Source organism: Solanum dulcamara, chromosome 5, assembly GCF_947179165.1.
Source record: "Solanum dulcamara chromosome 5, daSolDulc1.2, whole genome shotgun sequence".
Classification (NCBI taxonomy): domain Eukaryota; kingdom Viridiplantae; phylum Streptophyta; class Magnoliopsida; order Solanales; family Solanaceae; genus Solanum; species Solanum dulcamara.
The window spans coordinates 69,349,817-69,471,712 of record NC_077241.1 but is presented as its reverse complement, the minus strand read 5'-3'; the positions used below and the strand labels follow the sequence as shown (position 1 = coordinate 69,471,712).

Here is a 121,896-nt window from a genome sequence, read left to right as displayed (position 1 = left end):
ATTTTATGAAGGAGGTTCAAAAAAAATTAAACACGCTAATCAGAAAAAAAATATATACTTATTCGGATTCGAACCCGCGAGCTGAGACAATCTAAGGCAAAATATTGAACCCCATTTGCCACTGAGCTAGTCCTTTAGCTTATGCTCAGAGGGTTCAATGTTAAATATATACACATAAATTAAAAAAATTATCTTATATATACAGTGTAATTTTTTAACGAAGGGGGTTCGGATGAACCCCCTGAACTTGCCTTGGGTCCGCCCCTGTTTGGGACTACTCGGGTACCCTCAAAAACTCTACTTTTAATCAAGACATGAAAATACATCATTTTTCAACTCAAAATAATGCATAGTAAAAATAATATAGATACTCAAGTAGGGTTCATATGGATGTAAGCATGAACAACAAATTCAAGACTTCGAATTATGGGAATAGTCACAATTTTAATAAATATACTTAGAACTCAACGAAAGAAATCGTAACTAATTCAAAAACTCAATACAATATGATTAAAACTCAAGCTTGAACTCATATTGATAAAATTGAGATGTAGGGCGTTAGGACGAACTCAGTCCAACACTGTGATTAGCCTTACATACGTGAAAGAATTAAATTCTTGAAGAAGACACTTGAACCGTAGTTTTTCTCCTCTTGAATCCTAGCTCTAGGTCTTAAAAGTGATTATGAAGGAAAAAAGGGTCGTAGAGTACTGATAATGGACTTAACTTAGTCCAAAGGATCAAGGTTTTAATTGAAAATGATGGGAAAAGATGGAAACACCCCCCATTGAAAGATGACAGAGCCATCTACGGGTGCCATCTACGGACCGTAGGACTTTCTACGGGCCGTAGGAACCTCCTATAAAACTCATTGATGAAATCTCACATATCTGGACTGAAGAACCCTAACTTGAATTTTTTAATTGGAGACTTGAAACTTAGAACCCAATCCTTGCTTGAGAGGAAGCTTGGTTTGGGTGGGTTATGAGTGAATGAGAGTTTTGGGTCATTAATAATTAGTTTATCCCACTTAAAATAGTCCAAAACGACATAGTATAAAATTTGGAAGAGTGGAAAAAAATTTGAAAAGCCCCTAATTAAAATCTGTCGGAGATCATCTATGGATGACTTATACAGATCATAGAACACTATACAGGTCATACAAGCATCCGTAGAAGATTAAGGAAAGCTGGGCTCTGAAGGATCATTCTACGAACCTTTTTACAGTTTGTAAAACTGTTCGTAGAAAACAGAGTTGTCCTAAGTTCTAAGGTCTTGATCTACGGATAGATCTACGGCTCGTGAAAGCTTCCACAGTCCATAGAAGAGTCTGTGAATCCTTTATGCACTTTCCAAATCTTAAATTCTGATCTACGGATTTCATCATGGGCTGTGGTTCCTTTTACAGTCCGTAAAAAAGTTTGTTAAATCAGATATCTTGCAAAACTTCAATTCTTTCTAAGCTTTCTAAGATCTGGTCTGCTTAGGAACTTTTGGGATGTTACACTTTTCAAGATTAATTTATATGTTTTTTAGTTTCTCACCTAATGTTAGACAAAAGGTGATTTGGGGTTCTTGTATATTTGAATTCGAATTGAAAAGTTCGATATTGGAGGTAAATATACTTTCTAATAAATACGATTTTATATCTAGAGTAACTCAAACTTAAGAGAATACTTACCACTCCACTATAATTATTATTGATAAAATTGATTTATGTGTTAGTGAAGTGTATGTAAAAGATTATAAATTACAGTATTATTTATTTGTCTTCACAAGTTATTTATTTCATGACGTTTAATAAGTTCTCACCCAATTTTTCGAACAAAGTAGCTAGGTACCTAAAGCCTCAAAACATAACAAAAAAGAATTGTAAATTAAGCAAACAAAATATTGAATTGTCTATCTAGAAATTAAAGTTCATTGCCCAAACAGTCAAGTCAACTATTGAAAAGTGGAAACTCCACATCCTCCTTTTTTGTAATGAAAAAATCACTTTCATATATTTCACTTATAATCACCTAGCCAGATTTGTTAAGTTTGACTAACAAATAACGTACTCCCTTTGTCACACTTTATGTAATGCCTTTTTCTTTTTAGTCTATATAAAAAAATGTCACCTGCATGCCTTTTTCTTTTTAGTTAAAAGTATGTCATCTGATTATAATTAAAATTTTTGAAATTTTCATTTTATCATTAATAAAATAATTTTCAATTACACAAATATTTAAAAATTATTTTAGATTATAAATTTTAATATTTATTTTTTACATGACAAGTTAAAAGATGCCACATAAAATGGAAGGAGGAAGTAACATTTTATATTAGTCCACAGTGGACAAAACAAAAATAAAACCCCACCTAGCTACCCGATGGAAATTTAAAATAGCCCTAACAACCCCGGTTTTTTATAAAAAGGAAAAATAGCAATTTTGATTCCTGAAATAGTGTTATTCCAATCTTGATCTTTATGATATTCAACTAAACACATTTAACTTTTAGTTAGTATATAATCTATATGCATATATTTGATCCTTAAAAATGACAAAAATTGAGTGCCTAACAAATTATCATAAAATCGAAAAGGAAAAATTATGCGGATAAGCAAATATATACTAGTTAATTAACTAATATAGCTATAGTTTGAATTAATTATGGCTAACAGTAAACATCTAGCTGTAATTACAGTTTGAGTTTTATATAATACGTGCGATTATACAGTTGAGTTTTGTATAATTCGCTCAATTTATATCAACTTTGTGCGCGAATCAAATTGTATAGCGAAATATACAAACACTACAAATTATATAGCGAATTATACAAACGTTGTGCATGAATTGTATAGTAAAATTTACAAACGTTATACAAAAAATGTGAATTGTATAACGAATTATACAAACGTAGACAAATATTGCGCGAAAATACAAACGTTGCTATAACTATAACTACGAATTGTAATTAGTAAACTATAGCTATGAAACATAATTAAAATATTTTTGAATAGCTATATGCGAAAATTCTCAAACCAAAAATAGCCAAAAAGAAGAATTATTGGAAATGAAACGAAAGATATTCTTCGTTTGGTTTTTGTCCAACAATACCCTTTGAACTATTAAAAATAGGACAAAAATGCCCTCAATGTTAGCACACTGATCCAGTCATCCCCTTTGAAAATTTAATTACTATTATTATTGAGATGGACTCCACCTTGACAAAGTTTACCCCCATTTATTCAGTTTTATGGGCAAAAACTACACATTTAAGTTAATTAAAGATTAAACGTGCATAATTGTACAACACAGGGGGGCAAAATCGTAATAACATAATAACTCAGTGACCATCACTAGTAGAGGCAATCCTTGAAGTAGTTAAAACTTAGCCAAGCAACTTTATACTGCATAATTAGACAGACAGGGCATGACAGGCAAACAAAGCCAAGAAGTGATACAAAAAAAATAATACTATATATGTAAGCAAAATCATGGCACTTCCATGACTTCTTCTTGGGGTTCTACGTGATCTTCCAACTCGCCTTCTTCAAATATGAATTCAACGCGATCTTCCAACTCGACTTCATCAAATATGAATTCAACATCTGCTCTGTCGAATTCTTTCATCTCATCGATCATTTGTTTACCTGAACGAAAAAGATAACGCGTAAAATTCCAAATGGAGATCTCCTCAAGTACAGGTGCAGATGCCAATATAAACTTCATAAATTCCATTTCCATCTCGAGACCAGTAAACATGTTCACATGAACTCTTTGAAGCTTCACAGCACCGTCTGAGGATGATTGAGCTCGTAGCAATTGTACAGCAGGTTCAACAATATTCCCCACGGGGTACTAAAGAATATTTGAGGAACAGTTAATTAGGAGTTCAGATGAATAAGAAACCATATTTAATTGCCTTAATGAAAAAAACAAGAGAGTGCTTACAAATTCAATTGTAAGATCTTGTAATTTAGGACAACTTGTAATCAAGTAAACTGCACTTGAAATCACCTCGACGTTTATTAAAGACATGGACGAAAGATTGAGAGATTTGATATTGTTCAAAGCAGTTGGGGGACTCCCTGGTACACCTCCCTTGATCAAGTACTAGAAAGATTTGATATTGTTCAAAGCAGTTGGGGGACTCCCTGGTACACCTCCCTTGATCAAGTACTAGAAGCAAGTCAAAAATTACTTTAAGATACCAATCAGATTCATCAGTTGGTTATGATATGTAACAACTTTATATAATATGTATTATCACAAATGTATATTACCTCTAATGTTGCACCGCATATCTCCAGTTCCAGCAGTGAAGGCATGTAATGGAAGAACTTCGTAAGATTAGGAAAAACAGGAGATGTATCAGGCAAAATTCGTCGTCCAAGGATACCCACAATAACTTTTTCAAGCATAGGAGCGTTTTTGAAGGAAATGGATTTTGTTTTTCCATTAAACTCAAAGAATTTGAGATTAGCGGCATCAATTTCAAGGGTGTCAAAGTTTGTGCAGCAACACAACCTCAATCATTCAAGCAACGGGCTTTTAGAGATGAGATTTGTAAATATTGATGGAACAAAAGTGACGCGCAGAAGATCGAGATTAATAAGGTTCTCAAACCCTTTGAAACCGAGCGGAGGGTGGAACAAGCAATGTTGGAGTTCCAAATACCTTAGTTGCTGGAATGTGAAAAGGTGATGACGTAAATGATATTCGTTTTTTAAGCTTACATGAAGGGTGAATTCCTGGACATTTTTCTTCGACAAAAAGTGCATCCAATGATCAATATCAGGACAACTCGTAAAACTACTACCTTGGAGTCTAAACTTCAGTATTGGTCCTTTATGGACTAATAGGACTTGGTAAATAATTATCTTGGCTTCTTCATCTTGTATGAAAGACTTGAAAAACTCATCATTAAAATCAAGTTCTTGACGTGTTACCCATCTGTACCTCCAGTGTTTTGACAAGATACTGGTCTTCACTGCATCTTTCCAAGGCAAGCACCCTAGAATTACATTTAGAACATTACAAGGCAAATTGCTAATTGTATCTACATCAGATGTCCAAGCATTCCTCATGGCCTAATAAAACAAGTTCGCCAGCAACTCTGAAAATTAAAAAAAGGGATAAAAGCAATATCCAAATACATTTCAGCAATGTATTGTAAATAACTAGTGTTCAACGTATGCAACTGCATAAAATTTTATCATTTACCAATATATCATAGAGAGAAAATAACGCTACATGATTGAGCACGGGAAAAAACATAGATTTCAAGACAATTGTAGTGAAGGAATGATTTTCATCAAGGGATTCAAAAAAATATTCTCTTTGTTTGCAGGGGATTCAACAAAGTGGGTTGAAAATTACGATATCTAAGGTTTAAATTTCAGCACAAGATGATTTGAACAACTTATGTTACTGGTGAATTAGTCGAGGTTGCCCGTTAAACTTGATTATCCATAAAAGAAACAAAACCTAACTTGATGGGTTCATGATAATTCAACAAACAAGTACAATTTGAGAGCAAGTAATCAAAGATTATACAAGACGTTTAACTGTACTCAGAGTCTGAGAGAGATCGAAAGCCGGAGGCAGTAAGATGTGTAGCCGTTTTTTTTTTAATGTTTATCCGGAGTGCAGGGACAAATAGGTTCAAATTTATTTGTATTTTCTTACTTCGAAAATAAAAGGAAGATACTACAAATATTTATTCAAGAGAGACGAACTTACCCTGATATAAATAAGAGAAAGCGATAAATTAGAAGACAATTATAACACCTCAGGTATTTACGGAGGTTTATTATCTCGTTTAAAAAGTTTATGAATCCAAATTTAAGAATTTTGTTATAGCATCATATGAGATTTTGATAACATCGTAATATAAATTTATTGTCTTTTTAAGATATCTAAAATATTTATGGGAAAAAAATTCTTTAGTATAATATATTTGTATATGTATTTATTTTTATAAGAGTTTTATCAGATATTAATACTTTAACTGAGATAAAAAGTCTAATTATGTTGAAATAATTATTATTATGTGAGATAGATTTTATTCAAAATAAATTTTATTAATTATAATATATACAAAAATTTATATATATTTTACCACGAGTGCATAATAAAAATTAAAATTGTGTGGGCCCACCACTTCTACGTGGAAATGGTGGATAGCAAAGTGACTTAATTTTGCCACTTATCATTTTAATACGTTGCCAGTTGCCCCAATTAGATTATGATAAATGCAGCAATTTATTTATTTTGGGATATAAGTGTCAAAAATATAGTTGAACTATTATTTTACTTTTAAAAATTTTATACCTAAATTATCATACATTAGTTAAGAAACACACATTTATATTTTATTATACTTTATCATGATGTGTGTACTATAATCTCTTTTTCATTTTAAAAAAATTATCACATCACACTCCACATAGATAAAATATTCTACATTAATAAAAATTAAATAAATTATTAATATTAGTTAAAGTTAAATATTAAAGTATTACTATCCAAAAAACAATTGTAAAATAAAATATAAAATATTTTTCTTGCCCACTCTACCACTTCCTCTCACGTACCCCCAAATTTTTAGTTTATTTTTTAATTTTCTTTATAAAAATTCTTAATTTATCTCCCCCTCCCCCCACCCCCTTCCATTATATAATAAATTAGATATTAATTATTTTAATTTTTTAAAAAAATTAATTCTGTCCCACCCACCTAATCCTTTACTTTTAATTTGTTTTCTAGTTTTGTTTTGTATATACTTGCCGCAACACTTTTTTTAAAATAAAATTTTTATTTTTTGTTATATTCGGCATGGAAGTAGAAAAAAATATTTTCTTAAAAATATACGTAAATATCTAACACAAAACGAGAAAAATGTAAAAATAAATTAGGAGCGGAGATAGAGGTGGCAATGGAGCAGTGCCAGGCAGGTTGAGCTCAATCCGCAAATTTTTTAAACCGCTCCGTTCCGCATTACAATTTATTTCATTTTCAACCCGCCCCGCATAGAACCGTCCGGCATAAATTTTTAAGTTTTTTTTAATTGAGTTTAATATGAAAAATAAAATTCATAACTTTTCTTTTCATGTTTTGCTAATCAACATCAACAACTAATTAATTGTTTCTAGCTAACATTTCAACAATTATTTCTTAATCGTTAATTAACTGTTTCTAATTAACATTTCAACAACTAACAATTCACTAGACACGTCTAATTTACTTTTTTTAAAAAAAAGTTAAAACTAAAGTCAAAGTTTAATATAAAAAGTTTATATCTTTGATTTTTAGTAATTACAAAGATTTAATTTTCTTTAGGTTATTATTTAGTACCTTAAACCCGCAACCCGCCCCATCCCGTATTAATTTTAAAAATAATTACTTCAATCCGCCCCGCCACCCATAGCTCTAAACCCTCCCCGTACCCGCCCCGCCCCATTGTCATCCCTAAGCGGAGGGTTAGATGGGATGTGTAAAATTTTATTTTTTAAAAAAAAATTAGGAAAAAGTGGGGGAGGAGGTGAATAAAGATTTTTCAAAAATATTTTATAGAAGAAATTTAAAAAAATATAAGGGCGGGGAATTGTCGGGGGCTAGGGGACAGGGTGGATAGGGTAGGGGAGAGGTGGTAGAGTTGGGTGAGATTAATATTTTAAATTTATTTTTTAAGAAATAATTATTTTTTAAAAGAATAATTTCTTTTTTTTGGATAGTAATACTTTGATTTTTAACTTTTAACTAATATTAAAAGTTTATTTTATTTTGTCAAGGTGAATATTTTATCCATGTGCAATGACATGCGACAATATTTTTTCAAATAAAAAGGAGAGTGTATTACACACACTACTGAGGTGTGTTTTTCAAACTATACATATATGTTAAGATCGGTCCCTCTAGTATCCCTTTTCTCTTTTTTCTTCATTAGTAGATAAAGTTTATCTTTATTAGTAACCTAGAAAAATGCCCTCTACAAGATGATATTTGTAGTGTAATCTTGGGGCTTCGTGAATTTTATTGATTTGTTTTTAGGAGTGTTATTAGGAGTAGCAAAATCAGACTCAATCCATCCAATTCGTCTAATCCATTTAACTAATAACCTGTCTGTTTATTAGCTTAATCAATTTCAATCCAACCCTTTTCAATCCATTAAATATTGGGTGGATATGTAGCCCAAATCGACTTGAAGAGAAATCTTATAAAATACTTTAATTTTTTTTAATTTGATATATTATATATACCCATAATAAAAAATAATAATAATTTTATTAGGTACTAAAATATTGTAAATGAACAAATAAACCATTAAAACTTAGTAGAAATTCGATTGGGTTGGGTCTTGACCCGTTCTATAACTCATTATCCAATCCGTTTCGACCCAACTAATTTTGGCCCAAGCAAATTTGAATTGGGTTGAATCTTGACCCATTATAACCCGTCCAAATTTGACTCAATCTACTCAATTGTCACTCGAGTGTTTTTGTATAGTTATGTATACGTTAAGAATGAATTTTGGGGCGCAAAGATTTTGATGAATTATTCGTTCACCAATAGAAAATCGATTATCTACATCAAATTATTCAAGTCCGTATTCAATATAGGTTAAGGCAAAATTCTCTTTTTTATATTGCACGAATTCCAAAAATTACAAATCTAGCAAATATGTCATTTTTACTATTCTATTGCTAGGAAAACCCTCCGTGAAAGACATTGAAATGTCAGCGAATCTTATTTCTTGACTTTATCGTATCATTATCATGCTTGTATTATTGTGAAGTAAAGAGTGAGGCTGATATGATGAAAATTTATTTTGTTGTATCTAAGGGGTTGTTAAACCGTTCTTTCTCATGAAAAGTTCTTATGAAAATATAATTTGATTCATACTAAATCTTGTACCATATTCTTTTGATTATATACGTCTCAAACAACCTTATTTCTAAACAGTCTCATACTATTACCAACTTGGAGTCGTTTAATTTATAGTTAATCAAGTCAGGCATGCCAGTCTCCTTTTGAATTACTAAATGATTAATTTTCTAAGTTGAAGTTGAGTCAAGAGTTTCAAGTCTATTATGAGTTTTATAGGCCTAAACTATGGTCATGTACAAGTTAAATGAAGTTACGATAAAACTCTTTAATCACCTTAAGCTCTTTATGAACATCCTCAGATTTAAGTTACCTTTCTAAAGTGAAGTTAAGTTTTCCAGCTTATTTGGAATGCTTATGAAGTTCTATGAGACATTTGTATGTTATACGATAGTGATTATGAGATTTTGAAAAAGTGTTTGAAAGAGCCAAAATCGGCTAAGTTCCTGTTATAGCCTACTATGTGCATTCAGAGTTCACATCATGACATGTTATATGCATTAACGTTGAGTTATAATCGGATGAAAGGGGGCCTATTTGCCCAAAAGACTATATATGATACAAATGGCCACAGATTGACAAATATAATACCGGTTAGCTATCGAAAGAGACCTTCATTGCTAGCATTTGGTTGGGTATGTCAGACATTTGCATCTATATATATGTATTCACGGCATACGATTACACGAGCATATCATGCATATTTGATTACTAGGAGGTCAGATGTCGTCCATAGAGATTATTTGAGTTTCAGTTTCAAGTGGTATCTCTATTATCCTTTTTATCGCAACTAATTATGATTTCAGTTTCCGCCTTACATATCAGTACATTTTCATTTGTACCGACTTTCCATTGCCTGAAGACGTTGCATGTCATGCTGCATGTTCAGACAGAGGTCCTGATCGACCTTTGCAATAGGGTGTTTTCTCAGCTGAGTATTGGTAAGCTTCATTCTTCCTAGAGTTAAGTGCATAATTGTTGGGATCGTTGGAGTCGTTTCCCAACCGGTTGAGTTGTAGTATTCATAGAGACTTGTGGATATACTTGGTTGGTTTTTCTTAGCTTTCATTTATAGCCTTGTCGACTTATTGTATATATGATTTTAGTCATAACCTTGGCGGTTTGTTAGTTCTTTATCAGTTTAGTTGGTCTTGCCGACCCTTTCATTATGTCATTAATATTGTTGGGACCTTGCCGGATCAGTTATCTTCTTTTAACAGTTGATTGTGATGGCCTTGTCGGCCCTCATTGTTCTCTTTCCATTATATTTCAGTGGCTAGCTCGATCAAATAAGATATTGAATGTCGGTCACGTCTCTCAAAATTTGGGGCGTGACAACAATAAAACAAAACTTGTCGATGACTTGAACTGTGTTTAGTTCTTTTTTCTAAACTAAGTTCCCAAATTTGGACCGTTTTAATTGTTTGGGAATTGGGAGTATATTTGAGATAAAAGATAACCTTTGATTTGACAAAAGGCATATATATATAAGATAAATCACAAATGTTAAGAGGCATTTTTTAAACCCTTTTCTGTTGTGTGGAAGTACAAGGCTCATAACCCTGTTACATTACCAATGTTATCCTCAAATTGCTTCCTATTGGCTCCTCCTGGATCTATCTCCTTCACTATTATTCAGATTGTGAATAATCACTCTTATCAAATTGTAAAGTGGAACCTTCTTGGGAATTAATGTCTCTCAATTATTTCACTCAATGTTTAGTTTCAAAAAGAGGAATAATGTCATGACATGGAACTAGTAATTGGGCTGAATCATCAGCACTTCATTAACTGGTGCTTGGAAAACTTTCAGTCTATTATAGATGAAAATGATCCCTAATACAAGTTAATTATATTGTGTCAATGAATGCAACATCATTCCAAGGAAAATGTTACAAAATATTAAGAGAATTTCAGGTTTACCTGAATCAAACCAAGCTTGCTAGCCTTAGCCATCAATACAGTCAATCAATGGTGTGTCACTCTTTTGCTGATCAATGAATTGCCATCACAAGTTAAGAGACATCAACCTTATACAAGTGGAAAATGCCAACCTCCAACAAGAAGAAAAATGAGATAGCTTTTGAGATCACGTTCTTGTGTAACTTATTAGAAGGAATTAATACCTAGTGTCTGGATTCTAGTACATTGACCTGTGTACACATCTACCCAACTGCACTTGCTTCATCTCTCCATGTACTAACGACAACATGCACTGTCCTTCAAATGCACTAGGGCTTAACTGAAATTGTTTCAGAACACCTCCCGAGAGTTTTGCCGAGAGAAAATTGTAAAAGCTAACCTATATATTCCAAAACTTTTTCATAAGCAATATTCCTCATTCAATAACTTAAAATAAAAACAGTGTTCAAGAGAGCGCAAGGGCCACAGACGCAAAGCAAAAGAATTTTTTTTTGGTTTAAATAAAACATGGTATTGGTCAAGGAAAGAACACACTAAGTAGCTCTGGGAGCAGCCCATTCAACTCTAAGGATGAGATTGTCATAACCATAACCATTGAGCTTGTTTATGGCCCTCTCAGCATCTTCTCTGTTGACAAAGTTGACAAAACCAAATCCTCTGCTCATTCCTGTCTTTTGATCAATCGCAACATACACTCTGCTGACGTGACCAAATGGACGGAACAGCTCCAACAAATCAGCCTCCCGAGTGTCCTCGGAAAGGTTGGTGACCCTAACAGAGTTTTCTTCATTCCTTCTTCTCATCTCAGTTCCCCCACCACTTCCTCTCTCTGCAGCACCACCTCTCATGCTCGGAGGAACATAAGCACTCTTTTGAGAACCAGTCCCAGCAGCAGGTGCTTCCCTTGACGGTGGCCTATCCACAAAGGTCTCACTCGGCTGAGCAAGATCCTTGAAGGGGCATTTTGATGTCCAATGATCACCCTTCTTGCCACAGGTCCTACACAACATAAGAACAGCCCCTGCTTTCCCAATTTGAGCCAAAGAGTCTCCACCAGATTTAGCTTCGTCCTGCTTCGAACCTGTTTATAAGAAATCCATAACCACAAATAACAGGTTAGGAAAACTTCAAATTAAGCTCAAGACAGAGAATGGGTGTCCTTGAATCTTACAAGCATATACAGCATCTAATTATCACCAAAAAAAAATATAGAAAATTCAAGGGGAAAAGACCCACTTATTAATTTCAGACACGGATGAGAAGACAATTCACCGAACAGTTGCCATACTATAGTGGTTGCACATGCATCAATGTCGAGACAATAATGTGTTCAAATACTCCCATAAAGGAGATATAGTTGGAACAATACAATCTATTTCCTTAACAAAGTTGCAGAGTCATTAAAATAGTTATACAAGCAGGCATTCCACAAGCATGTACTCCCACCGTTCACTTTTACTTGTCTACATTGAACTTTACACATCTCATAAGAAATAATAAATGTAATACGTATGTTACTGTATAGGCTTAATGGACTTGAAAAATGATTTGTAGTAATGCCAAAAAATCTCTTGATATGCTAAAGTGGACAAGTAAAAGTGACAATTTACCTTTAGTAAAGTGGACAAGTAAAAGTGAACAGGGATAATTCTTTCCACTTCTCAATACTCAAATAGGAAACCATGAACATAGCTGCAAAACCAATCTATATCTACATCAAAGGTGTAAAATGAATCATGGCAAATGCATACACTTTATGGCAACTCCCTGCCTCACTACTTGGATTGAGTAGCCAATAATATGTGAACTTGAATCTATACATGTGATGTGTGATTGCATAACTCTACCTAATATAATAGGCACTCTGAGAGATAGTGGATCAAATATGTTTTTAGCAAACAATGTTTATACTCAACTGGGAGACCAGATATGTAGGTGCAAGAAAAAAAGGTACAATCTTTATCTTTGTTCACAAGAATGAACTATTGCATTAGATATTTCACTTAATAAAGTTAAAAGCCCTATATCATAAGGGATTGCATTCTACAAGCTTCCCACGTTTCTTGTCCTAACCAAACTAAAGGGGAGGAAATCATCCAAAAGGTCTTCATCTTAGCCAATTAACAATTTATTCACACAAAATCCCCCCTTTTGCTCCAGATTATCCTTACAATATTTAGCCCTTGCTACTTCGAGCTGCAACAGTACCCAAAAGGAACACCAATCGAATTCACCATACATCAAAATCAAAACACAACGGCACAACAATAAAAATTCCTTCGTTCTTTTATCCATATACACAGAGATCGAACACCTAACCATTTTATTACAACAAAGCCACAACAACCATTAATTTCCATGCCACAGCAATCAAAAAAGTATACAGGACACAACTATAAAAAACACAAATATAGAATACAGGAAACAGCGATATCAAGAGGAAAATAAAAAATCGATATAGAAACACCATAAATTCACAATCAAAAGAGCTAAATAATAACAACCCAATTGACAATAAGCACAGATTTAAAAGCACGTCCGAAATCAATAAGCAAGAGTAACAAATCGACAAAAACTTATCAAATCACAACCAAGCACAAGAACGAAAGATCCATACCGGGAGCTCTAGGACGCTCAAGAATAATCTCCTCAGTAGAAACCATGGTAAGACGAGCACCAACATCCTCATGAACAGCATCACCAAACTTAGGCCAAGACCGGCGCTCGACAGCGCCTTTACTAAGCCTAGCATTCGCAAGCTTGCGAATACGCGTTGTAGTAGTGATTTTTACCTTGTTTCCTTCCTCGTTAAACTTGTATTCCACTATTTTCTTCAACCCATTCTGATCTGGCCCAATTACTTGCTTCGGCGGTAAAAGGAAATCCAAATCCTCCGCATCATCTTCTAGCTCACCCCATCGAATTTTTGGTTGATTTGCAGCTTCCACCGCCATTGATATCTTCCGATAAGCCGCTAAAACAGAGAGAGAAAGATGTACAACGGTTTTCGTGTTAGGGTTTTGTTTTGTGTGTCAACAGAAAAAAATAACACCAAAGGGGTACTTTTGGGATAATCAGAAAAACAGGTTTGTAGTGACGGTGGAGTTTGGGCTGGGCTTCTGTAATTGCAAAAGGCCCATTTTTTGATGCCACGGGATTTGGGTCATTCGCAGAATTGGTCTTCCTTTAATTTTTGGTCAATTTCACATGTAATAAATATTATTTTTAACAAAAATAATTGCATGTATATATAGTGTATCAATATTACATTAATAGTTATGTAATGTGTAAAAAGTGTATACTGCTTATTTAATTTCAATACATTTCAACTTTCTTGATAAACTGAATTATTTTTCAATCTCTACCAAGCCAAGTTGAGATTTTTGATTAAAGAAGGTACACCTTCAGCTAAATTCATCGAGTTCAAAAAGTATGGGATACAATATCATATTGTGATCGATTAAAATAAGATCATAAATTCAATCATTGTGAAAGGATCTGAGATTCATGTCAATTGTTATGTAACTGAAGTTAAACATCTAGCTAATAAACGAGATTTAACTAGAAAGTGTCTTTTATATAACTTGTTGTAGTGCATCGAATTCTTATTCACTCACCAATAATATATTACTAACTTGTGTTCTTAAGCCATGTTATTCATTGTTCTGATTAACACTAAATATATCAAGCTTATATTATGACACTGTCAGCCATCAACATCGAATCAAGGGTCATTCTATTTATTTAACTTATCTTCCATAATCTTATATTTATGGTCATGTCCTCAATAAATTGCAATTATGTCATGTCGTATTTAATTATCTTTCGCTAATACTTCTTTGGTCTATCTTTACCTCTCGTGAAACCATCTATAACCAACGTCTCACACCTTCGCACTAGGGTATCCATGAATCTCCTCTTCACATATCTAAACCATCTCAGCCTCGCTACCAGAATTTTGTCATCCATCAATACCACCCCTACATTTTCCCCGATACCTTCATTTCTAATCATATCTCTTATTATATGCCCACACATCAACCGCACCATCCTCGTTTCCGCAACTTTCACCTTCTTAATGTGGGAATTCATGTCTGACCAACACTCCACTTCATACAAACATAGTTAGTCTAATCACTATTTTGTAGAACCTGCCTTTAAGTTTTGGTGACTTTCTTATTACGCAATACTCCAGATGCGACCCTCCACTTGATCCACCCTACATCAATATCAATATGATGTGTGTCTACAAATTTTCTCGAGTCACTCAAAGTATTTGAAACTTCATCTAATCAAGTCTCACTTCCACTCCAACCTCAAACATTACATCACTGAACTTGCACTCCAAGTATTTTGTCTTGGGCCTGCTCAATCTGAACTCTTTAGACTTCAAGGCTTGCCTCCAAATCTCTAGCTTAGTGTTGACTTCAATGCAAGTCTCGTCAATCAAAGCTATGTCATCTTCAAATAGCATACATCATGACACCTTACTCTGAATTCGCCGTGTCAATTCATCCATCAGCACGACAAATAAAGATGGGTTAAGAGCTAATACCTAATGCGACTCCATTTCAACTAGAAAGTGTTTTGAGTCTTCCGCTATCCTTACCTAAATATTGACTCTATCATACATATCTTTAACCGCCCTAATAAATTCCACAAATACTCCTCTAACCTCAAATTATCTCCTTAAAACCTTCGTTGGGACTTTGTAAAAACAACAAAAAAGGCAAAAAAAAAAACCTTAAACAATCCATGAAGATACATTGAAGAATATATAACCGAAAATAAATGAATGAAAGTGTTACATGTCATATCCTAGAAAGGTGCAAATAAGTCACACGCACTAAACATTGTTCTCGAAAAGAAATCCATATATAACTAGAATGTTAGAGACACATTGCCATATCCTAGAAAGATGCAAATAAGTCACACACACTAAATATTGTTCCCGAAAAGAAATCCATATATAACTAGAATGTTAGAGACAATGCAAGAATGACACCAATAAATCAAGAAACGACCCAAATTTAAAAGAAGACCAAAAGTCACATTCACACTCTAATACAGTCAGCCTTGTACTAAAAAAACAAAGAAAACTTGTATTTCTCTCTGTTTTCCACTATCCTCCGCCCTTTTTAACACATCCACTATTCTTCTTCCTTTGGCGTTTCAATTTGTGAGGAAATAGTAACCGACCCCTTTTCTCCTATGTCCCATAGCCTTTTTATATCTCTTTCCAACCCCACTTTCTCTTATATTATTGGTTCTTTCTCTCCTGGTATGTTTTGTTCCTGTTCCTAACTTTACCTGTAACAAAAAAAGAAGATAGATTCTCCTTCTCCAAGAAAAGGGGCAAACCCCATGTATGTAAAGCACCTTTCTTGGGTAACCTTTTGCTTGTTTATAAGTGGGTCTGCATCAAGATTTTGAATTTATAATTAGGGGAAGAACTTAATATGGAGGCTATCAAGAAACAAGCGACTAAATTGAGGGAGCAAGTGGCTAAGCAACAACAGGTTTGGTTTTTATGTACTTTGCTCATTTATACAGTGATGTATTTGTTTTTTTAAGTATTTGGTAGGAGAAGTTACAAGTTACCAAGTTTTTGTTTTTGGTATTAGAGACAAGTTGAGATAAGTTTTAATCAACTAGCATAGTTGTTACTTGTTTATATGGATAAAGATTCCATTTTTATTAATATTATTGCTTCTTGTTGTGAGTTACTGTATTGTTTGATTATTGGGGTTTGAAGTTTATTTGGGGCCTGTCAGTATTTTTTTGTGTACATTATTTGACTTTGAGCGGTGGTTTGAACAATGGGTCCTAAAGTACCCCTGGAAGTATTTTTGAGCTTTGTGTTCCTTTGTCCTTGGGATGAATATGCCACTGATCATAAGGATGACAAGTCTACCATCAATTAGACCAGTTGTATGATGCATGTAGCAAGGCAATAATAATCTTGTGCTACCAATGAAATAACAAGCCACTAGAACTGGAGAAAAGTAAAATTTAACTGGTGATTTCGGAGGGATAGCCTAGAAGTTAGAACTGCGATCTCCAAATATAAGGTTGAGGGCTCAAGCCAACAAGGGAGTAAAGTAAGAACGGGCCATTGCTACTCTCCTCACTAGGGGGTTCCAGGGGTGGAGGTTTACCCTATAAAAGAAGGGTGATTCTCCTGACAGACTTCGGAGCTATGTTGTCAACCAATTCCCTAGAGCATGTTCTAAAGATGGTAAATTTGATTTCCCCCTTAAATTAATAGGAAATGATAAAGAGGAGTCCCTTGAATGTCCATTTTTTGTCGGAAGAAATGCCTGCAAGAACCTTCCATAAACGACATAACGACCACCACTCGAGTAGGCCTCATGAACGGGGCACTTGAATTGATTGTATTTTTGAGCTTAGCTATTGCCAAGGCATCGAACAGAAGTCTCCTTGTGACAATCTTAGGCCCGCTGTTGGGGGGTGGTGAAAACTGAGTTCCTGATAGCATTCTTGTGGGAAAGAGTGATGGCAATTGACCAAAACTTGGGAGACAACCTTTTGTCTTACCTGTTTGGCTAATATGTGCCCATTTCTTGACAAATGTTGCTAACGTGAACACATCTGCTTTGTGTGTGTTGATTTATCACTTGGGATCTTTTTTTTCTTCAAGATTTTCATTTGGGTGCATTTCATTAGTTTGCTTCTTATATATAAGCTGAAGATAAGGTTTCACGTTCTAGCCCTGGCTGGATATTATGTAGTCAGTCGCCTTTGATAGGGAGTGTTTTAATCCAAAGTAGGACTTTTCAGTGTGAATCCGAATGATTCGGGCCATAAAACTGGTAATGGACACCGGGTGGGAGACAAAAAAAATAGAGGCTGAAGATAATAGAAAATAACTTCTAGGTCAAAGGATCAGCTTATACATGAACAAATTGGGACAAAAATGGGGTCTCTGTAAGCTGTTTTACAGTATTCAATATGTGTGTGTGTATGAATTTATCAATTGGGATCTTTTCCCCCCCAAGATCTTCATTTGGGTGCATTTGATTACAGATGTTTTGCCTTTTTGTTCAAAGGATCAGCTCATACATTAACACATTAGGGATAAAAATGGAGTCTTTCAGCTGCTTTACAGTGTTAAATAGTGTGTGTGTGTAATTTTATCACTTGTGATCCTTTTTTTTCCCAAGATTTTTATTTGGCTGCTTTTGATTACAGATATTTGATCTTTTCTCATTCATCACTAATTTTGTATAGAGGCTGAAGATTAAGAAAATCACTTTTTGATCAAAGTATCAACTTATACATGAACAAATTGGGGGGAAAATGGAGTCTTTAAGCTGTTTTACAGTGTTTTTAGTGACTTGTAGGTTTGTCTTTTGAGATGTAAAATTATTGTTGTGGAGATCCATATCTTTATATTTATCATATTGTATCTATCCCATTTATCATATGTGCCACCAAAACTTAAGGGCAAGTTCTACAAAGTGATGGTTAGACCGGCTATGCTGTATGGGGCGGAGTGTTGGTCAGTTAAGACTTCTCACATTCAAAAGATGAAAGTTGCTGAGATGAGAATGCTGAGATGGATGTGTGGGCACACCAGGAGCGACAGGATTAGAAATGAGGCTATTCGGGACAAGGTAGGAGTGGCCTCGGTGGAAGACAAGATGCGGAAAATGCGACTGAGATGGTATGGACATGTGAAGAGGAGAGACACAGATGCCCCAGTGCGGAGGTGTGAGAGGCTGGCCATGGATGGTTACAGAAGAGGTAGGAGTAGGCCGAAGAAGTATTGGGGAGAGGTGATTAGACAGGACATGGCGCAGTTACAGCTTACGGAGGACATGACCTTAGATAGGAGGGTGCGGAGGATCCACATTAGGGTAGAAGGCTAGTTCATAGTCTCGTTATTCTTCTCTATTCATAGGCGTAGTAGTGCATTACGATCTCTTGCGCTTTGACTTCTGATTTCTGTTATTTCTGTTATTATTTATTACTTTCTATGCTTTGATTACTCAATTTTACCTGTGACGCTTTCATTATTTATTTAATCGTTATTTGTTATTTGTATTTATTTATTTGTATTTATTTGTTATCTATTCGTTATTTGTTTGTTGTTTTTCTCATAAAGCTTTTAATTTTCTATTCTTATCTAACATTTTTTTTTATGCATTTATGCTTTTACTGAGCCGAGGGTCTCCAGGAAACAGCCGTCCTACCTTGGTAGGAGTAAGGTCTGCGTACATTCTACCCTCCCCAGACCCCATGTTGTGGGATTTCACTGGGTTGTTGTTGTTGTTGTTGTTGTTGTTGGAGCAAATAAGAAGAGGGGGACGGGGAATGAGGGGAACTTTGTTGATTTACTTTCATTTGGCAAAGTATTATTCTTCTCCTTCTGTTGCTTGGTACAGCTGGAAAGAAGTAAATAGACACCTAAATTCACCTTTTCTTACAGCAGAAACCTATCTGTTTGCTCCCTTTCCCTTTTACTTCTTACCCTTAAAGTCTTATTTAGGTCCTTAACAGTGGGTGTAAGCCTTTTGGTATGTTGGTAGGGCAAGAGGCGCTTAGACCCCAGAAAAGGATTGAAGCCCCTCAATTTCCTGCAAATTGGACATTGAGCTTTTGGTATAGGTGTCCCTAGGCTAATATTCTACGAAGAAAGGAGGGGAAAAAGCAGAGCAAGCAAAACTCCTACTCTTAGATAGGGGAATAAATCATTTTTCTGTATGCCCCACTAGATGTATATGTAATTTCGATAGTAATTTGTTATTTTCCGTTTTAAGTTGGAATATGTGACCTTGATTATATACTAAACGAAAATTCGTAATAATACAACAAGCAGGTTTTATTTGACTAAGGTTTAGTAATGAAATAAATAGAACCCGATGCAGAAATGGGTTTATTACATGAAGGTAGTGTTACTAGCATATCTTGTGCTAGTTACTGTTAGCAATCTATCTTTCTTGACTGATCTATGAATCTGAGAAGATAGCCTGAACCTGACGAATGGACTGATTGTTACTGTATCAGCACCATTAATTCAACTTCCTCGGTAAGTTGTAGTATATGTCTATCCAGCTTTCCAAGGTGCATCTTTAGGTGTCACGGCTCACAACAGTTGAATTTAATTAGTGATGCATGCCTGCAAATTCAACCTCTAGCTGGTATGTGAATGCTACAAGAAGCTGTTCCCGGCTACTTTCCAGCATCATGTCTTCAACTTAATCTATAATACAATATTTCATTGGATCAATTTGAAATTATTCTGCTGCATTTATAAGTTTCGGAATCTCATATTTCTTTTTTCTGTAATATTTTATTTGGGAAAAGAATTGGTTGTGAGTTCTAATTCCTATTTCTGCAGATCTAACCTATGAATCTGATTTCCATGTAGAACCTGAAATAATATTTCCCAAAATTTTCAAATCACAACAAAACAATGGTGAAATGCGAAAGTCAATGTACGGTAATTGTTAGATGCAAGTGGAAATATGCCTCTCTTCAGAGGATCTTCCAAGAGAACAAGGGAACCCTACTCCTGGATCATCTCTCTGGTCTTGTAATTTTAGAGTTTTGAAGAAATTGAGCTGGATGATATAAATAAAAAAAGGGTTAAAATGGAGATGACTAAAATGACTGACTAGTAAGGTTATTCCATAAGTAGCTGACCGAAATACTCGGCAAGTTAAACATTAAACAAGTTAATCTGAGACTTGTGAGATCATATGCTTGGGTCAGACTAGTATGGTAATCATTAAAACATGAGTTCAATGAAGATATTTTATGTAGGTTCTTGACTTCTATCATGAAAGATCTCATGTTCTGCTTTTTATTAGGCTATTTTGAGACAACTGGGGCACTTGGGCCATGAATCTGTGATGGTCGATGAAGCAGAACTGGAGATTCATCAGCGACTTCAGGAATTGTATATGTCTACAAGGGCTGCGAAGGTAACACCAATACAACTTTGTTAACGATTTTCTGTCCATCAGGAAAGTTCTCAAACTCAAAGAAGTGAACTGGGTCCTATAGAGATATGTAAAAAGTAGGCCCAATTAGTCAATGTAGGGAGAGATCCATATGTAAACATAGTATCTATTTTATAGGACTGAATGACTATAATGAAAATGCATATAACCCTATTTTGGCTTGGTTCGATATGGAATCAACTTGATCATCAAATTAGAAGTTCATAACCTTGGCCATTCCCAATTTGGGCGAAACAGATCTACTAATTCTTCGATTCCAGTTAGTAAGAGGATTTTGAACACTTACTAAAACAATTCTTTCAAGAATGTCCTTTTGAGCATATGGATCTTTCTTGCAAGGAAAAATCTCACTTGTTGCATTGTGTTTAACAGCATTTCCAGAGGGATATTGTTCGTGGTGTAGAAGGATATATATCAACAAGTAAAAAACAAATGGAAATAGGTCTGTGGACCTCCATCCATATCTTATGTTGCTTCAATTATTTAGCATGTATATGGAAGTGTCAACTTTCAACTTGCTCTTGCAGCTAGAAAGTTGGTGGACAATTGTTATAAATATGGGAGTGAGATTCAAAATTGTCCTCCTACCTTGCCAAAGGTTGCCGTGGAATTTGGTACTTCACATGCTGCAATGGAAGATCAAAGGGAAATTATGCTAGGAGTTCTTGGACAACAGGTTAGATCTATGCTTTTTTAGCTTTACAGTCATATGCACTCCCAATGGTTTACCACAAAAAAAAAGGATATTTACTTTATGGAGATTGAAGGTCACCTGTGAAGGTCATTTTTGCATGTCTTTAGTCTTTACCTTATCAACTTTTACTATTTTGCTCCATTTCTTGCAACGGGAGTTGTGATGTTCTGCAGATCGAGGGATTGTGAGGATCAGAAGCTCGCCTAATTTATGAAGATATGGTCTACCTATTATTGTGGGAGACAAAATGCTTTCTGATTTTAAGATGCACAAAATAATGATTGATAGTTTAGAAGAAAAAATGTCTAGAGACCGACCAGGCAGACATAAAACAAACACAGACATGAATAAGGTCCAAAATAATGCACTTCTCACTCTTTATACAATGAAAAGGGAATAATGCATCAGTAAGATCTAAGTTCTAATCATTCTTGAAAAACATGAATGCATTATGAGCCGTGGCAGAATTTTGATCTGTCAAGCGCAAAACTATCTGTTTCTGATGTCTAAATAACACAACAAGAACGATAGTTAGGTATCTCTCTGACATATCATATGATGCATTAAAGTATGTCAAGCACATATATTCACTTATGATGAGAGCATTTTATCTGGGGCTCTTAGAACCGTTAAATTTGGGGAGTGATATTTCACTCTTGACAGGTTAAAACTTGCAAATGGTATAACTTGATGAACCTTTTGCTAGTATTATGCCTAACCTTTTGCTAGTATTATGCCTAGTGCATTTTAGTACTTCTTTCTTGATTCTTGATGAGTTTATGATGTAGCATAGTGACTGTAGCCATTTCTTGGTTCATAGAGTACATAGTGTTTGATCATTTTTCCTTTTAGCTGTAGGTTTGTGAGCCGTTGAGAGCATCAATACATGGTGCTCCTTTAGAAGATGCTCGCCATTTGACTCACCGTTATGACAGAATGCGCCAGGAGTTCGAATCCCAGGTATCCTTCAACCTTCCATTTTTTCCCTTTTCAGGTGTGTTGGGGGTAGGGCTCATGTAAAAGGTTGTTTATTAAAAGAAAATAAAGCAAGTAAAAAGTAAGAAAACAGAGAGAGATCTCCCATACATCACCAAGGAATGTACCCCTTCAATCAGCGCATCTCTACACGCTTTTCAAGGAGGTAGTAATCTATTCTATATCAGGTTGCATCATGTCATGCAAGAAAATCTGGTAGTTCTAAGTGGATTCCCGCTCTTTTCAGGCTACTGAAGTAATAAGACGCCAATCAAAGTTTAGAGAAGCTTCTACGGAAAGTTTGGCAAAGCTTAAAAATTCAGAAACAAGATTGTCGGAGCTCAAATCTTCGGTGTTGGTTCTTGGCAAAGAAGCAACTGATGCCATGTTATCTGTAGAGGAGGATCAGCAGCAGATTACTTTCCAAAAGCTTCTAACCATGGTATTGCTGGTTTCTCTTTGTTCATTCAATTCGTATGCGTGTTATGCTCGCAGAAGTATCATGATTGGTCTTAGTGCTGTATTGATTGTCTTGGTTATTTGCAAATTTCGTTTCCCCAAGTAACTTTAATGCACTGAATGTACAAGTGGAGATTGTTACTCCTTCCGTTTAAAAAAGAATAACTTAGTTTGACTTGACATGGAGTTTAAGAAAATGAAGAAGACCTTTTAATCTTGTGGTCCTAAATTAAAGTTATGTCAAATGTACCAAAATGCTCTTTAATCTTGTGGCCGGAAACATGTCAGGTGGGAAAATGAAATTAAAGCGTTGCCAAAAAAGGAATAGGGTCATTCTTTTTTAAACAGACTAAATAGAAAAGTAGGTTACTTTTTTTGAAACGAAGGGAGTACATTTTAAAACTATTATCTGTGCATCAAGTTGTTAAACATCATGATTTGTCCTTACAGAAAGACAAACTGGTTTTATTGGAAACAGAATGGGTGACAGGTGTCAATTTCACTTTTTGAGATATACTTTCAGTTGAATCGGGACAGGGATTTTTACCAATTTTAAGGACGTAACTTGTTCTGACATCACGATTTGTGTTGTCTATAACTTTAACTGCTTAGTGAAAATGATCTTAAATTGATACAATTTAGTTTTAGGAATTGTAGTTGCTAACTTCAGTCATTTGAAATGAAAAAACGCAGTGTGCATAGATACTTCGTAGTTTACAGCAAGTATACAGTTAAAAATGCTTCTCATGATGGAGGAAACAACAACAATATACCCAGTGTATCCCACCATGATGGAAGAAACACATCTATAAATAGTCATTATCTCCGAAGTTGCAGGAAAATTCTCAAACCTGCTAGTTTCTTTGAATATCTTTTGGAGGTAAGGTCATGGAAGTTGCTGATCCATCTAAATTGAATGATGCATCCCTCTATTATTGTGATGACAATGCAGCTATTGAAAGTCGTGTTTGCGATTAATTTAGTAAAATCAAAGTTAATGTAGCTCAGGGAAATTACTAAATTAGCTAATGCACCATTTGAAATAACAGGATCATAATACTAGTTCTTGTAAATGTAGAAAATAATTATTATTTTGCTATAAATACCAGTAGCTGAGGGTCAAATGGTCAAGTAACTCAAATATCTGGAATACCAAGGCATAATGGGTCATATATAAATTTCCATATTCCAGATGTAATGCTTTGTGCCTTATTCATGATATCCACTTGACTGATCTTCTGTGAGATTGGAGATTCCTATGTTCTTTGTTATTCTGTTTAGCTTGAGAACTCCTAGGTCATCATTACTTTCTGCTTTTCTTCCCTATTAATAAATGTTGGTACTAAATTTTTCTTCCATTAGAAGTTAAAATAAACACATAGTTCATGGCAGACTTGCTTTTTCATTTTATTAACTAGTACTTAAAGCAAGAAGTCTAGAACACTTCGGTGAAGTTTGATTTATTTTTTGCCTCCTGTTAAAACTACTTCCTTGTCTACACCATTTTTGTCTCAGCATGGATCACTTCCAATTGTGATCTGTGTGATTCATTTATCTAAAAATGATTTTAGCTTGCAGGTTGATGCTGAAAGATCGTATCATCAGAATGTTGTTTCCATTTTGGAGAAGTTGCATTCTGAGGTCTATAGATTCAAACCTTTTATTTCCTTCAAGTCATTAGAATAAAACTATTCTATCGGGGTTTTTCTGTTATCTACAAGGATAGAATCGTAAACTTCAACTTTGAGACAATGAGATTAAAAAAGATGGACACAAATATTTAACATCTTTTTTTCTTGGGGTTAGATGCTTGTAGAAGAGCAATTAAGTGAGTCATCTCCTCAATCTTCAAATTCACCAAGAGTTTTGCATGATACAACTTCAAATGGAACTGAGCATCCAGAAGCTGAGGATAAAAGTCCTACCTATTTTATTGCCAAGGTAAGGACTCTTAAAGAGTCAGGGATATTTAGTTCTACATAACACACCTTTGTCCTCAAAATCTGGATCTTTCTGTATTCGCCTCAATATTCCTTGATCTCCTCGATTCTTTGGTAGGTCATGCACTCTTTTGATGCCCAAGCAGATGGCGAGCTAAGTCTAGAGGTTGGCAATTATGTGGTAGTCCGGCAGGTATTTATCTTCATTTCTTAGTTTAAGCAATAGACACGTCACACTGCCTCTATGATTGTTGCTGCAATAATGCAGGTCTTATTTTATGTGTTTTGGTTGCTTAAGTTGACATTTTCTAAATTACCTTGATGGTATTTACGTCAGCTTAAGAATTTCCGATAATTACATGTGTTGTTAACTGTTTGTTGCATTTCTTTGCTCTATTGCATTTCTTTTGTTCTATTGATAGGTAGCTCCAAATGGATGGTCTGAAGGAGAGTGCTACGGCAAGTCAGGTTGGTTCCCCTCGGCTTATGCTGTAAAGTCGGACAAAGTACCAGCAAGCAAAATGGTGGAAACGGATACTACGCCATAATATAAAAACACTAATCAATCATGCTACATTTGTATAAAACCTCTGTTTTTGTAAATTTCCACTTGTATGTGTTTGAGGGAGTTTTCCATTTTGCTTCTCTTTTTTTTTTTCTCCTCTTGATGTAAATGCATCAAAGCTTATAATCATGTTTATTATATGCTGATGTTCCAAGCTTATAATCAATTGTTACTGTTGCATCAAGGAGCACCAGTGGTCTAGTGCTAGAATAGTGTTTTTTCTTGGTTATAGCTTCTTCTTTTGCACCTTTTTAGCGTTTATTTGTCATGTAAGGTTTTGTATAAAAGGTGTTTATAAATGTTAGCATTGCTTTGTTCTGGCCTGAGTTAACTTCTCTTCTTTGACTCTATTCTCCTTTATTATGCAATGAATCATGACAAATTTGTTTTCTAATTACTAATTCTGCTAAAAGGTAGAGTGCAATTAAGCAAAAAACAGTCTGTCATTATCATTCCTTCAAGAAAAACCAAAAAAAGAAACAAAAACAGTCCTCCAATATAATGAAATGTCTGTACAACAAAAACCAAGTGATGTTGTACACTCTATGTGAGGTATTGTCATCTCTCCGTTATCAGTCATAATCCCAAATTATAGGTCAATGTTGCTCTTTATTTACCTATGTCCCTTTCAACTAGCCAATTCTAGCAGTAGTAAAGGAACTAAGAATATGATTCATCAAATCCTTCTAAATGTTAACATGTATCAGCTCTAGCTATAAATAGGCTAGTTTGTATTTTCATATTGTCAAAGGCATTAGCTTGTGCATCACACGTTCATTTCATGCACCTTGTGGGGCATTAATTATGTGCATTCCGTGTGTCACATTTTCCTAATCCTCATATTGCCTCATGTGATACGTTAAAGTAACGGTGCTTTATCGCTATTAGAGATCGGACGGTGGTCCCTAGATTGGTTCAGTTATTTCCGCTCGTCCAGTACAATACAATACTACTACATCAGGTGAAACAAATTTTGGCATCAGAGAATGTCATATATGTTTGTCTGACTTTGAGGAGAATGAGAATGTTAAGAGTTTCACCTTGTAATCATATTTACCCCATCAATATCTAATATGGATGTGTAGAAATATGAATTGTATCGATTGTTGCTGGGATTATAGTGGCTTTTAGAATAGTATAGTATAGTATGGTTAAATAATTTCCATTAAATGATAGTACTACTTCTTTGTTGCTATCAATTTCTATAGTTACGCTGAAAAAGACTGATTTGAGAAGTATTTAGGATAAAAAAAAGTAGTCACCGTATTTCTTTTCAAAAGGTTTTTAGATCTGATTTGTGTGGCATCATGTATCTTTTTGGTGATTACTTTCTCATTCTGATTTTGTGTGGTACCGTGCATCTTTCTGGTGATTATTTTCTATATCTGATTTGTATAGCACCATGCATCTTTCCGGTGACTACTTTCTCATATCTGATTTGCATAATATCGTGCATCTTTTTGGTGACTACATATTTTATTTATGTAGCATCATGCATCTTTCCGGACTACTTTCTCATATCTAAATTGCGTAGCATCGTGCGTCTTTCTGTGACTCCTCAAATCTAATTTGCATAGTTCTGTGCATTTTTTTGGTGACTCAGATGTAATTGTCACACTTTCAAGTCTACATCCTAGATGTGGCCGACACTCAAAAAATCATTATTGATTCCAAGCGAACTCTTGACTTAGCTGACTATGGAGCGCAAGACTAAACACTTATGTACGGAAGCTTAAAGAGGTACACAGATCATTTAAACAAGCTTAACATGGCTCGATCATACTTTCTTCAAGAGTCTGAAAATAACTCTAAATATAGATAATAAATAATGTTTTGAAAACATTTGAAGATTTAAAGACTAAACTGATCTAATTTGTACATGAAGCCTCTATTAAACTGAGATAGGTATCGGGACAAGACCCACGGTGACCTAAAAATATATGAAATAAAAGTCTACAAAAAATTGCAAGACATAAATGAAACAGAGTCCCTCCAAAAGCAAGAAAGTTTCATGAAAGCTGATGGAGAGAAGATCTCAACGAAGCGCCTGTTGTCGATCCTGGGCACTTGTACCTGCATCATTAAAAGATGCAAAGCCAAATGGTGTCAGCATATGAAATATACGACATGTAAACAGGTAAATGAAATAACAAGCTGAACTAGATATCTATGCTGAAAGAAGAACTGAAAGTAAAGAATGTAAGTATAATGAAAACAATAAGGCTTACAACTAAGATATGCAATAATATCAAATGCTAAAATAGTATACTTTACTTTTTAAGGGGAATTTTTCTAACCGACAACCACCACTATAAGACTCGTGATGATACAACATCTTGCCTACGTTGCCAGAGCCATCCAATACTTTGTTAGGGTAAAGGATAAACTTACTTATGGATCCATATCTACAACTTTACCAGGGGCTTTATGAGGAGTCGCCAAAATCAACAATACGATCCTATCCTACGTTGGCGACGCAGTTTATGAAGTTTGGGTTATCTAAACTCTTAATCAAATCGGTACCTAATACTACTCCCAAGACATGTAATAGTGCTCAATAACTTAATATAATTCCACTTTAGGAAAAAGGGTCCCATTTAGGGGAAACTGATAATCTCTGTCTTGATATATTTTACTCAAAATACTTCATTATGTACAGACTAAACTTGCTTTGAAAACTAACTGAAAATATTTTCTCAAAAACTGATATGCTTTCTTAAAATTAGCCACGCTTTTCTCTATGAAAATAATGTACTTGAAATTATTCAAATTCCCTTAAAACTCTTCTTAAATGATAGCTTAAATGCTAGAAACTCACTTTAATTCTGAAAACAATGCATGAAAATAAACACACAACAACTTCCAAACAATGCCTACCTAAGTAGGGTTCCTATTATAAAATAAGCATGAACTATCAATCAAGGATCAGAAATACATGGAGAACTGCAATCTTAGAAATAAGAATCAGAAATCAATGACAAGGAAGCAAAGGAAAATTTTGAATCCCTAAATCTTGGGGTAAAACCTTAGGTTGGATCATACTAATTGAATTCTAGATGTAGGGTGTAGGGCGTGAGGAAGAACAAAAGCAATCACTATACCTGGAAGTACAAAAGTTCTTGAAGAAAGCTTGATGGAAATGCTTGAAACCCTTGGTTGATCCTATCGATCCTTGCTCTAAGCCTTGGAAAGAGTTATGAGAGTAATTAGGACGTACAATACTAATAAGGGACTTAATTAGATGTAAAACTGTCGGGATTTAGACTTAGAAGGAGTGGGAAAAGACTAAATAACCATTCTTAAAAACTGTCAGAGTCGTCTACGAGAACCATCTATGGTCCTAGTTCTTTTTAGTAGCCATAGATGCTTCTCGTAGAAAACAGACTAGTTTTATGGACTTTCTGAAATTGGGATCTACGGGCTCGATTTACGATTCGTGATTCATTTTATGGTTCATCCTGTATGTCCGTAAAAATCAGATTGGAAATAAAGTTTCAAGACTTCAATCTACGAGAAGAATCTAAGGTTCGTAATTACTTTTACGAGCATGGAAATGGTTCGTAAGAGTCACCCAAAAATAGAGTTTCAGTACTTTGGAATTATGAGTCAATTCACAATCCGTAAAAGTCTTTATGGATTGTACTGTCAGTCCGTAAAACTCAAGAAATTTTCACTAACTCAGGAACTGATTCTACGAGCTCCATCTATGTCCCGTGATTCTATCGACGGCCCATAAATGCCTCTCATAAATTTCAGAAACCGTAAAATTTCAAATTTCAGATTTTCATTAAGGGTCTAATAGGGCAGGACTTCTGGGTGTTACAGTAATTTACATAGTGTTACTTTTTGTCAGTATTGTGCAAAATTCAATACAATCACAAAGTCTAGCAACCTTTGATGATCAAAGTCCAACTAGCGTTGCTAGTCGCAGATCCTTCACATTTCCTCACACGCGGTTAGATCTAAAATTCCTACGACCAGGTCAGTAGCACAAACTGGTGCATGAGCCTGTTTTGGCCAATTTTCAGTAATTTTTTATTCAATGTCGACTAATCTCTTGATTTCGAGATAATCCATATATTTTATACCAAATTTTGAGCTTTTTTCGGTGATTGTTTCACTATTTTCGATAGCTCTAAGTTTTTCAATAGTGTTTTCCCTCTATTTTAAATTCACTTTTGTCAAAAGGGTATACTTAGATATTTGAGTTGGATTACAATAATACTTTTTTTTCGTGGCTAAAATAGCATAAGTCCACCTTTCTCTGTCTATGGTTGTTGTTCGCCATTAACCTCTTAATTAATTGGATATTAAGAATGTTTTTCTCCATAGTGATTTTGAGGAAAAAGTCTATATGGAGCAACCGCCTGATTTTGTTGCTCAGGGGAGTCTTGTAGCCCTGTATGTCTATTACGCAAGTCACTCTATAGTTTGAAACAGTCTTCTTGAGCTTAGTTTAAGATATTCATCACAATAATTCAAGAGTTTGGCATGACTCATGAAGTTATCAATCAGTTGTTGTTTTCTTCATAAAAGAAATGATTTTGATTTTCCTTTTTAGCACTTGTTATTTCATTTTGAATAAGTATGTTTCGTATGTGATCTTATCATGTTCTTAAGGCTATCCGATTGTGATTGTGTTGCATATTTAATGTTTCTTTTTTTTTTAGGCTCTACTGTTTTGCCATGACTCCATTATTCTGCAATTGAAATCGTATAAAATGTGCATCTTCGTTACAAATTGACTTGCCATGTATGTCTTATTAAAATCAAATCTTGGTATCAAGGTGTAGAATGAAGTTCTATCAATTATCTTGAATTTGGTAGTCCATATTGTTCTGATTAGCAAGATTTATTGGGGTAACATCTTGTCAAGTCCTCGTTCAAATTTTGTTATGACATTGATTTAATATGTACTGCATTCTGCCTCTTTTCCAACTTAGGTGTGATTCTGATAGTTTTAATGAAATGCTCCCTCATCTCTCATTAATCTTGATTCTACAAAATTGCCACTTGAAGTGTTCAATAGTATCATTCAAATGAAGGGACCTGATTAGGCTTTTGATTTCTCTCATTTTCGAGAAACTCGATGATCTCGAAGTTTTTCAAATCATGTTCCACAAAATCAAGCAGTCAGTCTAGTTTTAATGTTAATGGCTTATGTGTTTTCATTGGAATTTGATTCTAGTTTGTATGACATGGTGTGTCAAAACATAGAAATATTATACTACGCCAACATATATTTGACTGCACAATGAAGAATGTTTAGAGAAGCTAAATTACAGGTATTGATCAAGATGTAAATGAGCTAAAAAGCTCAAAAGCAAAAAAAGTCGTTCAAAAATAAATGTTTGGACGCAATGGTCCACAAATAATTTAGACAGGCAGTGGGCTGAAAGCCTAAAATTGCAGCAAAAAATTGAAAAGTTGGTTGAGCTTGAGTCTAACAAAGGTTATATCTTGTATCTGATTATAATTTGTTTTTCTAACATTAATTTAACTTAGTCAAAAATTTTAAAGCATGAACTAAATTTTGTTTTGTGTAAATTTAATTTATTTAATGATTTTTGTTCATCACATCTTTGTTCATTTTTCATCACATAATTAATTATTTGGCTAAGTTTTATTCGTTCTTGATTATTTCAGTTGTTTCAAGTTGGTTTCTCTTTTCAAATAACCAAAATGTCTCTCATTTACTTTAAATATTTTTTTTCAAGTTAATCAAACAATTTTAATTAAATCGTCGTATAATCGCATACTGGGGGACATTTTAAGTGTTAATATTTTCTCGAAATGGAAATAGAAACTTTTTACCTTAATATCTGAATTTTTAAATGCTTATCTGTTTGAGTCTTTTTAAATTAAATTTACTTTCAAAAATTAAGTGACGACTATGTTTCAAATATTTTTACTTGACTGTGAAAATATTTGACATTTTCATAATGATTTTCTCTAAACGAAGAAAATCACACACGTAACAAAAGATGCATGATTTTATCTTGGTTGAAGATTAGGGGTTTCAAATGGACGTGCCGCATTGAAATTGGAGATATTAAAAGGAAGGAAAAATTAGCTAACTAGGCAAATTTTATGACTTATTTATTGAAAATAACTACACTTTAAAAATATTAGTAAAAAGAACAATACTTTAGTCAAGTAGCAAACTAATGGTATCCTAAGTCCCTTCCTAAATTGTCACGCCCCGGGAGGGTATTCTAGACGTGACCGGTAATCGAAGACCATTGCTGGTCCCCAAGCGAACCACTTAGTCCAATCACACATCCAAACTCTCAGCGGAAGATTCAACACAACTCAAAAGACAGATAACTCAAGTGGGCACTCAAAATATCATGAACAATGAAATAATATGCTGAAAAGTACTCAAGCATGAAGGGACTCAATGTCACGTACTCAATAATGAAATTTAGTTTTTAAAATAAGCTTTGGAACAAATCCCTCTAACTCAACTTTGACTCTATCCATGAAGCCTCTAACTCAATACTAGAGAGGTGCCAAGACAAATTCAAGGCTATCTCAACTGACCATCAAAAGAAAATGAATGGAAGAAATATAACTGAAGTCTTCCGGATGCAAGGAGGCCTCACCAAAAGCTGGACGGGGTTTAGTCTTCAATGGTGCGTCTGTTGAGGACCTCTATCACCTATATCTGTATCATAAAACGATGCAGGCCAAATGACATCAGTACATGAAATGTATGAGTATGTAAAATGGCTGAAAGGAAGTTACTCAAGATACTCAACTCAACTCTGAAAATAGCTCAACTCAATAAAATATGAAATAGAATAATATAATGCTTTAATGATATGCAATCAGAGATATAACTCAATATATGAAAGTATGATAATTACTTTTTGGGAGGTTCTCTAACCGACAATCATCACTTATGATCTAATGATGATACAACACTTAAGAGTTGTCGTTGCCGCAACCACCCAATACCTTGTCAGGGTAAAGAACGCTCAACCTCATGGATCCAGTACAAAAGTCCTGTTTGGGACAAGAAAGGTTTGGCCTTTATCCTACGCTGGCTACGTAGTTTATGGGCTCACCCCATATCGGTGCTCAATACTACTCTCAAAATACTCCGTTATGCCCATATACATATTAAGTGAGAAAAAAATTTCAATTTACTCATTTAGTCTCTTCCGGACTTTAATTCAAGACTCAACTCATCTCAACTAAAGGAATGCATTTAAAATAAAAATATAATGTGACTTCTCAACTCAATCTCAAAATAGATGTTTTAATGAAATATTGCTCAACTCATTTATATATAGAATACTCATGCTTAAAATGCTACTCAGAAGATTTCTCAACTCATGCTCAGACTCTTTCTCAATCAAAGATAACACTTATTATTCTTTAACTCAAAATAAATGCATAAAATATTTAATGCAAGACGTTCACAACTTGTTCTTTAAAACTCCGTCAATGCATAATGTGCAATGCAATCTCAATTAGGGTTCGTATGGATATAAACACGAACCCACACTCTCAGCAAAACTAATTCAAGAACTCGTCAAGGGATATTATAATACATGTACAATAACACAAGAAGTTTTATATACGAACTCAATATAAATGATAGATAATTCAGGAACTCGATTCATGGAACTTAGAAACTCATCTCAACTAAGTAAACGGAAGATGTAGGGCACATGGATGAACTCAATCCACGTTATGGGTAACCTTACATACCTGGGATGAAGACAGGACAATAAATCATGCAAGATATTACTTGAATCTTTTGAACCCTAGCCTCTTCTCCACTCCTTAGCCCTAACTCTTAAGTTAATTTAGCGTAAAAGACTTAGGATTGCGTTGAGTGACTCTTTTAAGGTCAAAAATGACATATATTAATCGTGGGTTAAGTATAGAAGGATGGAAAAAAGACCGAAATATCCTTCCTTAAAATTAAAAACGGATAGAAAAATTGTTTGTAGGGGAACAAGCGTGTGACTCGGACTTGTTCCCTCATAATGCATTTTTTTTAAAAAAAAATTCGATCGAATTCTAACCCCGTAGAAAATAATCAAGATAAAATTAAGTCCAAATCCGCGGCAATTCCGCGTCCGTGGACTATCGCCCACTTCTTTATTTTCGTCGCTTCACTCTGAAAATTTATCTTTTGATCCGGTTGGCCTAAAATTCAACCTAGATAATTTTTTCACACAATTTTTCACCCTGATCAATATTCTGGCCTCGTATTGACTAATAAAGTTAAGGAAGATGCATTGCGCGAGCGTTCTTTAGACTAGGGGTATTTTGACAATTTTACCGAATCTAACATAAATAATCTGATTTTTATCCCATATTTTATGCACAATCTGATTTTTTCTCTTTCTTTCAATTATCTCATACTTTCTCTCTATAAATTAAAAAATGGCAGCCCGGTGCACTAAAGCTCCCGCTATGCGGGGGGGTCCGAGAAATGGTCTGGCCTTTCTCTCTCTAAATTCAAATTATCTAAAAAGTAAAATATTTTTCTCTCTCTATTTCTCCCCATTCCTTGTAGAGATAAGATTCTATATTTTCTTACCACGTGTATTCATCTTTTTCTCTCTATTTTCAGAAAATTGTAGGACTTTCTCTTTAGTTTGTATTTATTCTTTTGTTTTCTCTTTAATTTGTATCCACTCCAAAGTAATGCCAATTAGAATTGTATTTTATATTGAAATTTATATTTTTAGGTAATTATGCATCCATTTAATCATTCATTCGAATAGCTAAAAAATTTAGTATCTCTATTTTTTGTATTCATATGAATACTCGTATTTTTTTCAAAGTAAATGGATAGAGATTTTTTTATCAAACCAATTAGAATTGTATTTTTTTTCTTTAAATAGTTGTTACGCATCAAATTTATTGTTTTTCCAGAAAATTATAGCCTTTTCTCTTTAGTTTGTATTTATTGCTTTTATTTTCTCTTTAATTTGTATCCACTCTGAAGTAACGTCAATTAGAATTGTATTTTTTTCTATAAATTATTTAATTACGTATTCGACTTGTTTACTTTTCGAGAAAATTGTATCATTTCTCTACAATTGTAGTCACTCTGATACGTATGACTTTTGTATATCTATACATTTTAAATTGGAAAACCATGCATATTTCATGAATCTTGTATTTCATTTTTGTTTATATTCACTGCAAAGTTATGCCAAAAGAGATTTCATATTTTCAAAAAAGAATGTATGAAATATATATAATAATTGTTTTCTGTCAGAATATTGTATCCGTTCTGAAATTCTATTCATTTTAATTTATATGCTTTTTATATTTGTATCACTTCAGATTTCTTATATCTATCACAAACCCCTTCTTCCTGATAATTTCTTTCAAACAACTCAGTATCCTTCACAAAAACAGTTACACTTATGGGATACTTTGGCAAATCTTTGCTTTCTTCAATGGCACATATGCACGTACACCCATCTCGTTGTGTATTTTCAAAGGTGCACTACTACCTTCGATCTAATATATTCAGCTTTATGCAATTGTATCTCAAATAAACATCAATTTGTTTAGCAACCTCTTCCACTAAATCTCTAAACGTTGCATACTCCTTAATCATAATAGCCTCTATTGTATAATCAACATAACAATTATCTTCGTTCCATCTTTTCGAATGCATGATCAGAAAACTAATGTTCCCTGTATCTAATTGTATTACAAAAAAATGTATTACAATCAGACAAAAATTATGTTCTAATAGCAAACAAGAACATTGTATTCTCAAACCATTAATATACAAATATTCAAATCCATTCAACATCTTGTTTGTATTCAAAATCAGATCAACAAACAAAATGATTAATATACAAATATTTCAAACGTATCACAAAATAAAATGTATCACAATCACTTTAAATAAGATTTTAAAAAATGTATCTAAAGTACATCATATTTCAAAATAAAATATTTCACAATCACTTTGTATTCCAAAACAATTAATATACAAATATTCAAAACGATTCAACATTTGATTTATATCCATAATCCACAATGTACAACTAATTAGTATGCATATTTTAAATTGATTTATATTTCGTTTGTATCCAAACAAAGTGTAATGGAGTCAACAGGCGATTTGTATCCAAATTGCTTTTTCTCAATTCTGATTTCTCATAAAAAATCACACAACGAAGCAAATTCTGTATCAAATAAGATTTCCACAATTCATAGAATATTTGTTTTGCCTTCACATCAACTGAGAGAATTTGAAGAAAAATTGGATTCAAAACAAAATTGAATTCGCAACAACACATTCAAATCGAATTTGGAGGTTCAAAACAAATAGAATTTCAAACAAAAAATAAATTCAAAATACTTGATTGATTTTAGCACGACTTAATTTGTCAATATAGATCTCTTTTTTTTCAGCCACAAACTTGATCAATCGAATTGTATTATGCAAGAGTTGAATCTCGTTAATGGAGGTTGAGAAAGATGATTTAAGCTCATTAATGGAAGAAGAGAGAAAAGAGAGAATTCAGTCGCATATTTTACTCTCCTAAAAAGAAACGTAACTAAATGAATATTTTCAGGAAAACATTACTACAGTTGAAAGATTTTCTCCCATATTTTTCTCCAATTTGTTATTTATTAGTTGTATTCTTTTAAATATTTTTAAAAAAATTCAAAATTAGGAGAAATAGCAACTTAAAATATTTCCATTTTCAATAAATGTTGAAATGTAGCTAGAAAGTCCTATTAAATACTAAAATATTGTTGTTTTGAAAATTTTTTCAAAAACAAATTAGCAAAATATTTAGTTGCAATTGAGTTAATAAATGTTATTTCATTGGGGGTCGTTAAAGCCTTTAGTGATATTTATATAGAGTGTTAATTATAAATACTTATATTTATTACAGAGGCTAAATATAATAAATATTTTTTAAAGGTAAAAATGCATATTTTTTCTTTAAAAGTATTTTAAAAAAAATATATTTTAGAAGTTTGACGAAACAAACTAGTTACTCCAACTTGCTAACTGCATTCATTTCTTGCAGAAAATTAGTCTCAGAGAAAGTTCGTCAACATCTTTGTACAACATGTACAAATTCCTTTAATTAATTCCCCAAGATATCCAAACTCTATAGAGTATGGCTATTGATATTAATATAATAAAAAAGGAATCAAAATCAAAACTTTACAACCCTTTTAAATAACATTTCTACCAGAAAATGACAACAAAATTATTATTCTTTGAAATGGGAAAAATCAGACTTCAATTTAACATAATCTCTCTTTTTTGTTGTTGTAACAACTTATTAGGTCGTTTTGAGTACTAGAGATTTTTATTTCATAAAAGATTTATTTCATAAATTTTTAATGAGTATTTTGCACTATTTGATAACTACATTTATTTAGTTGAGGAGTAACTTTAGATAACTAATTTAATTAGTGAGCTAAACTAATAATTTAGTTAATACATTATATCACTTGTCCCATATTTATTAAAATAAAAGAATGAAATTTATTATTGATAGTACGTAATTATTTTAATTAGAGAGGAAAAGATAAGAGAAGGATTTGGGAGAGAACGGACGTGCAGCAACAGAGAGGAACGATCAGGTAAGAGTACCTCTATTTCTTCCATTAAATAGTTAGGCTTAAATGATAGTATGTATATATGATAAAGAGTAGTAATATATATTATAATATAGATTAGATATGGAGAATTGGCTTTGGAAGGTGGCAGTGTGTGCGTGTGGGATTGGGGAGACAAATCTTAGTGACAATCATCGACTAATGATTGCCAATGATTAAGTCTAATGACATGGGAGTAATGGGTGAATGTTTGAAGCCTACAAATTATTTCCAGTGATACTGTTTCATTTTCAATTTATCAGATATTTCTTTCCTTTACTGATTCTTTTTATAATAATCTCATTATGATTTAAGTTTTGCTCTCTGGGTATGGATAATTAAATATTAGGTGTATCGTATTATATAAATATCATTAGATTTATGTTATTTGGAGGAATTGAGACTTAACTCTAGGCTTGAATTTAAGAAATATGAGAATTGACAAATTAATTGGCATCAAGATTAGAAATGTGATTATATATTCATGTTCTATGATTTTTGGAATCTAGGCTAGAAGTATATCAGTATGGGTGTCTATGAACTCGTTACTTACGAATTATGCATACTTGATAGATTGAAAACGTCTGAGGTGTTGAAGAAAGGAAAAGCATTGGTGAATTAGCTTGCTTAATTTCGGTTCTTCGGTTGAGGTAGGTTATGGTTTATTCTATATCATAGAGAATCCCTTAATAGTGATTGATAGTCATTGAGTAATATTGTGAAGTTTTCTATGCATTTAATTGCTATGGTTTGGATGGTTGATATGTTGTTGTGATTGGTCTGAAATCCCAAGACAATGAAATCCATAATCTTGAACTTGCCCTATAAAAAGTGATGTCTTGAATAGAGAAGGCTTGATGAAATATTATTTATGAAGTGGAATATGATAATAAAGAATGATAAATTAATTATATTTGGATCGGGTGTCACGTTCTGGCACAGTAATATTAAAGAAAAATAAATTAAATGACCTAACACTACCTAATCTCAAATAACTCATTTTCCTAAATACCATGGTGTGGAGGCCTGAGTCATCATGTATACTCTTGATATTGTTGACTGATTACATAATTGTTGAGTTGTCCTGTCACTTGATCTTAATCTTGATGTTTGCTACTTAATTATTAAGTGCTATAGTTGATTTCCTGTTATTACTTTATGCATATTGATTTCTATTTTGAGTCGGCCGATAATACCTACTCAGTACATGTTACCCTGTACTGACTCCTACTTTTATATATCTTTTTTAGTTTTATTTTGTGGAGTGCAGCGAGTATTCCATCGACTTCGACTCAACCTTAGCTATGGCCGGTGTCCAGCACATCAGGTTTCAGAGTGAGCTATTCCTTCTAGCTCGTGTTGGATTCTCTCGATCATGGCATGATGTCCTTAGTTTCGGACATAAACTTTGTTATTTATTTATTCTGGTATTTGACATTTTCAGTCTTATTATTTTAGAATTAAATGTCCTTAATGTGATGACTTTCAGATTTTGGGAACGATATGCAATAGACTCTGGTGGATTTTTATTTGTTACTTTAATAAGATTTGAGCTTCCGCATTATTATCGTATTTCATAAGTTGAATAGCTAATATAAGTTGGGATTGGTATCATTGGTTCGCCCACCTAGGAGGTTAAGTGTGTTGTCACTCATCGCCCATTTTTGAATAGCTAATATAAGTTGGGATTGGTATCATTGGTTCGCCCACCTAGGAGGTTAAGTGTGTTGTCACTCATCGCCCATTTTGAATCATAACAGTTGATAAATACATAAAATTAAAAAGGGGGGGGGTGGAGGAGTTAGATTATTTGGCCATTTTCAATGTATAATTCTGTTAAGTTGATGTCAGAAGGCTTTATATATTATTACTAATATATAGAAGGGGCTTGGAAGCAGCTGGCCGTTGTCTTGCCAGCTTGCCGACCAAGCCTCTTCTTTGTACTCCCTCCGTTCATCTTTAGTTCCTAATTTATTCTTATTATTAATTAGTTGTTATTTTTTATTATATTTTTAAAAAATTATATTTACTATATTCAAAGGTGATATGATAAAATTACTTTTTTATTTATAGTTTCTTAAGAATTGTGCAAAGTTAATAATGGACAAGTCACTATAATAATTTAAGTATTTTTCATATTTTGTAGTGTAGTTTTTTGGTTTTGTTTTTACATGTAACGGTCGAAAAGATTACCTACTGAACTTCTTGTGGATCAATGTCACTACCCTTCTCCGCATCATTTACTAAAACAGTGATCTCATTATTTCCTATTCTAGCAAAACCACACATCAGAGCCATCGTTAATCATTGGTTGTTAAGGCGTATTCTCAAAATCCCTATATCTACAGCTGTTGCAATAGGGGCGTGATTTGGTAATATGCCAATTTGACCACTACTAGTAGATAAAATAATTTCTTCCACTTCTGAATCCCAAACAATTCGATTAGGGGTCAGTACACTAAGATTTAAGGTCATTTCTTCAAATCGCTCTCCATTTCTAAGTTTATAGCCTTCGCGGTAGCTTCATCGATAGTACCTACCAAATAAAAGTCCTGTTCAGAAAGATCATCTAATTTTCCGGAAAGGATCAATTGAAATCCTCGAATTGTTTCTGCTAGACCAACATATTTCCCTGGAGAACCAGTAAATACTTCTGCTACGAAAAAGGGTTGTGATAAGAAACGCTCAATTTTTCGCGCTCTTGCTACGAGTAAACGATCCTCTTTGGATAATTCGTCCAATCCAAGGATAGCTATAACGTCCTGAAGTTCTTTGTAACGTTGTAAAGTTTGCTTAACTCTTTGGGCGATTTTGTAATGTTCCTCACCAACGATCCGAGGTTGAAGCATGGTTGACATTGAATCTAAAGGATCTACTATTGGATAAATACCTTTGGCATACAATCCTCTTGATAGTACGGATGTCCGCTCAATCCGAAGGAAATTACGCGGAAGCTTTGCAGAATTATTATGAAGCTATGCGACTAGAAATTGATCCCTATGATCGAAGTTATATACTCTATAATATAAGGCTTATCCACACAAGTAATGGAGAACATACAAAGTTAAAGAGGGTATTTATGCTTAGATTACTCGATTTTAGTCCTTAAATACAGAAGTTATTTGAAAAGTTAAAAACAAAACCAATAAAAATTGTTTATTAATATTATTTAGAAATTTTGAATTTTAATTTATTTTTCTCTTTTTAATATGCTATATATTTTAAAGTTACGTAAAAAGTATTGTGCGTCACAATAACAATTTAAAAAGAACAGTAAAATTAGAAGAACATCATTAATGTTTATTTTATAATTATTATCTAAAACACTATTTATATTAAACAAAACTTAAAAAAATTGAAAAACACCTATTTTGAAACAAAAGGAGTGTAAATCACAACTTAAAATATTTTTAAAATATATTAAAAAAATTGATTGACTCCAAATTTTATCTTTATCACATAAATTGAGATAGAAAGAGCAACATATATTGAGTCCGTGCTAGCATGGGCTGCAAGCACCTCTTGGTTGACGTATTTGCTTCTTGTTGAGGGCATTTATGTAATTTCTATTTTGATTTATTTATCTTTTTTTAGTCTTTTGAATATTTGAAAATTACATAATTTTTTTATTTATAAATAATGATAATTAACAACTTAAAATATTTAAATTTTAAAAGATATAAAAAAATAACCCTTGAAATTTTACCCGTGCCAGATAAAATGAGACATAGGAAGTAAAATATATTATTTGAAAATGACATCAAAAACACTATAAATCACAATAATTAACAACTTGAAATATTTGAAAGACATATCAAAATTTGGTTGATTTTATTTGAGAATGACATAAAAATCACTATAAATCACAATAATTGCTAACCTAAAATATTTGAAAAACATAAAAATTTGGTTGACTCTTGAAATTTTATATGTGCAACGTACATTGAGATATATAGAGTGATATATATATTATTTGAAAACTATGTAAAAAGATCAAAATTTGAATAATTCTCCATATTCTAACTGTGTCACATAAATTGAGATTTAAAAAAAAAGTAACATGTATTGGACCCGTGCTAGCACGGCTCCCATGTCTATATATATATAGCTCCCACAGCAAAACTCCTAATACCACAGCAGCAATTGCAAATATATGGCTATCAACTATACTATATATGCCAAAATTTTGTTTTTATTATCCGTCTTTTCTATTTTTCAGAAATAAGAAGATAAAAGATAAGGCTGAAAGCCAAAAATAGACTCAACTGGTTTCTTATGAGTTATGTATATTGTCTTTTTTCTTGATACGTATAAACTCTATAATGATCATAAAATATTTAATTTTTTTCATGTTTATTAAAAAAATAGAGATTTATTATCTCATTAGAATTAGTAACAAATGAAAGTGGCCGAGATGAGAATGTTGAGATGGATGTGTGGGCATACCAGGAGCGACAGGATTAGAAATGAGGCTATTCGAGATAAGGTGGGAGTGGCCTCGGTGGAAGACAAGATGCGGGAGACGCGACTGAGATGATTTGGGCATGTGAAGAGGAGAGTCCCAGATGCACCAGTGCGGAGATGTGAGAGGTTGGCCATGGATGGTTTCAGAAGAGGTAGGGGTAGGCCGAAGAAATATTGGGGAGAGGTGATCAGACAGGACATGACGCATTTATGACTTACCGAGGACATGACCTTAGATAGGAGGGTGTGGAGGACACACATTAGGGTAGAAGGCTAGCACATAGTGGCATTTCCCCCCCTTATCCGTAGGCGTATTAATGCACTATGATTTCTTGTACTCTGATTTATGGTATTTATGTTATTATCTAATAATACCTACTGCTTTTTGTGCTTTGATTATTTCGTTATCTACTTATCTACTTCTAATATTCTTGTCTGACCTGTTTCTATGCTTCTATTGTGTCAATGGTCTTTCGAAAACAGTCATCCTACATTGGTAGGAGTCAGGTCTGCGTACACTTTACCCTCCCCAGACCCTACGATGTGGGATTTCACTGGGTTGTTGTTGTTGTTGTAGAATTAGTAACAAAAAGGCCTATAGCCCCTCTTATTTGTACTCTTATCTTTGAGGTTTTTGTTTTTATTTATTAATTAAAAAAAAAAAGTAGACCTAAGCACCCCGCTAGCGGATTTTTTTTTGAAAAAAATTGTGATTAAGCTATTGTTGTTTATTTTTGTTGATACTATCTCCGTTATATATTAACGTTAATTCATTACAAATATGACTAATTTCTTTATATGTGTGTTAAGTTTTGACTTGTTGATATTTCACAGTACGTAGTACTCCATTAATTTTGCAAATCTTAAGTGAACCTAATAAGGAATTTGAGTGGAACTAATAATTAAGACGGTGATGAAGTACTTGTGGAATGAATTTTCTACAAGAATTATATTCTATTTGCAAGTTGGGAGTGAACTACTCTCTCGTCCATTTTTACTTATTTAATTTAAAAAATTAAAAGATATATATCTATTTTTTGTCTTGTAGCATCATTTACTTTTTAATTCGAAAATATTACATTTGTTTATTTAATAACAATATTCTCATATTTATTTTTATTGTATCCCACTTAACAATTTATTATGAAGAAAAATTAACTAAAAGTAATTATTAAAGTGATTTTAATAACGATAATTTTATAAACATACTAAAGCCTTTCATTATTTTTCAAACTTCATGTCAATCAGACAGTGTCACATAAATTAAAATAAGATAAATAAGTAATGAAAGATGCTATAATAAAATTATCAGCATATTTATTATTTTTAGAAAATATGTCAAAATAAATATGGACAAATAAATATGAACGATCAAAGTTTGGTGTTTGAAGAAAAGTAGAAAATGTAACATTCAAAATGTCAGAAGCAAGTAGACCTCTCCTCACATTTTTTTTTAAAAAAAAAAAGCTTGTTAATTTCCTCTACTTATAAATATGGCACTCTTTTCTTTACATCCAAAAATTTCCAAGAAATCAACAAACTCATTATATTCTGTTTGGCATAAAAGCATTTTGATAATTATATGGCTCGCTTTTTTCTCAACGTTAAGCTCTTTTCTGACCAATTCTCTCTTTTTGTAACCAGGTAATTATCATTTTCAATCTAAAGAGAATTCATATTTCTTCGTAAAAAAATTATAATATTGTATAAATACTTTAAATAGATTTATATATATATATATTAGTCTACAATATATTGATCTTACTAACAATTTTTTTTGTGTGTTTTCTTTTTATATTTGATTTTCTTTTAGCGAAAATGAAAATTGAGACTCCATCGAAAAATATTTTTTTATTTATGGCAAAAATCTACTCCATCAAGAAATTATTTGTTATTTACGTTGAATGATTACTTTTTTTATATTTTAAATTCATAAGTAAAACTTAGATCTCACCCACCTAAATATCATTTCTTATTTTTATTAAATCATTTGTTATTTATGTTAAACGATTACTTCTTTATATTTTAAATTTCATGGATAAAACTTCGGTCTCACGCACCTAAATATCCTTTCTTATTGATATCGAATCTTCCTACATATGCTTATATTTTAAATTTTTTTAGTCAAAATTTCCGTTCCGCCAAAAAAACCTTTCTTTCTCGTTCATAAATGAATTTTTTGGGTTATACATACTGTAGGAAGGGATATGCAGTGGCGGCGTCAGGCGGAGGAAGAAGAGGAGGTGAGCTGAGCAACGTTATGATGAAGCAGCTGAAAGGAGGAGATGAAGAATCAGTTCCCAAATCACCATGGGTACCTGACCCCGTCACCGGTTATTACCGACCGGAAAATCAAGCAGATCAGATTGACGCCGTCGAGCTCCGGCGAATGCTTTTGAAGAGCAACTTCAAACGACACTAACAAATTTAGTTTATCTCAAAATTAGTATACCAAGTTTACTTTGTAATGGGGTTACGTTGCAAGTATTTTAGTAGGTATATTAAGGATAGATGATGAGTATTTTACATTTACGCTGGAGTTTATATGAAAAATCGAATCGACCAATAAAGCGAATTGAAAAAAATGCTATTGAATTATTGACTTATTGTTACTGAGTTATTGGGTTAACGAGGTCGACCTCAGCAGTTTTTTATTATGAATTGTAAGCAGATAAGTACTAGTAAAATTTATTTTATGAAAAGAAATTCTGAATATTTTTTTATACTTTTATCATTGAAAAAAGTCATGATTTTATGTATCAAAAATACTTCACAATACACTTAAAATTGAGATAAGATATAACTTCACGTAAGGAGTTAATAAAAAGAATTATAGTTCATCCATTTGTAGGCGAACTAGCTTTAAAGTTTGTGTAATATTATTTCAAATGGATTTGGGGTTAACTAAGGAGATAAAGGTGTTAAAGATGTTAGTTGAACACCAATAAATAGAGGAACTATCCGTTTTGATAAGTATTTTTAGAGAGTGTCCCTTTTGATGTTTAGGGTTCAAAAAGTGTCTATTTTCGTGTAGGAGTGGCTTTGTGGGATAATAGGCAAGACATGAATGATTTTATTGTTACAAATAGAAACAAAGTTCTGTTTTTTTTGGTAATCAAAAGAAACAAACTAACTCAGTATCTAGCTAGATTAGCGTAGACGATTCAAAAGTATCAAAATTTACATGACGCATTAATGCCAAAACGAAATTACTGATAGTAGAAACTTAAAAAGATGAAATTATATTTACAATATGATTATATCCCATAATTGAACTCAACTTGGATAACATAGCGCATCCTTATTTGTTCCACATTGTAAACTATGTACTCATTATACATCAAACTACCCTGCAAAAACATTTAAGACAATGTTCAGTATATATGGGACTAGCCAGCAGAAATTGAACTTCATTTTAACACAAAAACTAGGATTTTTCATTCATAATTTCACAATTACGAACATCATATGCATATAACGTTTCGAGAAAATGGAATCGTGATGTAAAAATGATGTCATAAACAAGAGTAGAGCAAACCTGCTTTCGTTGCTTCTTTGGATTTCCCAAAGGAACGATGACACCATCTTCGAGTATTTGAGATTCTTTGAAATCTGGGGCCGTGGCACCAACTCCTTTGGTGCTGCAATATCAAGAATCATGATATTCCCATGAATCATTCTTTTCCAGCTCAAACTATATCTAAAAAGTACAGTTTTCTTCTTTCTTTTGTTGTATTTTGAGTTGAGCAATAACATAATAAGTATGAGAAGAATGAAACCTTAGTTTTCCTGAAGGCAACTTATCAGCATCGTAGTTGGCTGACAGCAGCTCATTCATGTCACCAAGAGCAACCTGTAAAGGAAGTAGAAATGTCGTTAATTTCTGGACTGCAGGGCTTCCCCTCCTATCCAAAGCTTGAAAAGGAAAACATGTGAAATGGCAATCTAGATATAGAGAGATTGTGGCACATAAAAATGGACTTGTCTAAAGGAATGACATAAAAATAAGAGAGTGGAACAAAGCTTGGGCTGGATTGAAAGGCTAACGAACCTCGCACAACAGAAGGACACCATTCTTAGCAGCCGATGAGGCATAGCAATAATTTGCACTTTTGGAGAACATATCAGCAAAATAAACACCTTTCCCAAACATGTACCCTGTTGAAGGTGCTTCTGGAGGAGCAATTCGTAAACCTAGTGTATCACGCAGGAATCAGTCATTAGGTAATTACAAGATGACTTAAAGCATGCTTGAAGAAATTAAAACAAGAGAATAAGCAAACAACCCTGTGAAAGAATGCCAGCCCAGTTTGTGAGCCGAGAACCATGCCATAAAAGCATCCTATTACTCATATCAGAGAACTGCTTCCAGAGAGTTCACAGATTTACATCAGTCTTGGGTAGAAGTAGTTATGTTAATAAAATAGAAAAAGCTGTTGTAAGGACTTTCGTGAGACTTTGGAGTTCACCTTCTGGAATCTTTCAGTTTCACCATCTCTTGATGCCCTAAATATTTGAACAATATCGACAGCATAACTAGAATGTGTTTTTGCATGGGTATTCTTCATGTAACTCTCAATCTGACCAAAAATAACATCACTCAGCTTTATAAACTGCAGAGATGAATAATGATCTGAGACAAAAATCAATTATAGTAGAAGACATGATGCGCATGGACCAAATGAACAAACAAATTCACAATATTTATACTTGTCATGCTGATCAACACTCTGAATAAGGAAATACAATACTCAGAAGATAAAAGGCCATGAAGTGATAGATCCATCAAAAACTTTCTCATACCCTGAGAAATTCCTGGGAACCGACTTCAACTGGAACAAGTTTGCAATGAAGTTGTTCATATTGATAATACAAGGGATCCTCCTACAAGAAGATGATGCCAATTCTGAGTCATATCTTAATCATCAAAACAGTTATTGCGTGCAAAAGCAAATAAAATTGTGTTAAAAGCCAGATCTCTTGGAACATAGCTTCAACCAAAACCATTTTTATTATTTCAAAGATAAATCAAAAATCATTTCACTGATAATGCACCAAAATGGAGCCAAAAGTTGTGGTTTTTATTTTTACATTTGAGCTTCCAAAATATTTATCTATACTCGACAGAATGTTCTTTTCACACCAAAAAACTAAAGCAAATACTTTCAACAAGACTCAGCAAAGCAGTACCTGTATATCTGTGTTATCCTCCAATATCTTAGTTGCGACTTCAATTTCAGCAAGAGCTTCGACCTTTTTGTTTCCAAGAGTTTACCACAGCAATAGGATCAGGTAGAAATAAGTAAAACAATAGACAAGCAGCACGAAAATAAATGTGAAAAGGCATTGAAATAAAATTTCATTGTAAAGATCATTTTTTACTGACAACAGTTAATTCAACTTTCTATCATATGCTTTGTTATTAGCTCATGCATACAGCAGGACAACATAGAACCAACTCATTTGTGAGGGAACACCAACTAACAGTAAATAAGAAATCCATGCTTCTAGATGGACATAAAAATTGATGATGAAACATCAAATCATCAGTCAGCCTAATTAACTGTCAAAAGCACTACAAAGCAGACACGTCCACCCCTTTGACTGAAATGCGCACACACAGAATAATGATCAGGAGAAAAGAGAAAAAATCAGTCACCATTTCAATTTTGCGTTTTAACTTCTGAGGGGTGTCGATGACAAATTCACCTGACAAGGATAATAAGTATATTAGTGAGTTACACAAAAACTAACAGAACTACTACCATCAACCTGAAGTAACTGAAAGAAAAAAAGGACACATGGGAAAAAGAAAGACTGGAGGATAAAGCAAGCAGATGAAGCAGGACGAGGCAAAATGAGGCTTTGGTGGAAAAGGAACTAAGATGACTTACGCATCGTCTGGAATCCAAAATCATGAGGAATGACTGTATAGAATTGACTGCAACATAAAAATGATGAAAATATCAGCAACCATATATTCATATGGTTACAAACGGCTCCTGAAGCTTCTAAAATTCCAGAAACCACGTGGTTATGGCTAAGCAGATGTGCATTGATCATTGACCATAATCAGACAGCTCACAGTAGGAATGAAACAAGCTTACCTGGTCAAATCTTCAAGCAGTGGTCTGTTGGACTGGCCAATTACATCAGCAATATTTTTCAAGACATCATAGCCCTAAACAGAGACAAACTTTTAGTTGAATAGTACAGAGTAATTCTCTTTTTTCACTCATTTTTAATCTAGTTACTGATTCGTTTATGTCTTGGTGAGGGTAGTAAAGCATGATAGCTGGACTACCAGAGTACAGAGAACATTATAATATATAAAGGTTCTGACTTCTGACAACATGTAACCACTTCCTACCTAACTATCTTCTCCCAACACCCTTTTTTCCATTTCTTCATCAAATACCTTGTGAAATCCCTCTGCATCAGATTCCAGTCAGGCAATCTAGCAACAAGACTAAGAATTTTCAGCACTCCAGGAGAGCACCAATCAAGACCTCAAGCTCTGATGAGGAAATATTAGTGGGGAGGGAGTAATAAATTAGGTTTAAGGGAATGTTTACATGATTTGGTATATGCTTCATTGACTATTTTTCACTCAGGACCGCACAGATTTAAATAAATGGAGACAAAACTTAGTTCAGAAATGGGACACTAAAGCATAAATCACACACCAGATACTTGCCTTTAAAATGGTTGTCTTGCTCAATTTACCGAGTGGCAACTTGTTAGCATTGTACCCTGTTCAACAATAACAAGAATATGTAGCAGTTACATTAGAAGTGATGAATATCAAGATAAGGACCATTATGGTGTAAGAAAAGTGCTAAACCTATTTCCATCATTTGCTGCCTCATCATATTGATGTCGCAAATAAGAGATATGAACTTTGCAATCGGGGCCTCCAGCTTAGTCTCACGAGGTTGACTTTTTGGTACTGGGTTGGACTGTCCTTGGACCTGTTTGAGAGGTTCATGAAGCCCTCAGATCAGTATACACCACTTTATATATGTTGTAATGTCGACTTGGTAAACAAGAATGATACTTCAAACCGAACTGCTTATTCATATGATAGAAACTTACAAGTTATTGCTTTCACAACTGGACTCAGATGCAATAGCAGAAAGTAGAGCAAAAGATTCTAAGTTGATGGAAAAAATAGTGACTATAATACATCTACACAATTGTGATATAGAGCAATAGGATTGACATCAATGCAGAAAGCCAGAACTAATAAGTTTACTACATGATTGTCTCAATAGAGAACAAGGAACTTAAAACAACTTACTAAGGAGTCTTTCCCATTTTCAGCATAGTCCATTTCCAACCAAACATAATGCTTTGGTTGACAAAAAAAATCTTTGCGGTTAGACCAATAGTTCTTGGTCTTCTCATAGAATTTACTCTTAAACTCAGATGTGGCATCATAGGCAGACGTATAGGGACCACTGATCTTCGTTCCACCCTTTACACCAACTCTACCCCATCTTGTGTAAACAAGGAAATTCCCACCACTATCATTCTCTGCAATCAGATGAATAGAATCAGGCCAAATAAATATGGAGAAGGGTAATGACATGATGTAAATATCAGAAAGTATCAAATATGTAAGAATTCAGATTGTTTCTAGAACATGATGAACCAAATACAACATTCATAGCTGTTCTGAGTGTTGGCCCACCATCAGAAGTAGTCAGATGACTCAGATGATTCAACCAATTAACTGGAACAATTTATTATGGTATATATTGCTACCATAGCATAGAAAATTACTTTAAAAGGAAAACAAGGCAACTAGGCAGTATGCTTCCTACAAATTAAGATTGTATATAAGGCAACAAATGGAGAATCACCTAGAACTTGAATGATATAAAACTTGTTATTGTTGTTCCCAACATTTGTTTGGTTCAATGTGGCATCATAAATATCATTTCCCTGCAGATCAACAAGAATTCATTGGAATCCGAATGAACTTTATTAGACAGATAAGAGGGAGGGAAGGAACAATGCAAACACTTCTTTGCAGCCAGAAGCAAAAAGTTTCTAAAAGACTTACTTGTTGCAGGACATGGTACCGTTCTTTGATGTCATCTGACAGGTATTGATCCAAAACAGCTGCACCCTTCTTTGTTGCTGTGACCAACTTCTCTGTCTCGTCTTCATCTCCAACTGCCAAATATTTTAACAGTCAGCAAGACACAGTCATTTCTCACTAAAAAGGGATGAAAAGCACAACCAAATAGATAGCGTAAATAGTCAAGTTAGTTTCAGCCTAGACAGTAGCACTAAATCGAAGCAAACCATTTCACTACATTTCTGTGTTAATCAGTATAATATAGGGCATTGTTACTATTCGGTAGCATTAACTACTCTAGTATATACCAGTAATTATGATAACAATCTACTGTTAAAAGCTTCCTAAAGAGTTCAATTCTACTTGGTATAAAGCTACTCCCTAAGTTTCAAAATTTAGTCACTTTTGATTTAACCTATACCTGAGTAGATCATAGATTAATCCACTTCACAAATAGGAAGTTAGACAATCACAAAGCTATATGAAAAGTGTAACAATTTGTGATTGTGTCATCTCAAATTGGGGTCTGTCTGAAACAGTCTCTCTACCTCTCACAAGGTAGGAGTAAGGTCTACGTACACTTCCACCCTCCCCAGACCCCACTCGTGGGATCACAATAGGTATGTTATTGTTGTTGTCGTCATCGTCTCAAATTGACAAGTTATTGATACACTTAAAAGTTATTGGTCAAAGCACTTTCTTTTGCAACAAAAAGATAAAATTACAGGACGAAGTAGAAATTAAATGTGAAAGGTCAAATTAAATAATAAGACAAGACTATTTTTAGTTTCGACTCGACAATGCACTCAAGCACCATCAAAAGCAGTCAGGGAAAACAAGTGCTAAACCAACATAAATTACTCTTCCCTTAGTCTGACTAATTTTAATCAAAGAAACTAAGTTTAGGTTCCAAGAAGAAAAAAAAGGAAGTTATGTGAATGAATAAACTGATGATAAATTTCAACTGATGATAAATTTCATAAGTTTAACTTAATGACAGTACCTCCAAGATTATCTTTTGAGTGTGAATCAGCAGCAGCACAAAGCCTCTCAACAAGTTCTTTCTTGGACCCAGTACTTGAAATCCCACGAGAAGTGGCTACTTCCCTTAACTCCTTAACACTCATTTTCTTATACTCCTCCACAGCATTCATTTTCCCTGACCCAATTGAGTCAGAATCAACCCTCGATCTTTTCCTATCACCATTCAATTTCTTCTTGTTTTCCTCTTCCTCCTCAATAGCCTCGTCCAACCTCCTTGCCTGCAATATGGGTACTCAATTAAAACCAAGAAAATTAACAAGCAATAGATACAATTAGTGACAAATATAGGTGCTAACCAGTATGGATTTGGTTCCTGTGGTGTCAAGACCGCGACTTGAAAGCTCCTTACGAAGGTCATCGACTTTAAGCTTGGTAATGTTGGCCATTGTTTGAATGTTTTCAGTGCTGAGAAGTTGCAGAACTAGTTATATACTTTTACTAGTGAAGGGAAAAAGCTTGTTAAAGAAGATTGTTGCAACAATTTGTGCAGCGCACGGTATAGCGCGGGCCTCCTTTCAGACTTTTCAAATTTGGAAAGTGAAATGGGAATGGCCCCTGTGTTCTAATTGGACACACAGTTTAAAAAAATATACTCACTCCATTCCAAAAAAATTTACTATTTTAATCTTGTGGTCTTAAATATATCACGTGTAAAATTGAAATTAAAGTTTTATCAAAAAAGGAAATGAGTTATTTTTTTTTGAACAGATTAAAAAAAAAAAGAGGTCATTTTTTTTTGAAACGGAGTGTATATCATATTTGCGTGGCTATAAATCTTTTTACTAAAATAAAATGCACATTTTAAAATTAAATTATTATTGAATATAGAAGTAGGTTATTCTTTTTGAAATTGACGCTATGCAAATTTTAACCAATATTTTCAAAAAAAATATAATTATCATGTTGATAAGAGATATTGTAATTCGTACGTAGTACTTTTCGTACTATTTTTGAAAATTAAAATTATAATATTAAAATATTGAATTGATCTAATTTAATGTAACTTTGAAAATTAGTCAATTTAATTTTTAGAAAGCGAAAAATACCATATATATATATATATATATAAAGTGAGATGGACGGAGTAGTTGAAATCAAATGAGCTAAATATACTTGTATTTTAACAATTAATGCAATCCTTATGGTGATTTTGATATTACTAATTTCTGAAAATTTTACACACTCGAATTGCAATATTGACGAAATAAAACAAGAAATATACTGGCAAATTGAAAGCAATGGTCAGTGTATTTTGTACGTGAATGCACGTACAATTAAACCTTGGAATAGGTCAATTAATATAATAATATATGACTAGGTTTCAATATTCTAATTTATGTTTCTTTTCTTGTTTTTAATTTGTGCGTGGGATATTTGAATTATAGCATGGTTTGTTTTGGATGGTTTAATATTGCGGTTTGATTGTTTCCACAAGTTTGTAATGGGCTAACATACATAAAATCACATGTTTTGCCTTTCAAATAGGCTAGTCTTTCATTTTCGTCCTTTATCAATCGAACTTATATCTAGTGTGACATAAATTCTTTAGAAACTACAGTCATTCTCAGGCATAACTTATGAATATTATGATACAGAAATAGAAAGTTATACTCACGAAGAAACTATTTCTTACAAAGGACACACAAAATATGGACAAAAGTGCAAATGACCCGTTAACTTTTGCAGCTAGTAAGCATAACCAAACCATCCATCCTCTTTTAGATTTTTATTGTTTTGTTGCTTACACTATTCACAGAGAATGTTCAATCTATTTCACAAAGCAGCCATCACCAGCTTGGACTCTTGCCTTTTTTAACAGAGTTTTTACTGATTGATTCAAAGGTTTGAGAACAAAAGCAAGAAGCTTCCCAAGAAACAGGAAATGTTATTCTGAGTTACTTGGAGCCTTTTCCTTTGGATGCTTAGACCCATAGTGATCCACAAGTTGGTTTTGATTTGCTAGCTGCGCCTGAAAAAAAAAAAATTACTTTAGTGAAAGCCTATAAAACCAACAAAAATCTTAGCATGCCTTGAGAAAAGGAGTCCAGCACATTTGTTGATAATGCTACATAGAACATGTAGCTATTGAGTTAAACATAGTGCAACTACAAAGCAAGTTGTAATCATGTGTCGTACAAACTTTTTCCCGGTTTAAACATTTAGTATGACAGACACAGAATACAATCTGTTTGTGGCTCTTGAATGCAGTAATCGATAAGGCACTGAAGCCTGATTAAATGTAATTCACATGCCTAACAAGATTCACAATTTTAACATAATAGAACACATGAATAAACTAAGAAAGACACATATATTATTAATGTTGCTGAGCTTCTTAAAGACTGTATCGAAAACAATGAGTCTTTACACTAATACACGGTCTGTCTACATTATCAGCACGAGAACAAGTATTCCCAGGATATGATGTGAGACTCCTAAATTTCCCCAGGAACATTTTTTCTGAAGGAGAACAAATCACTTCCCAGACTGACCATTGATCATTTGAAGATAAAAGGCCCAAAGGTAAGCAATTCTTGTCTAGATGCCAGAAGAAGTTGATCTACCCTTTCAGTCCATGCCAATAAAAAAAAAGGAGCTCGCGGTCTATCAGCAATTTTAGGGCACTCTTTGGTAAATACTTACCTGCACCCGGTGTTTTCATCAAACCAAGAATACATATCACTTAACCATTGATTAAATGTGTACGAAAGACACTTCTCTTGCATTCATTGATTTGATGTAAACACTGGATGCAAATAAGTTTTTATCCTACTCAATGCTCCAATCTTACACATAGTGTATAATGGGTGGGAAACAACCATGAAAACCTGTTCCTACACACAACCCCACCCAAAAAAAGGAAGAACATAAGCATGAAATTCGTAAGGACTTTGTGTCCTGCATCGTTTCATGGAAAGACAACTTGACCATTTAAACGGAATATACTTGAGGAAAAAACACAGACCATAGTAATTACAAAGATGGGAAAAGTTTTTTACACATGGATTACTACAAGGAAGGAAGAAGACTGAGGTGTTTCTATGGCAATGCGATGCAATACACGAAGCATTGACATGTAAGAAAGGACTCCTGGGAGAATAGGAGAGGGGAATGTGGGGCTTCCATCCTCCTCTTTCAAAGGGTGAAGCCCATTTTCTCTTTCAATTTGTTTACATGCGTGCATTCACTTGAAAAGGGATAAATTATTAAGTGGTTTGAGTATAATGAGTAGAGGACTGCAGCTGTAGACGAGCAAACAAAACTAGTCATAGATCTGGAAGTGGCCTCAAATCTTCACATCAGTCATAGAGCAAGTCATAGCGAATCAACTACCCCCGCCCAACAACTTCCACTTAATATGGCAATCATAAGCTGTTTCTCTCAGGCAAGAATCAGCACATTGTTATCACTTATTATTGAGAGTGCTAGGCATGAACTCATACTGGAGAATGCATTTGGATTAGCCAGTATGTGACTCTGCAATGCAGAAATAAGTGGCTCACTGTCTCAGCTTCATTCCTACGTAGATAGCATCTTGAACATTGAGAGATTCCTCTCTTTATCAAGTTTTCATGAGTCAAAACAACCTCTTTTGCTAACAGCCATGTAAAGCATGCAACTTTGTAAGGTATCTTCACCTTCCAAATGTGTTTCCATATGACCCATTAGTAATTTGTGGCGTTGTCTGATTCAGCATCTGGTATCCGGTATTAACCTTGTATAGTCCTCTGCCATGTCCATTCCACCACAAACAATCCACTCCTCCTTGAATCTCTTGAAAGGTTTCCAGAAGTTTGTACAATTCAGTCAAGTCCTCTGCCATGTCCATTCCACCACAAACAATCCACTCCTCCTTGCATCTCTTGAAAGGTTTCCAGAAGTTTGTACAATTCAGTCAATATTGGTATCTCACTAATCTATCATTCATCATTCTTCTAAACCTCAGGTCCTAGGCTTGGGGGTTCCACATCTCAGCCACTGGTTTCTGTTGGGATAGAGTCAGTGCAAAGAGGTCAGGGAATAAAACTTGTGGACCTAACCACTTGTCTTTCCAAAAAATAGTCATGTTGTCATTATGTACTTAGACAGAAGAGTGTCTCTTTAGAAAAGGCCAGAAAGCTCTGATTGATGTGCACAAACTCATTCCATAAGGAGTATTGACCTCCTTAGAAACCCAACTGTCCTGCTCCCCATACTTATACTTGATAACACTGCCCCAAAGGGTTTGTGGTACCTCAAGGTATCTCCAAATGGCTTTAGAGCTTTGCTCTGCCAAGACCTCCTTGGCTTTTAAATCTGATAAGGGTTTCCCATTTGATTAAATACAAGAACAACAACAACAACCCAGTGAAATCCCACAATGTGGGGTTTGGGGAGGGTAGAGTGTACGCAGACTTTACTCCTACAAAGGTAGGACGGCTGTTTCCGAAAGACCCTCGGCTCAATGAAAGCATAAAAATAGGTCAGATACGGCTAAGAAGTTCAAAGCGATATGGGAAAGCAAATAAAGAAAGTGACACAAATAAAATAGAGTAATCAAAGTGCAGAAAGTAATAAATAATAACAGAAATCAGAGCACAAAAAAAAAAATATAGTGCGCTAATGCACCTACTAATAAGGAAGAATAATGAGACTATGTACTAGCCTTCTACCCTAATGTGGGCCCTCCACACCCTTCTATCTAAGGTCATGTCCTCGGTAAGTTGTAACTGCGTCATGTCCTGTTTAATCACCTCTACCCAATATTTCTTCGGCCTACCTATACCTCTTCTGAAACCATCCATGGCCAACCTCTCACACCTCCGCACTGGGGCATCTATGTCTATCCTCTTCACATGTCCAAATCATCTCAGTCGCATTTCCCGCATCTTGTCTTCCACCGAGGCCACTCTTACCTTGTCCCGAATAGCCTCATTTCTAATCTTATCGCTCCTGGTATGCCCACACATCCATCTCAACATTCTCATCTCGGCTACTTTCATCCTTTGAACGGTGAGAGACCTTAACTGGCCAACACTCCGCCCCATACAACATAGCCGGTCTAACCACCATTTTGTAGAACTTGCCCTTAAGTTGTGGTGGCACCTTCTTGTCACATAGCACACCGGAAGCGAGCCTCCATCTCATCCACCCTGCCCCAATACGATGTGTGACATCATCATCAATCTCCCCGCTGCCTTGCATGATAGACCCAAGGTACTTCCCATTTGACTAAATGGGAAACTTTTTTTTTCTTTTTCCTTGCCAAGAGAAGGATCTCCTAATTTTGTCCAATCTTTGTATAACTCCTGTAGGATTAGGAAAGTCACATTATGTAAGGTTGGTAGAGCATCCAAAACAACATTGATCAAAGTGAACCTGCCTCCCTATGATAAATACATCGACTTCCATCTAGACAATTTTTTTTTCACATTTCTCCTAAACAAAGCTCCATATATCCTTGGATTTTAGTTTTGCTCCTAGAGGCATATCAAGATAGACTGTTGGGTGGATACCCACTTCTCCACCAAAGATTAAGGCCAACTGCTCCATATTAGGCACCAAGTTGATGGGGGATATATATGGCTCTTTCTCCGGTTGATATGAAGGCCTGAGATGCCTTCAAAAAGTACTAAATAACTCTTAAATATTTCAATTTTTCTTCCTCTGCATCACCGAATATTACGGTATCATCAACATACTGGAGATGAGTGATCTCCAAACTAGAGTCACTGTTTCTGGCTACCTCAAATCTTGTATCCAACCATTAGCTTTGGCAATTTCGACCATATTGTTGAGACCTTCATAGCTAAAAGAAATAAGAAAGAGGCACAAGGGATTCACTTGTCTGATTACTCTATGAGCATTAAAAATACATTCAGGTGCCCCATTGATGAGAATGGAAAATTTCACAGTAGAGATGCCAAAATTGACCCGGTTGATCCACTTACTTCCAAAACTCATTTGTCTCAAAATTCTCATTAGAAACTTTTTTTTAGTTGAAAGATTTCTCATTAGAAACACCCAATTGACATGATCATATGCTTTATGAATGTCAAGTTTGCATAAGATACCAAACCTTTTTTGTGAAATTCTTGAGTCTATTGCTTCATTGGCAGTCAATAAAACATTCATTATTTGTCTCTCTCTAATAAACACCATCTACTAGGAATTCACCAAAGTATCAACCACACTTTCCGGTCTTTCTGTCAAAACCTTTTAAATCAGCTTTGTAGAAACTCCCTATCAAACTTATTGGTCAGAAGTCTTTTAACTCCTTTGTCCCTGTCTTTTTTGGGATCGATGTTATATAAGCAGCATTAAAGCTCTTTCAGACATTTCCTGAACAAGGAAATTGTGAAAAGTCCCATAATGTCCAACTTCAAAAGTTTTCAACACTTCATGAAAAATCCCATTGTGTAACCATCAGGACCAGGAGCTTTATCAGTAGCACCTTTCTTTAGGCAACTATACACTTCTTGTTCATCAAATTTATCTTGTAAAGCCTCATTTTCTGCTTCTGAAATTGTAGCGCAATTATTGAGGTTTCCAGCAGGCCTCCATTCTTGTCTCTGTGTAAAGCTTCTTATAGAAAGTGCAGGTCTCTTCTTTGAGCCTTACAAGTTCCACTATAGACTCCCCTTGTACTACTAATTGATCAATGTGGTTATACCTCTTGTGAGCATTAGCAAATTGATGAAAAAACTTAGTGTTTTTATCACCCTCTTTTAGCCATAGAGCTCTGGATCTTTGTCTCCATGCAATCTCCTCATCCTTAAGAACTTCTTCATATTCCATCAAAATAGTTGTCTTTTTGATTGATTTCTCCTCTATAAGAGGGATTCTAGCAAAGAATCTTAATCTATCATTTGAATAAGCAGTTTAGACTTTGAACTTTCAGGTTTCCATGTTCATTCCTGCTCCATTCTTTAAGTTTACCTTTGAGGGCTTTAAGTTTGTAAGATAGCATGTAATCAGGCATCCAGGCGAACTCAAGGAGTTCCACCAGCTTCTGATTCTATCAACAATTTCTTTTGTAGTCAATCACTGATTTTTCAAACATAAAATATGATTTGGATTGTTCCCAAGAGTCACAATGGAGGGCAATAGGAACATGATCTGAGATCAGTCTTTGTAAGAGAGTTTGTTTCATGTTACTGAATGGATCATTCCATTCCAAGGAAACCAAAATTCTGTCTATTCTAGAAGCAGTGGTATGATTATCTCATGATCTAATCCAAACCAAGTGTATGAGCCTCCTTTTAGTTGTAGGTCAATAAGCTTCACGTCCTCGATGAAGTCTAATAATTCCACAATTGTTGAAGACCTACTAGCACAGTTCCTCTTTCCAGAGGGGACCTACAAATATTGAAATCACCACAAACTGCCCACGGCCCTCCATAAGTCCTCCACCAGACCCTAATTCCTCCCACACAACTTTCAATTCCAACTTGCAATTTGATGGTGAGGCCTGGGAAATAATGGAGTGTTCTATGTGAAGTCCTTTTATGAGAAACTTTTGGTCAGGGAAGAGCATGTTTTTCCATGTAATTCTATATGGATTCCAAAGGTGTCGAACAAGGTGTGTTTTTCACTTGGTTAGCCGCTAGAGGGGTGATCTTGACTGCAAAAATCTTAAAAAACAGAAGATTGTGTGTATCAATTGGTATTACATGTGTAAGGAGGAGGGCAAGGACGTGAATCATTTCTTCTACATTGCGGGTTTACCCCATGGTGGGATATAGGTGGTTTAATGGCACTCCATGGGCAATGTCAAAAATTGTAAAAGAGTTGATGTTCAGTTGGAAGGGCAGGAGAAGAATGAGAAGAGAAGGTCTTAGAACTTGGTTCCACTTGAGCTAATGTAGGTTGTTTGGAGAAAGAGAAATAGGAAAGCATTTGAAGGTGTAGAGTCGAGTTTCTCTCAGTTGAGGAGTAGTCTCAGTTCTCTTATAATTCTTTCGGTGCACACAAAAAGCTCTTCGTTGTTTAGATGATTTGGTGGAGTTGTAGAGAATCAAGTCTTATTGTAGATTCTTTACCTTTTGATATACCCATTGTATACAACCATTTTGACCATGTTTATGAATGAAAATACATTTACTCAATCGAGAAAACAATAGATCCCTCCCTTCCAATTTCGGCAATATCATAACATTAGAATACCTCCTCTAGTGCCACTAGCTTCCAAACAAGCATGTCTTACCCATCTCCCTCCCTAAATCTAATTAACGTATTCCTGACAGTTATATGAAGCACCCACCGTGTAATTCTCATTGAAACGGTAAATGAAGAGTTTCTTCGATTTCTTTCCATATATTCATTGTCGATCTCTATTAAAGAGTGTATGCCACTCAACATGTCCCCTTTCCCACACCTTCAGATCCTAAATAAATACAAGTTGGGCTAGAAGTAATTCAACCAACAAAAAGGAACTCCACAATCAGCAGGCCACTTAGACACTTGAACATCTAACAAGTTCCACAAGTTAGCCCCACCCAAGCATCCCTAAGAAAGAATTTGGTTTAAAATGGAAGTGCCATGAGCAAGTCTCAAACAAGTATAGTATCTTGACAGTAGAGACAAATGAACAAGCTTGAGGGAACAAAAGCATGAATAATGCCACTCTTAGTAACCTAAAATAAATACAATGGTATAAAAGAAATATATAAACAAGGAACAACCAACTATACATGTTGTACCACTATGCAGCAACTACCTTAGATCTAGAAAGCAGAATTTGAGAGAACTCTCATGTATTACGATAGAACAAAGTAGTAGGATGTTTTGAACTCACAATGCTATTACAAAAATAGCTGAAATAATAGTAATAAGAAGTTGTAATGCAAAATAAATAGCTAATTAGGCGGTACGAGAATGGGGCAAAGTTTAGTTAGTAACTTGACGCAGCCACCAATTTCCAACAACATATAGTTAGTACCTAACTAAAGTAAAATCCTAACATCACACTAACCTCATGAGTGTTAGACTCGCAATAAAATTGCTAAAATAGCTGAAATAATGTAACTAAGAAGTTGTAATGCAGAATGAATAGCCAATTAGAAAGGAAAGAAAATAAGACAAGGTTAATTGGTTATTTGAAGCAGTCAAATATAATAAGTCATTCAACCACCATTGTGAACATAGGCTTGACCCCAAATCAAAGTAGAATCTCAACATTTCACAAACCTCATGAGTCATGTGTTAGACTCGACAATGCAGTTTAGTGGATAAGTTTCTAAGAAATATAGATACAAAAGGAAAAGTATGGCCAAGCTAACCACTACAAAGGAAAGTTGCTACATCACACAGGTTGAGCAAATAAAAAATGTTTTAAGGAATTGATGATTACTCAAGGTGCACTTGGATGTTCTTAATGAAAGATCGTTCTGAATTATTTTCCATATATTTCAAATTTTTTATGATGAAATAAAAGATCAGTTTGGTGTTTCTATTCGCACTTTTTGTACTAATAATGCACATGAATATTCATCATCTCAATTTAAACAATTTATGTCTTCCCATGGAATTCTTCACCAGACATCTTGTCCTTACACCGCATAGCAAAATGGAGTCGCAGAGAGAAAAAATAGGCATATTGTTGAGACTGCACGCACTTTTCTCATACAAGTAAATGTTCCATTGCGTTTTGGGGGGCAGTGTTCACCTCTTGTTATTTGATTAACCATATGCCTTCCTCTGCTATTCAAAACCAGGTACCACACTGGTTTTGTTTCCCCAGTCAACCTTATCTCTTCCACCACGCATCCTTGAGAACACATGCTTTGTCCATAAACTCAATTCATGAAAAGAAAAACTCGCTCCCTATGCTCTTAAATATGTCTTTCTCGGTTATTCAGCGGACATAAGATATTAGTGGAGGTCAGGTGAGAAGTATCGATATCCCTTTTATACAATTGAATAATTGAGAAAGACATATTTAAGAGCACAGTTAGTGAATTTGTCTTTTCTAGAAGTGAATATATGGGCAAAGCATGTGCTCCCAAAGACACGTGGTGGAAAAGAGAATAAGGTTGACAGGAGAAACAAAATCGAGTGCAGTACCTGATTTTGAATAGCAGAGGAAGGTACATGTTAATCAAATAACAAGAGGTGAGCGTTGTGTCCCCCCCCAAAACGCAATGAGACATTTGCTTGTATGAGAAGAGTGTGTGCGGTCAGAATAATATGCCAATCTTTTCTCTCTGCAGCCCCATTTTGCTGTGCAGTGTAAGGACAAGATGTCTAATGAAGAATTCCATAAGAAGACATAAATTGTTTAAATTGAGATAATAAACATTCACGTGCATTACCACTACGGAAAGTGTGAATAGAAACACCAATCTAATTTTTTATTTTAGCACAAAAAGTCTTAAATATGAAAAACAATTCATAACAATCTTTCATTAAGAACATCCAAGTGCACCTTGAGTAATCATCAATGAAAGTAACAAAATACTTAAAATCCAATGTAGAACTAACTCTACTGGGACCCCAAATATCATAATGAATTAAATGGAAAAGAGACTTTGCACGATTATTAGGATTACGTGAAAAAGTAGCTCAGGTGTGCTTCCCCAATTGAGATGACTCATAATCTAACTTTGGACATGCTAGGTACCATTTTTTGAAGTTTGGATAAACTAGGGTGTCTCAATCGTCTGTGGATTAAATCGAAGAGTCGGAGACTGAACAAATTGTACTTGATTTGTGAGAATTGAGATAATAAAGTCCATTTGACTCATGCCCTTTGCCAATTATCCTTCCCATACTGAGGTCGTGTATAACAAAGTAGTCACTAAAGAATGAGACGAAATAATTTAAAGTCTTAGTCAAACAACTTATTGACAAGAGGCTAAGGGACAACCAGGGACAAAAAGAACACTATTTAGAATCAAGGATGGTAAGGGATTGTCTTGACCGACTCCGATTGCCATTGTCTGAGAACCATTAGCTAATGTAACAGTGGGAAGGGACTGAGAGTAAGTAATATTAGACAATAAAGATTCATTACCGCAAATGTGGTCAGAAGCACCTGAGTCCATAACCCAAGGGCCAAGTGTGGGGGACTGTGAGATACAAGCAACAGGATTACCAATTGGGGCACCAGAAGCTATTGATGAAGATGTTTGCTTACTCGCCTAATACTGAAGGAAGTCATTGTATTCTAACTCGGACAAAAAAATAGTTGATTGGTGTTGGAGCCCACAGATTTAGTATTAAGCATATCGGATCCGGGAGACATGAAACAGATCTATTAGTGTCCAAAAAATAAAGTATTTTTTGGAAAAACCTGAAGAATAGATTTGAAAACTACTTGTTGTCTCGTCGAAAAAGGTTATTGGAAAAAAAATATGCCTGAAAAGTGACTGAAAAACACCGCCACAAGGATTCCGATCGTAATGGTGATGCTAGTATATGTACAATACCCTTGGAGAGTGTTGAAATTGCAGAATAGTGGAGGTTTTGCTGGAAAAATGCTCAGCAATTTTGTTCTCTTATTTTATTCTTGTTTTCTCACTAAAGAAAGCTCTGATACCTGTGAGAAGACAAGAATTTGAGAGAGAACTCAGCTTGATTATTCCCACAAGCTATTGGGGTTTAAAAAGCTAATTTTATATGTCCTAAAGAGAGAGGACATCAATACAAATCAATACCTAATTAAAATAGGAGTAAATCTAGCTACCTATTATATTTACACATGCTATAGAATATTCCTAGGATTCTAACAAAAGCAATCACTTGATTATTATTTTGGCTGCTCTCTTATTTCAACAGAACATTCCAACTTATCGTGGGCAGCTGAGTGATTTCAAATAGCCCTCGACTCTTTACAAAAATTGGCAATACATTTGAACTTATAAAATTATTTTCTGGGAAGTTCCAAGAAAAATCTGAAATCAATACCAGATGAGGAATGTAATCTAAAAACAATAACAAATGGTGTAGAAAATAGGAAAATAGTAAAGTGAAAACTGAAAAGACAGGTACTAGGTAGATGAATTAAGAACACAGGATGATTTCAGGCTAATACAATAACAAATGAGGAATGTAAATTAACAGGGACAACGGAAGCTAGTTAACAAGGTTGGGAGCTGGAACTTAATTATTAATATGGATGGATAACCGATTAACCAACTATCAAACTCCACATGTGTTTCCTTTCGGCACCAACTTCTTTGTGTTGTTGTTTGGATGCCCGAAAAAGGAAAGGAAGTGTTGGAATGTTAAGTGTTCCGTAAAGCTTTTATGAATATGGTAAGCAACAGAGTCAGGGATAAATTTAAATACTTTTCCCAAAAAAAGCATCAGTTCCAACATTTCCAATGAATTGGTTCCTTTAATCTAAACCTATTTTTACCTTTCAAACAAACAAATACCAGAAAAATCATTTTTTGCTTCCTTTATTTTACTTCAGATGCGATTTTGTGTAAGATGATTGTAAATTCCTTCCCAACAGCATCACCCACCCAACTATCCAAAAGAAGACTTAGATCTAGATTACTATCCAGAAAAAAGAAGAAAAAAATCAAAGAAACAAGTCCAATTGCCACCAAATTTCACCAAATTACAGCCACATAACAGATAAACAAGCTCATACAAGAGAATCTAGCACAAAGAATCGAAATTTTTGAAAGGAAAACGTAAAGGGTGTATCGAAAATTTTACTTTACAAATGGGACAGATGACTTTGAGGCCAACGGCACGAGCTTCAAGCTGAGACCCTTTTCCTTTCTGATTCTTCTCGGCATTTTTCCTCTGAGCCTCGATCTTTTGTTTTCCCCTTGTCATCTCTCCCTCCCTCAATGCCGCAGCAAGATTTACCGGGTTTGTAGTTTGTACCTAATTTAGCTTCTCATTGAGGATGCGCAGAATTTATAAGCCACATATTAGGAAAACCATTTTATTATTCTTTTATTTAATTAACCTTATAAAGATAATTAAATATAAAATTATAAATACAAATACTCCTATATTGAAATATAACTCTGTAAATAGTATAATTTAACTCTTAGAAAATTATAAAATTTTATTAATGGAAAGGATAAATATGAAAAAGGATTCAAACATTTCTCTTGAATTTTGAACAATTCAACTATTTTGAACAATGAAAAATCTCTAAAAATTCAGTCAATATGGAATAGAGAGAGTATCAAAGTATTAGAGCTGTTTGGATTGGTTTAAAAGTTGGTCAAATTTATTTTTAAGTCATTTTTAGTTTTTAAAAGTGTTTGACAAAGTTAAAAATAATTTAAAATGACTTTAAAAAAGTTTTAAACTAAAAATAGGACTCTTCCTACTTTTTTATTTTTTGACTTAAAAGTCATTTAAGTTTGATTTTTTTATTTTTTGACTTAAAAACTAATTTTTTTCCGTCAATCCAAACGGGCTCTTAGTTATTCACCTAATTCTACTTATTTTATCTTTTATTTGTAGGAATAATATATGTAAATTTTTCTATAACAATAGATGAAAAACTATCTAATTAACAAACATTTCTAGCATATTTATTAATGTTCTCTATAGTTTGAAATAATTAATATTGTCTTACTAATTAATAATTTCATATTAAATTTAATTCAAATACAACTCGATACATATATTTTTTCCTATCAGATACTCTGAAATACAAACACATAAGAAGAGAGGTGAGCAAGAAAGTAGAGAGGCGAGAGCCAAGAGAGATAGAAGGAAGCAAGCGAGAGAGATAGTGTATTTTAGACACATATAAATCACACTGGATATATGTATCTGAGATATCAGATACACTTTGAAATACAGATACATAGGAAATTAGTGTGAGTCTAATTATTCCGATGTACATGAATAGAGGTGAGAAATGCAATCTATATGGGTATCAGTTAATAAGCCACGCTATAAAGATTTAGAAGAGGGTGATGGATATTAAGGTGAGGAGGAGCTTCATAATTTTCAAAAATCAGTCCGCATTCATATTGTGGCACTCCATTACATAAATCATTAATCTCGTAAGAAGACTAGTGAAACAACATAAGGAAAGGAAGAAGAACTTGCACATGGTATTCATTGACCTAAGAAAGGCTTATGAAAAGGTTTCAAGGGCATATACTAGGGTGATCCATGACATGTATGATTAAGACTCTAGTAAAGACTATGGAAGGAGACTCAGAGCACATCCTAGTTTTTTTATGGGATTACACTAGGGATCAACTCCTAGCCAATTATTATTTGCCTTGGTGATGAATACGTTGACGAGATAAATTCAAGGTGAGGTGCCATAATGGATGTCATTTACAGAGGACATCGTGTTGATTGACGAGACTCGCAACGACGTTAATGTTAATTTGGAGGTTTGGAGACAAATTATGGAGTCTTAAGGATTTAGGTTTACAAAACCAAGACATCATACTCACAGTGCAAATTCAGTGATGTGATCCATGAGGGTGATGATGTGGAAATGAGACTTGATACACAAGTCATCCAAAAGAGAGAAAAAATTAAGTATCTTGGATTTATTATTTAAGTGAGTAGGGAGATTGAGGAAAGATGTTACTCATCGTATTGGTGTGCGATGGATGAAATAGAGGTTCACTTCTGGAACCCTATGTGATAAGAAGGTGCCGCCAAAACTTAAAAGTCAAGTTCTGCGGAATGATTGTTAGACCAACTTTATTGTATGAGGAGTGTTGTTGATCCATCAAGAATCTCACATTCAGAAGATGCAAGTTATGAAATTAGGGATGTTATGGTGGATGTGTAGGCATACTAGAATGGATAAAATTATAAATTAGGTGATTCAAAACAATTTGGGAGTGACTTTAATGGAGGACAAGAGGCAAAAAATGAGACTGAGATAATTTGAGCATATGAAGAGGATGTGCACGGATGCCCTAGTGTGGAGATACGAGAGGTTCATTATGAATTATTTCATGAGAGGTAGAGGTAAATCAAAAAAGTATTGAAGATTGGTGATTAGACATAGCATGACATAGTTTCAACTTACTGGAAATGACCTTAAATATGAGGGTGCGGAGGACATATATTATGGTAAAAGATTAGTAGATAGTCGTTTATTATCTTGTTGTTCGTGCATATTAGTAGTCGTAGTATTGCTTCTATAGTTTTTTTACTTCAATTCCTGTCATTGCATGTTGTTTCTTGTACCTCGATTAATGTATTATTTTGTTGTAGTTTCTATTACGTTACTATCTCTTATTTGTGTTATTGTTTGTTGCTTCTTTTACTTTCTTTATTTTTTTATTTTTTTTTGAGATTGTTGTGGTTTGTGTGTTTTTGAGTCGAGGGTCTATCGAAAACAATCACTTTACTGTGAGGTAGAGGTAAAGTTTGCATATACTATATCCTTTCCAAATCTCACTTTGTGGAACTATAGTAGGGATGTTGTTGTTGTCGTTATACCCTCTTTTTTTATAATAACTCTTAACTTTTTAACTTTTTTTTATTATATATATTTTCTATATCGTTGGTGTGACATTATGAAACATCATAAAATAATATAATTAATTAAATATTGTTTTAATCAAAATAATACAGTCCAATATAGTGATAGTTATAAAATGATATATAACAGGCAGCAATACAAGCTATTGGAAAATGAAAATTATACAATTTTCAATTATAATTTTTATAAACACTTTCAACTTACCTTAATGTACTTCTCAAAATATATCAATTTAAGATGACATGAATCCTTTAATTTTAGGTTTCAACTTTGATAAACTTTATCTTTCACAATTTTCTCCATTTTTTTGCTCCTCCACTCTCACGTCTATCTTCCCAATTTTATTTTTTAGAATTCGTTGCATCATTTCTCAAGAAGGTTGAGGTGCTTCTTTGTTATTTTGGAATTGAAATGGTTTCTTAATTGTTGTAGTGAAATGAAAGGTGGTTATTGTAATTTTTTTATGATAGTGTGTGTCACGATCTCATGGTGTATGTTTTTCGCGGACTACATAGTCCTGATCGATGAGACTCTGGCGGAGTTAACGCTAATCTGGAGGATTGGAGACATATCTTGGATTCTAAAAAGTTTAAGCTGAGTAGGACCAAGACAGAGTACTTAGAGTGCAAGTTCAGTGAGACACCTTAGGAGATTGGCGCCGAAGTTAGGCTTGGTGACCAGGCCGTCCAAAAGAAAAGTAGTTTCAAGTACCTTGGGTCTATCATGCAAGGCAGCGGGGAGATTGACGATGATGTCACACATCGTATTGGGGCAGGGTGGATGAAATGGAGGCTCGCTTTCGGTGTGCTATGTGACAAGAAGGTGCCACCACAATTTAAGGGTAAGTTCTACAAAGTGATGGTTAGACTGACTATGTTATATGGGGCAGAGTGCTGGCCAGTTAAGGTCTCTCACATTCAAAAGATGAAAGTAGCCGAGATGAGAATGCTGAGATGGATGTGTGGGCATACCAGGAGCGATGAGATTATAAATAAGGCTATTCGGGACAAGATAGAAGTGATCTCAGTGGAAGACAAGATGCGAAAATGCGACTGGGATGGTTTGGGCATGTGAAGAGGAGAGACACAGATGCCTCAATGCGGAGGTGTGAGAGGTTGGTTATGGATGATTTAAGAAGAGGTAGGGGTAGGCCAAAGAAATATCGGGGAGAGGTAATTAGACAGGACATGACGCAGTTACAACTTACCGAGGACATGACCTTAGATAGGAGGGTGTGGAGGACCCATATTAGGGTAGAAGGCTAGTACATAGTCTCGTTATTCTTCCGTATTAGTAGGCGCATTAGCGCACTATAATTTATTGTGCTCTGACTTCTATTATTATCTCTTTATTTCTTTTTGTACTCTGATTACTCTATTTAATCTGTGTCGCTTTCATTATTTGCGTTATTCGTTATTTATTTTCCCATATTGCTTTGAACTTCTTAACATGATCTGACCTCTTTTTATGCTTCTTTTGAGCCGAGAGTCTCTCGGAAACAGCCGTCCTACCTTGGTAGGAGTAAGGTCTGCGTACATTTTACCCTCCTCAGACCTCACATTGTGGAATTTCACTGGATTGTTGTTGTTGTTGTAGTGTGTGTCACGATCCAAAATCATGAAATCAACACTCAATATACTATCTTAATCAAGTGAATCATGTTCATATGGTGCACCCCAATTATATACATAGAAATCATAATAATCACAAAATTCATTTGGAAATCATATCATAAAAACTTTTTAAATACGAAATCACACATGAAATATTTTAAAAGAATAATGTCTCGAAATAAAATTATTATCCTTCCATACATGTAATGTTGTAGATATAATCTCATTACTAACTACAACACAATGTATTCATCTATGAAGCCTCTATACCAAAGACTTAATAAACTAAATACTTTGAGACAATTTTTGACTTACAAAAATAAAATAAAAAATAACATACTAGATAGTAGATACTATAAAATAAAAGTGGTATCTCAATATATCTCGAAAAGAGAGTCATCCTAATTTTGTTTGTTACAGAATATCATACCTCGTCTTGAAATAAGTAAAGAGAGAAGGTTAGTATTACTCAATAAGTATCATTGTCTCACACTCCCTCTCTCTTAAGTTCTTGAGGCGAGACATTATTAAAATCAATATTCTCATAAAAAATGTAAATCATTATTTCAATCATGTTATTTTATTATTTGAAATGAATTGTCAAGTGTAATAAGAACCGCCATATACGTATTTATATCACTATGTGAATTTAATAAAAAACAAATAAATTATTTTGATGAAATTAAATCGATAAAATCACTTTCATATTCTTAATTCTAAATATAAGAAAATTATTTTATACTTTTCATTGTGGGTACTGTACCAACATTGAACAAGATCAAAGTTGAAATCATATAAAATCACTTCCATGGAATTAAGTCGATAAAATCACTTTCGTACCCTTAGTCCTAAACATAAGAAAATTAGTTTATACTTTTCATCGTGGGTACTATATCAACATTGCACAAGATCAAAGATGAACTAAGTTGTCTACCTAGCAACAAGCATCATATAATCTATTTATTCACCATCTCATCGTAGTGTCGTACGAACTGACTCAATTATGTTAACATTATTAGCATAATAGTATTCTTTCATAAGGGCACTCTATTGTAGCCCCTTATAAACTAGGCCTACACTGGCACGTGGTGACATATATCATGTGAACGCAAGTAATTTCTAAAATATTTTAATTTCCAAAATAGACTCACAACCCATTAGCATTAATTTTTTTTTAATGTTTAATCAAATCATGATATTCATATATATATTTAATCAAAATAATTTGAACAAAATAAAATGTAAAACTTTCTCTCAAATATATTAAAGTACTTATTAAATGAAAATTTTAAACTTGAAATATTTAAAAGCGTTATTTTAAATTATTTAAGTCTTAAAGGCCTAAATCAATGGGATATAAATCATTCAAAACAAATGACACTATCGATATAATATTTTATCAAAATACTTTTAAATGTTTATTTCAAATTATATTTCATGTTTTAAACATCCACATAAGTTTTCATAAACTTTTTACATTTGTTTCAATTCTCTTTTTTTTTCATTTGTTTCAATTGTCATTTTGTCAACAAGTTTATTTTTTAACAATTTATTAATAAAATTAAATGACATTTTACATGTAATAATTTTTTAACACATGGTGACATTCTCTGCTTGTTTTCACAAGCATGGACACACATTTACAAATTGTCTTACATAGTAACTTAATTTATGCTTTTGAAGAAAAAATCTTCTAGTTCTCAAAGTTTTAACTTACCTCACTTTTGCCCCATTCCTTTTTGCCCATCCAACATCCTTAACAAGATCAATACATGCTCCAATGTATCTCACCACATATAACTACACAATATAATGTGTATTCATCAACTCATAATTATACCATTTGAAAATTTTACATTTAGACTCAAAACCATCCAAAATTATCTCAAATTGTTCAATAGGTTCAATCGATAGGCTAGCTAGTAGAATTTAACACCTAGATTATCATAATATTGATCGCTTTTCTTTTCTTTAAAATAGTCACGCGTTGTATAAAGATATTTTTTTTATCAATCATAGAAATATGTCCTATACTTTAATTTAACTTTGTTAATTGAAAATTTTATATAAATTTATTGATATTTTGCTAACACATAATTTTACTGAAACAAGTCATATATATAAAAAGGAATATAATAATTTAATTTAATTGTTCTCAATGGCTTCAAAATAATCATCTTAAGATTAAAAAAAAATTGTCAGTGAATATTATTATTATACTTATAATTTGTGAATGATATAAATAGTGTGTTAATTGAAGGCTATTATAATCATGTTTGAAGGTAGGAACGCATCTCAATAAAAAATCACTCAAATTGATTTTAGCGTAACTGATTTTAAATTTTAAAAAATAAATAGATGTGAAATTATAATTTTGATGTGCCTGAAAACTTTAGTAAAACTAATCACCTTCTTTGTTTAGATCGTAAATAAGTCATGTTGACAGATGATAATATAATACGTATATAAAATGTAATTAAACGACAAATGATTTAGGAAGTATATTGTTGAACTTAAAAGTTTTTTTTTGTTTCTCATGTATAATAACTCTTAACTGACATCCTATTTAGCCACTCACCTTTTCAGATTTGATAAAGCTTACTTCATGTATATGATTAACATTTATCTTTTCTACTTTATTTTCGTCAAATTTAACAAATATATATCAACTATTTAGCGGAAACAAAAAATGTTAACTTTTGATAAGCTTATAGAACCAAAACTGTTCAGTGTCTACTCATAAAACATTTAAATCAATGACCATTTTTATCATTTTCTCTAATACACTGTTTGGATGGTTGTTACATATTGTCTCATACAGTATCATATTATATTATATTGTGTAATATAATATTGTAATTGGTTATTTTAATGAATACAACGTTTGAATAGCTTGTATCATTCTCCGTCGTTAAATAACGACACACATCAACAACTTAAATGCTAAACTTATAAAAAAAGTACGGAAACCTATTATGAAAAGGTACGGTAAAAGATAAAATAAAATTATTAAATAACAAATAAAGATAAAATGAGAAGAAATTATTAAGGCAACGACGCGAACACAACAAATCGATCGTTACATAAAACGAGACTTTTTGTTTTTGCCTAATGATGAATTTAAAAAATAAGATATAATAAAATTTTAATAACAATCAAAATAAATATTGTGTTTAAATTAATAATACAATACAATACAATAAATAATAATCATCCAAACAAGGCGTAACACTTTACCTTTTACCTCCTTATAAATGGAGATAAGGGCACACGAAAATGAAGAATGGAATTATAAGAAAAGAAATTAAATCTTGATAAATAAGATAAAATTTTTAATAACAATCAAAATAAATATTATATTTAAATTAATAATATAATGCAATACAATAAATAATAATCATCCAAACGAGGCATAACACTTCACCTTTTATCTCCTTATAAACGGAGATAAGGGCACACGAAAATGAAGAATGGGATTATAAGGAAAGAAATTAATCTTTTATAAATAAAATAAAAATTTAAATAGTCAATCAATTGAGTAAGAGCCCGTTTGAATGGGCTTTAAGTTGATCAAACCAACTTAGAGCCCCTTTTTAGCTTTTGAACGTGTTTGCCTAATGTTAACTTTAAGCCATAAAGTTCTTAAAGTCAAAAAATTAAGATTTCTAACTTTTTTTTTCTAAGTGCTTAAAACCATTTTGTTTGACCATTAAAATTATTTTTATATCCCTTATATTTTAACTAAATTCCAAACTATCATTTTTATTCTTTTAACCTTAAAATTCAAACACTTATTTTCAACATAAACACTTTTATTCAAACACTCAACTGCTTATTCATAAAAATAACTTTCAGCACTTCAAAATTTTAAAAACACTTTATACATAAAAAATATTTTTTTTTAAGACCGTTCAAACGGGCTGTAAGTAAGATTTTTGCCGTAACGGTTCACTCGAAATCACTGTAGCTCGTATCCCCACCATTCCAACGCTAACAGCAGCGTCGGTTGCACGTATGAAGAGTCACTCTCTCACGTGTGAACCCACTCCACTCTCATTGGTTGAGCTACTTTTAATTACACAGCACTCTTTTCCTAAAAATCTCAAATCTACCTTACATTGAATTCAAACAACAAAGATTTTTGTTTTTGTTAATTTTCTTACATAGAGAAAAGCCAAAATCAACACTCTGTCAATAGCCTTAAGCTTTTTTTTTTGCCTTTTTTATTTTCTTTTTTCTCTCTTTCTATAGTGTGTTGTTTTGTATGTTTCTTGAACTTCCAACTTTACAGCTCAAAGTTCCATTTTCCTATCTCTCTATCTGTTTTTTTTTTTTTTGCCCTTTTCTTGAGTGTTAGCTGTGAAATGAACCTTGGGTACTCACTTGCAGATCGAATCTAGCATTTTCAGGTATCGCTTTTATGTGTGTTTTAGTATGGTATAAAGCTTTAATTTTTATTTGTTGGTTTAGGTTGACTCTTTTTTTTAGAGCTTTTGTTGGATTGTACCGAGTGCTTAGATGGGGGTACTTGGTTTTGGTCTAAAGGGGTTTTGGTGGTTGTGATTGTGTTAGTGTATGCATAAAACTTTGATCTTTGTTTGTTTGTTTAGATGATTCTCCTTTTGTTTTTTTTTGGAAATTTTGGTGGATTGTACTGAGTGCTTTAGTGGGTGTACACTGGTTTTAGGATTTGGTGACGGTGGGTTCATGTTTGCATTTTCAGGTTTAGGATGACTGTTTTTTAAGAGATTTTGTTGGATTGTACTGAATGCTTAGATGGGGGTTACTTGATTTTCGTCTAAAAGGGTTTTGGTGGTTGTGCTTGTGCTTGTGTTAGTGTACGCTTAAAACTTTGATCTTTGTTTGTTTGTTTGTTTAGATGATTCTCTCTTTCTTTTTTTGGGAAGTTTTGATGCATTGTACTGAGTGCTGTGCCTGTGTACACTGGCTCTGGGATTTGGTGATGGTGGGTTCATGACTGCATGTTTGCATTTTCAAGTTTTTGATTTTGGTTTTGTCTGTGTCAATAAGGTTTGGTTTTATTTATGTTTATTTAGATGGATCTTTTGGTGTATGTTGATTTTGGGTGTTATGTATGTGTCTGCTTTTTGTTGGAATGCTGAAACTCTGTAGTTTCAGTTGATGAAATTTTGGCTTAGGGGGTGAATGTATTCTGGTGAAGTGAAAATGGTACTTCTAATGCTTCTATTTTTGGTTCATGATTGTAAATTTTAATTGGTTTGATTTCTGTTTCAGGTTTGAGCAGTTAAAGGTTAAACATATGCCACCATTAGGATTCTAGGAACTAGTAATTACATTTTAGAAGGCCGCTATGTTAGAAATTTCCTTGTCAAGCTACATGAAACAGATTCCTTGTAGTCCACTCAAACACTATTGCTAATTGACTGAAGTGAGAAACACGTTGGTCGTTTAATTTAATAAGATATTAATTGACACTCATTTCATTGGCACCACACAATTGAACCAATTCAAATGCTTACTTATTCAACGAGACTGGTGTTTAGTGAAACTACCATTATGAAATTGATTCTATTCACAAAAATGGTACTTGAGTCTTTTTGTGAACTTCCAGTTCCGCGATTAGGAAAGAAAATTGTTGGATGCAAATGGTTTCTTCAAGAAAAAAGAAGTCATTCTGGGGGTTGAAGCTGCAAGGCAGTTGTGAATGGGTTGATTTTGATGGTGTTTTCTTACATGTTAAACATAGGTCTTTTTATGTCTTGCTTGCTTTGGATGTCATGTGCGATATGAAATTGGAACAATGTGATGTCAAGACAATTTTCTTATATGGATAAGTTGTGGAACAAGTATATATGTAACAACATGGAGGATTTGAAGTTAAAAGGAAATGAAATCAATGTTTGCTTGTTGAAGAAATTCTTGTACAGATTTAAGCAGTCTCTAAGACAGTGGTATAAAAACTTTGTTTTCTTTTTGTTGGGTCATGGTTATTCGAGGAGCAATTATGATAATTTCGTGTACTTCCGAAAGTGGATGTGTTTTCATTTGTTATTTGTTGCTATATGTTGTTGACATGCTATTGCTGGTAAGGATTTGATGAAAAATCCACTTTGAAGGAGTCAACTGTACAATTTACTTGAGATGAAAGATTTGGAGCAACTAAATAAATCCTTGACAATGGGAATCAAAAGAGATTTAAGAGCCAAAAGGTAATTCTTGACCTAGAAAATCTATTTAGGAGGTCTAGGAGAAGTTTGATACAAAGAGTGCTATGCCAGTGACTACCTAGCTTGCTGCTATTTTTAGGTTGTCAGCTACCCAGTCGCCATAGTAAGAGGAAGAAGGTAGGTATATGCTACATGTACCCTATTCTAGTGTAGTCGCAAGTTCTATGTATGTAATGGTGTGTATATGTCCAATCATTCCACAACAATGAGTGCAGTAACCCGATATGTGGCTTGTTCGGGTAAAAACACATAGGGCCATTGACGAGCTTTGAAATGAATTTTCAGATACTTGAAGTACTTCAAACACATGTTTAGAGTTTGCAAAAAAATATTAACACTTTGGTTGGTTTTGTAGACTTAAGAGTGAGTTTGAATTGGCTTAAAAGCACTTTTTGTCTTGTTTTGGTGTTTGACAAATTTAAAAAGTAGCTTTGCTTGAATTGGATTAGTATTTATGAAAACGGATTTCGCCCATTAGGGATTTTGTGGAGAAGATGGAACATATTTACTATATCATCCAAAACCAAAACTAAACCAAGGTGAAGATTTGTAACATGGCCTATTCTTAGTAGTGTTGGATAATATTTGGCCAAACAATTAATCACTATTGGTCAAAAATTGGCCACAATAAACTAAACCTTTTCTTGGGAACATTCTCCTCTCACTTTAGCATATTGTTTCGGCGAAGAAGGGAAACTGAATAGATTAAATTTGGTGATTATGGCCACTTTCTGAAGATAAAAATCTGAGAGTTGGACCTTTATTTTGATAGGAAGGGCATGATTAGCTGTTGTTAACCAATGTGCATGCTGAAGGGATTATGTGGATATAGCATGATCCTGCTCTGGAGTTTGTAGTTACTCTCTTAAGATAAAGAGTTGACTCTTCATTTTCAAAAAAAGATAAAGAGCTGAGTCTTAGACTCTTAGTTTGAAAACTCTTGGATAGTACTCTTATATAACGAAGTAAAGGGCAATAAAAAAGATAGGAATGGCATGATTATCCTTGATAACGAATTGACAATTTCCTTGGGGTGGGTAACGTGAATGCAGCAAGATCCAGGCAGCTAAGTAGCATTTTTCTAAAACTTGGTTCAGGTAGCAGGGACTACACTTCTTAATAGAAGACTTGAAAAATCAGTAGTCTTCTTCCTTGATTCATACTGTTCATGCATATTTTTATTATTTTGCTGAGTTTTACAATAACAACAACATATCCAGCATAATCCCATAAGGGGTGTTTGTGAAGGATAAAGTGTACGCAGACCTTACCCCTACCTCACGGAGGTAGAGATTTTGTTTCCAATTTTGCTGGATTTTCTAAACTAAATTTGTTCTTTGTATTGTACTTACAAATAAATAAACAAATTGTTCTCTGTATTCTAAAATAGACGTACTGAAGTTATTTGGTTATCTAGTTTGGTAGGATGTATTAGAGAAACATGTATTAGCCATGGTATTATTTAATACCTTGTTTGGTAGTGTTTTCAACGTACATATAACTAATACATGCATTAGTTATACATCCTATTCAGTATTATAGGGTGTATAACTAGTGCATATTAACCCATGGTATTAGCAATTTCAGGGTTATCAATATATGGAGAAACATGATTAAAGACGTCATTTCCCTTGAATACACCAAACCAAAGAGTGGATTAGATATAATCTCATCATAACTAATCCTAACATTACTAATACACACTATTCAATACTATTCTTATACACCCTTCCAAACAATCTCTAAGAGTCTTAGGTCACAAAAGTACAATGGAAGAATAGTAACGTTCTTGGTATGACCATTTGCTCTATATTTGAGAAGTTATTTCTAGATTGCCAGATGTAGCCATCACATGAAGTGTATGATTCCAGAGAATAATTTAATGTATTTCGTGCACTTTTTGTATGATAGAAGTGCCAATTACATATAAATGTAGTGTCAAACACGAAATAATGTGCACCGATCTGTGAGAATTATCTATACATTTTCTGTTTTAAGTTTTTCTTCAATATTTCATTCATAATAGTTTCCTTGATAGTTACAGGATTCTTTCTAATATCTTTTGCTTTGTTTGTGTTCCTTCAGGGAGCATTTCTCTTTTCCATTGGTGGTTTTGTGGTGTTACATCTTGTTTACTGTATGTCCAAGGGAACCGCAGCACAGCCTAGTCCGCCTGATGTTCTTCAGTAGCCTTATTATGCTTGACCAACGCCGAGATGGGCGGCTTCTCTTTGAAAATTCAGGATCTGTTGTTTTTAAGCGTGCTGTTGCTTTGCATTTTCCCAAGACTTATGCTAGCACTCAATCTTGATGGTGCGATGCTACTCGTTTCTTCAGCATTTCTTGCTTGATTTGTCTATTTAGTTACAGGCTAGGCACTGTGTGGGTTTTATTGATATTGATGTGAGTATGATAAGATATTTAACATGCTTGATCCAGATGATACAACAGGTCTAGTTCCTTTGTCAGTTTCCTAAATCAAGGACCAGTATATTTCTGATATTTAGTTGGGATGATTGTGGGGTGATATTCCAGTGAAGATTTTTTTGCATCTAATAATTGGATTTTTGCAATTTTCTGATGTTCTAATGCTGTTAAGTTTCTATTTAGTTTTTACTTTATTCATTACGTGAAATGTGTGCTAATACTGCTGCCTCACGTGATTATTGATTCATGTCTAAAGTTTGTTCCATTTTGTAAGTGTTATGCTTTAGTCCATACTCTAGACTTTTCTACATCTTTGCAGGTCAAGCGCTGGTCAATTTTAAGATCTCAATATCTGGTTCCGATGGTGTTCTTGAGCAGTGGAGACCAGAAGATTCTGACCCATGTGGCTGGAAAGGAGTACAATGTGACCCAAAATCAAAGAGAGTTACATCTTTGTGAGTATCTGTATTATTGTTAAAACATCTCTGCCTGGCATTGTTATGGTTCTAGTTATTTTTAACATATTTATTTTGGGCTCCACAATTCTGAAATCTGAAACATTTTGATTCAAAATAACACCTTATGAATGCTGAGAATCCCTAGTAGTTGTGATATAGTAATTTCTGGATCACATTGGGTCTTTGATCTTGTAGAACTGAATTATGTTGCACTTCTGTAGGGCTGATCCTCTAGTTTAGTGTTACTTTCAAATGGCCTGAATTTGGTGTCTTCATCTGAATATCCCTACAAATCATTATCTTTAAGCAACTTTGTATTTAAGATATGAGTTGCTTTCTACAATTTGTATTGAACTAACAAGAGAATAATTTAGTTCTAACACTTAACAGTGACCTAACTTAGAAACACACCGATTCTTTACATCCAACATAGCCTATTTCATATTGAAGTCACTATTTGAACTACTACAATTGTTGTCTTTTGATCATCCAGAAGCCTCCCTAATCACAAACTGAGTGGATATATATCACCAGATATTGGGAAGCTAGACCAGTTACAGTTTCTGTATGCTTCTTTTCCCTCCTATTCTCATTTCTATATATTGTCAGCGCCACTATACTATGCTAACACAAATCTCTGCAAATGCAGAGCTCTTCATGACAATAATTTCTATGGGGCAATACCTCCTGCATTGGGAAATTGTACAAAGCTGAAATCTCTGTAAGTTTTGCAATGAACTTCTTGGGCGTGACCTGCATATTTAATTCTCTTCTATTATTGAGGTGCTTGAGTTTCTGCTATTAAACACTTGTGTGAATATGAAGCACTCCAACTACTTTACATGCTATTTGAAGGACCGCCTGGGGATGCAATAACCCTATTTCAGCTGCCCCACAGTCCCACCTCCCACCTCTTCCTTCTTCCCCTTAACCTCGCTACCATCTAAGTCGTACTAAGCCTGAACCACAACATACTCTCATGACTCAATTTTCAGAGGAAACTTGCATTAATATGCTGGTTGGAATTTTGGGATTAGTTTGTTCAGTAAAAGAATTTGTGCATTATCTTATGGTTGGTCCTCCTTTTGCGAAGTAACAAGGATACTTATACAAACAGTAAGCTGACATTTTGTTTTGTGAAGTTTGAGCAACAAAAAATGAGTGCAAAATTCAATATCCTTATGGAGAGTGGACACATTTTATCGTCACACTCTTTTAGTTCGTGTATAGATTAATCACTTCATCTCCGTCCATGTTGCATAACCAGCTTATCATTGTAAGATGTTGTAGTTCTTGCTATGCTACTAATCTTGATATGTAAAATAGAACAAACTAAAGCTGTATTTTGGTTTTGATATGTTCAAGAGAGGTTTGAGCGCCTTTTTTTTGGCGCTGCTTTAGAAGTTTAAATTACAAAGTTAATGATTTATATGCTAGCTAATTTTCTAGGAATTTTAATTCTTTTATGCAGGTTTCTACAGAGTAATTATTTAAGCGGATGGATTCCTGATGAGTTGGGAAACCTTCCTGAGCTTGAGAATCTGTAAGACTTTCTGTCTCATATTTTGATTCTCTTTTATGCATGCTGTTCTGCAGGTCTCAAGTTCCTGCATGGTCTGTTCACCTTAATCTGCATAAGCAAGCATGATATTTGGGCAACATTTTATTTTTTGTAAATGACTGTACCCATGCAACCAAAATATCTATCATTATATAAACAGTCCTCGAATAAAAGATACAACCTTTTCATTTTTGACTTTTGACAGCTTGCACTTTCTAAAACTAATACCCTGGTGAACTTACACATCTTCCAGCCCTCGTTAGGTTTTCTTCATCAATTTCTTCCTATCCTTCTTCTCAATGCCAATAATCATGCTTTTGCCTGTCTATTCATCTCACACTAACTCCAATTCAACTGTATGTTTGCCATATAAGCTTTTGTTCTGCTTTACTTTTTAGGATACGAAGCTGTATTTTTCGTATGTTGATTTTTACTACATACTACACTCTGTTGTCCTAAATGGACCAGCCACTGCCCTGCTGATCCTGTCATCTTCCTTGCTAATTCGAACATCCTTCTTGTTCATTTTCCCTCCCTCTGAGCATGAAGAACCTTTGGAACAATAGGCAGCTGGAGATTCATTTGTTCTATTGTCATTGCTCCATTGTCTGGAGTTATTTGCATGTCTCATGGTGGTGTCATCTTCTCTACTGATGCAATAGCTGGTGCTTCACACCCTAGCATCATTGTGGTCTTAGATGACGGGGGATTTCTTGAATTAGCTGGAAGGATTTTATAGTGAAAAGGGACCATCATATCAACTGATTTCTTCTACATGTCTCGTATCTTAGGGATCTGGTTCTTGGAGTCATGAGTGTTTTTCTTGCTAGACTGGTGCAACCTTTCTTTTCCCATTAAAGAGCAAAGGATAGTCGTGCATACTTTACCTCTTTACTGTTACAGGAAACGGAGAGAAACCTAATTGAGAAATACAAAGGCTTTACATAGCAGTTTATCTAAAAAAAGATAAAGAAGCTTTAACAGAGGAAAAAGTGACATTTTTGCTTGTGAGTTTGATATAGTCAATTTTCTTATCACTTTTTATAAGTTTGTAACTTCTAATGCAAATCTAATTTACCTGTCTCATCTCTTCTCATGTGATAGATTGTTGAGCTTAGTAATTACTTCTACAGTCAAACAATTGATGTTGGTTTATTACTTTTGCCAGAGATCTTTCAAGCAACTCTCTCAGTGGAAACATTCCACCATCCCTTGGCAAGCTGAACAATCTTGGCATTTTGTGAGTGCCCTAAAAATTCTTTTGACGTAACCAATAACTTAAAGTGTAAAATGTTACTCAAGGGGTGAGGTTGGGTTGTGCCGCTGAATTAATATTTGTTGTTCAATGTTTCAGCAACGTGTCAACAAATTTCTTGGTTGGGCAAATACCTTCAGATGGACACCTTGACAACTTTGGAAATGATTCGTAAGTAACACCAATACAAAATTTCCTTCTTATTAAGTGCATTTGAATTTTTAAAGCATCTATGGAATCTGCACTACTTTATAATCATTTCTTTCCTCAGATTCTCTGCTTGGTTTATGTATTGCTGACATAACTAATGTATGTCTATACGTTTGGTGCATCGTTATCAACTCCATATAGTTTCTTTTTTCAAATATTAGCGTCCTTGTGTTGCCCAACTGTTTGTTTTCAGGAATCCACCAATAAAGATCGTAATCCATTCTGGGATGACACTGAGGGTGTTGGCCTAATTGCCAATTGCATTTGAAATTAGGATTGAGGTCCTCAGATTCTTGAAAGCCCTTAACCACACTGGTTAGTAAATTGTGTATTATTGAAAATGAAGGGTACGCAGTCGTAGCCTTTGATACAACCATTTACTTGAATCTTGAGTAGTACCCATCATCGGAAAGGGGAGAAAGACTTGTTATGGATTACATGTGCACAGAATGGCCGTCTTTATGGTGTTTTAAAGATAGATCCAATTCCATACGCAAGGTTAAATGAAATTGTATAATATCTTTACTCTTTTAGTGTAAACATTGTGTATGGTAGATACAGAGCAGATTTTAGATCTGATAGGAAGCTTGTAAATTGTCAATTTTTGGTTGTGGCCAGCATATCCTTAATGCTGAAGAATACAATCCTTACCAGTTTCAAAATTGGCTGTCTGATTGTAATTGACAACTTGCGTTCTGATTGGCTTGATTTACATGATTTCTGATTTTATATTTATGACAGCTTTCTTGGAAATCGTAACTTGTGTGGCAAGCAAGTCAGTCAGGACTGTAACACTGGAGGTTCTTCAATTTCCCCGTCCCCAGATTCAGGTAAATGTTTAACCAGTATCAACATAAAATAATAGTCAGATATCAAGTCCAATTTTCTGTCTGTAAGGGGTGAGTGCATATGCCAATATTGACAAAATCATTTCTCGTCTGCTCAAGGACCTCTAGTGACAGAATCATTTGCCCGAAGTGCTTAGTTCAAGTGGCAAAGGTTGAGGGACTTGTGACTTGGGTCAAAGGTTCGATCCATGCGCCATGTGAAGTAAGCCTGGTATTTAAGTGGAAAAAGGGGTAGAGGGGTGGACCCATTATCCCAGAGTTTTGTAGGTTGCGGTTGGTCCTAAGGGTTGGCCCCAACAGATTTGCCCGTCATAAAAAAAGGACTCCTAGTGTTTCGTCTGCTTAAGTCTTAAGATGACAACTTGTCCTTTTCTGAATTTCCTACATCAAGTAGACAAGAGAACATGACAAGTATAACATTATTTGTTGTAGATGGTTGCATTCTAGATTTCGTTGTTCTTCTAAAAATTAAAGACCTAGGTTTTTTTTTGGATAAGTATCTTCATATTATTAATTTCTAATGTATATTAAGGTAATTCATGGTATTGCAATAGGTACAACTGCCTTTTGCTTTTGTGTAATGTATTGTCTAGAATCTCAAATGATATTTTTGAAGGATTTGTTCATCTGTCAGGTTCTAACAAGAAACCTTATTACTTCAAATGGCAAAATCATTTAAGTATGCAGCAGACTCATAGTTTTAAGTAGCAGCGTTATGTATTGAGAGCATGCCCTGATGATATAGTTACTTGTTTCTGAATGCGTAGCCTTTTCTACTGCTTCTTTTGTTTCTCTGTTTTTCTTCTTTTCATTATTTCACTTCTTTCCTTTCATGTTTTATGGTAATATCTCATATTTTCCATGTTTCTCAGCCCAAAACCAAAATAAGAATGGTCGACTACTTATAAGTGCATCTGCCACTGTGGGTGCACTGCTTTTGGTGGCATTGATGTGTTTCTGGGGCTGTTTCCTATACAAGAGACTGGGTAAAAATGATGTCAAAAGTCTTGCAATGGATATTTGTGCAGGTCTTTATCTAGAACCTATGTAGAAATTTCCATTATAAAGTTCATCTTTATTTGCGTTATGCTTTTGAATTCCTTATATAAGAGGTTTAACTATCCAATTGTTATATTCTCAGGTGCATCGATTGTGATGTTTCACGGAGATCTGCCTTACTCTTCCAAGGATATCATTAAAAAACTGGAGACTCTGAATGAAGAACATATAATTGGTTCTGGGGGATTCGGAACTGTATACAAGCTTGCAATGGATGATGGCAATGTATTTGCCGTGAAGAGAATTATCAAGATGAATGAAGGCTTCGATAGATTCTTTGAAAGGGAGCTTGAAATTCTTGGAAGCATTAAGCACCGGTATCTGGTAAATCTGCGAGGATATTGCAATTCTCCAACATCAAAGTTGTTGATATATGACTTCTTATCCGGAGGTAGCCTAGATGAAGTTCTGCATGGTGAGACATACTTCCCTCTGTAAATTATCTTGTGCTCTAGAATTAGTGTAAATGTTTGTTATTTTGCGGGTTTAGCACATAAGCTGGGTTTGGTGAGAATTTCTGGCTTCTCTTTTGTGATTGGCAAATTATTTGAGATTTTAGCCATCTTGATATTCATAGCACAATAGGGTTGGTTATCTTCCCTGTACAACACCTGATTGAACTTTGTGTTGTGTGGCTCAGTTGGGAGTTGAAACGCGCAAGTTAATAATAGTAACAGTAAATATATTGGATTTATGCTTTTGTGGAAACATGAGAGACCTGCTGTTTTTTAAATGCAAAATTCATATGCAGATAAAAGCAAACATATTAGACAGGGGTCTAGTAAGAATGAGGATAAATTATAAACAGGGATCACTTTCTACTGCTATTTTGATTGATTCAACCCGTGAAATATTGTTCCAAACAGTCTGGCAGATTGTCACTGGGACAGAAGGGAATGCTGCAAAACCAGTGTTAAATATGCAATTGATTAGAAAAATATTGTCAGCCTTTGGACACAGTTTCTGAATGGGATTGACGAAGCTTGCTGTTGATGTCCTAATGCAACTCTAAACATACCTGGATTAGTACCCACTGGCTTGATCGTATAAATTTCATACCTTTTAATATAAGTAAAAGTGGATAATGATTACATCTTTGGCTGGCGCAGATGGCACTCCGAAAATGTTTTCACGTCTAGACAGTTAAGAAATAGTGGAGAGTAACTTGCTAACTAACCAAGACACTCTGATGGCACCAAAAATATCTTGGTGTGTCATTGATGTTTCATATGTGTTCTATATTTTTGTGTAAATATTGCTATAGATTTTTTGGTATGATGATGACATGAGTTTTGAGCTTAAATGGAAACATGGTGTGAGGATTCATATAGCTGATCCCAACTTGTTTGGGCTTGAGGCTTAGTTGTTGTATTGCTGTAGAACTTTGAATATGGACTTTGTTTTTATAAGAAACTGTGAATTTACATTTGAATTCCTTTGCTTTAGTTTACCAGATGGCTAGCTTGCAGTCCTTTTATGCAGCTATATTGCATGAGAACCACATCCACACTTACGGGAAATGACAGTACCATAGTAATGTGTAGCTAAAAATTTTATCCATAGTATGGTACGTTCACTATAAAAAAAATAATGTTCGTCAAAATGGTTGAATATCTCAATGAGTCAAGTGTTCTGTTATCCAACAGAGTAACAAAATGAGTGTCATGTTTGGGAAATGGACGGTGACAAGATGTTTGATTTCTGCATCTAGGGTGGAAAGCAACGCTGGAAGCAAAGAGAATAATAAAAAAGATGGCATTCGTTTATCTAGTTCATCATACTTGTTAAATTGCTGTTGCTGTTTATATATTTTCATAGCTTCAGGGTAGAGTTTTAGATTTGACTATTGTTTCCAGGTCCATTTAAAAAATCATTTTTGATGTTTTATACAGAGAGATCTGAGCAGTTAGACTGGGGTGCACGGCTGACTGTAATCATGGGAGCTGCGAAAGGACTGGCATATTTACATCATGATTGTTCCCCTCGAGTAATACACCGTGACATAAAGTCTAGCAACATTTTGCTTGATGGAAACTTTGAGGCTCGAGTATCTGATTTTGGACTGGCCAAATTACTTGGGGATGAGGAGTCTCACATCACAACAATTGTAGCTGGCACATTTGGGTATTTAGCTCCAGGTACACCCAATGATTAGACATTTATCGTCACCTTCTATTTAGGAAGTTACAAATATTAAACTATGCATGGAATGGGTTTTTGCTGCTACTAATAGTTGAGAAACTGGGGAGAGAGCGGTCTGGTTTCCTCTTTCTGTAATCTGGTTTCTCTACTTTTCAAGTACAAACTGGTTACTGCTTTTGTCTGTAGAAGTTGCACCTATGATGTCTTTCTTTCCTTTTGATGTCTCTCATGTTTATTTTTCTTGATATTGACAAAAGATAATATGAGGCCTAGTTGAATGACAGAGGGAGGGAGGGGGAGGAAATGGTTACACATCAAACTTTCTCTTGAGGCATCGAAAATACTGTTTTCTTGCACATTCGTCTCTGCTGCAACAAGTTGTAACATGTGATGAGAGGTTATCTATGTGCTTAAAGAATTTAGTTCTCCTTGCAGTGCCATGTTGAAATCTGATTTGTATGCTTTCACTTTGGGCAGTTGATTTCTGCTTCACTTGATATATTTCTCCTTTTGTTTTACAGCTTATGTGTTTCTCTTTTCCTCTACCTTTTTTTTTCAAGAATACATGCAGAGTGGTAGGGCTACAGAAAAGACTGATGTTTATAGTTTTGGAGTTCTGGTTCTTGAAGTCATAAGTGGAAAGCGGCCGACTGATGCATCATATATTGAGAAGGGCTTCAATATTGTTGGCTGGGTATGTCATGTCATCAATGGCATCTTACTTCTAGTCATTTTAAGTTTGTTCTCTCTTGGTTGAAATTCCTGGCATTCATTTTGGGGGGTAGCTATCATTATTTTGTAAGCCTACAAATGTCATCATGGCTATTTGTTGGCACGGTTAAGGTTGTTGGGAAAATCTGATGAACGCATACAACATAAAACTAATCCACAAGGATGAAATTGGGTCTGGATCTTAAATGATTGCCCTGAAGAGTTCCACTGTAGTTTTCTGTTTAAGTGATGTATCTTCATCTCATCTCTCGAATATATTGATTTATCTATTGGAGTGCAATTATCTATCACCCATATTTGCATTTCACAGATCTTAAATGGTAAGGCTGAAAAGTTATTTGCCACCGCCACCTTTTGGCCCAACCTCAATTCCCTTCCAGTTCCTCTTCCCACTGATTTTGCAACTATTGCCATACTCATATCCTTGTTGGGGGGGGGGGGTGAGAATGATATTACCAAGGAAAAAGAGGTAGAGGGGAGCATGTTGGTGGGCAAGTAATTCCCTTTACCCCTTTAAGATTTGACGTGATAAGTGTTTTAAGCTGCATTTTTTGGCTCAATAAGCAAAAAGATGTTAGTTTCTCAACAAAAAAGCAGCAGCAAAAAGAGGTTGTTAGTTGAATATGCTTAAGGACTGGACTGAGTATGGTATGAGCAGAAAATTATTAAGGTCAAACTTGCACTTTAGACAATCAGTAACAATGGTTTTGCAACGATATAAAACTGTATCAAAGTCTTTGTGGCCATGAGCCTTTCTCCCCCCAGATAGGTAGGAATGGGTAAGAGCCTGAGGGAGAAGACTGCTTATTCACTAAAACAATGTTCAAAGCTGCAAAATAATAAAAAGTTCAATCATTTTAAAAAGAAATGCATATCATTGACATATGCACCTGACTAAACTGAATATCGTCACTGCTCAAATCAATTTTAAGAACAATTCAAAATCTATCTATAGTTTTGTTGTTGTTTGATCAAATTATGTGAAAACCCAAAACAAATTGGATCATTTGGTAGAAAATCATTCCAATTACTCTATTATATTTTTGCAAAAGAATTTTTCTACTTTTTGTAGTGAAGTATCCCTCCCCAGTAGGATGAACAGATCATATGACTTGCATTGTAGGTATTTTATTCAAATCACTGGTCTTCTAAACCCTTGTTATACTCATCATGCAGCTGAATTATTTAGCATCTGAGAATAGACGGACAGAGATAGTTGATCCGCTTTGTGAACGAGTACAGACTGAAAGCCTTGATTCCCTGCTTTCAGTTGCCACTCAGTGTGTATCTTCAAGCCCCGACGACAGGCCCACCATGCACAGGGTTGTTCAGATTCTCGAATCTGAAGTCATGACTCCATGTCCCAGTGACTTCTACGATTCAAGCTCGGATTGAAGGCTCTAGCTAGATGTGAAGAAAATTAATGATTTGAGTTTCCATCTGCAACTTCATGCAGTCAATTGAGGAGTGATGCAAGCATTTATGGGAATTTAAAGTCTGCAAAGATTCTTCTTTTGTACATTTATCGATTCTTTCTGCAGATGAGCGACAAAAAAAAGATCAGTTCAACTGCCATCATTCCTCAAATTCAGAGTTGCCAGCTAGTTATCATGAAGTTTAGCGTGCTTAATCCTGTTTTTGATTTCATCATTTTTCTCCAGTGCATTGAGCTTTTCATTTCACCTGGGGAACGGACTATGTATGAGTGGTATGAGCAATCAAATCCCTTTTGTATCTTTGATTTGCTTTTTGTTTGTAGGCGTTCTAGCTGTAATTGTATATGGAAATGATTGAATTGATTTGACATTTACCTTTTGCTAAGTTAATATCCTTTTTGTATATTATGATACTTCCCACAATAGCTGGTATATCAGTTGACTGCAAGTATTTTGCTTTTTCACTCTATTTCTGCTGATCTCTTTTGTAGTAGTACAGTTTCCCATCCACTTGTGTCATGAAATGGAATTATATTCAGTGGTTTTTTATGAAGAGCTTGTGGCTCTAGTACTATTATGCTGTTTTGTTTGATATTTGATTGCATGTTGACGTTTAGTTTCTAACTGTAACTGTTGGTTGATTACAAAAAGTTATGACCGTTTTACTGAAGGGAGCAATGCAATTACAGGCCATTGTGACTGATATATTAGGGGCTACTTTAACCAGCCAATCTTGAGTTTTTTGTCTCGCTTCAAGCTTTCCCCCCCAAAAAATCCAATACCGCAAAAGATTGCTCATGGAGCTACTATTGAGATTTTTCGTATCACATTTTCTAGTATCATCCCTATGTTCATTGCTATATCATCATTTCCTTTGTTATACTCAATGTACTCAATGAACGAGACAGTAGTAGATCAAACTATCACTATAAAAACTATTGAATATTAATGGTACGGAGTGTCTCAATAAAGTGCAACGAAATGTCTTGAAGGCGAATATGATTCACAAAGCATCTGGCTTACCGATAATCTTCCATTCTCATTGTTGAGGAATTTTAATAATTATAGCATGCTAGAAATGGAGGTTGAGGTGGTTAAACCTATGTCTCAAAATGCTCCTAGACACGTTGATTGAGATCCGAAGACACGTTGATTGAGATCTACGCGGACAAGTTATTAGATTTTGGTTAAAAATAGGAGTGTCAATTCAAAATTATAGGTGATACATATAGCAAATCTTTATATTTAGGCCTCGTTTGGCTCCAAGTTTCTACATATTTTTGGCAAGTGATTTTTGGGAGAAATTTTGGTGAAATTACATCATGCGTTTGACCCCAAGTTTTAGTGAAATTTCAAAAAATATTATTTTGTACCTGTAAGTTCTAAAAATTATTAAAAATACCCATAAGTTTGTGTTATCATTTTATAATGAACATGTTATGTTAAAAAAAAAAACTTTATAACATAATTGATAACAATCAACAACAACAAAATAACATTATATAGGGGCAGCCCGGTGCACTAAAGCTCCCACTATGCGCGGGATCCGGGGAAGGATACAATGCATTAATCGTTTCATTTAACATATACTTAATGATCAAGAATTAAGAGGGTCAGTGGATATTTTTATAGATAAATTTTCTTTAATAGAGATTAATGGTATTGATTGATCATATTAATGGAGTAAATTGGTAGATAAACATTGGAAATCATTGATATTTTTATAAAATATAAAAGTTTGAGGTTATTTTTAAATTTTTAAAACTTTTCAAGTTACCAAGTTCTACTTTTTTTAGAACTTGGGAACTTGGGGATTTTGCCAAAAATATCTGCCAAGTAATGACAAATTGTATGAACAAACACAAATTTCCAAATATTTTTCAAGTTTTTCCCAAACGCTAATTTTATTTATCTCTAATAAATATATTGTTACATAATCTAGTGTCCAAAATTAATCAAATTCATTCTAAAACATTAAAAAAACTAGAAAATATTAACTTCTTCTAATGATTTTTTAAAGAATTTATAATCCGTTTGACCAAACTTTTAAGGGGTTTTACTCGTCAGCATCATAATATTCTTTTCTAATCTTAGGAACATATTTGGAGGCTTCTCCTACACCGACTGTCTTCATAGGCAGTCTTCAGTAGAGGTATTAAAACAAGTCCAAATACAGATAATTTGATCAGAATTTTATGAGTTGGATTTAAGATAATTTGAATTGGGTTAATTTCAACCCATTCAAGCGTTAATCTATTTTAAAAGAATCTTCAATTGAACTCAATTTAATAAGTATCCAATTTCAACTCGTTTTCAGATTCTTTATTTGCATTGGTGTAATGTATGTTCTTATATTAAAGATATGAATTACTCTCTATTTTATATCTTCTAGGATTTATCTATCCATTTATAACTTTTTATTTTTATTTTCTTGAGATGAAATTCAAATTGTGATGATAAAAAATAAATAACAATATATTAAAATTATTGAAATTAAATGGATCATAACTCAACCCAATTTTTAGCTCATTTGAGCCCAAACTAAATTTGGGCGGGTCATGACCCAACACAAAATCTATTTCAATCCAAATAGACAGTTTTAAAATAATTATTACATGCATATGGCAGCATTAATTGATTATCAATTATGACATATAAAATATTTACTTTAATAGCAGATTTTAATATATATTAATATACATAAAATAAATCCGTTGTAAATCACGTCATTAATATCCTATTTTTTCAGCAAAAGTTTTTATCATTCATAACGGATGCACACTCCCGACTCAGCGCATAGCGGAAGCTTTAGTGCACCGTCCTTTTTAACGGATGCACACTCTATGTCCCTATCATTTATCAACTAGTTACTATTCCCTACTTTAACATATATTTCTTTAATTATCCATCTTTTTCTTAATACTTTATGCTGAAAATATGTGAAATAAATATGAAATACTGAATACATTTGTCTTAATACTTTTACACTTTAATCTTATAAATACCTGATCTAAATGTACTTATGATAAAATAATTTATACCTTAATATAGATAGAAAATACAAAGTTTAAATTATATCTATAATAAAATAATTTATAGCTTTGTACTTTAAATTTATAAAAAAAATACCTTATACCCCAAAAATATACTTGGTATAAATTATTGATAATAAATTTAATAGCAATATATTTTAAAAGAATTGTAATATAAAATACTTGGTATAAATAGTTTTGTGGTGATATCAAAATAATTTATAACTCAATACTTTAGATTTAGAAAAAAATACCTTATACCCTGAAAATATACTTGGTATAAATTATTGGTAATAAATTTAATCGAAATATATTCTAAAAAACATGTAATATAAAATTCTTGATATAATTGGTTTGTAGGAATTTTAAAATAATTTATAACTTTGTACTTTAGATTTATAAAAAAAAAATACCTTATACCCTGAAAATATACTTGGTATAATTTATTGACAATAAATTTAAGCGCTATATATTTTAAAATATTCTTAATATAAATAGTCTATAATATTTTCAAAAATTTGAGAGATAGTCGCCTATGCATCCTTCTGTTATGAAAACATTTGTTCTATTCCAAAATATTTTGAATATGTTAGGGAGAGAAATATTTGGGTTTTGAATATATATTTTGTTTAAGGACTGAATTCCTTAGCAAATAATTTGTAATAGCATTAAATTAGAAATTATAATTATTTTTTCTGATTCTTTAAGATGGCTATATATGAAATAAAAACTTTCATATTTGTTGTAGTATTAAAAAAAGTACAATTATTTATGTGGTTTTAAGTCTTAAAAGATTGTTTTCTCAAGTAATTTTTCCATTTTTTTTATTATCACTAAAAATGTCTCTTTTATTACAGTCTTATGACTTTTGTTTGCTTTTGACTTAATTATAAGTACTCGACTTAGAATTTTTTTTAATATTTATTAAATACATAAATAAGCAAAAAATATACTCATAAATTAATTTGACAAACTTCTAAGAATGAATTGTTTGGCTCAAAGGAACCATAACCAGACTAGTAATGTCAAATTTTGTTCAGACAGCTGCATACACATCCTGACATCCATTATATATATATAATAGACAGACAATAAAAATAAGAGTCACTATATCAAAAATAATTTTTTGCGTTAATTAATTAATGACAATAACTCTATTATCGTTAAATATGTTTACTTTAGAGTTAATTTCTAGTGACAATTATATTTTAGCACTATTTGTAAATGTCCTTAAAGCCTATATCAGTATCGGATTCAATAACAATTAACTAATGCCGATAAATTTTTTAGCACTCTTTGTTAATATGCATATTTATTACCGCCAAAAATCATTTTTATTATAGTGAATGTATTATTATTGAAGTTTAACTTCTATACAAAAATAATATAAGATAAATATTTTTGCACTAGCAAGTCATAAAATGTGAGGTTCGTAACCAGAAAAGGTAGATCGATTACTTGCTACAATAACAGATTAAAACACAGACAACACAAACATTATTCTTTATATTGATAGTGTACGCCTAAGTTAAACATCCTTATTATTGTGATAGCACAATTATTAAGGCCACAAATGAGACCTTTCTTTCAGGTACTTATAGTTTCAAGAAAACCAATTATACTGAGATCATCAACTTCAATTAATCAATCAGACCAAAAGATGTCCATGAAACCCCATTGGGGGTCTTTTTTAGAAATACCCAAAGCATTCCACACAGCTTGAGAAGCATCAACAATATTATTCTTACAACTGTCACATTCATCAACACTACTCCCACTATTTGCATAAATATTCCTATTTTCGAAACAACGTCTCCCTTTACTATACAATCCAGTCGATATTTGCCACCACTGGAATCGAGTCATCGTAATATTTGCCACTACATTTTGATGGACCACCACCTGAACAGCCTTTTTCCAAGTCATTCATAGTTAATTTTGCCTTGATACAATCATTTGGCTTGTACTTTTGAGCCTCCACCATAAATGTGTTAACACAAGCCAATAAAACAACAATCAATAAACCAATAAATTGAGGTAATTAGTCCCCTTGTTCATTTTTGCACTTAGTAAGTTAGAATTTTATTAAATTGGTGAAGAGTTGATAAATTGTTTTGCTATTTATAGAAAGATTTAACGGCCAAATAATCCATGGAAAAAAAATATGGAACACAATGGGGTAAGAATACTAACAAGAAATGAATGACACAAGAACAATAACACTTTTACTAGGAAATTAAAGTTTTGGCTTTTATTAGATAAACCAAAGTATACAATTAAAATATGTTGCAATTCCGTTGTTTATTTGTTTTACAGATGTGACATTCTTGAAATTTTTAGGTTGCTTTAAAAATCTCTAGTAATTTTCTTGAAAAGAATTGAATGTGATGTTAATTTACTCTATTATTAAAGTTGGTTACCTCCAATGTTTTCGGGCTATATTTTTTAAAGAAAAATAAGTAGGGATTACACAAATTGCATATTATTAAGAGCTAATTACATCATATCCCTATTTTTTTTTTAAATTACAAAAAATTCTTAAATTTAGTGGAATCTGGATACATCCCAAAACGTCTTGATACATTGCATCTCGATTTTGGATACATCCCTCAACTTCCCGATACATCGCATCTCGGTTTTGGATGCATCACTCAGTCCCGATACATCATGTACGTCCGATACATCGCGTAAAGTGATGTATCTGAGAACATGAGAGAATAAGAATTTTTGTAATTTTTCAAATAATAGAAAATTTTAAAAAATATGATAATATAAGTGGTGTATTTAGGTAATTTTTTCAAAAAATAATCTTGAAGCAATCCAATGTAATTCGAAATTTCCGAAGTCAACCTTTTGCATTTAAGCGTAAGAGCGAAAGGGACCCCACTAATTAATTTTCAAAAAATGTGTCATGTTTTAGGGCAAACTATTTATAAAAAAATGTCTAATAAAGTGAAATTGATGTAATAAAGAATTGGTGTAAACCAATTTTACATTGCAGAGAAAATTAAATATCAATCAAATCATATTGACACCAAGAAAAGTTTTGTATGCATAGATTCACAGATGATAACGAATCATCAATAGATTTGAAAAAATGACAAGTAAAACTCATCTTATCATAATAATAGTCAAAAATTTTGGCCACAAATTCCGATAATTTTAAATTGATGAAAAAAATTACCTTATGATAAATCTTAATGAAACATGATCTATGATCAAATTGTGACTATGACCAAATTTCTGGCTATTTAATTTTCAAATTGATGACAAAATTTGCATGTTGGATGGTGAAGTGCATGCAAACTATTTGACCTTTTGAGTGTGTTATATACTCATTTATCATTTAATTTCATTTAGTCGCAGCATTTACTATTTCTCTAAGTTTTTCGTGATAATACTTTCATCGTCTGACAATTTATCATGGATATTAAACTATTGATAATTGTGATTTAATGATTGAGATTTTTAAAAGCATCAGTTCATAGCTCTCTGTTATGACCCGCCACTTGATCTTGAAGAAGGTAGAAGAACTAGAATCTTGAAGAGGTTAGTGGAAGACTCTAAATTCTTGTAGAAGACTTGGAATTCTCTAAAGTGTGTAGATAGTTCTAGATTAGGAACTTGTTTGTAAATATGAAGGGACTTGTATAGTAAATTTTATTTACACTTAGGCCTCTTAGGAGTAGTATAAATAGAGGGGGCATTCATTTGTAGCAAACCATCAAGCAATCAAGCATTCTTCCAAAGCAATACAAAACATTTTTCATAAAAGCTCTCATGTCTTTCTTATAGTCTAGCATTCCCTTAGTGATCTAGTCTTAAAGGCTTACTTGAGCTTGCAAGATCGTGAAAGATTCGTGAGTAAGTTGTCAAGTGCCGCACGAAGGTCTTAGTTGAAGTCTAAACCCGTGACATCTCTCTCTATAAATATCATCACTATATAATAACTGTGACTTTCGTAGTCCAGGGACATTCTTTAAAATGTGAATTTATAATCAATTGATAATTGTACTACTTTTTTCATCATGTTAAAACGTGTGTACTGTACATCAGTAAAACTAGTCTTAGGCCGTAATATTATTGGAGATATTGTCTATCAGTTGATGCTAAATTAGTTTTAAACGAAACAGAGAAAATATGTTGTAGTTTGATTTGACATAAAATTTAAAAAATATATAGTTTAAAATAAGTCATAAATATTTGTGTGACTATAAATCATTTCATTAGAAGTAAAATAAAAATTTTAAAGCTAAATGTTTACTAAATACAGAAATATGTCATTCCGTTTACTGTCATGTGGCATATTGGTTTGGGGGGGGGGGGGAAATAGTTCAAAAAATCCATATTTGAAGGGATAATTACGACTTCTTATAGTTTAGAGGATAAATAGTTCCAAAAATCCATATATAAGAAGATAATTAAGATTTCATATAATTTAAGTGGATATTTAATAAAGTTTATCAAATTTAAGAGGGCTTTTAATTATTAACTAGTAAATTTATTGATCTTATAGGGCTCGAGAATGTGAACAAGATAGCAAGATATCACGTACATGACATTTCTGGTGGGGCCGTGTTGACTATTTTGGTTGAAGGATAGCATTGTGTAATGTTTTTAACTCATGGGGTAGTCGAATGCACTTATCATAATAATAGAAGCATCCAGTTATGTATTTATTGTATATGGACAATTGATTATTGTTATTTATTTAACTTCAATTCAAGTCAGTGTTGGTTTTATCTATCTTGATGTAAAACCATAACAAGGATCGATATTATTTAAAGGTATACTAGTTAATTTCTTTTGTATATGTACATGAAAATGTCATATTCTACCCATATAGTTAAATGATTAGGTTATATTGTTACGATAAAAACGAACGTTTCTAAAAAAAGATGTTACAGAAATTAATTATATTGGGTCCAATATAATTTCTACTATATAGAATTGTGTGAACATCAAAATGATCAGAGACAAAAATGTAAATTTATCCTAACAAATACACACACCTCCATAACTTTAGAACCGTCATCTTCATTATTTGCACAAAATAGGAGCAAGATTTTAAACCCCTCTAATAGAAGCATCCATTCTTCCATCTCTCCTACTCCAATTCTCCAACAAGAACAAACCATTTTTCAGAATTTCAAGCATGGTCTTCTTTCAAGTTTTGCAATAGTTTTCTTCAAATTTTTGAATTTTTCGACTGAAATATATGATTGATGCCATTATTATTCTGACTTATTCTCCCCTCCAATTTTATGACTGATGTAAAGGTTTATGTTGTCTTATATAGTTTTAGATTTATTTTTAAGAAAAAAAAGATTAATTGGTTCAATGTATAGTTCACATTTTATAAAGGTTTATGTTGTCATATATTGCAAAAAGTGTTATTTTTTCTCCCATGAAATATTTAAGTATTTCTTATATTATTATTATTATTTATATCGAAAAGTATGAATCAAAATAATAAGATATTATCCATGTGGTTGTAATATATTATCTTAAATATTGTTATAAGAAACTTTATAACTAATATGAAGATTTAAATAGTTTAATTGAAAGTTTTAAAATATTTCTTACTCCTAAAGAGTAGACAATCTTTCTTTCTTTCTTTTTATATAAGAATTTTGGACTTTTTTTAATCTTCTCCAAAAACTTTAATAATAGCAGGGAGTGGAATTTTGAACTCTTGAGGTTGGCAAGCAACGATGAAACAATTTTTCTTTAGCTAAATGAATCAGCATTTGGAAACAAAAAACAAAAGAAATTGATTCAGACATACTAACAACATTTGCCTTTGTTAATTGAAACGTTAATCATTGCGCAAATACAAAATGTGAATAATTGAGAATTTTCCTTCACAATGCACCAGCCATTTTTCTTTGAAGGCCAATGTTTATCATGTTCTTTTACGTGTAATTATTTAATTTTATATATAGACAGGATGGATCGATCAAGCCAAACCCCTAATCACCTCCGATAAGTATAATCAGGATGAATGGTTTTTAATTAACAAAATAAAAGAACTATAATTACAAGGGAGCTTTAATTTGTGGTACTAATTATTTATGTCTAAGTAGGTGATGTTCCGATCATAAAACAAAGTTATCATATAGTAACAATTAATTATTTACGTTTTGTAGATAAATTCAAAGTGCGTGAAGGCAAAATCATGTGGATCCGAGTCAAAATAATTTTAAAAAGTCAAAGTCATAAATCATAATATTAAAAGTTTCACTAAAACAGAAATCGAGATGTATATAAGACACTTTTGAAATGGCATGCATGTTTGGACTTATACTCTTTTTCTTTGTATTTATTATTGATCAAAAACATATTAATTTGAATTATCATTTTTTTTGCGAATTTTATGTTTAATATATTATTTGTTCCTTTTTCATATTAAAACTACCACCATTTATATATGTATGAAAGTACATTTCAAGTTTAGGTATATATTAAAGTGCATCTCGTTATTTTCTACCTAAACTATCAACCATCTACTCAATTAGGTGTGTTTTAACTTTTAATACATAGTTGTAGATAGTTATCTCCAAAGTCCTAACCTTCCTTTTGCGAAGGATAAGAGTTTATCCTTGTGTTTTATATTGAGGTAAGATCAAGCCCCCCTAGTTTCCTTATTCTCGTGATATATAACACCCTACAAATAAAGAAAAATTGAATTTTAAAAATAATAATTATATAATTGGTGATATAATTCAGATAAAAAATGAACAACTGATAGTTGACATTATAAAACTCATGAAAAAGTGATACTTCATTTTTTTTTATCATTATCCCTTTGATATTTTTTTCTGAATTGAAGTTCGTCCTAATATACATTAACCTGATTCCTCTACAATTCCTTAGAAAGAACGCACGGTAGTAGAGAAGTCTATATATGGCACTAATTCACACAATTCCTAGGAGTAATAACTAAGTTATACACCAGAAAATACTCTGGTTAATGAATTAATGAAGTTGTACAACTTGTTTAGTTACTTTAATTAAATCTTCATTTCTTATGAAGCAAAACTCTAACGTTGACAAGCAACAAACCAGCTTTTCAGCTCTCACTCAAGTCAAATTCTTTAAATCTCCAATTTGTAAATTACCAATTGATCATCATCTTGCAATATTTAAACAGTAAGAAATTTATTATAACTTTCCAGCTATTTTGCTTCTTCCGCACTTTAGTCCTAATCCTACAATATAAAAAGCTCATTCAACAAGACAATTAGCATGAAATTAAACAAGTACCAATATCAAATACAAAATAGAGCTAGCTATATGGCTTGTAATTTTCTTGTAACTTCATGTACTACCATTTCCTCATCATCACCATCGAAAATTTTCGTCCGTGCAAAATGTATGGATAACTTTAAGGTGAATTGTGAAATAAAAAATAATAGTTTGAATCATGATAATGATGAAGAAAAATGTTTTCCAAGGAAACTTGACAGGAGAAATGTCCTCCTTGGTCTAGGTGGGCTCTATGGAGCGTCTAATTTTATCGGTGTAGCCAACGAACCATTTGCCTTAGGTGCACCGGTACCACCCCCTGACTTTTCATCATGTAGCACAGCTAGTCTTCCTGATGGTTCACCAGTACCCTTCACTTGTTGTCCACCACTCCCAAAAGACCTAAGTAATATCCCTACTTACAAACTTCCTAACGTGTCTAAAGTCAAAATTAGACCAGCTGCACATAATGTGACGCAAGAATACATATCTAAATATTCCACTGCCATTCAAAAAATGAAATCATTAGACAAAGATGATCCATTAAACTTCATGCAACAAGCCAATATCCATTGTGCTTATTGTAACTCTGGTTACAAAGAATTAGGGTTTCCGGGTGTACCATTACAAGTTCATTTCTCATGGCTATTTTTCCCTTTCCATCGATGGTACTTGTACTTCTTCGAAAGAATTCTTGGTTCATTAATTGGTGATGATACATTTGCTTTGCCATTTTGGAACTATGATAGTCAAGTTGGGATGCAATTGCCATCTTTGTACAATGATGTTAATTCACCATTGTACGATCCCAATCGTAACCAAAATCATTTTCCACCTAACGTCATTGACATAGGGTTTACTACCATAGACCTCGATGCATCCGATCAACAAAAAATCAACAACAATCTCACGATGATGTATCGACAAATGCTGACGAATGCTCCTTGTCCTCAGCTATTTTTTGGAAACCCTATACATGGAGGAGAACAGCCGATTCGCGGTATGGGTACTATTGAGAATATCCCACATAACGCTGTGCATCGATGGGTTGGCAATCCAAATAATAAGTTTAGGGAGAATATGGGGACTTTCTATTCAGCTGCTAGAGATCCCATTTTCTATGCTCATCATGCTAATGTTGACAGGATGTGGACCATTTGGAAAACTCTAGGAGGCAAACGACATGACTTCAATGATAGGTACTCTTTCTCTTTCAATTTATATAATGCATTTTTAAGTCTATTTAAAAACAATTGCTACTTCATTTCTAGTCATACAAATATTTATAACTTGTTTTAGGTTATATATTTCATCTTTTTCTTAAATATTATGCTCAACCAAAATACAATATATGAATTAAGACAGAGAGAATATTAGTTAAACGTATGATTTATCTCATCTAAAAATAACTTTCTATGTTAGAAAACACACTTTCGATTATTTGAAGAAAAAAATCCCACCCTCACGTGTATGTCATAACTTTTTTTATTTTTTTTATAAATATGGGTCAAACACGTAAAACATAAAAAAATAAAAATTACCTGTACCTGAGGATGAGATTTGAACCAAAGATTTCTCTTACTTGATATCATATTTTGAATCGTATAGCCGTTTCATCTAAAATTTGGTATCCATTGATTATCATGAATAGTTTTCACTTTTTTTCAAAAATAAAATAAAATTGGGAAAACTATTTGGAAATAAAATTGTAACTTCAAAATATTGTTTTCATAATTTTCTCTCCAAAATTCCTCATAAAAATTCAAAACACAATTCCAATTTATCTTCAGTAGCGTAGCCGCATTTAAGCAAGGGTGGCCAATTGAATATCATTCGTCGAAAAATTATATTATGTGTATAAAAAAATGTGCGAAATATATAGGTCAAAAATTATTTTTCATACATATATATATTATATCTTGATCATCCTTAATGAAATTTCTGACTTCTCCAATTTTTGCTTTATTTCTAACACAACCCAAAATTTCAAATAAAATACTACTTTCTTTTTTTCCTTCAAATTTCACATTTTTTATGTCCAAACTGTCCACTTAAATTGTTAGTAAAAACACATTTTAATTATTTAATTATATTGTATCTTACATGAAACAGGGATTGGCTAGATAGTGCCTTCTTATTCTATGACGAAAACCGGACTCTTGTGAAAGTGAGTGTCCAAGATTGCATAAACAATGAGAAATTAGGATACAAATACGAAAATGTCCCTATTCCATGGAAGAATTTCAAGCCAGTTCCACGTAAGCAAAAAGTCAAAAAGAACCCTAAGAATGTAAAAGCATCGACAGAAATCTTCCCTTCTACATTGAAAAAAACATTGTCATTTTCCATCAAAAGGCCTAAGATATCAAGGACTGTTCAAGACAAGGACATCGAAGAGGAACTGCTGGTATTCAACAACATGACATTCGATGAAAATGAATACATAAGGTTCGATGTATTTATAAATGAGGACGAAGGTGTGAAGGCAAAGGTACTCGATAGGACTGAGTATGTTGGTAGCTTCGCCAATTTGCCTCATGTGCATGATGGAGGGAAGAACAAAACTACTACTACTACTAGTAGTACTCCAGCTATTATGAGTTTGGCAATTACTGAGATTTTAGAGGATTTGGGACTTGAAGATGAAGAAGAGATTGTGGTTGTTGTTGTGCCACAGTCTGGAGGAAAAGAGATTACTATTGGAAGTGTGGAGATTAACACTCTTGCTTGTGCAAATTGAACTTTAAATTTTCACTCATTATGTATTTGTTTGTCTTCTCTTTTTTGTTGCTTCTTTTTGTAATAAAAGTTGTATCTTCCAAGTAATTCTTCTGCACGTAGTTATTGATTCTAAGGGGAAATAGGCAAATATAACCTCCAACTTTATGATTCGGAATAGATAACTCTCGTTAAAAAATTAGAGCATATATAGTCGCTATTTAACATGAGTTGTGGTAGGATGGTTGAGATCCTTCTATCTTTAATTGGAGTTTTCAAAATTGAGCCCTGATGATAGAAAAAATCACGTTGAAAGTGTTGCCTTTAGAAATGAACCTTACAATATTTGAATTCAAATTTATTCGAATTTCAATGCGAATATCAGATATTGAATTTGACATATAAAAAGAGGAATGATATAAAAAAAAATACCAACAAAATCATGTGTATATCAATTAAAAGAAATTGTATAGAACTGACTCTAATAAATAAAAATTGGTAACCTAGAAAAGATGAGTACCTAGCTATTAGTACAACTCATTAAGCTACATTAATTTCCAAAAAAAGAGATATTAATAAGGAATAAGGATCAATACACTTTTGATCCCTGAATTATTAGACATTCAACTAATCTAATTACGCATTTTAAATCCTTTTACTTGTGAATATTAAAGAAAATTATCAAAATTAGTAATTATTTTATCACTTACTTGATCTCTGGTTTATGGATAAATAACTTAACATTCAATAATGGGAAAATTACTTGATTGAGTGTTTTTTAAAAATTAATTATTGATTTTAGCGATATTTTTTATTTATTACCATTTATAGCAATACATAGCAATACTATGATAAATCTACACTTGTATTAAAAGTGAATTATGCATACAATATAAATGTATTATAAGTGTTTTAAAATATATATTATGTTTGTGTAGTAAGAAACTGACATAATGTATTATAAGTCTATTAAAGTATGCGATAAATGTATTATCCATCTATAAAACTTGTATTATATATGTTTTATAAATAGTTCTCTGCAATATGTATTAAAACTGTATTATAAATATATTATAAGTGTTCAGTGAATTTTTTTTATTGCTATAGATGGTAAATATTTTTTTAATATTGTATATTTATGTAAGTTTCCCTTACATAAATCTCATAGTGTAAGGAGCAAATTATATCTTATCCCTATCATTTTTTAATTTACAAAAAATTCTTTAAATTTATGTCATCCGGATACATAGGTGTCATCCGGATACATTAACTATGATACATTAGACAACTTGGTTGTTATTTTTAAAAAAGAAATTAAAGGTAAAATTAAATGTTAATTCCACAAATCATGCAAAACAAATTGATATCAATCTCTTCTAAAATTTTAGGAACTTCAAACAATTTAAATTTTAAATGTTCTTCTCCCCAATTTATCCCAAATCGTAAAAAATTTTCTTGTTCATCTTCTTCTTCATCCATTTTTTTTCTTTTTAGTCATCAGTTATCAATTATTAAAATTATTTTTTATAGCTTTTCATCTACAATTTTTTGATAATATGAAAATATATCTTTTCTTTTTTCATATTATTGAATCCGATTGAGATTTTGATTTTTAACTTTTTCAGAGCTCAAAAATGACGAAATCAGCTGCATTTATCAATTATACATTATTTTCCTCGATACTCATTTTTCAATTTTACGAAAATGGATGAGTTTTGGTTATGTATATAGAAATAATATTTTGAATTAACCTAGAAACTTAATTATATCTTATGATAACAAAATTTTATCCGTAAAAAGTTTTGTTGGTGGTGGCTCCGGTAAGGATTTTGAGTCGAGATCCATGGATGACGCTGTTGTTGAAAGTGAAAAATAACCTACGGGAGTTGATACAGAGCAAGAAGAAAGTGTAGAAGAATTTTATCATCTTTTTTTTGCTTTCAGTAGATCAGATTGTTGATTATTTTTTTTCGATTTTAAGTTGTTCATCTTTTTGTGATACATATAGGTTCAGATTTTTGATGTATCTATTTTGTTTTCTTAAATTAATGTATAATGCTTTCGTTTCAACAGTATGATACATTACATTTTTATCATTTATAATATATCGTGTTAAAATATTAGTTTTGATACATAGCCTTAATTTGTTTAATTTATACAAATTAGCATGTATCATGTTCATAGTTATGTTTTTGATACATAATTATTAAAAAATTTATTATCTTTTATTACCGTATACATACACCCAAACTTATCAAACTAGAAGATTATGTATCTGTAGACATTATAAAATATAATTGTTGATACATAAACACTAATATTTTTATAATAATATTAGTATGTATCATATTTATAGTTATGTATATGACACAACATTGATAGAGCAACTGATTGATTTTTTTTTTTATAATTTTTGTTGGTAATTTTTTTGTGATATATATGAGTTCTGGTCTATTTTCATAGTTAAACTTATGTATTCATGCCTTTAATTATTTACCTGATACATAATTATTAAAATTGTATAATCTATCATATATCAGTTGTTGTTATGTATCTGCAATCTTTAATTTTTGTTCAGATTTATTCAAATTAGAAGTTAGGTATCCGTGCACATTACCAGAAAATGCACTGGACACATAAACCCTGTTGTTCTATAGTTAAAACATTGTGTATCAAATTAATTGATATGTACATAATACATAATATATGTTAAAATTCAATATTTTCAAACTTTATTACATGTATCATATACATATCAACTCACAATTGTGTTATGTATCACACACACAAAAAAATGTTATTGCCAACAATTACATTTATAATGTATCTTTTATAAAATACAGTATTTCTCAAACAAAATAGGCGAAATACATCGGTGACCCCCTAAAGTTGGCACCAACTTTCACTTAGACACCTCAACTAGGCTTTGTTCATTTTAGACACCTCAAGTAAGGCTTCAATGTGTCATTTTGATACTTTTTTGACAATCACCTAAATATATTAAATATGTGTAATGCACTCGCCTGACGTGTCAAAAACATCAAATTAAATAAAGACACGTGACATATATATATAAACAATAATCATCAAATAATGGTTTTTGAATAGAAAAAAATGACCAATAATTTGATGACACGTGATATTTTTTTTATCCAAATAATAATTTTTTTAAAACATAAAAATTAACAACTATTAACCCCACCCACCCCGCCTTCATCTTCTCCAACCCTACCCACCCCAACCCAAACCGCTCCCCCAACCTGCCGTCATCTTCTCCAACCCTAACCCCTTTTCCACCCCACCAGATCTTCTTCTCCTCCAACACCCACCCAACGTTATTCATATCATCTAAAGAGGAAAAAATGGAGCTATAATGACAAACAAAAATATAAATCAAATTGGATCAAAAAATCCGACGAACCTCCATTTTTTCGGCAAGATTAATACAAATCTAAAATTATTTTCTTTGAAATTGTTAAATAATTCAAACCTTAAAGAATGCACAAAAAAATTCGAAGTCCAATTAAAAAACAAATAGGCTATTTTCCGATTTCTCAAATTTCTAAGAACAAATTCAACAATACAAGTAGTAATCTTTGAACCCAACTCATCAAGTTCTTGGCTTTTTGATGAATCAAAAGGCTTAGTGAATATGTGAACAAGTCTATCAACGATTCTTGAATCATCTGGAGAGATTGGGGAGGGGAATTTATGTGTTTTGGGCAAATGAGTGTTGAAGAAAATGGAGAAAGATTGTGTTTCGTAAAAGAGATTTGTAAATGAAGAACAGGCAATGAAGAAGAAAAAAAAGAAGAAATGATGGCAGAAATGAAGAAGAAGAAGAAAAACAACAACAAAAATAATAAAAAAATATTTTCAAAGAAAAAAATGTTTTTCACGCGCTTAAAATGGGTGGAGCACACGGAATGGGCCAAGTCAGCACAAAGTGTCAAAATGACAAATCGGAGCCTTACTTGAGGTGTCTAAAATGAACAAAACGTAATTGAGGTGTCTAAGTGAAAGTTGTGCCAACTTTAGGGGGCCACCGATGGGTTTCGCCAATAAAATAATGCACATAAATAGTAATGTATCATGCACTATTTTTTTGGACATTATACGTAAATTCAAATTTATAATAAATGTATATGATACATAGCGACTACCAAACAGTAATGTATCTATCTCAAATCTAATATCTTATATGCAATAATTGCTTATTTAATGTATCTACTAGTGTAACGACCAATTAAGTCGTTTTGAATACTAGGTGTTGACACTCAATTTTGGCTCTCTGTACTCAAAATTAACGTCTTCAGGCTACTTGATCGTTAAAGAACACACATATAATATTTGTTTTTACACATTTTTTTAGTTTTTTTTTTTTTTATAATTATTCTTATTTTTAGCATTTTCATGAATTTGTTTTCTCATTTTTTTTATAATTTATGAATAAGCATTCTTAGTTTCGTAAATAATAGGATTCTTATCCATGTTGACATCGATACTCCACAATGCAAATTAATCATCGAGCTTCTCCAATTTTAAACAATTTGAAATAATTAATCTTTTAAAAATCCAAAAAAATATATTTTAAATACTTTAAAATAACTTTGTCATTTTATAATTTTTGAATGATATATATAGTTATATATAATAATTTATTAATTTTTATCATTATTCAAAAATAATCTCAAAAAGATTTTATTTTAATTAATTATTTCGTAAATTAGTGTTGACATCCAATTTTGACCGACCTATAACCCATTTTTTGATTGCTATTTAATTAAATATGTATTCTATAAATTTTTATTTATTGTATGTTTGAGCTTACATTTGGTATAATATTTAAAATTTTATTATTGTTATTATTATATAAATAATATTATTATTTACTTCATTGATTATTAATTTAGAATATTGATTCCAATCATCTATCTCCTTTTGACTAATCCTACATAAAGAAAAAGGAAGACAGTCTTGTTTTTTTTCTTTCAAAAGAAGACTAACACATACTACTCTTTCTATTATCTTCTCTTTTCCTCCCTCACAAACACACCACTCTCTCCATTATCTTCTCTTTTTCTTCCTAAAAAATACACCACTTTCTCCATTATATTCTCTTTTTCTCTCTCAAAAAGTCTCAAAAGAAGCTTGTCCTTTCATCTAGAACAAAGCAACTCCTCCCTTGTGGTAAGTAAATCAAATTCGATTTTTTGAAACTGCATAGCTGTTAGTAATTTTGACGTATCTCATTATATAGATCTTTGTTTTTAGTAAATAAATATGTTTTGGAAAGATGAAACACGTACCTACAACTTTTATGTTTATGTTAGAGCCTAGATCTGCTGTTATTGGGTCGAAAAATAGGACGCAACATATGACAAGTTTTGTCCAGATTTTTTATTTAAAATTCCAGCATGTATAACCGCTAGTATTTTGATCATATCTTTTTGTAAAAAATGTATTTTGTGATGATTATTTTTGTTTTTCAAGCTTAAGACATATATCTACAACTTTCATGAAGGACATAAAGTCCAGTTTTACCGTTTGGAGTTTCAAATTATAGGTACAACATGAGGTACATTTTTGGTCGAATTTACTGTTTTGATTGTTTGTTGTTGTTGTTGTTGTTTTTTGTTGTTGTTGTTGTTGTTGTTGTTTTTGTTTTTGTTGGTGTTGTTGTTTTTTTTTTTTTTTGTTGTTGTTGTTGTTGTTGTTGTTTGTTGTTGTTGTTGTTGTTGTTGTTGTTGTTGTTGTTGTTGTTGTTGTTGTTGTTGTTGTTGTTGTTGTATAGCCTTAAGTGATAATATGAAATATTATTTCAAATTTATATATAGTTCAAATTGTAATTGGCCAATGAAAAAATCTTTCCTTCGATTTTCAAGGCCTCCCATTTTAAAAAACGGAAATTTTAGTTTAAGTTTATATTAGACGTTATATTTTGCAAGTTAAAATAAAGTCCAATAGTGTTAACTCAATAACCTCCGGGGTGGCTCCATCTTCGGGAAACAACAAATAGCTATCGCGATGATAAATTCGGTAAGAAACTAACAAGTAGCACAACTCTATCTCTCCTTTTTTTTTTCATTGTTATTTTACTTTTTTTTTGTTTATAGATCTAATTTGTTTTATGATAGATATAATTATTGTGATGTGTTTCTATTATTGTTTTTACTTTATTATTGTTGTCTCCATTATATCTCTTTATTAGTGATATTTATTGTTATATATGTTTGCTTTTGATTATTTTAATTGATTGTTTAAAAAATATGATAGTTTTGATCTACTTTGTTTTATGATAGATATAATTATTGTGATTTTTTTCTATTATTTTTTTTACTTTATTGTTGTTGTCTCCACTATATCTCTCTATTAGTGATATCTATTGTTTGTTGAGTGAAAATTATTATTTTATTTTTGTTTTACTACTTTTGTTAATAGTTTAACTTCATTTGTTTTGGCTATATTTATTCATCACTTTTGTTTGTTGGTGGATTATAATTGATGATTAGTGTATACTTTATTTATTTATAGTTATCTTGTATTTATTTTTAACTTTGTTTGATTACTTTTGCTAATAGTTTAACTTCATTTGTTTTGACTATATTTATTCATCAAAGGATTATAATTGATGATTAGTAATAATTTATTTTCTTTAATATATGATTTCTTATTTAATGGATGTTGATATTATTGTTTTTATTCTTTTTGACTATGTAGGATATACTAAAGCTAGGTTGATTCACTTGTCATTAACTTTAGTATTACTATTTTATTTTTTATATTATCATGTGTTTAAGTTAATTGATAAAATCTTCTCACTTATTTTTTTTGTCATATTGTACCTTTATTTTTGTGGGTGTTGGTGCTTGATGATGTAAATATTCACTAGTTGTTTTTTTCTTTTGTTATTTTGTTTATGTTATTATTTTTGTTGAATTATTTTTGTTGGTTTGAATTTTACATCTTTTATCTAGTGTATTTCTTATTATGTTATTAATTACGCTATTATTGTTTCATTTCTCAAATATCTTATATGTTGTCTCTATTATGTCGATTGTTTCATCAATTATTGGTTGTCATGACTTTCACGCCATTTTATTGAAATAATTTTATTATTTTTAATTATTATTGTAATTAATCATATTAAATAGAAATTACACCTAATAGGTCGATGAAGAAATTACCGTCGATTTCCAAGGCCTTCCATGTTTATAAGACGGATTTTATTTTTAGTTATTATTATTATTATTATTATTATTCTTATTATTATTCTTATTATTATTCTTATTATTATTATCATCATCATCATATTTATTCCTTACTAACACTTCTATTAAGTCTTTTACAGGTACTCAAAATTGCTTTCTGAGAAAGCTATTCGAATTAAGTTCGAATAATATATTTAATTTATTATTGTGTATATTATTGACGTTAGGCAAACATTAGACCGTTCCTTATATTATTGTTTTAATTTATTCTTTATGTATATTTCATTATATATTTGCGCAATATTTTCAGCTCCTCAATTTAAAAACTGAGTTTAGCTGGGACCTGCAATTGTGGATTTCGAAGGATGCTGATACCTTCCCTTTGAAATAACTTGAACCCCTTACTTAGGATCCATTGAATTTGTAGACATTTTTAAATAATTGATTGGTTTCTAATTATCCTAAAATTATGGTGACTCCTTAAATTAAACTATTTTCTTTTAAAATCTCTTTTGAACAATTGAGGGGTGAATTTAGATAACTTAATTAATTAATAGGCTAAAGTGGTAATATATTTAATATCTTATACCACTTATTCCATATTTATTAAAATCAGTTAGTGAGGTTGTAATATTTAATACCTAATTAATTAGAAAAGAGGAGAATGGCGAGAACCTCACCTGCGGCGTCGGAACATGAAAAGGTAAAAATTTAAACTGATTTTACTTTAGTTAGTACATGTACGTATTGAATGGAAGGGTCATATCATTACTATTAGTATATAATTTCTAAAGGAAAGGGGAACCAATCATTGGGGATGTTAGTTGTGATATTTTTTTTTAATGTAGGCAACCTGCATATTGACTTCAATATCAAAGGTCACTGGCGGCATGATTTAGTTCGGATTGGGAGATTTCCTTATGGTTATGGTATTATGATTCAAGTTTTGATATATTAAGATAGATAATTAAATACTAAATGTATTATATTATATAAATATCACTAGATTTATGTTACTTGGAGGAATTAAGACTTAACCCTAGGCATGAAAATTTAGAAAATGTAAGATTTGATTATTAATATGCATCAAGATTTGGAAACTTGATTTTAGATTTGGATGAGTTGTTGGGTCTAGGTTAAATAGATATATAATATTGGTATATACGAATTCGTGTACTTACAAATATTGTATACTGGATAGATTGGAAACGTGAGGTATTGAAGAAAGGGAACTTATTGGTGAATTAGCTTACTTGATTTTGGTTCTTCGATTGAGGTAGGTTATGAGTTTTATTCTATATCATAAAAAGACCCTTAATAGTGATTGATATTCATTGAGTAGTGTGTGAAGTTTACTACGTATTTAATTGTTGTGGTTTGAATGTTTGATATGTTGTTATGATTGGTCTAAAATCCCGAGGTCATGAAATCCATAATCTTGAACTTGCTCTATCAAAAATGGTGCCTTGAATAAAGAAGGCTTGACAAAATATTGTTAATTAAGTGGAATGTAATCTTAAAGAATGATAAATTAATTATATTTGGATCGGGTGTCATATTCCGACACGATATATTTGGATCGGGTGTCACATTATGACACGGTATATTTAGATCAGGTGTCACATTCTGATACGGTAATATTAAAAGAAAATAAATTAAAATAACTTAATACTACCCAATCTCCAAAAACTTATTTTTTTTAAAGGAGGGTGATGTGGAGGTTTGAGTCCTCATGTGTGATCTTGATATTGTTGACTGGTTATGTAATTGTTTATTGGTTGCCACTTGTTAAGTGTTATGGTTGATTTCTCACTATTATTTTATGTATATTGATTTCTATTTTGAGTCGGCCGATGATACCTACTCAGTACATGTTGTCCTGTACTGACCACTACTTGTATCTTTCTTTATTTTATTTGTGGAGTGCAGCGAGTCTTCCATTGACTTCGACTCGACCTCAGCTCTAGTACGTCTCAAGTTCATCATATTTAAGGGTGAGCTATCCTTCTAGTTTGTGATGGATTCTCTTAGTCATGACATGATGTCCTTAGTGTTCGGACACAAACTATGTCACTTATTTTATTTTAGTATTTGACATTCTAGACTTAGTATTTTAGAATTATATTTCCTTGATGTGATGACTTCCATATTTTGGAGAACGTTATGTAGTAAACTCTTGTGGATTGTTAATTATTACTTTATAAGTTTGAGCTTCCGTGTTGTTGTTAGACTTTATAAGTTGGGGTTCACATCGTTGGTTCTCTCACCTAGGAGGTTAAGGGTGGGTGCCACTCATGGCTCATTTTGGGTCGTGACAAACTTGGTATCAGACCTTTAGGTTTAGTGATCTCATCACACAAGGATAGGTCTAGTAGAGTCTTGCAGAATCGTACATGGATGCCTTTACTTTTCTTTGAGAGGCTACAGGAATTTAGAAAAACTCCATTCCTTCTTTTTTTGTGCTATTACTTGAATCCAATTGGTAACTAGGTGATACAAATTGGTATCTGACCTTCTTCACTTTACTTTCGCAGATGGTTAGAACTAGATCAATAAAAGCACCTGAGCCAGCCATTGGGGCTGTAGACAGAGAAAGGGTAGAAACGAGAGGCCGTGGTAGAGGTCACAGGAGAAAGCCCACTAGGGGCAGGGCCCAGGCAGCTGGGCCAGCCAGAGAAAGAGCAGCGACCCCTCCAATGGCTGATGGGATAGTTAGAGATAATGTTGAGGTGGAAGAGGAGTAGGTTAATGAGAGAGAAGCACCAACCCATCCTACTTCAGAGATGATCCACCAGGTTCTCACCTATCTCAGTGGGTTATCCGATCAGGGATAAGCTGCCCCAGCACCTCATATGCTAGGAGTTCAACATGCAGCTGTTGTGGCTCCCCGCATGACTGCTTCCTTGGGAGCAAGCATGTTTCCTCGATTGACTATAGGGTCAGTAATGACTAGTGACCAGCATAATCTCTTTGTTAAGTTCTTGAAGTTGAAACCCCCAGTCTTTAGGGGTACTGAATCTGAGGATGCCTATGATTTCCTTGTTGATTGTCATGAGCTGCTTCATAAAATGGATATAGTAGAGCAATTTGGTGTTGAGTTTGTGACGTACCAGTTTCAAGAAGATACCAAAATATGGTGGCGATCTCATGTTGAGTGTCGACCAACAGAGGCACCACCTATGACTTGGGCAACCTTTTCTGACTGTTTCATGGAAAAGTATATTCCCTGGACCTTGAGGGATAGGAAGAGAGACGAGTTCCTGAATATAGAGCAAGGGAGGATGTCTGTTGCCGCTTATGAGGCCATGTTTCGTGCCTTAGCCAGATATGCTACCCAGCTTTGCTTCAGTCCAGAAGAGCGAATTCGCCGTTTTGTGAAGGGATTGAGGTCAGATTTATGGATTCCAGCTTTACAGGTTGCTTCTTCTGCAAAATCTTTTCAGGAAGTGGTTGATTTTGTGATAGAAGTGGAGAGGGTGAAGCCAGATAACTTCGCTAAAGAGACAACGTTCAAGAAGTTTTGAAAAGGAGGTGGGTTTAGTGGTTCCTACTCCAAAGGACAGAGTTCTGAAGATTATTCGACCCGTCCTATTCAGTCTTCATTGTAGGTTTTAGATGGAGGTATGTTAAAGAGCAGTCATCCCTTTTCCTATTTTGGGGGCTATCTTCAGTCTTTTTTGTTCTCATAAAGACCCACTCGTGATCCTAAGACTTGTTACGGATGTGGTGATCCTGGATATATCAGAAAATATTGTCCAAGGCAGAGTCAGGCTTGGCATGATCAGGGTTATAGAGTCCCAGTAGTTAGAGGTGGAGGCGACGACTATGGTAGAGGCCGTCATTCTGGAGGACGTAGTGGCCAAGGTCGTGGTGGTCGCCAGTCCAGCCGGGGTGGCGGGCAAGTTAGAACTACTAGAGTACAGCCCGACAAGAGAAATGGTCAGACAAGCGACAAAGCCCATTGTTATGCTTTCCCTAGGAGGTTAGAGGCAGAGGCATCCGATGCTGTTATCACAAGTACTCTTCTGGTCTGCGATAGCTTGGCCTTCATATTATTTGATCCTAGATCCACATTTTCTTATGTATCTTCCACATTTGCTGATGGACTCGATTTACATTGTGACTTACTTGACATGCTTATTCGTGTTTCTACTCCCGTTGGTGAGTCTGTGCTAGTTGAGAAAGTGCATAGGTCTTGCCTTGTGACTTTTAAGGAGAGCAAAACTTATGTAGATTTGATTATTTTAGAGATGGTTGACTTTGAGACCCTTGTGGTCGGGCCCTTCCCCGGACCCTACGCATAGTAGGAGCTTAAGTGCATCGGGATGCCCTTTTTTATGGTTGACTTTGATGTAATCTTGGGTATGACTTGGCTCTCTCCAAATTTTGCTATCTTAGATTGCAATGCTAAGACTGTGGGATTAGCCAAGCCTGAGATGGATCAGTTGGTGTGGGAGGGTGACTATCTTCCCGCCCCAGTTCAGATTATCTCTTTTCTTCGTGCTAAAAGGTTGGTGAGTAAGGGTTGTTTAGCCTTCCTGGCATATCTCAGGGATGACAGTTTTGAAGTGTCATCGATTGAGTCTATTTCGATAGTGCGCGAGTTTATGGATGTTTTCCCTGCATACTTACCTGGTATGCCACCTGATAGGGATATAGATTTTTGTATCGACCTGGAGCCTGACACTCGCCCTATTTCCATTCCACCTTATAGAATGGCCCCGGTTGAGTTGAGGGAGTTGAAGGCCCAACTTCAGGAGTTGTTGGGTAAAGGATTTATTAGACCGAGTGCCTCTCCTTGGGGTGCTCCGGTTTAATTTGTGAAGAAGAAGAATGGTAGCCTTCGTATGTACATAGACTACAGGCAGCTGAACAAAGTGACTATTAAAAATAGGTATCCTCTTCCTTGCATTAGTGACTTATTCAATCAGTTAAAGGGTGCTTGTGTTTTCTCAAAAATTGATTTGAGGTTTGGTTACCATCAGCTGAAAATACGGGCAACAGGTGTACCGAAGACTACTTTTTGAGCCAAGTATGGACACTATGAATTCTTGGTAATGTCTTTTGGGCTTATAAATGTGCCTGCTGTTTCATGAGTCTGATGAATGGGATATTTAAGCCATATTTGGATCTCTTTGTTATTGTCTTTATTGATGATATATTGATCTACTCAAAGAGCAGAGAAGAACATGAAAAGTATTTGAGGATTGTTCTGGGATTGTTAAGAGAGAAAAGGCTATATGCCAAATTCTCCAAGTGTGAGTTCTGGCTTGATTCAATGTCCTTCTTAGGGCACGTGGTTTCTAAGGATGGAGTAATGGTGGGTCTCCAGAAGATTGAAACAGTGAAGAGTTGGGCAAGACCCACTAGTGTCTCAGAGGTAAGATGTTTTATTGGTTTGGCTAGCTACTATCGCCGGTTCGTTAAGGGATTTGCTTCCATTGCTTCCCAGCTGACCAATCTGACCAAGCAAAAAGTTCCATTTATGTGGTCGGACGAGTGTGAAGAGAGTTTTCTGAAACTCAAGACCTTATTGACTACTACACCAATTCTTGCCCTGCCAGTAAAAGGTAAGAATTTCATTGTTTATTGTGATGCATCATATTCTGGTTTAGGTGCAGTGCTAATGTAGGAGAAGGATGTAATTGCCTATGCTTCAAGGCAATTGAAGATGCATGAACGTAATTACCCCACTCACGATTTAGAGTTGGTTGCGATTGTATTTGCATTGAAGACATTATCTATATGGTGTAAAGTGTGAAGTGTATACAGATCATCGCAGTTTACAACATGTGTTCACCCAGAGAGACTTGAATTTGAGGCAGAGGAGGTGGATGGAATTGTTAAAGGACTATGATATCACTATCCTTTATCATCCAGGAAAAGCTAATGTAGTGGCTGATGCCTTGAGCAGAAAAGCAGAGAGCATGGGAAGTTTAGCTCATTTGCAGGTTTCCAGATGTCCATTGGCTAGAGAGGTTCAAACTCTGGCTAATGACTTTATGAGGCTGGAAGTAATTGAGAAAAGAGGATTCTTAGCCTGTGTGGAGGCAAGATCTTCTTTCCTAGACAAGATTAAAGAAAAGCAGTTTGATGATGAGAAGCTGAGCCGAATTCGTGATATGATCTTGCAGGGAGAGGCCAAAGAGGCTGTGATCGACGAAGAAGGTGTCTTGAGGATTAAGGGGTGGGTATGTATGCCCCGTATTGATAATTTAATTCAGACTATTCTTGTAGAGGCTCACAGTTAGAGGTACTTTATACATCCTGGTGCAACTAAGATGTATCGCGATGTAAGACAACATTATTGGTGGAGCAGAATAAAGCGTGACATTGTTGATTTTGTTGCCCATTGTACAAATTGCCAGCAGGTAAAATATGAACACCAAAGTCCTGGAGTGACACTTCAAAGAATGCCCATTCCTGAATGGAAGTGGGAAAGGATTGCGATGGATTTTGTGGTCGGCCTTTCAAAGACCTTGGGTAAGTTTGATTCGATATGGGTGATTATTGATAGGTTAACTAAGTCTACTCACTTCATTCCAGTCAAGGTGACTTATGATGCCGAGAAGTTAGCCAAACTCTATATCTGCGAGATTGTTCGATTACATGGAGTTACGATTTCTATTATATCAGATAGAGGTGCGCAATTCACTTCTAACTTTTGGAGAAACTTGCATGCTGAGTTAGGTACTAGATTGGATCTTAGTACTGCATTTCACCCTCAGACCGATGGGAAGTCTGAGAGGACAATTCAAGTGCTAGAGGATATGCTTTGTGCATGTGTGATAGATTTTGGTGGTCATTGGGATTAGTTTCTACCCCTGGCAGAGTTTTCGTGTAATAATAGCTATCACTCGAGTATTGATATGGCTCCGTTTGAGGCATTGTGTGTGAGGAGATGTTAGTCTCCTATTGGCTGGTTTGATGCGTTTGACATGAGAACTTGGGGAACTGATCTTTTGAGGGAATCACTAGAGAAAGTGAAATTTATTCAGGAGAAGCTTCTAGTAGCTCAGAGTAGGCAGAAGGAGTATGCAGACCGAAAGGTTAGGGACATGGAGTTTATGGAGGGAGAGCAAGTGTTGTTGAAGGTTTCACCCATGAAGGGTGTGGTGAGATTCGGTAAGCGAGGTAAGCTCAGCCCGAGGTATATATGGGGCCGTTTGAAGTCCTTTAGCGTGTTGGAGAGGTGGCCTATGAATTGGCTTTGCCTCCAGGTTTATCTGGAGTGCACCTAGTGTTTCATGTGTCTATGCTAAAAAAATATCATAGTAATGGAAACTATATTATTCGCTGGGATTCGGTCTTGCTTGATGAGAATTTGACTTATGAGGAGGAGCCTGTAGTAATTCTTGATAGGGAGGTCCGCAAGTTGAGGTCAAGAGAGATTGCGTCTGTGAAAGTCCAGTGGAAAAATCGTCCGGTTGAGGAGTCCACTTGGGAGATTGAGGATGATATGCGTGGAACATATCCACATTTGTTCGTCAAGTGAGGTACTTTTTTTTACCCTCGCTCTTTTTTTGACCGTTCGGGGATGAACGGTGGGTAAATTGGTATCTGTTGTATGACCCATTAGGTCATTTTGAATACTAGGACTTTTTATTTCATAAAAGAATTATCTCGTAAATTTTTAATGAGTACTTTGGACTATTCGATAACTATGGTTATTTAATTGAGGGGTGAATTTAGATAACTTAATTAATTAATGGGCTAAAGTGGTAATATATTTAATATCTTATACCACTTATTCCATATTTATTAAAATCAGTTAGTGAGGTTGTAATATTTAATACCTAATTAATTAGAAAAGAGGAGAATGGCGAGAACCTCACCTGCGGCGTCGGAACATGAAAAGGTAAAAATTTAAACTGATTTTGCTTTAGTTAGTACATGTACGTATTGAATGGAAGGGTCATATCATTACTATTAGTATATAATTTCTAAAGGAAAGGGGAACCAATCACTAGGGATGTTAGTTGTGATATTTTTTTTAATGTAGGCAACCTGCATATTGACTTCAATATCAAAGGTCACTAGCGGCGTGATTTAATCCGGATTGGAAGATTTCCTTATGGTTATGGTATTATAATTCAAGTTTTGATATATTGAGATAGATAATTAAATACTAAATGTATTATATTATATAAATATCACTAGATTTATGTTACTTGGAAGAATTAAGACTTAACCCTAGGCATAAAAATTTAGAAAATGTAAGATTTGATTATTAATATGCATCAAGATTTGGAAACTTGATTTTAGATTTGGGTGAGTTGTTGGGTCTAGGTTAAATAGATATATAATATTGGTGTTTACGAATTCGTGTACTTATGAATATTGTATACTGGATAGATTGGAAACGTGAGGCATTGAAGAAAGAGAACTTATTGGTGAATTATCTTACTTGATTTTGGTTCTTCGATTGAGATATGTTATGGTTTTTATTCTATATCATAGATAGACCCTTAATTGTGATTGATATTCATTGAGTAGTGTGTGAAGTTTACTACGTATTTAATTGTTGTGGTTTGGATGGTTAATATGTTGTTATGATTGGTCTGAAATCCCGAGGTTATGAAATCCATAATCTTGAACTTGCTCTATCAAAAATGGTGCCTTGAATAAAGAAGGCTTGATAAAATATTGTTAATGAAGTGGAATGTAATAACGAAGAATGATAAATTAATTATATTTGGATCGGGTGTCATATTTCGACACGGTATATTTGGATCGGGTGTTACGTTCGACACGGTATATTTGGATTGGGTGTCACATTCTGACACGGTAATATTAAAGGGAAATAAATTAAAATGATTTAATACTACCCAGTCTCCAAAAACTCATTTTTTTTAAAGGAGGGTGATGTGGAGGTTTGAATCCTCATGTGTGATCTTGATATTGTTGACTGGTTATGTAATTGTTTATTGGTTGCCACCTGTTAAGTGTTATGGTTGATTTCTCACTAATATTTTATGTATATTGATTTCTATTTTGAGTCGGCCGATGATACCTACTCAGTACATGTTGTCCTGTACTGACCACTACTTGTATCTTTCTTTGTTTTATTTGTGGAGTACAGCGAGTTTTCCACCGACTTTGACTCGACCTCATCTCTAGTCCGTCTCAAGTTCATCAGATTTAAGGGTGAGCTATCCTTCTAGCTTGTGATGGATTCTCTTAGTCATGACATGATGTCCTTAGTGTTCGGACACAAACTATGTCACTTATTTTATTTTAGTGTTTGACATTCTAGACTTAATATTTTAGAATTATATTCCTTGATGTGATGACTTCCAAATTTTGGGGAACGTTATGTAGTAAACTCTTGTGGATTGTTAATTATTACTTTATAAGTTTGAGCTTTCGCGTTGTTGTTAGACTTTATAAGTTGGAGTTCACATCGTTGGTTCTCCCACCTAGAAGGTTAAGGGTGGGTGCCACTCATGGCCCATTTTGGGTCGTGACAACTAGAGATATAATACTTATCAATTTAAACAAGATACATAAATACTAATGTATTATAATAAAGCTACCCATCTCGAAAATACAATTCAAATTTAATGTATCATAATTTTGAAATGAAGGCATTACACATTAATTTAATAAACAAAAACAGCTAGATATATTAAAAATTTGAATCTATATATATCATTAAAAGATGAACAAAAATAATAATCTAATCAGCTAAAGGCAAAAAAATAATAATCAACTTTTCAACCCTTTTTCGAGTGGGTGTGGGGTGTGGGGTGTGGGGTGTGGGGGTTTCACAGTCATTTTAAATGACGAAGATACATCCTTGTTCGGCTTCGCTTTCTCAACTTTCTGATTCGTCCTTGATAATGGATCGTGCAATTGTTTGATTTATTTTCAGTCCAATCTTCGTCGTCAGATCAATCATAAACACGATCAATATTAGGTAAGTTTAACTGGGTACTCTCAATGCTAAAAGAAGGAGCATCACCCATATGTATCAAGACTTTGAATATGCAAATTCAAAAAAAACAAAAAAAATACAAACATATGAATTTTCAGATGGAGAGGACGAAAAACTACTTATTCAGGAAGTTGAAATGGATTGATTGGAGAGAGAATAAATTTGAAATTCAAAATTGTAATGAATAAAGTAACTATTGATTGAGCGAGTAAAAATAGGAGAAATTGGAGGAATGAAAATAGAAAGAGAGAAAAAAATGTCACGACCCAAACTGGGCAATGAGTGACACCCACACTTAACCTTCTAGGTGGAAGAATCAACGATACAAACCTCAACTTACATTAACGATTCAACTTATAAACTACGACAATAATGCGGAAGCTCAACCTTATTAAAGTCAGAAATAATCAAAGCCTCTAAAATCTATTACTTAACGTTTCCCAAAATCTGAAAGTCATCACATTAAGGACATCTAAATTCTAAACTAAGTCTGAAAATATCAAATACCAGAATAAATAAATAACATAGTGTGTCCAAATACTAAGGACACCATGTCATGATCGAGATAATCCATCACGAGCTTAGAATGATAGCTTACCCTGCAATATAATGAACTGGAGACTGACTAGAGTTGAGGTCGAGTCGAAGTCGATGGAATACTTGTTGCACTTTACAAAATAAAACAAAGAAAAATATAAGTATGGGTCAGTACATGACAACATGTACTGAATAAGTATCATCGATCGACTCAAAATAGAAATCAATATGCATAAAGTAATAGCGGGAAATCAACAATAACACTTAACATGTGGCAACCAATGAACAATTACATAACTAGTCAACAATATCAAGATCACACATGAGGACTCAAGCCTCCACATCACGATCTTTTAAAAAAATAAGTTATTGAAGATCGGGTAGTATTAAGTCATTTTAATTTATTTTCCTTTAATATTATCGTGCCAAAATGTGACACCCGATCCAAATATATAGTGCCGTAATGTGACATTCAATCCAAATATATTATGTCAAAATGTGACACTCAATCCAAATATATTTAATTTATCATTCTTTATTATTACCTTTCACTTCATTAGCAATATTTTATCAAGTCTTCTTTATTCAATGCACCATTTTTGAAAGGGCAATTTCAAGATTATAGATTTCACGGTCATGGGATCTCAGATCAATCACAACAACATATCAATCATCCAAACCACAATAATTAAATGCATAGTAAACTCCACACATTACTCAATGACTATCAATCACTATTAAGAGTCTGTCTATGATATAGAATAAAAACCATAACCTACCTCAACCGAAGAACCGAAGTAAAGCAAGCTAATCCACCAATGTCCTTTTTTTCTTCAATGCCTCAGACCGTTTCCAATCTATCAAATATAAAAAATTTATAAGTGAACTAGTCCGTAGACACCAATATTATTTATATGTTTAGACCCAACAACAAACCCAACTCTATAATTAATTCCCTAAAACTCAAGCCTAGGGTTAAGCCTCAATTCCTCCAAATTCATAACTCTAATGATATTCGTATAATATAATACCCTATTACTTAATTAGATATCTGAATACACTAAAACTTGAAATATAATATAATAACCAAACAAAGGTATAATAAAAATAAAAGAAAAAAATTAATCCCACTAGTTAGCAACCAGTGGCGGCAATAAAAAAAACAAAAAAAGCACATCCTGCCCTAAATTTATCCAATTTATAGTATGTAATACGCTCCAATCATTGGCAGTTGCATTTGCCAGCATTACCCATAATAATTAATCCATTAAAAAGGTTAGGATTCCTAGATTTTTTTGAGACCATTTAAATTACCCAATTCCTTTTTCTTACTAACACAAATAATACTAATGAATATCTTAGTTGAAATCAAAGTATAGAAAGGAGTAACAAAACAATGAGGCACCCGCGTACCTGAAAGTTATGTTCTCCGCCGACGCAATCTGTGAGAAGCTTTCGCCTGATTCTTTTTTTTTCCTTTTTCTAAATAATTAAGTATTAAAAGTGACAACTTCCTCTACTTATTTTAATAAATATGAAGTATAATGTATTAAATATATAACCACTTTAGTCTATTAATTAAATTAATATCTAAATTTATCTATCAACTAAATAGTCGTAGTTATCCAATTGTCCAAAATATCCATTAAAATTTTAGGGGATGAATCTTTTATGAAATAAAAAGCTCCAGTACTCAAAACGACTTAATGTGTCGTTACAAAAAGGAAGTAATGTATCCAGATAGATCGGTGGGATTTTGGAGGAAAAAGAGGGATTTTTAAAATATTTAAAATGGTAAGGAATAATAGAAAATATAATAAATAAGGATATAGAGATATGTGTTATGTATGGACGTATTTATCCAAGTGGTACCCACCCACTTGGATAGTTGGGCAAGTTAGGCAAGAAAATTGACTCCTTGTAATGCCTATATAATATGCACATTCAATGCAAATGAACGAGTGAATACATACAGAAAAACACGCACAACTCTTCTCTTTTCCTCTTTCCCTCATTCCCTCATTATCTCTCTTGTTATTATTTTCTCCTTCTTAAATTATTAATCTAGTCTATTTCACAACACGTTATCAGCACGAGGCTCCAGCTAATTTTCAAGGTAACAAAAGTGGTAAGAGTTTTATTTAATTTTATTTTTATAAAATGGCAAATATTTTCAAAATTGAATTTGTTGCTTTGGATATCTCTGGAAAAGATTACTCCTCATGGGCACTAGATGCCGAAATTCATCTTGAAGCGATGAGTCTGGCAGACACCATCAAAGATGATAACACGATATCTAGTCAAGACCGTGGTAAAGCTATGATTTTTCTCCGCCACCATCTTGACGAGGGTCTTAAATTACAATATCTTACATTAAAAGATCCCTTGAAATTGTGGAAAAATTTAAAAGAAAGGTATGATCACCTGAAGTTGGTCATGCTTCCACAAGCACGTTATGACTGGTTAAATCTGAGACTAATGGACTTTAAAAATATAACTGAATATAATTCTGCTTTATTTAGAATTATAGCTCAGTTAACTTTATGCGGAGATGAAATCACGGAACAAGATAAACTTGAAAAAATATACTCCACATTTCCACCCGCGAATATGCTCCTGCAGCAGCAATATCGCGAAAAAGGCTTTAAAAAATATTCTGAATTACTTTCTCACCTTCTTATTGTTGAAAGACATAATGAACTATTAATGAAAAATCATGATAGTCGGCCAGTTGGTTCTTTGCCACTCCCTAAAGTGAATCAGGCAAATTCTAACCAACGAGAAAGAGGCCATGGCCCCAGTCGTGGTCGTGGTCGTAGTCAAAGAAGAAATTTTAATCATGATGCTCGGCTGACACTGAGAAATAATCAGCAATATAAAAGGCAGGGTAAAAAGCCAGAAGCTTTACCGAACAATAATTCAGAAACAATATGTCATAGATGTGGAGGTGTGGGGCATTGGTCGCGGATTTGCCGATCATCAAAATGCTTGGTTCAGCTATATCAGGCATCGTTAAAGAGGACAGAAAATAATCCAGAGACAAATTTTATTTCTGAGGACAATATTGAGCCCATGCATCTGAATGTAGCTGATTTCTTTAATTTTCCAGAAGTAAATATGAATGTTGATAAGCCCAATAATATTTAAACAATTCTCTTTGTTGTTGTATGTATTAAATATTATGTTTATATTTTTCTAGATCCATGTAATAAAATAAAATTTTGTATAATAAATTATATATTAATTATAATATTTACTTTCTTTCTTTATGAAGAAAATATGGAAATGCCTCAAATCTTGTTTGGATCAATGATAAATCAAGAAGATATTTGTGTAATTGATAGTGGAACAACTCATGCTATTTTTAAAGACGCGAAATATTTTTCCAACTTGCTTAGAAGAAAAGCTAATGTTACTACGATATCTGGCAATTCCAAAATGATTGAAGGCTCCGGAAGAGCTACTATAATTCTGCCTAAAGGAACAAAAATTGTTATAGAAGATGCACTATTTTCTTCTAAATCCCCAAGAAACTTGTTAAGTTTTAAAGATATCCGCAGAAATGGATATCATGTTGAGACATTAAATGAAATGAATATTAAATATCTTGGTATAACCAAGAGTGTCTCAGGCCAGAAATATATTTTGGAAAAATTACCAACTCTGTCATCTGGCCTATATTATGCAAAAATTAATGCAATTGAAGCAATATGATCGTAAACCAGAAGTTTACTGATCCAAATACATTTGTGCTATGGCATGATCGAATAGGTCATCCTGGATTAATAATGATGAGACGAATTCTTGAAAATTCAACTGGACATCCGTAACCAGAAGATTCTTACGAATGATGAATTTTCATGTGCTGCTTGTTATCAAGGCAAATTAATTGCCAGGCCATCGACCCTGAAGGTTGGCATCGAATCTCCTGGATTTTTAGAGCGTATACATGGAGATATATGTGGACCTATTCATCCACCAAGTGGATTGTTTAGATATTTTATGGTCCTAATAGATGCATCATCTAGATGATCTTATGTGTGCCTGTTATCATCTCGCAACCTGGCATTTGCGAAGTTGTTAGCACAAATAATAAGATTGAGAGCGCAATTCCCAGATTATCCAATTAAGGCCATTCGCCTTGATAATGCTGGAGAATTTTCATCCCAAGCATTTAATGATTATTGCTTATCAATTGGGATAAAAATTGAACATCCCGTTGCTCATGTTCATACTCAAAATGGCCTTGCAGAGTCATTTATAAAGCGCCTACAATTGATAGCAAGACCTCTACTAATGGAAACAAAATTGCCAATTACTGTTTGGGGTCATGCTATTTTACATGCAGCAGCACTTGTACGTCTAAGACCGACACATTATAATAAATACTCTCCGTCACAATTAGTATTTGGTCATGAACCAAATATAGCCCATTTAAGAATTTTTGGTTGTGCAGTATACGTGCCTGTAGCACCACCACAACGTACAAAAATGGGCCCTCAACGAAGGTTGGGCATATATGTTGGATTTGACTCACCCTCCATAATTCGATACCTTGAACCGTTGACTGGAGATTTATTTACTGCTCGATTTGCAGATTGTCGGTTTGATGAAACAATTTTCCCGCCATTAAGGGGAGAGAAAAAGGAACCCGAAAAAGAAAAAGAAATTGCGTGGAAAGTTTCATCACTATCACATTTTGATCCACGCACCCGCACATGTGAGCACGAGGTCCAGAAGATCATCCACTTACAGAAAATAACAAATCAAATGTCAGATGCATTTACTGATTTGAAACGGATAACTAAGTCACATATCCCTGCAATGAATGTACCTATCCGAATTGATGTCCCAAAAGGACCATCTACAAGTATCATAGCTTCTGAATTCCAAACACGCCAGAAGCGTGGTAGACCGTTGGGTTAAAGGATAAAAATCCTAGAAAAAGAAGCGTAAGAAATAATTGTAACACCCCATAAATATTATTGATTCATAGATCCTTTCTTTCATGAAGTCCAAATAAATTATCAAAGTTTTCTATTTAATTCAAGCATGAAACTTTATGGATTTTTCATATCATAATTCCAAATGCATAGATTATTAAATATATGAAATTTAATTACCTATCTTATATTAACTTATATTGGCTTTTAAATGCATTAAATTGTTGATTTATCAAAAGTCCTTATATGCAGGCATGAAAAGATTTTGATCATG

The 121,896-nt window shown here is 33.4% G+C and overlaps 7 protein-coding genes, 1 long non-coding RNA gene and 1 pseudogene across 10 annotated transcripts; 4 read left to right on the top strand and 5 right to left on the bottom strand.

The window, feature by feature from the left end:
• Positions 1-3,229: 3,229 nt before the first annotated feature.
• LOC129888432 (F-box/FBD/LRR-repeat protein At1g13570-like) lies at positions 3,230-5,081 on the bottom strand (annotated as a pseudogene). The gene is made up of 3 exons (XR_008766662.1): positions 4,271-5,081; positions 3,939-4,100; positions 3,230-3,845 (listed from the first exon to the last, which is right to left on the bottom strand). The product of XR_008766662.1 is annotated as an F-box/FBD/LRR-repeat protein At1g13570-like (transcript).
• A 6,080-nt stretch (positions 5,082-11,161) lies between these two features.
• LOC129889521 (uncharacterized) lies at positions 11,162-13,847 on the bottom strand. The gene is made up of 2 exons (XM_055964840.1): positions 13,414-13,847; positions 11,162-11,877 (listed from the first exon to the last, which is right to left on the bottom strand). The coding sequence occupies exons 1-2, from the start codon at positions 13,748-13,750 to the stop codon at positions 11,330-11,332; spliced, it is 885 nt and encodes a 294-aa protein (XP_055820815.1). The 5' UTR covers positions 13,751-13,847; the 3' UTR covers positions 11,162-11,329.
• Positions 13,848-15,840: 1,993 nt separating this feature from the next.
• On the top strand, positions 15,841-25,744 carry LOC129889520 (SH3 domain-containing protein 1-like). The gene is made up of 10 exons (XM_055964839.1): positions 15,841-16,315; positions 20,633-20,746; positions 21,158-21,227; positions 21,313-21,461; positions 22,338-22,439; positions 22,702-22,896; positions 24,492-24,554; positions 24,720-24,854; positions 24,972-25,046; positions 25,276-25,744. Exons 1-10 carry the CDS (start codon positions 16,256-16,258, stop codon positions 25,399-25,401), a joined length of 1,089 nt encoding a protein of 362 aa, XP_055820814.1. The 5' UTR covers positions 15,841-16,255; the 3' UTR covers positions 25,402-25,744.
• A 13,489-nt stretch (positions 25,745-39,233) lies between these two features.
• Positions 39,234-40,586, bottom strand: LOC129890703 (ATP synthase subunit beta, chloroplastic-like). Its single transcript, XM_055966199.1, has 2 exons — positions 40,551-40,586; positions 39,234-39,985 (listed from the first exon to the last, which is right to left on the bottom strand). The coding sequence occupies exons 1-2, from the start codon at positions 40,584-40,586 to the stop codon at positions 39,503-39,505; spliced, it is 519 nt and encodes a 172-aa protein (XP_055822174.1). The 3' UTR covers positions 39,234-39,502.
• A 2,452-nt stretch (positions 40,587-43,038) lies between these two features.
• LOC129888431 (protein SENESCENCE-ASSOCIATED GENE 21, mitochondrial-like) lies at positions 43,039-44,052 on the top strand. Its single transcript, XM_055963407.1, has 2 exons — positions 43,039-43,139; positions 43,695-44,052. Exons 1-2 carry the CDS (start codon positions 43,078-43,080, stop codon positions 43,915-43,917), a joined length of 285 nt encoding a protein of 94 aa, XP_055819382.1. The 5' UTR covers positions 43,039-43,077; the 3' UTR covers positions 43,918-44,052.
• Positions 44,053-44,617: 565 nt separating this feature from the next.
• LOC129889519 (poly [ADP-ribose] polymerase 2) lies at positions 44,618-51,173 on the bottom strand. 2 transcript variants are annotated; one of them, XM_055964837.1, is made up of 18 exons: positions 50,922-51,173; positions 50,585-50,843; positions 49,564-49,676; positions 49,361-49,442; positions 48,796-49,031; positions 48,340-48,466; positions 48,193-48,248; positions 47,603-47,676; positions 47,390-47,436; positions 47,155-47,204; positions 46,686-46,748; positions 46,299-46,379; positions 45,965-46,108; positions 45,782-45,857; positions 45,547-45,689; positions 45,275-45,348; positions 45,034-45,136; positions 44,618-44,845 (listed from the first exon to the last, which is right to left on the bottom strand). In XM_055964837.1, exons 1-18 carry the CDS (start codon positions 51,009-51,011, stop codon positions 44,753-44,755), a joined length of 1,911 nt encoding a protein of 636 aa, XP_055820812.1. In that variant the 5' UTR covers positions 51,012-51,173; the 3' UTR covers positions 44,618-44,752. The 2 variants fall into 2 exon arrangements, with proteins under 2 accessions (XP_055820812.1, XP_055820813.1); XM_055964838.1 differs by having other exon boundaries at positions 45,965-46,075.
• Positions 51,174-52,209: 1,036 nt separating this feature from the next.
• LOC129889518 (uncharacterized) lies at positions 52,210-63,487 on the bottom strand. The gene is made up of 2 exons (XR_008766925.1): positions 63,274-63,487; positions 52,210-52,594 (listed from the first exon to the last, which is right to left on the bottom strand). It is a non-coding gene; the product is annotated as an uncharacterized LOC129889518 (long non-coding RNA).
• An 8,276-nt stretch (positions 63,488-71,763) lies between these two features.
• On the top strand, positions 71,764-86,399 carry LOC129889517 (LRR receptor-like serine/threonine-protein kinase FEI 1). Its single transcript, XM_055964835.1, has 14 exons — positions 71,764-72,068; positions 75,954-76,181; positions 76,615-76,750; positions 77,247-77,318; positions 77,403-77,474; positions 78,225-78,296; positions 79,483-79,554; positions 79,669-79,740; positions 80,521-80,609; positions 81,500-81,655; positions 81,769-82,101; positions 83,579-83,824; positions 84,389-84,522; positions 85,737-86,399. The coding sequence occupies exons 2-14, from the start codon at positions 76,085-76,087 to the stop codon at positions 85,953-85,955; spliced, it is 1,770 nt and encodes a 589-aa protein (XP_055820810.1). The 5' UTR covers positions 71,764-72,068; positions 75,954-76,084; the 3' UTR covers positions 85,956-86,399.
• A 9,905-nt stretch (positions 86,400-96,304) lies between these two features.
• LOC129888430 (polyphenol oxidase E, chloroplastic-like) lies at positions 96,305-99,016 on the top strand. The gene is made up of 2 exons (XM_055963406.1): positions 96,305-97,475; positions 98,389-99,016. The coding sequence occupies exons 1-2, from the start codon at positions 96,325-96,327 to the stop codon at positions 99,014-99,016; spliced, it is 1,779 nt and encodes a 592-aa protein (XP_055819381.1). The 5' UTR covers positions 96,305-96,324.
• Positions 99,017-121,896: the final 22,880 nt, after the last annotated feature.

Bases quoted from the DNA above. Each gene is read 5' to 3' on its own strand.
- LOC129888430 (XM_055963406.1), top strand. From the start codon at position 96,325: ATGGCTTGTAATTTTCTTGTAACTTCATGTACTACCATTTCCTCATCA. The intron at 97,476-98,388 runs GTACTCTTTCTC...TACATGAAACAG, and splicing joins CGACATGACTTCAATGATAG to GGATTGGCTAGATAGTGCCT.
- LOC129889521 (XM_055964840.1), bottom strand. From the start codon at position 13,750: ATGGCGGTGGAAGCTGCAAATCAACCAAAAATTCGATGGGGTGAGCTA. The intron at 11,878-13,413 runs GTATGGATCTTT...TCTTATAAACAG, and splicing joins TGAGCGTCCTAGAGCTCCCG to GTTCGAAGCAGGACGAAGCT.
- LOC129889519 (XM_055964837.1), bottom strand. From the start codon at position 51,011: ATGGCCAACATTACCAAGCTTAAAGTCGATGACCTTCGTAAGGAGCTT. The intron at 46,109-46,298 runs GTATGAGAAAGT...TCATCTCTGCAG, and splicing joins GTTCCCAGGAATTTCTCAGG to TTTATAAAGCTGAGTGATGT. The intron at 44,846-45,033 runs GTTTGCTCTACT...ATGTTTTTGCAG, and splicing joins CAAAGAAGCAACGAAAGCAG to GGTAGTTTGATGTATAATGA.
- LOC129890703 (XM_055966199.1), bottom strand. From the start codon at position 40,586: ATGCCCTCAACAAGAAGCAAATACGTCAACCAAGAG. The intron at 39,986-40,550 runs GTGCTTGCAGCC...AATTCTGCAAAG, and splicing joins GCAAATACGTCAACCAAGAG to CTTCCGCGTAATTTCCTTCG.
- LOC129889517 (XM_055964835.1), top strand. From the start codon at position 76,085: ATGGGCGGCTTCTCTTTGAAAATTCAGGATCTGTTGTTTTTAAGCGTG. The intron at 79,741-80,520 runs GTAAGTAACACC...TATTTATGACAG, and splicing joins GACAACTTTGGAAATGATTC to CTTTCTTGGAAATCGTAACT. The intron at 81,656-81,768 runs GTCTTTATCTAG...TTATATTCTCAG, and splicing joins TGCAATGGATATTTGTGCAG to GTGCATCGATTGTGATGTTT.
- LOC129889520 (XM_055964839.1), top strand. From the start codon at position 16,256: ATGGAGGCTATCAAGAAACAAGCGACTAAATTGAGGGAGCAAGTGGCT. The intron at 21,462-22,337 runs GTTAGATCTATG...TTTTAGCTGTAG, and splicing joins TAGGAGTTCTTGGACAACAG to GTTTGTGAGCCGTTGAGAGC. The intron at 22,440-22,701 runs GTATCCTTCAAC...CGCTCTTTTCAG, and splicing joins GCCAGGAGTTCGAATCCCAG to GCTACTGAAGTAATAAGACG.
- LOC129888431 (XM_055963407.1), top strand. From the start codon at position 43,078: ATGGCTCGCTTTTTTCTCAACGTTAAGCTCTTTTCTGACCAATTCTCT. The intron at 43,140-43,694 runs GTAATTATCATT...TACATACTGTAG, and splicing joins TTCTCTCTTTTTGTAACCAG to GAAGGGATATGCAGTGGCGG.